Below are 128,058 nucleotides of genomic sequence, written 5' to 3' on the forward strand. Positions count from 1 at the left end.
AGTAGGTCTGGAGAAAAGGTCTGCGTGGTAGTTAGTTTTATCTTATTTCAAGTTAAAACTAAGATATTTGCACTAGAAACTAGACCAAAAATATTTTGTAAAATTTTATATTTTTGCAGTATATGAAATTTGTTCACATTCTGCCTTAGGTTTTAATAAAATAACTCACAGGAAAAATTAAAAGAAAAACTTACAGGTCAGAAGTTTGATGATATATGAAAATTAAATAACAAAAAGTATCAATATCAGTACTTGTATTACTGATACTGGCAAAAATCTAATAAAATAATCAGCTTTGCCAGGAAAAAAGCTACAACAGTTCATCAAAGTGTTGGTCTAAGGGTTTTTATCTTTCCAACAGCGAAGGAAACATCGAGGAGTGCATTGAGACGCTGGAGAAGTCAGCTGATCTGTGCCAAAGCAGCGACCTGCAGGAGAGGCTGGCGGACATCAGCCTGACTCTGGGCTGCATCTACAGCGACGTGGTACCAATCTGAGACACGTTAAGCTGATTATTATTTTACGTCCTGTCAGTTTAGAAATGATTTCATCTGCCTCTTTCTGCAGAATCGGCCTCTGAAATCGTGTGAATACTTCTTGCAGAGCTACAAAGCTGCCTGCACCGCCAGAGAGGTGCTTCTGCAGCAGAAAGCACAGGTGCGTCTTTTTAAAGTCATATCTGGCAACATCTGTTTGGTACCAGGAAACCGTAGCTGTGTTTCCATAACAAATGTGCGCAAAACTATTTTACAATAATGTTGGCAAAACACAATATTGCTGTGTTTGCATTAAAAAAAGAAATGTGATTGTTTTAGTTGTATTTACCCAGAATACAATGCATTGTAGTCTGCTTCCTGCTTTTGGAGCAGTCTCCAGTCCGCTTGGCATTCACATATACTTTTGTTTTGCTCCAGAATTCACTTCAACCGAACGGAGACGTTGGTTTGTAGATTAACCAGAGTTCGCTGTTTTGGTCCGATCGCACGTTCACACTTCCCCAAACGAACCAAACTTTCTAGACAAAAGAACCAGAGTTTGATTAAAGCAGGCTAAACCGGACCGGTGGGAATTCACCCTCATACTTTTTGGATACAGTTTGCAGATCATTTATTTTAAAACTAAATAACAGCGGTGTGAGTGTAGGTCCCTGAGGAACACCAAAACTACAAGGAAGGGCAGAGGACATCTCACAATTTGCCTGTTTTTTTGTCACCTCTTTCAGGTGAAGCTGGGTTATACATGCGCACACTCTCTCATCAAGACACACATCTCTGAGATGAAGACGCCCTCACTGTCCTCTGTGAACCAGCTGGTGGACTGGAAGGAAACCAGAGGACACCAGAACTTCTGCTGAGGGTTTAGAAATTAACATTCAGCAGCTGGTTGTTGAGAGGAAGGAGAAAAACAAACAAAAACATACATTATTACTTGTCTTTACATATTGCCAACCACTTATCTTGTTCAAGAAATAATAAATTAACAGAATGGCAAGATTTCACATCTGAAAATAATTTAAAACTCTTTCATTTAATAGCAAATTCAAACCTCCTCTGTTTCTATTGAGGCTGAGAGTTAAATTACCTGCAGTTATGAAGATGATGTGATCTAACCAGTATGCAGCTTATTTATATTGATTCAGTTTATCTTTATCAAAGTGTGTGGAAAACTTTTGGCTTTCAGTTTCAACTCTATGAACATGTGCCAGGTGTCAATGGACCAACAAGATAAATGTTTAAACTCCAATGTTTTTGGTCATAATGTTTTGTTTGATGCGCATAATATAGTTGGGTTTTTTATTGTTTTTGCCTTTTGTTTCTTTTTCTTACAAAACATTGTTAAAATGTAAATTCTGTTTTAAAAAATTTAATATTTTGTAAGTTTTATTTTAAATGCAGCTGCAATTTATTTGTTGCAGTACTTTCCAATTATTTTTAATTAGTTTATTTTCATTTTATTAATGTTTTCATTCAAATATTACCCCCGTAAACTATTAATAGAATTAGTAAAAATCATTTTAATTAGAATTTCAATTTTACTTTATATTAACTCTTATCAGATTTTACACAAATATTTGATACATTTTTATTTATTTTATTTCCTTTTCCAACTTTCATTTTAAAGATAGTTGCGATTATTTTCTTATATCACAATTTTACGGTTTCTATTTTATTGAATTGCATTATTTATCTCATTTTAATTAGTTTTCTAATATAAATGATATGATCAACTGCTGATGGAAATAGTAATAGTAGCATACGTTTTGTATTTCAATTTAAAATTCAAATATTTTTTATTGAACAATTATTGTGCCTGTTATTTTTTGTATTAATATGACTTTAAATCTAATATTAACATTTCTCCTTTGATTTAATTTTACTTAAAATACAGGTAAAACTTAATTTTAGTATATTAAAATATTTGTATTTAATTTATGCTATTAAATTCTTCATAGTTTAAACATATTCACTTTAAAATACGTGTTATAACTATATTATTTTTGAATAACTCTAAATTAAGTTCTATATTTGTTTGTATCTGGGCGCATATCGTTCTTACTTCATTCTATCTATGATTAACTTCCGGTTTTAGATTTAACGCTCTTATTTTTAAGGGACAAATTCCGGCTTTAAGATTGTATCCGGTATTTTCAGTTGTGAACGTTGTTCTGAAGTTGCAAACGTGAACGATTGTGTGTTTTATTTTGGGCTAAACCGTGTTGTGTGTTCTGTATATTTTTTTATATTTTCAAACATTTGTTACGGTAAGTTATTGTGCGCCTCTGTTCGGTCATTACGGCGGCGTCGCAGCCCACGTGTCCGGAAGTAGCTCCTGTTGCTCCGTTGGTGTTTTCCAACTGAACTCCGGGAAGGAAGAAGCAGCGGCAGGTTTCAGAAACTTGAGCCCGGCTGCTGCGATAGGAGGGCCGGCTGGGAGGCCGCAGGCAGAGCCCCGGCAGCTGAATCATGGGCCTCCTGGGGAGGCTGCGGAAGGAGTGGTTCATCATCGGGATAGTGCTGGTCATCCTGTCGGCCAAACTGCTGCCCGGTGTCGGTGTTAAAGGAGGTGAGCCTCGCAGTTCGAAGCGGTTCTTTTAAAGTTTTGAATGAATATATAGAGAGTTTTTAACTTTAAATGCTGGAAACGGAGAGCTCAGCTGAATATAAATCTGAATTGATTTAGATTTATCTGGAAGACGCTGAAATGTTTCCTCCTACCTGGATCCTAGTGACACGTTGCATTCAGCGGAAATGTCAACACTCCTGTCAGTACTTTTATCTTCTAGTTTTCATAAGAAGAATCAGTCTGGGGATTTTCAGATATAATCTGAGGACAGTTTTAGAACTAATACTGCGTCAGAGATTGTTGCTCAAATACTGATAACAAGTACTGATAAATACTGATAAATAAGTAATATAATGTAATTCCGCCTCACCTGTAGATAAGATAACCTGCCCGGCTGCTACTGTTGTGCTGCCTTCAGGTGCTCCTCGAAAATCCTCACTTCGATTTACAAAAACATAGAAATGTTTCTTTATTCCTACCTTTTTAAATTTTCATATGAATGAAATCTAAAAAAGTGTGGCGTGTTCTCCATCCAATAGCATTCAATGATTGAAAAATATTGGTTTCAATCATTGGAAAATATTTTCCACTTTTTGAAAATATTTTCTGCCATTTGTGATCTTTTTTTTTTATTGAAACAAAGTACTAAAAAACAATTAAAACTTGATCTGATATGAAAAAAAATCTAAGACTAGTAAACATTGTCCTAATTTAAACCATTTGACACTTTGAAAGGATTTTGTTCAGCCTCTGACCACAAGTCCAGAATGGTAGGAAATTTGGCCAACAAGGCAGAAAACAATTGATGACCAAAAATATTGGAAATTAGATGTTTTTTCTTTTAATAAGGCAAATGTCTGCAGCCTTTTTTATGTCTTGTATCTTTAATGATTTACAGATTTAATTAAAAAATGTTTATTGTTGAGCAGGTAAAACTAAAAAACACAGGAAACAAATTTTTGCATTTCTAATTTAAGGATTTTTCTAGCACAACATTAATTTAAATTTGACAGGACAAAATGTTTGGACACCACTGCGTTAGAACAACATAAAGTGAAGGTCTAGCAGCTAATGATTTGGTCTGTTACCGTGGTTACCAGTGTAAAATAGCGCCTTGTTCTTCTTGCCTGTCAGGTCCACTAAGGCCAGAGGTCACCATCACCTACATCGCCGTTTCCCTCATCTTCTTCAACAGCGGCCTGTCTCTGAAAACGGAGGTGAGTCAGCGCCGCGATGCCTTCAGGTGCAGCTCAGAAACCTTCCATCATCGTGTCTGTTTTTTTCCCGTTAGGAGCTGAGGAACGCGTTGTTCCACGTTCGCCTCCACCTCTTCGTCCAGTCGTTCACACTGGTCTTCTTCCCCCTGGTCGTCTGGCTGCTGCTGCAGGTCCTGGCGCTGACCGCCATTGACCAGTGGCTCCTCAAAGGGTACAGTGTGTGTGTGGGTGTGTGTGTGTGAAAGGGGCGCTCTGTCTGGGTCTAAAATGTACCTGAGGGCCGAACACAAAGAGCCACAGTCATGGTTATTACAGCTGATTCTCTATGCAAGTTTAGGAGCAACATCCAAACTTTATGTAACGTTCAGGTTGAAGCTCTGTTTTCTTTTGGGGCCTCGCTACTGAAACAGCAGCAGCATTAGAAAATACCAAAAAGACAACTCAACATTATGTAATAATGAACTTTTTTCATGTTTTTAAACTTCCATTCAGGTCTCAACTGCTTGTAAAAACAGAACAAATGCTTGAAAAAAGCCCGACCAAACTGTTTTTTATCAATAAAATAATGTTTTTATGTGTCTGAAAAATGAACTGTTTCAGAAATTTAACTCACATTCTACGGGACTGCACTGTTACTTAGCAACCCCAGCCAAGCCCAGCACTGTTACCTAGCAACCCAAGCAGAACTCAGTTGACTTTCTTTCTGCATGCACTTTACAATTGTTGCTGAAAAAGAGAAGATATATTTGTTTATTTTGGTCATTTTAATGTTTCAATACACAAGTAAAGCAAAGAGAACACAACGCTGAAATAAACAGAATTTAAAATGAAAAAAGTGAAAATGTGTTTTGTTGTTGACATTTGAAACTGGTTGGGTGCTTGGGCAGTCGTTCATCCAGCGGCCCGTCGTGTTTTTGAGTTAAAAAATGATTAAAGTTGACAGGAAATTTGAAAATATCACTTGATAATTATGTATTATTGAAAGATTGGAAGATTAATACCTGAACACCAATTATAAAGTCTTAAAAAATGCAAACATTTTAAAAGGACTTAAATAAATAAGCAAAGCTTAGCCTGGTGGGGGCACAAGTAAAGCCTAGTGGCCCACCAGGCTTATAATACACTGGGGGAAACCCTGTGTAGATGTGAATGTATTTCTAAAACGTTTTTTCCCCAGTTGACCCTCTTCCTGTTGTTGTCGTTGCCTAGGTTACAGACGGTGAGCTGCATGCCCCCTCCGGTTTCCTCCGCCGTCATTCTGACCAAAGCAGTCGGCGGGAACGAGGTGACGTTCACACCGAGTCGGTTCGACCCGAGAGGCGATTGGTGAGTCTGCCTGTTGCTGTCTCCCCGCTGACCGCTTGCTCTCTGTGCCTCCAGGCGGCGGCCATCTTTAACTCGGCGTTCGGAAGCTTCCTGGTGAGGAGCGTTTTGGGTCTGGGTCGGGTTTGGGGCCGTATCGGATCGGGCCGGGCTCTAATGCTTTCTGTTTGTCCTGCAGGGGATCGTGGTGACTCCGTTGCTGCTGCTGCTCTTTGTAAGTCATAAAACATTCACCATGTGTTGACAATGTTCCCAATAAAGCTTTTGGGAAATGTTTTTACGATGCAAAATGTTAGATGCAACACAAAGTGTTCATCTTTTTGCATTTTCTTTAGTTTTACACACACGCAGTCAAGTTTAATAATTTATTTATTAGACTAAACTGTTTCCAAAGAGAGAGTGAGCCATATCCTGTTCTTACTGGTGATAATGGATTCTTTTAGATCTTTTTGGTTTTTCAACTGATCCCCAATAGTAAAAATATAGCAAACTGCCTTTTTAAGACAAACATACAAATTCCTTCTTAAGTTTTAAGTTTCCACAGTTTATACAACCATTTCCTAAAAAAATGTGACCACTTTGTTTAATTAAAATATTCTAGAGGGGACATATTATGCAAAATTCACTTTTTAAAAAAATTATTTGTACTTCCATTCGGGTCTCAACTGCTTCTAAAAACAGCCGAAGCGCTTAAAAAAACACCCAGTTGTTTCTTCACATTAAATTAATGTTTGAGACGTTTCAAAAACCTCCAGAATGTAAAGTCGGTTGTATAAGTGGAAACATAACAGGTCAAATATCTTAACTAATTATTGTTGAGAAGGTAAAAAATAACTTGTATTTGGTTTTCAATTTATAGCATGATAAATCCTTCAATGTCACATTTAACAATCAGAACCTCCTGATGCTGATTGGTTGTTTCTAGTTAGCTCTGAGAGAAGGCAGAGGACAAACTCATAGTTTTAATAAATATGTAAACAGCATATTTTTTAAGTAAAAGTTACAGACTGCAGCTTTATATACCTTTTTCTAATCACAAAAAATGCTTACAAACCAGAAAATTACTCAAATTATTGTAGACGGAGGTGAAAAGATGCTCCTGTTGGCTTTTAAATTCATAATTAAACTGATATCATGATGTTTTAGTTCAGGGTTGCTTTACTATTCATCAGTTATCATTAAATCACAAAATCTTCATCCACTCTGGGTCATCTGTCTTGTATTTTGCATAATTTTTGTTCTAATCACTGCAAAAACATAAAATGTTGCCAAGTAACTTTGGTCTCCTTTCTATTGCAAATATCTTAGTACGCTTGAAATAACTTACAAGTAACTTTTCAGTGAGATATAGTAATATTGATGAAAAGGGTACGATTTCCAAAGGCAGATTATTTCACTTATAACAAGGGAAAAATGTCTTGTTACCAGTGAAATAATCTGCTGCTAGATCTATCACTTTTAATCAATATTAAAAAAATATTGGCTTAAAACAAGCTTGTATATCTTGCTGAAAAGTTACTAGTAAGTTATTTAAAGTGTACTAATATATCTGCACTAGAAGCTAGACAAAAAACTTAGTAAGATGTTGTGCTTTTGCAGTGTTTTATGTTCTTTATTACTGTTTTAATTCTTTTTCCTCCTAAATTGTGATCAAACACATCATGAGAACAACCAGAATATTAAAATCTGCATGTTAAATCGCTCCACTCTGTAGATTTTTCCGTTTTTATTCATTTCGTTTCGCCTGGCTGCTCTCCTCCTCCTGCAGCTCGGATCTTCATCCTCTGTTCCCTTCACCTCCATCTTCTCTCAGCTCTTCATGACGGTTGTTGTTCCGCTGATCCTGGGTCAGGTAGGAAGACGCTTTTGACGCACCACTTCCGGTCAGCCCCGGCGGCTTCGTTCCCGTTAACCGTATCCGAATTCAGGCTGCATCCTTCGAAGGCCGCATTTGTAGGCCGTTTACATCATAACCTATCCGAATACAAAGACTCCTCTAAACGCGTCCCTATTTTCCCCAGATTTGAAGTTTGGGTTCGGTGTATCCCTCACGGACCACCATATCCCATGATTCATTGCGGGGCGGTTAAGAGCGGCAAATTATTTTGGTATATTACACTTTAAATGACACATGAACTTTTACAATGTTTTAAGGCGAGAATTTAGCTGTGTGAATATCAAATATATGATCAGTTTACCAGTACATCACCTAATTACAATATTGCTCTGACATTTTCGGAGACGTCATCAGCTGTCAGCTGGCGGGGCGCTTCAGGTTCGGTATACCGGGAGAGAAAGCCCGACTCCCGGCACATCGTTTTCAAACTCCCGCAAGCTTTCCCCAACACAGATTCAGTCAGGTAATATCTACATGTATAATGTCTGTTTTACTTAAGTATTTATTGTTTTCCTGAGCAAATAGGTCTGACTGATTAAAGTTAACGGACAGCCTTTTATACAAAGGGAGAAGATAATGCAGGAGTAAAAATCATAAACTTCGGACTCCATTTTTGCCTTTTTGCCGCTCTGACACGGTTGCTAGGCAACATGAGTAATGCTGCGGCGGAAGCTAGACAGCTAGCTGAAGGCTAGACAGCTAGCTGAAGGCTAGACAGCTAGCTGAAGGCTAGACAGCTAGCTGAAGGCTAGGGCTGTCCGAATTAACAGCTTTTCTGCCCCGTTTCTCGTTTATTCGCGGCTTTCGAAGGATGCAGCCCCTGAATTGGGACACATCGAGTTGCTAACGCCTCCCGGCTCGGCCTGCAGGTGTGCCGCGGTTTCCTCAAGGAGTCCCTGGAGCGCCGGAAGCCTCCGTTCGGCGCCATTAGCAGCGCCGTCCTCCTCATGATCATCTACACAACGTTCTGCGACACGTTCAGCAACCCCAACATCGAGCTGGACCCCACCAGCCTGCTGCTGGTCGTCATCATCAGTCAGTATTCAAGGCCTGACCGGAACCTTTTGGGTTTTTGGCTTCCAACGCTGGTAGAAATGGGTTAAAAGCCTTGAAATAAATTTATATCAAGCTGAAACATTTAGAAAAATCCAACCTTTGAATTGGAAACAACACTGCCTGTGCTGATTGGTGAATTTATTTTGAGGCTTTTTATACACTGCAAAATCACAAACTTACCAAACTAGACCAAAAATACTTTGTAATATTATGTTTTTGCAGTGTACGACATTACCTAGAGGTGCAAATACTTCTGGAAGTTTCTGTGTAAATATACCATATATTAAATAAATAAATGCATGTATTTTATAAGTGTAGCTTCGCCTCTCTAATATAAAATAAGACGTTTTCCTCTTGGAATCAGCTAAAAGTTTAAAAGATTATAAACTTCTCACTTTCTTTTGTTTTCTGCAGTTTTCTCCATCCAGGTCAGCTTCATGCTGCTCACCTTCGCCTTTTCCACCAGGTCAGTTTCCACGTTAATTAATTAACACTCGGCTCCTTTATCTCACTAAACAGTTTTAACCAGCAAATCTATGACTTTTGATACGCAGAAATTTCCCAGTTTTTTTCTGAGATTAATCTCAGAAATTTTCTAGAAAAAATGTAAAAATCTGAGTTTAAAAAGTCGAATATTTTCGATTTTTGAAACTCAAAAATTTCCAAAAGAAAAAATTTTTACTTTTAAACTCTGATAATATCTCATTTTAATCTCAACAATCGAGTTTTTTCTAGCAAATGTAAAATTTTTGCAGCTCAGAAATTTCCACGTTTTTTCTAGAGAATCTCAGTGAATCTGATTTTTTTGGCTCCTTCTCCTTTTCTTTCTGCCTACAGTGACCCTAACACGCCGTCTTACTGTTTTTTCTTCTCAGGTCTGGATCAGGATTCAGTCCCGCCGACACCGTCGCCATCATGTTCTGCTCCACACACAAGTCTCTCACTCTGGGTACCGTCAGCTCCCATCATTACTGTTTTTTTATCTTAACTGAACAAACAAGTTTTGCATTAAATGACAAAAACTCAAAAGTAATGACAAGATATAATTTATAAATAGTTTGTTGTGAAAGGCAAAATGAATTCAGATACATAGTTTAAGGAGGGGGCTGAACGCTGGCTGTGTGTCCAGGAATCCCGATGCTGAAGATCGTCTTCGAAGGTTACCAGCATCTGTCACTGATCTCCGTCCCGCTGCTCATCTACCACCCGGCCCAGATCCTGCTCGGCTCCGTCCTGGTGCCGACCATCCGGAGCTGGATGACGAGCCGACAGAAGGTAACCCGGTCGCTGTGGAGGCTCCCTGGCTGCTGGCTGTGCTCCAGTTCTGACCTTTGACCTTTTATCCTCTCTGACAGACTAGTCTGTTGTTGAGATAGACCACGGCTGAGTGAGTAAAGACTGAAGCCCAGCAGGCTGTCTCTGCCTGACACTTTAAGTCGGAGTGATTGGTGCCGATATTTAATTATCCCAGACTATTCAGCTTCCTTCCACCAGCAGGTGGCGCCATGCAGCCCAAATTCAGGCCTTCAAGAAGCAACAATGATGGAAACCTGGCTTCAAAAATGACTCAATTAAAAATAATGTTATAAAAATACAAAAATGCCTCAGTTGAATAATAAAATAGTCCAAATATAATGTTAATTAAAAACATAGAAATAAGTAATGAAAAAAATAAAGATAAAAATAAACAGAATAAAAATAATTCAGTTAAATAAGATAAAAAAGGATAGTAATTAAAAAATACACAAACTAGCAATGAAAATAAATATAAGATTAAAATAAATAGAATAAAAATGCTGAATGATAAAATAAATAAATAGTAATAGAAATGGTCTAGAAAGTATTCATGAAAATAAGTGAATTAAAAAAAATTAAAAAAATCCTTCAGTTAAATAATAAAAAGAATATTAAAGTAAGTTTAGAAAAATTACAAAATATCAATAAAAGTACATAAAATCTATAAATTAAAAATAGAATATGAATTATTAATTAAAAAATATTAAATAGCTATAAAAAGAAAATATATTAAAATAAAAATGTAATTATTGAAGCTTTTTCTCCCTAAAACAACATTTTCATAATTTCTGATATTTCGTCTTTATTCTGTTAATGTAATTACTTTATTCTCTTTTCTCTTAGTCTGGCTCTTAATACTTCATCGTAGATAAAAGCCCCTTTCTCATTAAGAAACTCTTTTTCTAGCAGTTTTATGACTTTTTTCAGTCTTTAAACTCTTAATGTTATAACGTTATCCTCATAATTTCAAAAATAATAAAACCTCTTTTATGAACCGTTTAATCGCTCTGATTGGCTGTAAATTAGTTGAGAGTACTGTGTATTAGCGCCCCCTGCTGGTAGAAACATTTCACCTGCAGGGATCACTGCTGCAAAAATGAGCTTTTCTGTTTGGTGGCGGGAAATTCACTCCTTTATTTTTACCATTTCACTTCCTTCTTCATCAAACTACGGCAGTAAAAACACAATGAATTTAAATCTTTCACAAGAATAAATACAATTTTGATTAATATCAGCGTTTTGACACGTTTTGTTTCTGTTTTAGGGGATCAAACTATCAAGCCTGCAGCCGGTCTGATGCGTCCGAGCGGCGGAAGGATACAAAAAGTGCCTTTTTACGACCAACAACAACAACTAGGACCTCCAGGTGGCAGAGCGGGATTCACTGTTTGCCATCAAAGCCTGTTACTATTTTCTACAAAAACAGAAAAAAAACTCACATTTCCATCCTTTATATCGTTTTATATTTAAATGAAATGTGTTTTATTTTTTTATATCTTGAACTTTTGAGAGAAAAAAAACTAGTTCTGGGGGGGAAAAGGATCTATTTTCAGGAGGTGGGTGAGGTTTCTGGGACCAGTTCTGTTATTTGTTTTCTACTTTGGTTCTTCCAGCTTTTACTGCCAGAAACTGTAAATGGTTTTGTTCAAATTAATGCTGGATTGTTGCATCTAATATAGAAATGAACATCAACAGTTTGACTTCTTGACCCTTTTTTAATATAGCAGAAGCAGTGTTAATGTTACACAGATAGGGGGCGGTGTTGAGCTAATCACTTATATTTATAAACGACAAAACTAAACAAATTATCTCCTGTTATTTCACTTCAATATCTCTATTGTGTTATTTAAACACCACAGTTTGTCTGGATGCATTTCTTGGATTTTAACCAATTAGTTTGTGCTTTTTTAATTTGAAATAATACATAAAACAATGTTTTTATCACACACTTCATGAAACGGAGCCCCAAAGCAACACAGCACCTGGCGTTTTAAGATGGAATATTCCTAATGAGCATTTTGTTTGCGCTGCGGGACAAATCCATGTGGGAATTATTCCTTTTAGTTGCTGGTTAGACAACAAATTGGCAACAAATCCAACTGGCAGCTCGTTAATTTTAGTGACCTGTCATTTTCCAGGACAGATGGCGCCTCTGACACATCGTTTGCAAGCAGAAGTGGCAGCTAATATCAGCTTGTGGAATATCTGGGGAGTTAACGTGAAATTAGGCCATTTAAGAAACAGTATTGTCTAATATAACAGTCTGCAGGGGTAAACCATATATCACTGAAAATAAACTGGATTATTACCTTATGTGACAAATAAAGTAATGTTATTTTTACACATGTGCAGACATGTGATGGTGCATTACGGCCACTGTAAATAGAAAAAGGAGAAAATTTGTGCCAAAAGTCTCAGATATAGCAAGAGATTTTGAGTTTGAAAAGCTGGAAAAGTCACTGAAAAATACTCAAATTTTCTATTAAAAACACAATTTCTACGTTTCGAGAGTCACAAATTTTCTGGAAAAATTACAAATTTGGGGATTAAACTGAGAAATGTGATAAAAAACACCCTCAAACTTCTCAAATGTTGAATATTTGAAGTCAAATTTGTTAGTAAAAACACAAATTGAGATAAATTTCTGAAATTTGAAGTTTCAAAAGTCACAAATTTGCAAGAAAAAACTAATTCTGAGATTAATCTAGAAAAAAATTCTATTTCAGTTTGAAAAGTTTAAAATCTTCTAGAAAAAATTATATTTTTATATTTTCAGAAGTTTTCAAGAAAAAATAAATTTCAAAAGTTGTAAATTTGTTAGAAAAATGTAAAAAATGTTTTTCTTGCAAATCTTTGACTTTTAAAACTCAGATTTTCACTTTCTCTAGAAAATTTCTTAATTTCAAATTTGAGAATTTTTTTCTAGCAAGTTTTTTACTCTTGACAAGATCAGTGAAACATGAACCATCAAGTCAAACAACAGATTGAATTTAGAACTAATAGCCACAATGTAGTGCAGAAGAACCTATTTGTAAGTATTTTTATTATGTTCTCATACAGTTATAGGCATGAAACAAACTTGTCAATATTAGTCATATCAATAGAAACATAAGAACGATATAAATATGATAAAAGTACTTAAAATTTATCTACTATAATAAAGTAAGCATTATAGCAACAGGTTTGGAATATAAAGGATAACATTCATCTCCTCTTACTTGCAAAGGAATTTCTTCTGGTGGGTTTGATTTTTTTGGAAATTTTATGTACGACTCTAATGTTTCCTAAACAATCAATTTTGTCATCTTTAAAGCAGCATTTTTCTACGGAAGATGATTAGGGCCACTAAAAAGAATCTTCTCATAAGTGACTTTAATCTCAGAGTTCAGTTTTTATTCATTCGAATTTTGACTTTTGAGAAAACACTCATGACGTTTTCTCAAAAGCCAAAATTCTCAGAACTCTGACTTTCATCCCAGAATTTTTTTTTTCTCACAATTCTGATATTTTTCTCAGAATTCTTACATTTTTTCACTCTGAATTCTGACTTTAATCTCAAAATTTGGACTTTTTTTTGGTCAGAATATGACTTTTGATCTCAGAAGTTTAATATCAGAATTCTGTGAAAAGTTATTTTTTATTTTTTTGGTTGTCCTAATCCTCTTCCAGATCCGTCTTTCGGATGTTTAACGTCGGTCTTGATGAGCCTCTCTCTCAGTTTGAAGGCGATGCCAGGATATCGTACTCCGCCAGAAACACGAAGCTGTTCTCTCTGATTTTTTTAACTCTGACCAAATCGCCACACTCCTGGAGGTGAACCAGCCCTTGGTCCCGTCTCCCGTACTCTCGCTCGCGGTCGTTCAGCGTCACCTCAGTCCGCCTGCCACAGGCCTGCCGGTAGACATACCTCAGCCCGACCACCAGCACCATGCCCAACCCGGCCGAGCAGCCCAGCAGCATGCCCAGCTCCCAGGCACTGTGTCTGGGGACAATGTCCGGATACTTTCCTTCTTTGTCTGGAGCGTCAGCGGGATCTGAGGGATGCTTTGGTTTGGTATCCGTGTTTTGAATGTTTGGTTTGATCTCTTGGTCATGATTTGGTCTGAGGTTGGGATAAGGTTTGGGGTTTGGATGGACAACCTTTCTGTGTGCCGGTGAGGTGAATCGAGTCTCAGAGTTTGGTGCATGGTGGGTTTGGGTTACCAACTTCTGATCTAGAGTGATTTTATGAGGCGCTGATGTTGGTTCTGGTTTAGGGGAGCTGATGGGTGAAATAAAAGATGACAAACTCACTCTTAAAGATGGTGAGGTAACTGAGAAAGAGGGTGTAGAAGAAGAGAAAGTTGGGGAGATTGAAGTAGGCAAAGAAGGCATTGTTGGATAGTTGGAGGCACTGAAGGAAGAAATGGTGGAAGAGGTAGAGAAGGTTGGCGGAGTGGTGGTTTGGTAGTTAGTAGAGGTTAAATGGTGAGGTATGGAGATTGGGGAAGGTGATGCTGGTGCAGGATGATTTGGGGTTGTTTGAGGTTCGTTCTGAGATGGGCTAGAAGGGGAATGAATGGAAGATGTTGATGTGACTGATGTGAAGTTTTCACTGCTGTGACTAGCAAAAGAACTGCTTAAGGAATTAGATGATGAAAAAGAAGATAAAGTGTTTGAAGTGACAAAACCAACAACCGGGGCCATGGTTTTGGTATTTCCTTCAGACGTAGGATCATTTCCTCCTGAGGAGACTGTGACTGGTTGAAGAGTTACAGTGGATTGAGAAAACACCCTTCTTGTTTGGGACAGTGGTTGGGAAAATGGTCTCAAAGACTCTGTTGAGTCAAATTGGGTATTTTCTCCTTGGAGAGAAATAGGTTGAGTTTGAGGCAGAGTTTGATGAAAGTTAGGAATTGTTTTTTTAGGTGAACTGGTTTGTTTTGGAGTACTTTTAGATCCTACAGAGGTTTGACTTGCATTAGTTTGGGACTTAAGATTTGCAGCCATTTGAAACCTAGAAGAGTTGAACGAAGACCTTTGGTAGGATGGAGTTACTTCGGGCTTGACTATCTTCAATTGGGAATTAGACGGGACATTGTCACCCAGTTTCTCTGAGCTACTTGAGGTCTCAGACTTTCTTGATTTGTTTTTGTTTGGGTCTGTCAAAGTGTGGTTTACAGGAGTATGTGTACTGAAAAAGGTCTCCATTGTTGGACCTTGGGTTGGTATTACAGTAAATGTCTTGTAATGTTTTCCTCCAAGATTGTTTTTAAGTTTTAGCTCCTGTGATTTTATCTGGAGATCGTTGTTCTTTGTCCATGTGTCCATTTGTAGGGGTACAAGAGAGTTTAATGTGGAAAATGAAGCCAGTGGAAACGGTGTTGTAGTAACTGTATATATAGTATCAGGAGGTGATGATGGTAAGGGAAAGACACTTGTGTAAGAAAAGGGTTCAGTTGTTATCCTTTTCGACACGCCTGCGAGGAATCCAGGAGACTCATTGGTGGTACTTTGAGGAGGTCCTGAAGTCAAAGTCTTCCTTGCAGCCACTGTTTGAGTTCTCCAAGTCACAGAGCTGCTTGTTTCTAATGTTGTGTGATCATCTTCGGTTTGTAGTTTCAAAAATTTCAGAATCTCAGTTGCATTTTTTATATTGGAAGGGCGTCCAGAGAAAGAGGCAAGAGTAGCTTTTCTGTTAGCTTTGAGCGCAAGGAGGGAAAAAGGACAAAGACAAATAAATAATAACATTTCACAACACCTTTCATTTTCTTAACTTTAATTTTTTACTGTTTTTAGCTAATAATGAGCACAGAATGCCGACCTGTCTGGGTAGTAACTGTTTCTTGCACAGCAACAATTGTGCTTGCTCCATCCGCCATTTTGGTTTTACTGCGTCTCCAAGCACTGGGACTTCGATCACGCACCACTGCAGACTCGATACCAGTCCAGTACACGAAGTAGGATTGTACCACAGTTATGCTGGCGTGCAGATTAATAGACAAATGTGGCAAAATAAACATTTTGATTTATTGCAGTTCCCTAAATAGGTTATAGAGATCAAGTAATGGCAGCTTACTGGAAGCGCATGTCTCCCTCTGGCATGTCAGGAGCTCTCCACACAAACGACAGGTTCCTCTTTAGCTGTTTGTCCGAGTGTGTGACCGTGTCGCCTTCAAACAGGCAGCGTAAGGTGTGGGTACCTGGTGGAGATCGAATCCAGGAGCCGCCCACCAGAAGTGGACCAAGTCTCTCTGTCCTGATACCAGGACCTTCTCCAAACCCATTCCTTTCCCCACCAACACTGCGGGCCTGGAGCAGGAAACCCATGAAGTCTCTGGAGCTTCGTACAGACACTGAGCGCAGAGAGAGCAATTAATGGACATAACAGAGGGAATGTGAGTATCATTTAAAGTTAACTACACAGAATTTAAAAGAAGACTGATTCTGCTAGTTGCTAGTTAGCAGAATCATGTAAACTGCTATAGTTACATGTTAGCTTCACTCTGTTTAATTGTTAGCTGTTACCTTTATCACTTCAACTTTTAGATAAATTTTGGTAATTGATAGTTGTCCCGTTAGATAGCAGCTTTTAGTAAGATTCCTGAAAGCTGCTAGACTCTTTGCTCATCTCTGCTGTTACATTTACCATGTTAGCTTTTAGCTAAATTCTCCTAGATGTTAGCTGTGATGTTAGGTGAACTCTGTTAGCTGGGCTCATGAAAGCTGGTAGACTGTTAGGTGTTAGCTTCACTGTCCCCTTGCCTCTGTTAGCTGTTACCTTTACCATGTTAGCTTTTAACTAAATTCTGCTAGATGTTAGCTGTGTTATTAGCTGCTAGCTAGACTCCTGAAGACTGTGCTTGGTGTTTGCTTCACGGTGTTTCCCTGCCTGTGTTAGCTTTCAACTCCACCATGTTAGCTTGTAGCTACATTTTGGTAGATGTAAGCTGTGCTGTTAGGTGGTTACAGTTAGTATTTAGTGTAACATTGTTAGTTATATTGTCTGTGGAAAAGACAGTTAACTGTTAGCTGGACTGTGCTAGCCTCAGTTTATTGCTAGCTCCAGTCTTATTGCTATGCTAACTGGAAACAGTTTAATGTTAGCAGATTATTAATTTTAGGTAAACTCTGAGGTAAACATTGTTAGCTTGACAATGTTGCCTATTAGCTTTCCTGTTAACACACGACACTACTTTTCAAAACAAACTTCCAAATAACTGAGTTACTTGGTACCTGTTATTAACTGCCCAGGCAGGTATGAGGATGATGAGGTGTGTAAGGTGATGAAGCTGTGCTTCGGGTCCAGGGGATGAGCGCGGATGTGTCCAGGAATCATCTCCTGACAGGAAGTGAGACTCGCTCCGTGGGAGAAACATACGATGGGCGAAGCCATGGAGCATAACAGCACAGCTCCGCCCCAAAGGAGGAGGTTGGATGACATCATTAAACCTGCATAATTACTGCAATTAGAAATTATACCAACAGAGAGCAGAGTAAGAGTAGAACTGGCCAATTAATTCAGAGACTCTATATGGGAATCAGAGGGATTTTTGTAACAAAACTTACTTTTATACAGCTGGACAGCAGAAGTGGAAAAACTAAAATGTTTTATCAAAACAGATAAAATAATCTGCTCTACAAATACCCAGAGGACTCTGGACTCTGTTCCTTCTGTGCACACAATTTATTTATTTTTTATGTCTCTGTTCACGTTATCCTACTTGTCTTTGATTTACTTATATCACAATGAAATTTAAAATAGATGAATAATTTTTAAAATAAGTTAAATAAAAAATAAATAAATACAATTTAAAATAAGTTACATTTAAAATAAGTTAAATTTAAAATAAACATTACATTTTTTAAAAGTTACGTTTAAAATAAACAATGAAATTTGACATAAGTTACATTTAAAATAAACAGTAATTTTTTTAAAGTTACATTTAAAATAAACAATAACATTTGAAATAAGTTGCATTAAAATAAACATTAGATTTTTACGTGTCTTGTAAATAAAGATGATGAAGCAGCAGGACGGTATCATGACCCAGGAGCCTCCTCACCTTGCAGCGCGTTTCCCCTCCAGCTCTGCTACTGACGGTTTTATCCGATCTGGGAGTAAAGAGGAGAACTTCAGGATTTCACAGGATCCGCTGGAGCCAGGCACATAGAACCAGAACCAGTAGAACTGCAGAATCTACCCGAACGCTGGTCTATCTAAACTTCATGAAGTTTAGAAAAGAATCAAAGCAATAAATTCGCATATTACCAATGTGAAACATGATCTGAAACTTAAGAAGTGTTTTGCCTTGAGACAAATTTAGTTAATTTCCTGTTCATTATTCATCTTTGTTAACTTTACTGATAAAATATAATTAAATTTTACTTAGTAATTTTGAGCCGATGCACAAATAAGTGAAATGCAATTGATAGATTATTACAATTATTGATTGTGGTTTTTGCAGTGTATAACTCAATTTATCATTGTGTTGATGCAAATAACCATCTAAGCAAACAGTTTTAATCACTTTGTAAAGATTTTATAAACAAAAATAAACTTTAACTCACTCATAAGATTAAAAATGTGAACTGTGGAGCGTTTCTTCAGAAGAAATGTGACTCTTTGAGTTCTAGGTGATTTATCTCTACGGGATAATCTTCAGGATGTTGGCCAGCTGCAGCCGGCTGCCTCCAGGATCTCCTGGACGTTTCTGTTGATCTTCTTTCTGAGCTCATTTTGCTCCAGAGCAGAAAGCTGGCGGTGGATTATCTTTCAGCTCAACCAAACACAGCAGAGAGAAAAGAAACAACGTTTTCTGGACGGATGAATGGATTCAGGCGCAGATCCGTCCAACGGGAGGCTGGGGAAGCATCCGCTAGTCGGAATGTGTAATTTTTTGTTTTGTTTTATTTTATTTTTAAACCCAATTTAATAAAGCGCATCAGGCCGACTGCACAGCCTTTTTTTTAACAGGCAGTGAAACATCAGTCTGGGTCAGGCTGATGTTATCAAACACAGGGGGAGACATGAAAAAGACAGGAACAAAGAGGAGTGGGTCACATTAACCAACATGCAAAAAAGAAAGAAAGGGTGGAGATTAAGACTCAGAGAGAGAAAAAAGAAAAAGTTGAGCCAAATTAACAGATATTTTCCACTGTGGAGGAGCAACAGAGAACCAAACAGCCGGTTAGCAGACATTGGCTGTCCTGGACTGGACATATGATTGTTTTTTTATGTTTTTAGCGATTTAATCGCCACAATCTGCAAATAACTAATGTTTGATCAATTAAAATCAATCCATACTGGCTTGAAAAAGAAAATAATTTGGCACCGCTTTACAATAAAGCTACTAAATAGTTCATATGTAGTTTATTAATTCATCTGACTTTCTAAATCATTAATAACTGGTTATTATGCATTAATTAAAAAACAGGCGCTTAAAAAATAACAACCCCAGCAGAATTCTGCCTGTTACCTAGCAACCTAAGGGGAACTCCAGCGTGTTTGGTCAGCTGGTATAGTCTCTCAATGCGCTCTACAATGGCTGCTGGAAAAGACAAGTGTTTGGTTGTTGACTTACCAAGTGGCCTCGTGCTGTATTGTTGTTGGTTGTGCAGGAGGCTCCCCTAATGCTTTTCAGAGATGTACAGTTGTATAAATGTGCATTTGATTGCAGCTAATTTTCATGTGTGACTAATATTTCATGATCTAAGAATAATTTTGTGCAAATAAAAATGTGATAAACATGTTCTGTTCAAGAAAACATCACAGATCATCTTTGACATGAAGCTTTACTTTAAGCGTGATAAAAAAATTTATTAAAAAACTTCCCTTCCCTTTATTTTTTTTACTTGTGCACCTCACACCTACTCAGGAATGTTTTTGTTCAGCTGTACATAAAAAATGCTCCAGGAAACAGGATGAGCAGTCTAGTCAAAGGCCCCTCCTTCTGCTCACAAACATATTAAAGATTCTCTGCATTGCTTATAATCTCCTGTAAGGAAGAGGAGTCCCTACCTGAGCTCAGGTGAGTCCAGTACTTATTAATTCATCATAATTTTATTCTGCAGCAAATATTTTACAGTAGATTAAATGTATTTGTTCTGTTTTTCGTCTTCAGTGGTAGGAAAAGGTTGAAATATTTTCGTTTTTTTTTTTTTTTGTTTATGTATTTTATTGAAGTTGTTTGGTTAAAACATAAACATATTCTTTAAATCTGTGAAAGGTGAAGATAAGTCAGGTAATGACTGAATGTTTTCTGTTGCTTCATTGTCATGAAAACCTTCATTATTGTTTTAATTCAGCAGCCAGTTGGTCTGAACTGGCTGCCACCACCAGTCTTCATACTGAATCACTCAGACTGGTTCTTCTGGACTTACTGGTGTCTGTTTGTGCTCTGCAGCGTCAGGACAGTTTTAAAAAATGAGATGAGCAGAAAAAACAACAACAAGCAGGAAATCAGGTTTAACGCACGCAAATCATATTCAGACTTCCTGAGAGACGAAGATGAAATAAAAATTAATTAATAAGAAACTAACTTGGCTGTTATTGGACAAAAGTAGTTTGTTCATAAATCTTTGACTGATTATCCAGATATATTCCTGTTGAATGAAGAAACATTTTCATATGTTTCCATTAAATAAAGACGGACCTTTTACTTTTAGAATTAACATTTAAGTCCTGACAGATCAGCCTTGTTAATTATTGTATGTATTTTTAACACAGGAAGCAGAAAAGTAAATTAATGTATGATTGATATAAAGTTTGATTAGTTTCCACTGTCTAATTACTGCATAAAATGCTAAATTGAGACTTTCAAAATATGCTGAAAAAGTATTGTTTTAAATTGGGAAGCACATTTATTTGATTTATAACTAAATGTGTAAATATATAATTTTTAATATGTAAGTATTAATTTAATTCATAAATGTATGTATAAATATGGCCGTGAATTAAAATAAATTTGATGGGTTGTGTTTTGCCCCCACTCTGTTTTCTTCCTCCTGATTAAATTAATAATAAATAATGGAAAAAATATGTAGGAATTTTACTTTCAGGGAAGTTAATGTTTCATTTCCTTTACATGTTTTTTGACTGATTTTTCAGCAGAAAGATCATATTTGATCAGAAAGTATTCTTATAGAAAAGTTAATTCCAGTCACAAAATGGTATATCCATTTCTAAATAAAGAAAACAAGAATATTGCATAAAAACAATAAAATGTGGATTTTCAACTTGAGAATCTCAGCCTGTTTTTGCTGACTTGTGAAGGAAACTCAAGTTTCTGTATCAGCGACCGTCCTGCAGCTCATCTTCATCGTTGCCTCTGGTGTCTCATCTTCCTCTTGATAGCAGCCCATCAGAACCAAATTAGGAAACTCAACATTTGAATGAGCGGCAGTTAGAAAGTGGATGTGTTGCATGTCCAACGATTTGCATGAAAAGCTGAAAGATGCACCGGCTTTGTGTGAACGAGGAAGTGGGACGCCTTGTTTTCTGTTGCCTGAGTCACAGCAGGCAGACAGTTCCTCATTTTCACCTCCAGTCTTTCAGATCAATAATTTTCATTGGAAAATGACAGTCAAAGGCGTTGATCCTTGGAAAAAACACGATTTGATTCCCTGGATCTGTTTGGAAAGGTTCTCCTTGTTCTACCCCTCTCCTTCCACTCAACTTTCCATCATTAATGTTCTTGGATGCAACACTTTGTGAACAACCAGCTTGTGTGCTTTTGTGGCTGATCCTCCTGGTGGAAAGTGTCAGGGTCTTTGTTGAGGTAACTGTAGATTATGGATGAATGAACGGATGAATGGTTGTAGGAACGCTGCGTACTGCAGCTCCCATTGGCTTTAACCTTCTGCCTGTGTGTTACAGCTGGAAGATGCTAACCGTGTCAGTTTATCTGCTGCTTTGGTCCTTCTCTGCATCGTCTTCAGGTACGAATGACTTGTTTCTATTATAACAGTAAAAAGTGTCACCAATGCGAGAGTTTCTCACATTTGTGTAATTTACAGGAGTGGGCGTTTCCCCTCAGTGTCAACCCGGGTGGCTCCTCTTCGGACGGAGATGTTTTGCTTTCTTCCCCGTGTGGAGCTCTTGGACCAGTGCCAGTGTAAGTAAGAGCCAACGTTTGCTTTCTCTGTCCCACTCTGTCACTCCTGTGTGTAATCTGAGTATCTGGTCTTAGACTTTATGCTCTGAGACCGGTGGGAACCTCATGTTGCTCCACAACCCGGAGGAAAGGCAAATTGTCCTCCAACTGACCAACACCAGCACACCTGTGTGGCTGGGTAAACACCAGGTGAGGAGAGGCGTTAGATTTATGTGTTTTACACCTGATTTCAACAATACTCTTATCTCCATCTTTGTTTTTCTCTCTCTGACAGAATGGATCAAGGATTTGGAGTGACGACTGTCTGCTTAACAACCGGACCAACCAGATGGACGAAAAGACCAAAGAGTTTGGACTCTGCATGGAAATGATACCCAAAAGTAAACAAAATGCATGAATGCAATATTTATAGAGCAAACAGATACTATTAAGTCTCACCAGTTTACCTTTAACACCTGATGCGTTAGAAGTCTTAACATATTTACCCACTTGTTTTAAAAGCTTGTTAATGTATTACGTCTCATTCCATCAGATGCAAGTAAAAACAAAAACTCCTTCCAAGCTGGATTAACACTTCACTACATTTAAAATCAAACTATTGATAATTGTTACCGGGTTTGGTTGAGGCACATCTTTAAAGAACAATGCTGTTCCAAACACTCATGACGGACCAGTTCTGCATCGAACTGGAGCAAAATGCCTCTGGGGCGGTTGTGTGAATTCCTAATAATTTCAACATGTGTCCTCTGAAAACGAAAGGGAGAAAACGGTTCACCAAATGCACCATATCCATAAGGTGGTGCTGGTGAATACTCCGTAGACGCCATGGCTAGAAACAATGGCTCCTTCCACAGGTAGGATTGAACTGGGCTCCCTATATCTAGAAGTGCGCACACGCCTCCAAATTGTGCCAATACTTGCCTGTTCTGGTTGGTGAAACAGTGAAGAAAACTAAAGTTTTTCATCCAGCAGCCTAAGTGTAAAATCCATATACTAGTACATACTAGTAGTATACAGACTAGTAAATTTGAAGCCCCAATGATGTCATTAGCACCAAACAAAGGGTGGATATGGAGGAAGGAAGAAGGAAAAGTGCTGGAGCGATCTATCAAATACTTTAAGATTTATATGGTTCCAATATAAATTAAATTTAGAAACTCCTGTGAACCATATTTAAGTTAAATTGGACTGAAAGCACTTAATGTGTCTTTGTTTCTAGCTGGAGAGCTGCAGAGCGCCCCCTGTGGAGAACTTCGGTTCTACATCTGCACCACTTCACCGAGGTAGGCCAAAGTTGAGAAGTGATCTCATTGGGAGTCATTTCAGCTCCTTCAACGGAGAGTCTCTATACCAGAGGTTTTCTGAGAAACCAAGACGAACTGGGCCTGGTTTACTTTCAGTTGGAAAGAACAAAGAGAGAATAAATGGTTAAACACAGAGACTCAGCGAACAGTTAAGAACTGAGTCAGGAGTATTTTTTATGGAAAGGTAAAACTGAGTGCAGTTTGTGGGAGGCGTAATTCTGTCAAAAACTCAAACTGGAAAGAGACACAGACCAATGCACAAACACTGGGCCAGGCACACCTGCAACAAGAAACAATCCCAGAGAGGACACAAAGTTCATGGCAGCAGCAGTTGTATGTGATCATTCAGTGGAGAGTTGCTAACAGCTTCTAGTCTTTCAGTTTTGTGTTTGTTTACTTTCAGGTTTACCTCCGCTGACCTCAGCAGAAACAAGCTGCTTCAACCAGGTGAGGTTGTCCTAAAACCAAAAATAGAAGAAATGATCAGATTAAACTCTTATTATCTGGGCAAAAAATGAGATCAACATGTTTTGTATAACCCATCCACCCAAAACCCACCCTAACCTGTTCAGATAGCAGGTCAGCTTTAGGTGAATGTTTAGTCGCCCTCAGTGATCAGTAGAGTCTTCATCTGGACATTGCAGTTCGTATCGCTCCAGCCTGTAAATTGCCCCTCAGTCTGCGTCTCCTCTTGCCCAGGGCTCGTCCCCGGGGTGCTTCTGTTCGACGTCGTCTGGGACTACAGCTCCGCTCAAGCCGAGGAGATTTTCTTCTCATCCTCGCTGCTCAGAGGCCTGAGGTCTGGCAATCTGACGGAGCGCTGCTACAACACATTCATGCAGCAGGAGGAGACTTACCTGCTCAGAGTCAGAAGCACACTTGAGGTCAGAGGTCACCACTGTTATACCATCGTACACTTATTGAGCCTCATTTCCACTAAATGGTACAGCCACCGATGTATATCACTGGATTGAACTTCGCCTGTTAGCCGCTACAGCTAGCGACGATGTCCCGATACGGCATGAGCAGTAATCTGTCACAAAACTGGTCGCAGCGCCCTTATTTCCTATGCGAACCATATAAGTTATAGCTTAATTTAACAGACCCGTTGCCATGGCGACCAGCAGACAAAAAGCTCCACAGAGCAGTTAGCACAACCTGGTTTCAAAGTGTCTTCTGAAAGAGGGAGTTACCACCTTTTAAAAAATATTTGCTAATTTTGTCCTTGAATTTTTGCATGTTTTACTCAGTCGCGTCATTTGAACATTTACTTTCTTACATTCATATGGAAAAGGCAATAAAGACACTGTCACGGTGGACAGCGTCTTTATCTGTAGCTGCGTTTATGTTACAAATGTCCACAAAACTTTGTCAGTTTTGTTTTGAAAAACCACAATTTTTCAATGGTGGTGTTTCCATTAAATAAGAGACTGAATAAAAATCATCGTCTGAAGCAGCTCAGTCATGTTTTTTCCTCTTGTTTCATTGGGCAGGTTCTGGTTGGGCGTCTCCATGAACACAGTAAAATTAGGTCGCTGCTGCTGGACACATTCAGACGATACGGGACAGGAAAGCAGGTGACCAGAACAGATTACAGATAAATTACCACCAATGTCTCTGCTAATGACTCCAAACTGCATTCAGAATGAAAAGATGAATTTTGGTTAACCTTCATTCTTCCTCCTGCAGAGCCTCCATCTTTCCTCCCCGGCCCCACAGTGGCTCCAGTGGTCCCTGCAGTCTTTCCACCGGGTGGTTCTGGACGACCCGGTGTACTGGCTCCTGGCTTTGTCGGCCCGGGCCTGCCTGCAGGACTTTGTGGCTCAGAAGCTGCATCAGGAACTCGGGTCGCAGGTTCCAAGCCTGAAAAAGAACAGTTTCTACCAGATGTGGAGGAGGGAGAACGTGGACTTTGTCTGGGTTAAGAGGTAGGTGTGAACTGCTTCAGCGTAATCAGTCCAACTATGTTTGGACCTGAAATTAACCAGAAACTTCAAACATTTAGCCAACTTTACCAAGCCTCTACCAGACACAAACTGGATAGACTTTTAGTAACTAAAGTGAGACCATGATTATTTAAAGTTTGGATTTATATGGGCTGGATCTGAAGATGCTTCACTGCCACAGTAAACATTTCTATTGACCATATGATTGCACAATTTGATATTTTGAAAATAAATCTGCTTAAGGAAATCACACATCACACGAGTTGTATGATTAACAACTGGATGTTGCTACTGGCAGAAACCACAAAGAAGAGGACAACAGGAAGTAGTTGGAAGATGATGCTGCGGCTTGATTTTTAATAACTTCTCACATGAACAAACTTATTCATGTGGGATTTCTTATTTAATGGAATGCCGCAATTTCAAAATTGTGTTTTTTCTACTTTAATGAAGTACATTTGTAATGGAAAAGCAGCTGGTTTGGTCTGCTTAGAGGTGCTAGCTAATGACGTTTGATGACCAAACACCAATATTTTATGACAGGAGGCTAAATGAACTCTGATCACAACAGGAAGTTGTTCATACTTTTATCAATGTAGATGACGCCAAACTATAGCAGGTAAATCCCACAACATCAATGAAACGTACAACTGGACCATCAAACTTTCCAAAACTTTGATAACCCCTGGTTTATATCAAATATATTCAAGTGTTTGAATGGCCTAGTCAAATACAAAAACTAAGATCTAATAAAGAACCTGTAGCAAAATTCTAAACTGATGATTACAAAACCTCCCCGTCCAATACGACTGACAAATATTTCTGTCTGTAGACGTACAAAGTTGGTAGACACCAAATCCAAAGGACTTGTTGGTTCTCTGGACAAATTCCTTCTAGAATCTATAAAAAAAGTTTATACTTTGTTGTTTAATCTGCATTTGGCAGATTTAAATCGGTGGTGGAGGAGTACCAGGATGAAATGGACGTCCATAAAGCAATCGCCATCTTCAGGGAGCACATGATGAATCAGAAGAGCCTCCATAAATATGTGTAAGAAACAAGCAGGTCTGTCTGTGCAACTGATGTGATGAAGAGTCTCTAAACGTTTTGATTCTGCTGCAGGAGCTGTGAGGATGAAGATGATGAAGAAATCCACATCAGGGCTGATGTTTTATAGCTTCCTCAGAGTTCAGCTCACACATTTCATATTTTCAAAGCAGGAATATTTACCAGATTATTCTGGACTTGAATGAAAACATTTCTCTTTTAGTTTTTTTTTTCCAAGTTCAAAATTGTTTTATCTGATCAATGGTCAATTAAAAATAATCATGTTATTATGTTCGTACATAAAATTGCACTAAAGAGTTACAGTTACAGTTTTGCTCCAGTTCACTACAACAGAGGTGTGTTTTGATCTGTTATCAGGGATTTTGTGTGTTTAATATGTTACAAACATTTTTAAATATGAATTACTTCAACATATGTTTGGTTTTTATCATGTTTTTATGAAAGTTGTGCTCAGGTTTCTCTTTAGCTAGCATCTTAAAGTGATGCTAGCTGGTTAAAAGTTTCAGTCTCCGTTCCTCTTTTCCCTTCGTCATGTTAAAATGTAACAACAAATGAATCCAGTTTCTCCCTAAGATGAAATTTATTGCGTGTCTTAAATAAAACGTTGTTTTTTTTACACTTTTTTTTCTCTTTTTGCTGATACTTCTTGTAGTGAAAGGTCTTTGCATAAATGGCTGACTCTGTCTCCCTCTGCTGGCTGAAATAAAAAACTGCACCCTTCTAGACGTCTGTGAATGAACCACTATCAGAAATAACCTGATTAAAATTAAGAAAATTAGCTTTTTAAATGATCATTTATCAAAAGCAAAAGCTACAAAAGCAAACCTGTCCTGATGTGGAAAGTAATTACTCCGTGGTTGTGGCAGCAACAACTGACATCTGCATCATTATGGAGGAAAGTTAGTGATCTCTTCTTTGCAGAATTGTTTTAATTTATCGCCTCCATGTTTGACTGTCACTGTGATGGTTTGTTTCTTAAAGGCTTTAATTTTAGGTAATGAGACAAACACTTTCCAAAAAGGTCCATTCTTGTCTCATCAGCCCAAAGTTTTGGGATCATAAAGACGATTTTTTGGCAAACGTGAGAGGAGATTTTGTGGGGTTTTTTTGGTGGGCAGTGATTTTTGACCAGGACTCTTCCATTTCTGCCCAGTCTCTCTCGCTTTCTGTCCTTAATTGAGGCAAGTAAGTGGATCTGGGTTCTTAGTGACCTGCTGGATGAATCGTCAATGCATTCTTAAAGATAGTTGGTAGTCCAGCCCCTCCTGGGAAGGAACATTCTGATTCTTGCTTCCAAAAGCCTTAGAAATGTCTCAATACCCCTAATCAGGCCCTTATCATGGGGATTAACAAGAAACAGTAATCAGAACAACAAACAAACTCCTCATGGTCATTTTTTCTTTTTTTTCACCAGATTTATTGCAGATTTTCTTTTCTAATTCTATAATTGAAACTGGTATAAGTAGAACATGAACTCTAGTTGATTCTTTAGGTGCAACTCTTTACTGTTGATGCTGTAATACCCAAGCTGTCGCCTGTATTGCCCTGTTCTCTGCTCACCTGTTGTTACCTGTCAGGCCAGAGTAGGTCGTGGTTGTTGGGTGCACTCCTGTTGTCCCTCAAGGCATTGGGTACACATGCTAATCATCATCTGATCAGCCTACCAGCACATAACGACCAGCTGAAGCCTGTGTCCTCCATCAGGTTGTTGTTTAGAGTAATTAGGCTGTTGAGCTCCTCAGCAACTGTTTGCATGTTCTGTTCTTGGATCTCTGTTTCGTTGAAGCCTTCCAAGATTTGCCCACTCATATTCTCCTTGCTCCAGCCAATCTCTGTGATTCCTCTGTTGGGCTTTTGTTTCTTCAGTAAAAGCTGTTTAGTACTCATCATATCAACTCACCTGCCTGTCCTTTTCCAGAGTTCCCTCTGGATCTCTACAGTAAACTTTTCTCCTCTGAAAACATTCCTGTTACTCAGACTAACCTTCTTCACCTTTTTGACAGAACAATACCCTGAAATGGTGACTGCTTTCCCAGCTGAAAGCCAGTCCAATCTTCCTTGCATTTTTCTAAAGGAATCTTTTAAACTTTCTAACCTTTTCATGATTGGCTCTTAGTTTGACATTATGCAAATGTGGCCTTAACATCAGTAGCCTGGAGTTGTCAAAGGTACAGCTAAGTGTTGCTTCATTCCTCTAGATCTGTACCTCCCGACAAGTGTCAATACTTTCTAGACTTTGTAGAACTGTGGGAAGCTACAATCAGTAGCGTTGTTATGGCTTTGTTCCATCGATGCCAGACTTGTCGAGTGCGCAGCTAACAGTTGGCCTGTCAGTAGTCTGTTAGCTGGAACTGTGGATCTATGGGTCTCGTGTCTTCTTCTCTGATTAATGCTCTCCTTCACAGCTTGTCAATTTGGATGTGAACATCAAACCTTTTTGTGACCTTTCTGTTGTATCTCTTGGTCTTTTTCATGCTAATTGTCCTCTAATAAACTCTGCTGTCTCTTTTCCATATGGCATGTGTCGGTGTGGTTTGGTACAGTATATTGTCTGGTTCTACTCTAAAAATAGCCCATGCAACCAACCCCTTCCACAAAATTTGGACCCCTTCAGCTGCAGGTTCAAATGACAATGGTTTGGTACCATAGAAGAATAGTTTGGCTGGTGTCACACAACACAGTCCACTGATTTGGAGACAGAAAAATGTCACTGCTTGCGACAAACACAAGACAAACTAGCATGCCATGTTTATGATGCTATTTTAGGCATTTTGGTCTAAACCTGAAGACAAATCAACTGAATGGTGCATCAGAAGGTCCGGTGGATGTTGGAGACATCTTTTTTTTTAAAATGAATATTCCTTGTTAAACATAGTCTACAAACTATTGCCACTGCTTCTTCCTTGTCAGCCATGTTTGTTTACTCTGAACTCACATTTGGTCTCTGGAGGTCTGACATTTGAATGTTGGTGAATAAAATTGTTTGGCTCACCACCACACATTGTACGACCAAACCTGTTTGTTGTGCCTGAGAGTTCTTATAGTCATGCATCTAGCCTCATATCTGATGGCAACTGCAGTGAGTCAATGGTAAAAATGAACGTCATCCAGATAAATTTGCACTTACTCTTTGACAGACAGAACAAAGCTAATTAACTAGCTAGCAATGGTACATCAGCAGCTAGTTACCAGTAGCCTCAACCACGTCTTGTTCCACTAATGTCATCCATCAACCATCAGAGGAAACATCTGGGTTTTATAAAGGCGCTGGAGTGACAAGCCCTTTCTACCTGCAAATGGCTAAGTATGTAGCGTTTTGGGGAAATTGTAGTCTGCGATTTTACAGAAAAACTATGATTTAACCCGTTTAGATGACACAACTTTTTATAAACTGTGCCAGAAGAGCTTTAGTGAAGCCAGCTGCACATTATCCAGAAAAAAGACTACTTCCAGTTGCATTTCTTCGTGGTTTTCGCCAGGAGTAACATCCGGCTATGGATCACGTGACTCATGATGCGAAAAAAGTGTTTCCATCGCAGCTCTGCCAAATACATCGATTTTGAAACTGCCGAAAAAACACATTATCTTAGCGCAAAAACTTTTTATCGAAAAAAGTGACGTTATTTTTTTTTTCTAAATTGGCTTGTTTCTAGTAAGTGGGTTTATTCTCGTTATTTCAGGTTGCGCAGTTTTATGGTTAATGGACACAATGAACAGCTTACAGCCCGAACAATCATTTCAAAGAGTTACGTGATCATGTCTGCAAGGGTTTCAGGTATTTTTCTGGGTTTCTTCATGGTCGGAACTGTATGAACCCAGGACTACATGTACAAGAAACACTGCTTCTCCTGTGTGTTACTCTCACACACAGAGAGGGAGAGAGAGAAAGAAAGAGAGGAGGCGGAAACCTCCATCTGCCCTGCTCGGTGACCGACCCGTCATCCTCAGGAACCGGGAGGAGACGGATCTTCTCCTCGCTTCTCTCCCTTCTACTTTATATAACACTGGATGCAGAAACGGGAGTAACAACGGGAGGATGGATGAAATGAAGAAGTAAAATCAGGAGATTTAATATGGACGAGATCTATAGTCTATATATAGGCTATGCCCCGGACTGCACCACCGCCGCCGCCGCCACCATCTGCCCTCATGGTACCGGTAAGTCACGGAGGGAAAAGCCGGGGATCGACTCGTCCCGGGGCGGGTTGGTCCCGGCTATGACCGGGCGCTGATGCTAACTGACCCGTGAAAATGACTTCTGAGGTCTTGTGAGGTCGGGTTACCGTTCAGCCATGTTGCAGGAGAGGGGGCGAGAGGGAAGAGGAGCGGAGGTGTGTGTGTGTGTAACAGTGTGTGTGTGTGTAACAGCGTGTGTGTGTGTGTGTGGTCGCGCGCTGACACATGCCCCTGTTCCCGGTAACGAGAGGCAGCGCGAGCGGAAACCGTTAGAGCCGTTCGGAACTGAACATCCCAAAGCCCCGCGAGATGACTTTCTGACTCGGCGTGCCGGGGAGCGTGAGCGCCGTTCAGCCATGTTGCAGCAGCAGGGAGACGGAGGGAGAGAGGTAACCGACCAGCTAACAGACAGCGGGGCTCCGGGGGGCTCTGACACCGACCGACCGACCGACCGACCAACACCGAGGGGACCGGAGGGGAGGGGAGCGAAGAGGAGGGGGGTTGTGGTGAAACTGGTGTCCGGTGGATTCTCGCTCCCCTGCCGGATGCGGCGGCAGCAGCCCGCATGGTGTCGCCTAGAGACAGGGGCGAGAGGCTGGAGGAAACGGGGTCGAGGGTAGCGAGAACACCGAGGCGAAAGAACACAACATGTTCCCGTTATTCTGAGCTATTACGGAAAAATTACTTCGTTTTGATGTTCACTATTTTACTTAAAGCAACATGTTTGGGGTGAATGTTCTCTTTAAATATTTGTATCTTCTTTAAGAATAAATCATTTTTGAAAAATGCATTAAATTTTATAAATGTAACTTTGTAAAACAATCTGCTTAATTTTTTTTGCTTAAAAAGTTTTTTTTTTAAATTTATTTCTTTGTATTATAGTATTTGTAAATGTTCATTATAATTTTACAAAATTAGTTTTCTTGGGGAAAAAAATCCCATTTACAAATATTTATTTCTTATTTATTGTCATTTAATGTCTTAAATACATTGCTTATATTTGTAATAATGAATTTAACTATATTATTTGTTATTTTTAAATTTAACTTACATATTACTTTGTATTTATTTCTGTTAATTGAATTATTAAATAAATTTTAATAATGTTTTATTTAATCTATGTTGTTTTAATATTTTTTTACCTTACCATATTAAATAAAATTTTAATTTGATATTTTTGCTACTTTTTGTACCTTTTTTTTTTTTTTACCAGTTTTTACAAATTTGCATAATTTATATTTTTTAATTTACATTTTATTTTATTTTGTTATTTATATTTACCTAATTTGTTAGTTTATCTTAGAAATGTATTATCTTATTGGTTTAATTAGTTAATAATTGAACTGAAGGGTCATAATGACAGAAAGTAAACCTAAACATTTTTTTAAAATTATAAATTATTCTATTGTGATTCCTTATTATAGTTAGATTTTTATTCCATGTTAGAGTTTAATTGTTATGAGATATTTTGAATATTTTTAAAATAGTATTTTCTATTTTATGGGTATACAGTTAGTTAAATGTACATATAGTGTCTGCATGTAGCTCCCGGTGTTTAGGACAGAGGCAGGATGGCAGTGCATGAAGAGATCAAGACTAACAGAGGGTGGCAGGCTGAAGTGACGATTATTGATCGTAATTGATGATTGCTTGTCGGTGGGAAGGTCAGGGCGGGAGATGACACAGCAGGGTTTGTTACCATGGCGGTAACAGGAAAGATTTATCCTCTTATTATTATTAGGCTCTATCTGTTTAATAATTGATTCATTCACAGATTCACTTTGTTCGTGTTCCTCTTCTTCTTTCTCACCCTCGTCCTCCTCCCTGCTCATCTTCCTCTCTCCCCGGCTTCACCTCGCTCCCCTCCATCCGTCTCTCTTCTTCTCTGTCTTTCAGGTCAATGAGAGTCAGCAACAGCTCGCTGTGAAGAGCAAATCCTCCCTCTCCTCTCTTCTCCACCATGATCTCCTCTCTTCCATACGTTAGTCTTCTTATTTTAGCAGCGCTGCCTTCCTCCTCCTCCTCTTTCTCTTCCTCTTCTTTCTCTCTTGCCCTTCTCTCTTTCTCTGAGTTTTGACTCTTGATTTTTCCTATTTTATTTATTTTTTTGTTTTTTTTTCTCCGTCAAACACACACGCATACACTCTTGTGAGATGAAGCGTGGGTCGAGTGTGTTGCAGCCTCCCTCTGATGCAGCCAAACGACACACACACCCCGCACTGACAAAGACACACTCCGGTGATGAGGCTTTGTCGATGAGTGTGTGTGACGCGCGCGCCGCAGGTTCGAGTCCCTTCCCAGCAGCCACCTCTCTGTTCAGCCCTGATGTCAGCACCAAGATGGCGTCTGACCTCCTCATCAGGCTTTCAGGTAGTCACACACACAGATTCATCCGTTTACACGGTGAGCTTCGTTTCTTCACTTCTCCAGGATTTAACCTTTTTTCACTGACTTTAAAGTCAATCATTTTCATTTTCAGACATTTCAAGATCACAAATGTTCTCAAATTGTGCCAGAATGTATAGATAAAACCCATTAAAGGTGAGCTATTATACTTTCTTGAACAGATCAGTATGTGTGCAAAACATTAAAATTAATTTTTTTTGCACAAAATCATTCTAAGATTTTGTTTCAGAATGACTTGTTTTAGGGCCTCTGTCACTTTAAATCTAAGTAAGCTGGTGTTGGCCACGCCCCCCAGCTCAACGTTTACACACAACTGTGAAAATGGCTGCAAACAGATGCACAATTATACAACCATACATCTTTGAAAAGCAGAAGTGGAGCCCCCTGCACAATCAACAATTCAGCAAGTGGTTTCTGGATGGTAATCAATCAATCAATCAAGTTTATTTGTAGCATATTTCAATAATATGGCAGATCAAACGGCTTTCCATCATAAACACATCATCAACAATTGTGAAAACCAATAACATACATTAAATTTTGTCAATACCGTTGTTAAAATCATCAAAGTGTTGTTCAATGTTCCATTTATTATGGTTCAAAAGCAACTCTAAATTTAAAGGAAATCAGTGTTCCAGATTTAGTAAGTCAACAACAGAACACTCATCTTTTCCAGCATCCGTTGTACAGCAGTAAAACCAGCTGACCAAATGTGCTGGAGCTCAGCTTGGGTTGCTAGGTGACAGATGGAGTTCCACTGGGGTTGCTAGGTAACAGCGCAGCGCCCCTGGAATGAGATGTAACAATCAGGAGGTTTTTGAAATGGCTCATTTTCCAGACACCAAAAAACATTTACTTATTGCCAAAAACCACCTGGGTGATTTTTTTTTTCCAAGCGCTTTGGTTGTTTTTAGAAGCAGTTGAAACCCAACTGGAAGATCTAATTCAGAAATATTTGCAGTATATTTATGTTTGACGGTAAACATGACTGTTTGTTACTCGGCACATCGATCACGGATTATAACTTGGCATCCAGCGAGGCTAATGCAACAGTGTAGTAAAAGTAAGAAAGGAGGGATTAAAACAGATTACAGATTAAAAACTGCTTTGACTTAATTGATAAAACAATATTTAAGCACACAACTGTTATCTTGAAAGTTATATTTATAGAGTTTAGAGGGCCAGTGCTACAGTGTGCTGGATTTGGCCCCTGCACCCCGAGTTTAACACACATGCTATAAAGAAAGCAGAAAAAGCTCTGATTTTAGAGAAAGTGTTAAAAATCATTAAAATTTGGGCTATCTGGGCAACGGGAAGCTTAACCTGTCAACATGTCTGCTGCAGAGCGGCAACAGATGGGGAGGAATTGGGAAAAGTTACCTGATTTAATGAAATATTGCTGACTCTGAGGCCCAAGTGCAGCCAATTTATTCCAGCTGTAACTGAAAACGATCCGGCAGACAGGCAAAGCAGCAGCATCCATCGAAGAAAGCTGTCATCTCAATCGAGCGCATGCAAATTCTTCAGACTTATAGAGGATTAGGGGAAAATCTTTGGTACAGAGTGGCATTTATTTGGAGACCTGTTAAATTACCAAACCTAAAATAATCTAAAATTATTTCATCACCCAAACCTCCTGGATCCAGAAACGTTCCCTAAAAATAGCAGAGGAACGCTGTGTGATTATTTGTATTCTCTGCCCAGCCAAGTTGGATTCTTTGTGCTTTGGAAAGCTACTGAATTTATTTGGAATATTGCACAACTTTTCACACAACTTGAACTTTTTAACCTTTTTGGATAGAAAGTGGAAAGATAGTGGATGGAAACAAATATATGGATCATTAATTAGAGAAGCAGATGAGAGATTCAGTTGATAACTTCCTGTCTTAATGGTTCAGACACCAAATGTACCTTAATATGCATTAATACATGCAGTGGAAAACATCTTAGCTCTACAGCAGAAACTAATGTCAAGTTTTCCTTATTTCTGCCTTTAATCGTTCAGCCAATCAGCACCAAGATTTACTACAAGTCTTCAGAAGTCAAAGGTTAAAGGTTGGCGGTGTACTCCCACCAGGCCAGTCTACCACAGGATAATCCAGTTGCTTGGCTGGTCATTGGTGGCAACTTTAACATCTAAATTACAGTCTGGTGGGACAATGGAGGCTACATTTAAAAATAATATCAAACTAATAACAAAATGAAAGAAAAAATCTGATGACAACCAAAGAATAAATCAGCATAATTTGGGTAAAGTGGAATAAAATCCCAGAAAACTGGATGCTATCACCCTATTATGTCATGGTATCGTCAGGATCTCTGCCGACCTTTGGCCTTTCAGGGGTCAAGTCTGTCCTGCCAGCTGAACTCTCTCTCTCTCCCTTCAGAGGCCACCCAGAAGGCCCAGATGCATCCTGGGAGCCAGGAGGAGGCGGAGCAGCAGGACGAACCCGGCGTCGCCCTGTCCCCGGACGGTCCCGGTGCGAGTCCCGAGCCGCCGTCGCTGACCCACACCCCGGAGGGAAACGCCGTCACAGACACCCTGGCCTCAGACCTGCTCAGGAAACTGGCAGGTACAGACAGACTGACAAACGTTACAGAAACGTCACCATGTTCAGAGATAATTAAGAACACTTTGCCATGTTTTCCTGGTGTTACAGAGCGCCAGGATGTCAGCGGCCACATGTTGAGGCTCAAAGAGGAAGAGGAGCCTCTGGAGGTCGACGCCATGACCCCAAGTCAGCTGGTCGTCAAGGAGACGACTCATTCCACCTTAAGGATGACGAACCACCATCTCTTCAATGTAAAACCAGAAAACGAGTTCCTCACCAGGAATAACCCAGCTGAACAGTTGCACCCTGGAGCCAATATGGTGGACCAGTACAGCTTTGGTCTTAACGCAGGAGATGGATTTTCTTCCTCTCACCCAGCAGACTGCTTCTTGAACGCATCAAACGGTTTTCAGTTTCAGGTGAAACTGGAGGATTGTTCAGCTCCTGAAACCGCAGTGGAGGACCTCCTTCATCCCAGGGCCAAGATGGACGACCTTCGTCCTGTCAATGCAAAGATTTCAGAGAAACCGTTCAATGGAGCTAAGATGAGCAACAAGTTTTTCTCTGGTATCACGAAGGAGAGCCAGTTTCCTTCATCGGCCATGTTGGAGAACGGGGTTGTATCTGGAGCCAAGATGGCCGCTCAGGTTTTCTCTGGAGCGAAAATAGAGGAGCACTTTCTCTTTGGAGCCAAGATGGAGGACGAGTGCCTCAGAGCGGTCCTGTGGCAGGACATGTCCGTCAACCTGGCCTCTACGCTACTGCATCAGCTCTCCGGTAAGCTAATTAATCCCTGGTCGTTTTCAGGTCAATATGTTGCTTTTCTTCAGATATAGAGCAACTTTTATTCTCCATGACTCCAGTGCAACCCTAAAATGGAAACCTCTAAAGAAAACAGTTACTGACTGGAACAAACTACGGTTGAGCTGATGAATTTAATGGCTGGTTAAATTCACTGTCACATGACCGTGATGTTCTGGTTTGATCAGGAGTCATAAGATTTAACCGACCCAAGTGGAGATCAGAACCAAACTCAGGAGAAATTGGGTGTAGAAATAAAAATAGATGAAATTACATTTGAGGTTTTAACTTTTTCTATTGGGAATTCCCATGTTTTAGCGTATTGGTCCGATATTGATAACCAATGTTTGCTTCCATCTTGGTGCCATTTAAGTTTCATTAGGGGAAGCGGCTGGTCATGTGACAGTGATAGTGATGCAGCAAAGGATTGTGGGGAGTTTAACTGAATCAGAGATTCAACGTGGTTGTTGTTTGTTTTTAAAAATGGTAGGGAAATACATATAATTCAGTAAATATCAGGAATAACTGCTAATTAAGTTAGGATATAGATATCTAGCCAAAGCTTTATACTGTTGCAGCACTACTTCCTGTAATTTATTGTGAAAATTGATAAAAATCGCAAACTACCAAGAGAAATAAACCAACCTGTAGAAGGTTCAGCACCTGGAGATCTATGGTTTGTGCTGTTTGCTTGTTCTTGTCACAAAACAGAGAAATCTTGATACAACCTGACATCATAACATGTCAGAAAACAAAGAAAAACTCAAATTACGCCCGGTTCAGCTGAGCGATATAGTAGAATAACGTACCATGATACAAACGTTTCTGCCAATTGATAATTATTCTCTTTTTTCCCTTTAAATATCTGATATACTGCCAAACTGGTGCCATGATCTTTCCTTGAAACTGCTGTGCAAGTTACTCAGTATGTCGTTGCTAGGTAACCAAAGAATGAGTGAGTTGCTAGGTAACCAAAGAGTGAGTGAGTTGATTCCACAAATCTAGCTTAGATTAGTGAGAAGTTGTGAGAGCGGCTAAATCTCCCAGAATGCTGTGCGGTTCTGGATCAGAGTCAGTGAAATTATTGAACATTTTATTGGATGTATTATCTATTGGTATTGATCACGTGTCTATCACGACGGATATTGTTATTGAATTATTTTCCCAGCTTAGCTCAAATGTTACTGTAAGACAATTAAAAATCATTCTGGAAAAACACGTCAACTTTGATTGACATCGATCGGAGCTTATTGATCCAAATAACAGCTGAGAAGGTTGACAAAATCAATCAAAGCATTATAAACCTGCTGGTGACATAACACATGCTGTCTGGGTTTTCATTGATGAGTTATGACATAATGTTTTCTTGGTTGTCAACAGAGAAGGTCAGTAAGTCCAGCTGTCAGCAGGTGGAGAGGATGGCTCCGCCCATCAGAAGCAGGTAGCATAAATAATTCCTACAGATAATCTCACCATAAATAAATAAATCTCAGTTATGAGACTGACTCTGTCTGTCTGTTGTCGTCTTTGTAGTCCTGCTCTGAAGATCAACATGGACCACGTCCCTTCCTCTCCACTGTTGAGCCCCAGAGAAACCCTACATGGTAATAAAACTCTGTTTTGGTTTGTTTTGCTTTTATTTACCAGCAGAACAAACCCGAATGGGACCAGGCCAATATTTCTTTCAGAGATACCACCAGTATGGTACAATCCAAACCAAACAGCCCTGGCAACAGTTGGCGATAGTTGGGTTTTGGTATTTATGAATGTTATTCACTTTAACATGAACTAATCCTGATGTTTATCTGAGATCTGGTTTGGGGAAGTGTTGGTGAAACCCAATAAGCAGAACGGACTCAACTTAGTGAAGAAACACAACAACGTCTTTTGAGACAGAAAAGTGTGCTATGATCACTGGAGTTTTGGTTTTATGTTTAATTTCTCCATATATTATTGTTAGGCACATGTTGACATTAAGCCTGTTATGATGACAAATTTTGCTGGATGATAAATTGTCCCAGAAATTACTGCGATAAGCCATTTTTAACTAATATAATAATAATAATGACATATTAATGCAAGTACATCCTCTCAAAATTTGAGTATCTACAGAACATATAACTGCTGGACTGTCAGGCATGAAAACAGCCACCCATCCTCTGCTCTCTTTCTGCCACAGCTGTTCCACATCTCCTCTGATTGCCTCACCTGGTTCCCATCCCAATCTCCACTCCTTCCTCAGTATATCGTCTCTCTCTTTTCTGTTACTTTCATAAGGGTTTCTTGTTCGTGACAATCATTGTAGGTCTATATGTTTAAATTATTAAAAATTCTCCACTTTGCCACTCTTCATCATGTTGGTTCCAACTGAAACCAAAACCAAAAGAGACCAGTTTGGCTTAGTAACAGCCTGACTGAGCCTAGTTAGACCTTTTGTTGTTCTCATAGAGATAACTCGCCTGTTTCTGCAGGTGATATTTACTGATAAAGCAGTAAATATTTTGTGTTTTCATTTGAATGAATGAAAACACTGACTCTGTTTTCACTAATGATGCAGGCCACAGCACCGTCAGGTTTTCCTTCAGGATGCGTAGGTCTCTCTCTGTTGATAGCAGTCTCTTGGCTCTGCTTTCTTTTAATTAGACATTTAATTAAACATGGAGTCAACATCGTCACTGATGTGTCTCACCTGCCACTCCCGACCTTATTTTGAATAATAAAAAGTGACATTCTGCCAGAAACGATGGCTAAGGAGAGCTGAAATATTGATGGAAGTGAATTTAAAGTGAAAGCAGGTTCACCAAGGGAACTGTGGGAGATTTAAGCAGGTTTTACGAAACGGGAGAGCAAAAGAAGGAAGGTGAATCTATAAGACGATGATTAGCAGAGTTTGAGACAGAGAGATGATCCTTCAGGGATCGATGTTTAAGACAATGTCTCCTTCTTGGACCCAAATCCTTCCTCCTCTCTGTCAAACCGTCTTTGGTTTTTGTGTTAATTGAATCATGACAAAGAAAAACAGAACAAAAAGAGAGATAATTCAAAACTGGATGGATGGATGGATGGATGGATGGATGGATGGATGGATGGATGGATGGATGGATGGATGGATGGATGGATGGATGGATGGATGGATGGATAAGTGTTGGATGATGGTTGGATGTTTCGTCAGCGGTTTTATAACCAATCAAGTTGTCGGTTGTATTTCTTCCATCTGTAGATAAATCCATGAATCATTTAAATTATCAGTTTGTTTATTTATTTCCCGTGTTTTCTGTTTTTTCTCGTGTTTTCTCATGTTTTCTGTTTTCTCGCATTTCCCCGATAACCTGGCGTCTCCTTTTCGCGCCAAATCTTCCTGACTGGTCGCCATTTAAAGAACGCCTGACCCAGTGACCCCGGCTCGCATGCAGATAGTTTTCACGCCTTCCGCATGTGTGAAGTCCGAAGTGCGGACAGGAGCAGGTTCAGACAGAGGACTTTGTTAATAATTATCCTCCGTCAGATTCCCGTCTGATCCAACACGTCATCATGAAAACTGCCAGGGAATTTGTTCCTCCAGTCGCCTGCAGTGGTTTTATTGTCCCTCTGATTGGTGATGTTATTGGTTTTTAATGACCGTCTTCTGCTGCGCTGCTGTTGTTTGTGTTATGGATTAATGGAAGCTCTGCCCTTTGGCTTTATAATAAAGATGCTAGTGAAGTTATATTACCTCGTCAACGGCAGGTTTGACAACAATAACTTCACATCATTAATCCACTCATTCATGAATCTGTTCGCAGGATTATGAACATATCTCCTTTTTCTCTGCAGAAATGCAAACCAGCATCGTTAGAGATCAAACCTCGGGTTCTTCTTACTTCTTCAGGTAATTTTTATATATTCTGTCCTTTCAGGAATCATAAAATAAAGCAAAATAAATTAGATTTGTTATTTTTATTACTGGAATTAATTTAGTAAATCATTTAATTCCCTCATTTAGGTTTATATGTTCCATTATTCCTCATTTTTTAGTGTTTTAACCAACATATTTTAATAATTTTGATTTAGCTTTATTTCTCTGAATCAGAATGTAAAAAACTGCGTTGAACTGAATGTCATTAAATCAAAATATGTCGTGTTTTATCTCAAAGTATAAGTGTTAATGCATTTATCAAATACAACCCTAATAAAATCCAAACCAGTCAACATTTTAACCTTAAACTACAGAACAGACAAGTGCATTAGCGAGTTGAAGCTAAACCCCCAGTAAATGGAAAAGCTTCCCTGTTTACATATTTATTTATCCTAAATCTGAAGGTTAAAATGGTATTAAATAGATCAATGCTTTTCACAAAATAGATGCTCCCTGATCTGTTGCAAAAACTTTTTAAAAAGTTATACATGTACATTTAAACTGCATTCTTAGCCAAGAAGTGTTTCTGTAATTTATAGTTTTATTTGTGAGTTTGTTTAAAGCACAGATACACAATAAAATGAATTTCAAATGATAAAAATATAGAACAAAATTTGGTGGTTTTTTTACATCAGTTACAGGAATAACAGCAGTAGCAAAATATTTATCAGTAATTCTGTTATATTTTATAGTACATGTGGATAGTACAGTGCTATCTCTAGTAAATAAACATTTTACAACAGTATTTAAATCTATAAAATACCAAATATTACTTTTGTATCATGTAGTATTAGTTGGTGTATTCAGCCTAATTGTCCAGAACAAGCAGTGAAATCTCCTGGTTTTACTTTTTACTTTTGTACGTTACAGAAATATGTTGTGAATTAATATCGATATTAATATCACCTTTACGTGACCCAGAGCCCATGTAGTTCTCGGCCCCATTTAGGTCCAGTTGGTGCTGGAACGTTTTATTAAAATAATGAGCCCACTACAATATCATCTGCATAGAGTAGAACTCACTAGTAAGGATTACTGAGTTAGAGGCTGATTTTGGACAAAAGACTCGATGTAAGCTGTCAGTCAGATATAACTCATGAAAGACACAACATTTATGACGTAAAGCTCGGGTCTGTTACCATGGCAACAGCCTGTTTTAGTTGGTAAAGACGTTCACCTTTTCGTCCACGTTAGGTGTCACGTGTGCGGCTTTGAGACGGAGGGCCACGCCCTTTTCAAGAGTCACATGACGGAGCACCGCCAATGGGAACACGGCTCCTTCTCTCTGCACTGCTGCAGGTGCGACCATTCGACCAATCAGGAGGCAGAGATGATGGCCCATGTAGACACGCACGTACACTGCGACACGGGAGAAATGAGGTCAGTAGATGTCATGTTCATCCTTTTCTGCAACTGTTTTCTTTATGTTTTAATTTTATTTTCAGAAAACAAAGATGTTTAAACATTTCATAACAAAATAGTAACAACTTTCCAAGTTTTTTTATGATTTTTGTAGCAGTGAAGTTTTTTTTTCCAACCCTTCACTGTTACATTATGAAGTGTTCATCTGCTTGAAATTTTACCTAAACGTCGCAGATCTTTGACACATTTAATATAAATAAGTACTTATATTTTTTAGATACAAAGAAATTTGAGTCGTCAAATTTTCCACAAATAATATGGAGTTACAATCCACACAGTCCAAAAACACAAAATGTTTTCTGGTATTTTTCCCCACTTTTAGTGCAAATACATTAGTACTTGAAATCAGAAAAAACTAAACTATTAGTAACTTTTCAACAAGACATAAGAGCTTGTTTTGAGTGAATATTGATGAAAAGTTGCAGATTTCTTCATTTGTAATATGGGAAAAACATCTTGTTTCCTAAACTATTTAAATTGTTTTGAGAAAGACATTTGGTTGGTTGGGCTGAAAATAAATGCACACCACACTTTTGAGATTTTATTTCTAAAAGATATTCAATCAATCAATGACATTTCAGCAACAAGACAGTCCATCATAAAAACACAAAAATAAAACACAGTCACTAACTGAGGAACCAGAAATGTTTCATTTTGTCTTTAATGAAAATAAATCAGAATTTGTCTGATTTTCTGTCAGATTAAATCCTAAATAAAGACGATAAAGTGACAGAGTTCATAACGTTCGGCTGTGGATGTTTCTCATCGTCCAGACGCCCGGCCCCTCTCCCCGCCGCCCCCAGCCGAGCTCTGCCGGTCGCCGTGGCAACACAGCCGGAGCAGAGCACCTCCGAGCATCGCTGCCGCATCTGCCAGAGGTCGTTTCCCGGGCAACCGGAGCTGCTGGCCCACTTCCAGGGTCATCGCCAGGGCAACCAGTACCGGTGCGACCGCTGCGGCCACCTGACGCGGACGGCCAACAAGCTGGTGGAGCACGTGCGCGTCCACACGGGCGAGCGGCCGTTCACCTGCGACCTCTGCCCCTACAGCGCCAAGCGGCGGGACAGTCTGCGGCTGCACTGCAAGGTGAAGCACGCTAACGCCAGCGCTAACACCGGCGCTAATGCCGACGTGCACACGCACCGGACCTACGCCCCCCACGGAGACGGTCAGCGCTCCAGCAAACACGTCCGGCGGCTGCACACCGCCTCCTCTCTTCCTCGCCCTGCTGCTCCTCCTTTTCCTCCGCTGCAGCCGCTGCTCTCCGACTGCACAGGATGGAGGGATTTATCTCCTCTCCTCCCCATCACAACGCTCATCTCTCTGAAACCTCGCTCCTATTTCTCCTCCTGCTCCTCTTCCTCACCGCCCTGCTCCAACAAACACTCCTTCCTGGGTTACCTCGGCCTCACGTCTTTGTAAATGTTTGCTTTCCTCTCATCCTCCCTTCCTTCTGTCCGTCCTCTGGACTAAAAAGCGATGGATGTAAAGTCACCCAGCACTACGTATGAGAATGTCAAACAGCGCTCACATAGGGAATGTTTTCTATTTATTCTACTTTTGCATTAAGCTCGTGGTTTTGCCTGCTTTACTCCTTCATATAGCCACTCTACTCTTAGCTAGGTGACTGTGGGACATATTTATCTATCGCCCGTCTCTTGTCCTCCAGAAATACTGAACCTAAAGATCCGGATTATTTCACAGTGAAAAACAGGTTTATTTGGATGAAAAACCTTCCTGAATGAAGTCTGGTTACTCACTGAAGGTCAGATTAGATCAGAGGAGATGGTTCCAGTTTACAGAAAATCAAGCTGAGCAACATTTTTTCAGTTCGTCTTTCAGAGAAGAAAAAGTTATCATGAAGTTAGCGACGCTTCGACAGCAGCTGCTCGGGATAAAACAAACTTCAGGCCTCACAATGACATGAAAAAGATCATTATTTATATTTTATAAAGAACAAATTCAAACAAAAATCACAGTTTTGATGTTTAGAACTAGGATGGAGTTTAAAAAATATTAAATTACAGGAGTAAGGTCATAATAACTCTAGAATAAAGTCCAAATATTACAAGAGTATAAAATTGTGAAATACAATTTTATTCTCCTATTATTGTGAGATATGAGAATTATCTCATATTAAAGTCGTATTAATATTAGATTAAAGTTGGAATAATATGAGAATAAAGTTGTATTAATACAACAACATAACTGTAATAATACAGCAATATACTGTAGTTGTAATAATAACAAAATAAAGTTGGACTATTATGTGAATAAAGTTGAAATAATTTGAGAATAAACTAGGAATAATATGAGAGTAATATTGTAATAGTAAAAGATTAAATTCAGAAAGATACAATAAAAAAGTCTTTATAATTCGAGAATAAAATTGGAGTAATAATGCAAATATTGTGAAAATAAAATCATATTAATAGGACAAAATCAGAATAATTTGAGAATAATGTTGTAATAATATGAGGATAAAATGATAATAACCTCTTTATACCATAACTGTATGTTTCTAGTGTAATTACCAACTTTCTGTTTGTTTTCCTCTCATTTTGTGTGAAGTCGCCTCCAAACTTACTGCCTGATTTTTATTTCCTCTCAACTTTAACTTGAAATCAAGATAAAAACCATTTAAAAAACTTTTTCTTCTCTTATCTTACAAAACAAATTGGCTAAAATCCAGACTAAAGATTTTAATCTTCTTTTAGTTAAACGTTAGAAATCCAGATTTTCCATTAGTTAATTAATATATCACTCATTAAGGGCTAACTATCGTTATTAAGATAACCGGCATAATCAAATCCAGGAAGTGCTTTTATTTTTATTCTCAGCTGTAGTTTTCTACTTCCTGTTGGGAGTTTCTCTCTGTCGCTCCAGGATTTTTAAGGATTTGTTGTTTCTGGAGGACGGTGATGAAATTTCTGATACCTGTGTTGTGTATTGATGATGTATTTGTGTTTACATAACAACATGAGGCTCTACGGAGTACAAAACATCTCGAAAGTTGCACTAAAATGTTGGTTTTAGAGAGAAATCACTTCAGACATTTCTTTATTTTATTACAATCACTGAAACACTCAAAAAGCCAAATAAACCCACATATTTACATTATATCCCAGTTTAACATTTGATTAACGGTTTAATTAAATATATCAGGAATTATAGAAACATAAACAAATGGATGGACTTAAAGTTAAAATATTGTACGTTTTCTCTCTTTCCTACCTGAACGAAGCAAAAAATAAATAACATCATATCTTTTCAAACCCTGTTATTTTATGAAAGTGTTGATCAAAACATGGAGGATTGTGCAATTTACTTTCTTACATATTTTTATTTATAGATTTATTCACATGACTTTATTATCACGGCATGACAGGAAGTGATTCTTCCCCCAGAGAACAGTCACTTGATTTGCTTTATTATTTTTCAAAAACCTGGCTGTGTGTTGAGCGTGAATAAATACAGAAAATAACTGTTTTTGTAATTTTTCAACTCAATATTTAATTGAAAAAAGCAAAAGACAACACACTAGATGACAAATTTTATTTTTTTAAATGTAATTTTCTTTAATTATTCAGCAGGAAGATGAACATATTTTTAATGAGATAAAACGGAGAAACAATTGTTATATAATTTACTCTTTAATTTAAAATTTCTGAGGAATTATGTGGAATCACTGAAGACAAAAGCAAAAATTAGCTTTAAATGGTTATAATCTTTAAGCCTCATTCAGTTATAAACATTTCTGAAACACGTTTTGTAAAATAAAACATACATGTTGTTCAATTCCGGTTAATTATATTACACCCATTCACATTCAACTTAATTCATTTTAATTCATAATCTTAATCTGCTGCTGCTTCGTGTCGTTCCATGTATGCTGGGATTTTTTTAAAAACACTTGAGTTGTTTGGTCTAAACATGAGGAAACTAAATTTTGGAACATCAGGTGCTGTGATGTCGTCAAATGTTTGCATGTTGTGTTTTTATGAAAGTTTCTGCTGTCAAAGTTCAGGGACATTAGTGAGAAATTCACAGTGTCCTGCTGGATCATGACCGGGGATGTTACTTTTCCCTGATATTTACGTCTTGTTTTATTTTCTTTGTCAAAATAAAGGATCAGCTGGCTATCTGGGAATTATATTGAAATATTATGCGAGAGTCCTCAAGTGGTTAAATAAGGGTTGAATAAATTTATATCCCTTTTCATTATAACTAGAACAGATCAGCAACATTTACCAGTCAAAGAGCCACTTTTCCCCTCACAAAATAAAACTTTCCTATTTCCTAGTGGATTTACCTGTAATCCACCTTCTGGAGCTAAACCCAAAATTAGCTACATATTAGCAGAATTATGCCCAACACTTATCAATACGATATGCAATGCTTCTATTCATTGGTTACAATTTATTTGCAAAAATTTTATTTCAATTTAATTTTGCTAACTTTCTTTCCAAGTTAGCGCTAAAGGAAAAATAGCTAGCTGTTAGCTCATTAGCTAATTATGCCCCCACTAATGGCTACCAACTGATGTGAAATGGTTGCATCCATTGGTACCTCAAGCTAGCGCCTTAACATTTATCTTGGAAATTTTGATTAAGGGGAAAATATATGCTAAACATTTTCAATGTTAGCAAAAATGCTAAATGAAAAATGAGCTAGCTGTTATCGTAACAGGAAGTGTGCCTACCATTACTTAAACCGTAAATCTTTGTTTCAATATCTGGTGTGTTGTCTGTTTGCTGTTTTTAGGGAAAATTTGGATTTAAATAACTTGTTTTGTTTGGTATGTTAGCATCAGTTTGTTTTCTGTAATCAAGGCAGAAAAATACATTTAAATTTTGACATTTTTAGGGTTTTTTTGCTTCCAAATTTAACCTAAACGAAGATTCAACCTGGATGAACTTCAACTGCACTTAAAATAACTTTATGTACCAAAAGCTTTTATTCTTTTTGCCTTTTGTATCTTCATTTTCATGTTTAGACTGAATGTAACGCGGCTTTTCTGTGACCCAGCATGTCTTACAAACAGGTTGGTAATGAAAATAACTCACCTTGGACAGGAGCAGCTTTCCTCGCTCCCTGAAAACAGGACGTGATTATATGAATGTTTCAGCTCACCACGTTTTACTGCTTATGTTGTCGTGGTTTGCTCCAGATTCATGAGATGCAATCTGAATATTTCTAAGCTTTTTATTTATTAATGTTTTTGTTGCACAGTGCGCATGTGCAGAAGAGACAGTAATATGTGCAGGAAGGACGAGACAAACCTGCACACCGGTGTTTTAATATGAAATCTAATCAATGGTGCTGGACTCTGCACGTCTCTTCTTTTAACACTTTATTTACTCACAGATGCATGAAATAGTAGAAACATTTTGTCTGTGGTTCGCCTTTCATTTCCTGGGTTTCTCTGCTGTATCCTGTAACTGTTTGCTGCTGCGATGATCAATAATAAACTTTAATTTCATCCGGCTCACCTCTGCTCCCGGGTCCTTCCCCTGCTCAGCTCTCGTGACTTTCGGATCGCGATGCCGTGCAGAAAGTGGGAGTTTAAAGGCTGCAGTGATTTCATAAGATGACGGCCGCGGGGCCGCGATGCGCTCCGCGCCGCGCCGCGCCGCGCCGAGCGGGAGAAACGGCTCCGGGATTCATCTACAGGCGGAGGGGAAGAAAAACGGATCGTTTCCAGAGACGAACCGGGATGAAGGTCAAGCACCGCATTCACCAGGCGAGTGGGAGGATGAGTGTCAGGCGCCATGGGTCCTGTCCCCCTCCTCGCCCGTTGCCATGGCGACCTGGCATGCTGTAGAACCGAGCCGCGGCGCGAAGGCCGCGCTCCGCCGCGCACAAAGGTCATTATTAGATCTGAGGAAATGGCACCGGAGGAGGAAGAAGAGGAGCCGGGAGGTGGAGGAGGAAGCTGAGGATGGAAGAAATGCCACATGTCTCCGACAGGCAGGGAGGGAGATGAGGAGGACATTTTGAGATTTAGCTCAGAAAAATTCTAGAAAATTTGCAGAAAAGAAAGAGAAAAAAACGTCCAGTGTTAGATTAATCTCAAAAATGTTCTAGAAATAAATCTGAATTTTCTGACCAGCCAAAGAGAAAAAAATTGTGAGGAAAAAAAAATACAGAAGAAATGAGGAATTTCTGAGTTTCAAAAGTTGAAAATTTCCTAGAAAAAAAATGATTTTTTAAAAATTGTATTAATCTCAGAAATTTTCTATAAAAAACAAGGAAGTCTCTGAGTTCCAAAAGTCGAACATGTGCAAAAAAAAAAAAAAAAATCTGAGATTAATCTCAGAAATTTTCTACATAAAACTTTTTTTTTTTCAACTTTGGGAAGTTTATGAGTTTCTGAGTGAATACCTGAACTCTGACCCCAAATCCAGGAGAAGCTGAGGAGGAAGCTTTGTTGATGTAGAAGAAAGATGTTAAAACTTTTCCTCCATCAATCATAGTGAGCGAGGAACGTATCTCCTCCTCTAACATCGTTCTAATATCGTCTCTGCTGCCTTAATAACAGTTTCACACTGAAGGCATGAAACTGGCAGCATTTCTTTTTGGGAGAAATAAAGTCGTTTTAATCTGAACTGGATTAGGTTTTTCAGCTCACCAACATTTTTTAATATCATAAAAATTCAACCTGAGTTGACAGAAGAGCTGATTTCCAAATGATGATTTCAGTTGTTAAAGGCAGAAACTGCTGGTTGTGTCTTTAAAAACACTTTATTGGAACATGAGTCAGCATTTCTGTGGAGAATTGCATTGAATTAGCTACATTTAAGAATTTTGAATACAATCAGCTTGTTTAATGTCAAGCCACAGTTCAGACTTTGACTAGGCCACTACAAAACCTCCTTCTTTATTTGAGCATTTTATTAATAAATCTTAAACAGTCTTAAAAACTTTATCAGAAACTTTCATCATTACAGTTACATTACATCATTACAAACTAAATTGATCATCTTTTTCAACGTGATGGGAAACCCAGATTATTGATCCAAGATCCTCGTGTCCCGCCTTGATGCTGTTTAGCTAACCGGTGTAGAAAAAGTTTTCTAGACTTTGCTGCGTTTCCATATGTACAGCCTGCTGCATGTCCTCATTACCGTCCCCCTGCTGACCCCATAAATTATAGATTAAACAAGCCAGCGGTGTGGAAACCTGTTTGAATCGACTCCTGCTGCACGGCTAAGTAGCGTAAGGTCGTTATCCAGGCTAATCATCCAAATCACCGTTTTAGAAATTTGTGAATGAATCCTTGAGTTTTTCGTTATTAATATCAACTGCATAAGTTAAAAACTTTTAGAAATTGTTTAAAAATCTGAAATGTCGTCCTTTCCTTACTTTTAAAGGAATGTTTTATTAATACAATATCATCCATACACAAGAAAAGCTGCAACACGACATCAAAGAAATGACAGAAAATTTAAACAAAAGTTGCAGAAAATTAAATTCAGACACATTTTATTTATCCCAAAAGGGAAATTAAGTGTTGCTGAAACTCATATTTATTTAAAATTCTTCAAGGAAACTTTGAAGATGGTGACGCTGTGGAGAGCAGCAATCTCCAGCAGCAGTCAGTCTCGTGACGAATCTCGAGAAGCCCCTGACTGAAGACTAAAAGATATTTTACATTAACATGTCCCGTATGACATCATCAGTTATTAGTAAGTTCTGATAATCTACCTCCTTTGACTCAAGCATGGCTAAATAAAAAAATTTATTTGTCTTTTCTTAGAAGAGACATGTTTATAATCCATCTTATGGAAAGAAATGAGCATTAGAACTTAAATCCATTGTGATTTCTCCACTGAAAACTGAAATTTGAGGAACAAAATAAGAATTAAACTGATGTAGGAGAAGAAATTTTAGAGATAAATACAATTATTGGCTTTTAAAATGAAACTTTTCTGTAATGAATGAATGAATCGTAGTGCAGAACAGCATGTTCCAGCGGCCCAGACGACCCGCTGCACTCAGCAGCTTCTCTGAAGGCTGGAAATCAATGATGCTGCTGCTGCTGCAGCTGGAGCTGCTGCAGCTGGAGCTGGAGCTGCTGCAGCTGGAGCTGCTGCAGCTGGAGCTGGAGCTGCTGCAGCTGGAGCTGCTGCAGCTGGAGCTGCTGCAGCTGGAGCAGCTGCAGCTGGAGCAGCTGCAGCTGAACGCAGGAACAAGAAATGATGAAGGTGAGGATGATGATGAGAAAGGAGGGAAGAGTCGACCTGCAGCGAGTTTATAAACAGCAACTGATTCACTTTGTTGGAATAATTCTCTTTTCTTGCCTTTTAAGATTTTCTGTAAATAAAAAAGTGACAAATTCACAGATTTATTTTGTTAATAACAACTTCTGGGGATTTTCCAACAAATTTAATGCACTTAAAGGCAACACGCAGTGAAGAACAAAAAGTTTTAGCAGTTTTGACTTTGACGTGTTAGTAGTAATTATTTATTATTATTATTATTAGAATTATTATTGTTATTTTTAATGATAACCATTATTTTTTTCATTATTTATTTTTAAATAATAATTATTATTCTGTTGTTATTATTTAATTATTTAATAACACATATTATTTAATATTAGAACAAGAGTTCTGTTCAAATGGAGAGTTCGAGCTGTGTGTTTTTTTTTACTTTGGATTTGTCTATTTGATAAATTATTGACTAAATAATTATTTGTCATAATGAAGCAGAATTGTAAAGAAAACATTTAAATATATTTACTCTTGCATGTTGTTTAGTCAATAGTTTCTTAAATCAATTAAAATAATGGGAACTAAAACTTGAATTCTCCATATCAGTAAAGTTCTGTACTATTTTATTTGAATATATTTCTTCAATTATTTCGTATTTCCTGTGCTATCCAGCCCATTATGAAGTCTTTTCAGCTGCAGTTATAGTTTATTAAATAGACCCTAACATCTTATTGGTTAACCTGCACAACAACTCAACTACCGACCAATCAGCTTGTTTATAAAGAACAAAAAGTTTATATGAGAAAAATCTGCTGGTTGATAAGAAATAAGTACAGAAAAAATAAAAACATGACTATGAAATGATCAAAATAAATAAATAAATGATTGTAATTGTTTTAAAAATTTAATGCATATGTTTGAAATAAATATTTTCACATGAAAAATTAAAATGGTATGTTTAATAAATGTTACACAATAGATAAATCAATTCATTAATTTATCTATTTAACGTCAGTATTTTCAAATGTTTTGGATATCACCAATGCTATTTATTCAACAAGGTATTTAGAAATTTAATTGTGGTTATTTAAGAAAAAAGAGAGAGAAATTTTTGCTACCTGACTGTTTGCTAAAAGTGGTTTTTTTTTTTTTTTTTCTTATTCAATTATTTCTCCATAAGATTATGGTACTCTGTTTAGCTTTTACTTTGAAATTAAACCGGAAACAATATGTAACACTGGGTGTGACTTCACTCTCATGGCCAGAAGGGGGCGTGTTGTCAGTTTTTAGCTCGCCTGCTAACGGCAGGCTAAAGTTTCACTTTCTGTCGCTGAGGAGGTTCCTCTGCTGGACACCCAGGACTTCCCGGGAAACGAAACCAGAAGCAGTTCTAGTTTTACCGGAGGGCCTTCAGGTCACAAATGTGTCTTTGTGACCACATTCAGCGGTGATTTTACCAGTTTGTGTCCAAGTTTCTCCCCTTTGACCGCCTAATAACCGTCGCTTTACGCAGCTAGCTTTAGCGGCTAGAGCCCCGCTAGCATGGACAGCGGCGGAAACATGCAGAGTAACGAGGAGCGAAACGCGGAGAAACAGATGGATAACTACTTGAAAGCGATGGGTTTTCATCGGAAGAAGATTGCCAAAGATGGGTCGTGTCTGTTCCGAGCCGTGGCCGAGCAGGTAAAGTGGGGCAAAGCAGTAAAATGTTTGTGGGAAGTTGCTCTCCAGTTAGCTTGCTGCGCTCAGATGAGGTGTGTTTGTTGTGTTGCTGTGCGGTAACAACTTCTCCGAGTTTAAATTTAACTTTCCCAAACGGGGATCGCCGCAGGATAAATCTAACACGCCTCTGTGTGGTTTCCTACCCCCAAATACTCGATCTAAACTTAAAATATAACACGAATGTTTTTATGTTATAAGTGACATAACGCTGAATCCTGCCTGTTTTAAGTGTTGACCCTTGACCCTGCCCAGGTTCTGCACTGCCAGAGCCTCCACACTGAGGTCCGGACCAAATGCGTAGAGTTCCTGAAGCAGAACCGGGACAGCTATGAGGCGGTAAGCACCAGCTTTAACCACACTTTACATTTCTAACAGAATTTCATTCTGATTCTAGACAGAGCTGAGTACAGTAGCCAGAAAGTAAAGTAAAAATAACACATCTAAAACATATGCAAGGACATATGATTATAAAACAAAATTCTCTCAGATAAATTACTTAAATATAAAACTAATACATGCAGTAGGTAATATAAATGTTAGAGTTAAAGTACATGTAGTGGCAATATATTCTGTTTACTGTATGTTCACTTGACCTCCAAATGCAGCAGAGAGAAAATAACATCAGAACATCAAAGATGGTAAACAAACAAAGAGGTCTCACTTTGACATAAATATCAGGTACATTGTTATTCATTCAGAAAAGTTATTTCCCACTGGATAGAGTCAGAAATTTTACTCTATTGCTATTGAGTAAAATATTTCTTAGCATCCACAGTCATTGTGAAACAACAAAGCATCTTTTCCCCCAAAATTTACTGAAGTAAACTTAATTAGAAATCATTGCATTTCCTGTGAAAATTCACTGTAAGCTGAATATTTTTAGTGAAAATTGCAGCAGCATTTGAAGTCAGCTGCAGAAGAGATGCAGAAATGTAAAAAAAAATAGGCAGAAGCAACAGGAGTAAAGACTTTCAGTCAACACAAATATCCCACCTAAAGAGTATCAGAAATCCATGTAGAACATTGTTTATAAAGCTCAACTGTAAGGTCGCAACAGTTTCTGGTTGTTTCCAGTTGTGCTACTCATTTTTTCACATCATTTTGGCCTTACAAGTAAAAAATATCAACTCCAACTTGAGCAAAGTGAGATTTTTTCCATTTTAATTCAACAAAAATGGAAATCTTCAAAGTTTGAGTGAACGACAGAAGGAGGTGAAAACATTGCAGGTTTTTATCAGTGAATCTGACGATAGAAAGAGCAGAAACTGAGCCAAATGTTGCTTAATGGCTTTATGAAGGAGGAACGAATAAAAGCTGTTAATGATTCAGACTCGACTCTCGGTTTGTTTCCTTAAAGCTGGACTGAAAGCGAAAGATAAACGCTGCGTCTTTCTGACGGCGATCAGGACTTTTCTCCTGTAAGAATGCTGCAGGGCGCATTGCAGAACTGAACCGGCAACTTTCAGGCACTCACTGATAACATGCTATGAATTCTGGGAGTTTGAGTCTTTTATTTACTGCTTTTACAGATCATGTAATGGAAAAAGACAATCATATTTTTTTAATATGATTGCATTTTTGAGGAATTGTTGATTAAATTTATATTTAATTTACCAACAAAAAGTAGAAATGTTATGCATTTAAAAAAATATTATGAATATTTATGATTATTATTAGGATATAAGCAAAGTGAATACATGCAGTAATAAGGAGATTTAATTTAATTGAATAAAAGGTCAGGCTGCTTTAATTTGAGATTTTAAGGAAAACATTTTTATTTAGTAAACAACATGATAAGAACATGGAAAAAAACAAGATTTATTTAAAGAAAACTTGCATCAAAGTGTTTGAGAGAAACAAAACTATTTAAAAAATGACTTTATGAGTTTATTGTCTCATAAATTTCACTCTAAAGCCAACGTTCTCGGAACTAGACTAAAATAATCTTTTAACGTGACCGAAAAATCTAGAAATAAAAAAATAAAAAAAACATTTAATGGGCGTGCCGTGGTGGTGTAGCGGTTAGCGTGACCCATATTTGGAGGCCTTGAGTCCTCGATGCGGCCGTCGCGGGTTCGACTCCCAGACCCGACGATATTTGCCTCATGTCTTCCCCCCTCTCCTTCCCCGTTTCCTGTCAGCCTACTATCATATAAGGGACACTAGAGCCCACAAAAGACCCCCTGGGGGGGTAAAAAACCCCCCCAAAAAAACCATTTAATTACTAATCATGAGATTGTCCTTTTAAGCACTAAAGACTGAAACAAACCAGAAGTTCAAACACCAAGTTAGAGAAATTTAAAAATGAGTCACCACATTTCTGGCTACAGCACTGTAAAACATTTCGTTTTATAAATATTTCCTTTGCGTTCAGATGTTTTTCATGTCTCCGGACTCGTTGCTCTGATTTCTGTTTCAGTTTATCGAGGGAAACTTTGAGGAATACCTCAGCAAGCTGCAGGACCCGCAGGTAAAACCTCAGATTCATTCTTTTACTCTGTAGCGTTTCGCTGAACGTAAACTGATGACATCACGGTTTTACAGCAATGGGTGGGAGAAGTGGAGATCAACGCTCTGGCTGTCATGTATAAGTAAGTACACCCGCTGCTTCGTAATGTAAGTACACCCGCTGTCGTCTAGAGACTCTGATAAAAATGTTCTTTAGCTTCATTTCTACAAATGTCCAGTTTTGGGATTATTGGCCTTTGGAGTGAGAAAACTATTAAAAAATAGAAAGTTATCATTCATCTCTACGTAAAACCATCATGAATGACGAATGAAGCGACTCAGTTGCTATGGCGATCTCACTGAAATACAAAACAGAGTTTAAAGTTCAGCTTTAAGTGGACTTTCTGTTCTGGATGCTGGAAGAGACTCGTGAGGATTTCCCCTCATTTCTTTTATTTTTATTTTCCGTCAGGAGAGACTTCCTGATCTTCCAGGAACCCGGCAAGCCGGCGGTGAACATCACAGACAACAACTTCAAGGACAAAGTGAGGATCCGCAACCTGATATATTAAAACAAAACGCTTTCAAACATCTAAATTCACCTCTGGTTTCAACTCCAAGTCGATTTCTAAGAAATGTCAAACTACCGGACAGATAAATGTAAAACTACAGCAGCAAAAATAATCCTGGCTTTACTGTTTAATTATCAATTATTTTGACTAATAATCGGTTAATCAGACATAAAACTTTCCACATTTTGCTGATTTTTAAAATTTAACCACATAAGCATTTAAGACAATATTTGAAATGCATTTAAAGACGCAAATAATCTTTTTCAATAATAAAAAATTCAGCCTAAAACGTTGTAACATTATTCCCTTAATGATCATTTATAGCAAAGATGCATCTGCAGGTAAAACTACTGTCTGCTGATCTGTTGGTTATTTTGGGGTAATAATTTGATTGATAAAATGTCCTTAATAAATTTATTTTTACAGAATTTGAACAGAGTGAAGCTAAAACTGTAGTTTGAGGAGTTTTTAGTGGAACATATTTACTGAAAAATATATTTTTTTAAATGCGAAATGTTTATATTTTTTGCTCAGTTTTGGATTAATTACGGTTCTGATTGTGTTTCAGCAAATCTTAGTTTTTACAGCCTGTTCTCTTATCGATTACTAAATTACTAGACGATAATTTCAATAATCGATTAATCGTGATCAATTCGATTGATCGTTAATAAATATTGGGTTAAAATGTGAAAACGGTGAGAGAAGTTGCAACTTTTAACATCTTTAATTTGATCTCCAGTAATCTCCCGGCTGGTCGGTGTGCTGCCGGCCTGCCGGGTCAGAACCCGGCCTCTAACGGTTCTGTTTCCCTCTCCTCCAGGTGCGGTTGTGCTTCCTGAATGGAAACCACTACGACAGCGTTTACCCCATCAGCCACATGAAGAGCGCTGCTCTCTGCCAGTGTAAGCGTCACAGCAGGTGGTCCTGCTGCTGCTTCCAGGTTTATTCCTGATCAGAACCGGGTTTTTCTTAAAGTAGCGAAGCAGAACTCACCAGATTGATACCAGGTTTCCTGGATATCATGTCAGTAGTTGACAAACCTACAGCAATAATAGAAAAACAGAAACTATAATCCGGATGGTTTTTTCTGACCCGTTTTCTCTTGTATCCAATTGCAAAAAAGAATAACTCAGCAGAATTCAATTCAAGTCCATTTATTTCCTCTCTTCTTTCTTTCTATTCTTTCATCAGTCCATCATTGTGTCCTTTGTCCCTCCCTTTTGTTCCACCTTTTTTCTTTGTTTCCTTTCTTCCTTGTTTCCTCTATGTATTCTTCTTTCTTTCTCCCATATTCATTCTTTTTTCCTTCTTTGTGTCCTTCCTTCCTTTCCTTTCTTGTGCCCTTTGTCATCGTCCACATGTCCTTCCTTTCCTTGTTTCATTCTTTGTGCTTTTTGTCTTTACTTCCTTGTGTCTTTCTTTCCTTCTTGTGGTTTTCCTTTTGTGTCCTTTCGTTCCTTCTTTCTTTGTCTCTGTTTCTTTATTTCTGTCTCTTTCTTCATTTTGGTCTTATTTGCTTTTTGTCTTTCTTTCTTTTCTGTGTTTCTGTCTATTTTACTTTATTTCTTTCTCTGTTTTTTGCTGGTTTTATATTTAAAACCTGACATCTGTAGCTTATAGTTTTTCTACTTTCTTTTTTTTTTAAATGGCCATAAAATACCTAGAACTGTGGAGAGGAACCCTTTTCTCTTTTCCCTCTAAAGTATGTTATTAAATGAACAGATAGAGTCTGACCTTTGACCTCCAGGCTGTCCAGTCCAGGTCCAGTAGTGTTAAGAGTGTGTTTCCTGTCCTGCAGCCATCTTGTACGAGCTGCTGTACGAAGGCGTCTTCAGGGTGGACCGCAGCTCCCTGGGTCCGTGTCAGAGGATGAGCCGGGCCACGGACCTGCTGAGCGACGACTGCATGGCCGTCTGCGGCAGCAGCGACGAGTCCGACCAGGAAGCCCACGAGCCGCTTTGGTGGGAAATCGCCGAGAAGACGGCGATCTGCAGAGAAATGAAGTTTCTGTTCGGCTGAAATCCGGCGAAACTCGAAAACGTCTCGTTTCTTTTTATCGTTACAGGGTGGAAAACGGAACCGGCTCGGTTTCCTCCAGACCCGGCAGCTACAGGGTAACTCCTGGGCAGAAAATACTCGCATTACTGCAGTAACTTTTTGGGTTTTCTGCTACACTGCAAAAATATAACATTTTACCAAGAATATTTTAATCTAGTTTCTAATGCAAACATCAACGTTTTGTTTAACTTCAAGTGCGTTAAGTAAAAAGTGTCTTTCTTAGTGAGATATAGGAGCTTGTTTTAAGTCAATAATTCCTTAATGCTGATGTAAAAAAGTTCCAGTGGGTTCTGCTCCTGCCTGGTTCCCGACCCGCTCTGGGTGACGGTGTGTGTGTTTCAGGGCCGAGGCCGCGCCCGGAGTCTGCCTGAGCGGGTGAGGCGCTCCCTGAACCCGACTCTGCTCCGAAACGTCGACTACGACATCTGGCACAAGACCAAGAGAGGTGGCCGAAACAGAAACTCTCAATTACGTCTTCACTTAAATCTGACTGCACTGCAAAACCACAAACTCTTACCAAACATCTCTGGTCGAGTTTCTGGTGCAAATATCTTAGTACACTAGAAATAAGACAAAACTAACTTTCAGCAAAATATAGGAGCTTATTTTAAGTAAATAATTCCTTAATATTACAGAGAAAGTTCTAGTTCTATTGGCAAATTATTTCACTAATAACATGGGAAAATGTCATGTTTTAAGTAAAATAATCTGTCGAAAGGTCTAGTCCTTTTTCATCAATGTTGAAGAGTTATTGACTCTAAACAAGCTTTTAGATCCTGCTGAAAAGTTACTTATAAGTTAGTTTAGTCGTGTTTCTGGTGTGTTTAGATATTTGAACCAGAAACTAGAACAAAAATACTTGGTAACATTTAGTTTTTGCAGTGCAGTCAGATTTATCATCAGAACATCAACAATAGAAAAGTTTTGACACAAAAAAATCAAATAATATGCCAATTTACAAAAAAACCAGGATTTATGATGTAACGTCTTACAGGAAGGAAATGCTGTATTTTACAGAGAGGTGCTGCCACCTGGTGGATTTTTAATGTAATTTAACAAGAATTGAGAAAAATTTACCGTCCTGCCTAGTGGAGAAAGCTGATTTATTTAACGGACTCATGGTTCACGTAGACATAAAAAAACCAAACAAAATCACATAACACACAACAATATAAAAAACTTGCATGCTAGTGTTTCCACAAACACGACTGAAGAGTTTGAGTCTAGAAATGTTTTTGTTTTCCTGAGTTTTAAACGACGAAAGCAAGATGAAAATCGGAGCATTTAGTTCCATCAGATTATTCTGGACTATGAGTTTTCTTCAGTAATTTAAAGATTTTATCTGTTTTTCTGTCACGTTTTTTTCTAAACAACTAAACATCTTTTTATTTTTTGCCTGTGCAACAATAAACTAAGCATGAGCTATTTGAACAACAAATAATAAGATTCTTTAATAGGAAAAACAAACAAATAAAGCTCCATTCTGGGTTCCTTCAGCTGGGCAGATGTGTACACACACCTCCAAATTGCACGTGAGCCAGTTGCAGGTTGTTTAAGCTGAAACTGACGTCAGACTGAGATGGTTTGTTGTTGGAAGGAGAGCAGATAATGTGGCGTCTGGTTCAGACAGATGAGGGAAACTGAGGCATTAATATTTAAAACGTCTGCTGCCGAGTCGCGTTGCTTTACGGCCGAGACTCCAGGTGGCCGTTTATGTGGCAGCTGCGTCGCCGACGGTAACGAGGCAAACAGCAGGAGCTGGAAACTCGCCGTTTATCTGAAGCGCTTCTCGAGCAGCAGATTTAAACATTCAGACTGCTGCTGCCTGATATGAAATCTGTCTCATTATTCTCCACTTTTTCTCCCATTTAAACGTATTTATTAACCCAAAAGGTGTGTAGTTATGGTCTGAATGGAGAAAATAATAAGCAAATCAACAGCTGGAGGTCAATGTTTCCTGTTATTCTGTGTCACAAATTAAGCAAACTGATGTGATTAAACAAAACATCAGCTTTACAAATTGTTTAAAAGTTTCTCCCTCATGTTTTGTGCAAAAGGAAAAAATTTGTAAAAGAAAATTTCTCTTTTTAAAAATGTTTGAGTCGAACTCAAAATACTTTGGAAAAAAAAAAAACAGTTGCATGAATCTCCACTGGAGTAATGATGTGTTTTGATTTGTAGCTTCTCTCCTGTGGTTTGCATTACTTTACCAAAAATGAGTGAAATTAGTTTCCTTTTTTTGTCTTAAAGGTGCAGTACGTAACTTTTATTTTTTCCCCTTATTTGTTAAAACTGTTACCATTTTGTGACTAATTAATGCAAGGCAGATAATCATGAAAAGATTCATCTGGCTCTTATTAGTGTCTGAAGAAATGTGCAGCTCCCAACCAAAAACAAGCAATCAGAGCCAGGAGGAGGGGCTTGGCACTGCCAATCACCCTTAAGTATGCGCTGCTAAATGCGCTAATGATGGAGAAACAAGTTACCATTGGAGGAAAACCATTAATCTGACATCATTGTCATCGCTTTGCTAGTTAGCAGTGGGAGAAGACAGAGGAGCTCGTTTTTTTTTTCACACTGATAAACTTTCACGACACGGTGACAGTTTCAATAAATAAGTTTTTAAAAAATCAGTTTTTTACACAAGTTACAATTTGATACCTTTAAATAGCTTCAGCTTTAAGTAGATATGTCAAGCAAAACACAACAGAAGTTACTGTTTATCCTTTTGTTTATTGAATTCTGTGACTGTCTGCATTTTTGCATTGTGGAAATGATGTATGTTCAGTTTAAAAGCTTTAATTAACTTCGTTTTCAATATTGAATCAGTGATTTCCAGTGTTTCTGTGTTTCCTTGCAGCCCAGCAGAAGATGGATTACTCCATCGCTGCAGGGATGCAGTTCTCTGTTGGGGATCGCTGTCAGGTCTGTGACGTCCGCTGTAGGTTCGCCCGTTTTGTTTGAACTCAAACGTGATTTTCATGTTTGTGGAAAACGTCCAGGTTCGCCTGGACAACGGCCGGACCTACAAGGCCACCATCAAAGAGGTTCCCCCCGACAACAGCCATGTGGCGGTGCAGGTGGAGGAGCTGGGGAAGAAGTAGGTCGCAGCGCCGCAGGAGCGCCGCGCTGAGCGTTAACGGAGTGTGTTAACGGTGTGTGTTAACGGTGTGTGTTGGTGTGCAGGTTGGTGCCGCTGTGGAACATCCGGCCGCTGAAGGACGAGAACAGCTGGACCACCGTCACCAACCGGGACAAGAGGCTGAGCAACGGACACGGAGGTGAAGCTGAAACCTGCAGCAACAAAAAAAACAAACGGAGCAATTTCTAAAAAAAAAAAACTAAAATCAAGCAAACAACGATGTTATTAGAAATGCATTAATAGATCCAGGTAAACTGGTGACAATTCTGATAATAAGGACATTTTTGGGTTTTTAACCATCATTAGTAGGAATTTATTGTGACAATAAATCAGAAACTTATTGTGATAAACGATGCGATAAATGTCTGACCAGTCCTGCTTGTTTCCGTTTCCTGGATGTTTGAGGCTTTTTCTTCTCTTACAGAGTGGGAGGGGCGAGGGAGAGGAAGAGGACGAGGGAAGCCCATCCCAGCATCCTCCTCTTCCTCTGTTTCCCAGGCAACGGCTGTGGGCTCCAGTGGGCGCATGCAGAAGCAACACTCGTGGCCCCCGCAGGCCACCGTAGAGGAGCAGGGGAAGCCCAGCAGGTCAGAGTTCACATCACTTCACCCTGATCAATCAAATGATCATTTCTCTTTTAATTCAGTCTTAAATTATTTAATTTATGTTTTTCTTCTGTCAGCATTGACTTTATTCTGTGAAAATCGCAGAAGAGCAGTTATGATTTCTTTCTTTCTGAAAATTTTCACTCCTTTACTTCCTAGTGAATTCAGACATAAACTTTAAAAAGAGAGATAAAACAGGACGGATGTGAGGAATGTGTTCTGGTGGATCGCTGGTTTGACGGCGGTGTTTCTGTCCAGGAAGTCGCTGGGCGCAGCAGAGCCGTCTTTCAGGTTGACAGAGCGGGAACGTTTGGCCAGAGAGGAGGAGGAGGAGATTAACGTGGCGCTGATGGAGATCCAGCTCAGAGACGAGAAAAGCTTCCCCGCCCTCGGCGTGAGTCCATCACCTTTACAGATTGATTCTCTGATTTATCATGAAAATCCTGCTTCTTAGCATCCACACAATGTGTTATGTACCAAATACTAAACCAGCATCATGGTTCCAGATTTCCTTTGGGAAGTGAGTCATAGAATCTGGGGAATAAAACCAGAGTGTTTCTTTAATAATAGTTGGTGGATCTGTTCATCTCTTTTGGAGAACAGGTGTTATTAAATTGTGGCATAATTTTTTTCTCCTCTCAGAGTCAGACTGTGACTCAGGCTGAATCAGGCAGGAAGAAAACTGGAGACAAGAGGCGATCTCAGAGAAACAAGACGGTGAGTTCACACCAGAACTACAACTAAAGATGTACAGCAAAAAGATGCAAATAAACAAATAACTTTTTAAAATAAGATACACATTTTATCTTACTTAGCTTTTCATAAATCACAATAAAAACATTCCTTTAGTTTACATCCTGGGCAGTGCTGGACATTTAAATAATAAAAAATATATTTTTAATTTTCTTTGTTTTGTCTATAGAAGAGTCCAGTTGAAGACATGAGAGCGCTGTCGCCCTCTGCAGGCGACAGACCGAACTCCTCCACTCCGCCTCCAGCTGCTGTCACCATCTCCTCTCTTCCTGCTGCTAACTCAGACTCGACTGGGCGGAGCTCTGTGAATGTAAACATGGCCGCCGGCGCTGCATCAGGCTCCGCCTCCGTTCTCCCGCCCACCTGTGCTGCTCCAGAGACTAAGTCAAACGGCCAGTCCTACGCCTCCGCCGCGGCCGTGCCGGTTTCCCCTCCGCCGGGCATTAAGCCCCCGGCGCCTTTATCCTTCTCCTTCATCACCCCGGTTCTCCCTGCTGCCTCTCCAGCTCCTCATCATCCTCCATCTTCCTCATTTGCTGCTGCATCTTCTCCGCCGTTATCGTCAGCTGCCGCTCCGACGTTCATCGCCCCTATCGCTCCGAGTCCGACAGCGGCTCAGGGCTTCACCCGCCCCTTCTCCCCGCTCACCGCGCTGCCTCGCTCGCCCAGTCCTCTCTCTCCCTCCCCCACCTTGATCCCACCTGCTGCTCAACCCAAAGAAGCTCCACCAGCCCACACCGGTGAGTTAGTTCATTCAAGCAGATTGTCGTGTTATATTCTATGCAGATGATGTTTTCATGCTGATTTTTCTGTATTTCCAGATGTTTTACCAAAAACTGAGACGAGTTTTCCGGCGCCTCAGCCTCAACAGAGTGAGACGTCCGTCCCTCAGAGTCTTCCTCAAGTTGTTCCAAACCTGATTAAAGCTTTGGTGCCTCAGGCAGAAGGAACAACCCAACACTCTTTACAGGAAATCCAGACCCAAAGTCAAGAACCACAAATCCAGATCAAGCCTGAGACCGAGGTCTCCTCCCCCCAGAAACAGCTACAGTCCCTAACTGAGGTGTCTTCAGAACCTCAAACACTCCAGCCGCAGTCTGACGGCACCCCGGTTCGCTCCCCTCAGTCCTCTGAACAATCCCCCAGCGTTCAGAGTCCAGAAGACCCGGAGCCTCCAAAGTCTGATTCTCCTCCTGCCTCTCAGCAGTCACAGCCTGCTGCCCCTGCCACTCTTCCCCAGTTACAACCTCACTTCCCTCACTCCATCCATGGCGCCGTCCCCCTGCAGCAGCTGTCCCAGCTCTACCAGGACCCCCTGTTCCCCGGCTTCCCCCAGGGGGAGAAAGGAGAGGTCGCTCATATCCCGCCGTTCTCCACTAGCAAGTCTGGAGACGACCTGCCGAAAGGTGAGCACATATTACAGAAGCACACGACTCCTTGAATGTGGCATTTAGTTTGTACTTGACAAGAGATTGTCAGGTATGCGATGAATATAGGGTAATAATCTGGGGAAGACGACCTCTGAGCAGCAGTCAGGTTTCACCACGAGAGAAAAAAGGATGACAAGTCCTGTGTGGCAGAAAATGTTTGGAGGGTGTGGCAGAACAACGAGACAGCTGAAAACATCTGGGTTAAGATCTCCAGCTTGTTCTTGCAGGATGTCTGAAGAAATGGGGCTGAAGTCTTCATGGATCATATTGTTTGCAGATGATACTGTGGTCTATATTGGGAATTGGTGAAAAAGTAACCTTGAAAAGTACCCAGAAAAGTATTTCAGGATACTGTGGAAGGGCAGTGAGACAGTGGTGAGGTGTACGGTTGGAGTGATGGATCAATTTAGTGTGATCTTCTGATTATATCTATCTGGGACAAGATCTTAGACTTACCTTGTTTTGGCAGGAAGACCTTTGTGATCTATACTAAGAATTAACGAAAAAGAAACCGTGTAGATGTTCATTGGCTGGGATAAAAATAGAGAGGATTAAAATGAGCTGGTTTAGATGCTTAGAAACAAGGTGAGAGGAAAGATTGAGATTGTTTGACACGTGAAGAATCGTCAATAGGTTGGACGGATTTGGAAACATGTTGCGCCGATAGATGAGCCAACAGACGTTTCATCTGTGAAGTGAAGGAGGAAATAGGAGATGATCTGCTTTGGATAATCCTAACAAAAAAAAAAATAAACTATGAAAAACACTAAAATTGAATAAATTATTTAGGAACCTGAATAATATTGTTTTTTTTCTTGTTCATGTCAATAAAGAGGATTTATTTTTCCTAAATGTATATATTTTTTCCCCTCCAGACATCAACATCTTGAGGTTTTTCTTCAACTTGGGCGTCAAGGTAAAAAGTCTCATTAAAGTTACTTATTTCAGAAACGTGTCTCGTTTTCAGTTTACCGTATTTTCCGCACTATAAGGCGCACCTAAAAACCTTCAATTTTCTCAAAAGCCGACAGTGCGCCTTATAATCCGGTGCGCCTTATAAATGGACCAATATTGAGCCACAGCAGGTCTCGCAACTACGGTCAGCAGCCGCCGACTTCATTTTCCCCCGTAGAAGAAGAAGCGCGCGGTGCACGCTGGGTTTTGTGTAAAGACCCCAAAATGGCTGCTATTAAGACACGCTTACGACGCAGAGTTTAAGCTCAAGGCGATCAGTCACGCAGTAAAACACGGGAACAGAGCAGCAGCCAGAGAATTTAACATGAACGAATCAATGGTGCGGAAGAATATATATATTGTGATTGCACTAACGTTAGATTTACCGTAACAGTATCAGACTGTTTTTTACGTGTTTATTGAATCGAGGAAAATTTCCCCTCCACTATATGTTATACCTTGCTGTTGTTAAAAGATAAACTGTGTCACGAAAATACCACGTCACTTACTTTACCTGGGGGAAAATAATAAAACAGCTGTTTATTCATTTTGGGAATGAACGGAGTTTTCAGAACGCTGGTTTGTAATCTATTAATAAAGTTTGACTGACCTATCTGACTATTTTGTTGACATTCCCTTTAGCGCAGCGCCATCTAATGGATGCATAACGTAACCCCAGCCTCTACTGTAGCGTCTATTCTATGCGCCTTATATATGAAAAAAGTTTTAAAATAGGCCATTCATTGAAGGTGCGCCTTATAATGTGGTGCGGCTTATAAGTGCGGAAAATACGGTAACTAAAATAAACCTTTTTGACTGTTTTCTGTTCCAGGCGTACTCCATGCCTATGTTCTCCCCCTACGTGTACCTCTTCCCGCTGCAGCAGTACTCCACCATGCAGATGAAGCCCCACGCCCCGTCCTCCCACTACCCCTGCTCCAGCCCCCCCACCAAGCTGCAGGATCCCTACCAGCCGACCCCGTACCCCGTGCCCTCCTCTTCCCCCCAGTACGACCACCACAGTCCCCCGGCGGAGCCCCTCCGCCCCGCTGAAACCCAGTTCAACCAGAATCCGTACCCGCCGGTCTCCCAGCCTCTGCCACCGCAGAGGATGCCCTGCGCCTCTTTGCCATGGCCTCCGCCCAGAAACCCGCCGCCGTGTCCTGTGGGATACCCCTCGCCTCCGCCGCCGTACTCCAACGCCCCGCCGTCCTCTCAGGGGTACCACCCGGGTCAGGCGACGGTGCACTCGCTGTACCCGTACCCGCCCTTCTCCTTGGGGTACCAGCCGCCGTCGGCCCCCGAAGAGCTCCAGGTGAGCCAGGCGGCCATGGAGCAGCTGCAGCCCGCCAACCCGGACCCCGTCCACAGCCACGGACACGTCCGGGTCCTGGGTCCGCTGGAGGCCCCGCCCACTGTTAGCATGGCTAACGCTAACAGCAACAGAAGTATTGTGGTTACTACCAACTACGGTAAGTGGCTTTTGTTCTCAGCACCAACAGATGACAGCAGTTTCACAGCTTCTACACCAGGGGGCGCTAATGTGTAAATATCTCAATGCAACTTATAACAGAACTTTTCCCCCTTCAGCCATGAAGAAGGAGGCTTTAGAGGGCCTGACCCGGACGGTGCTGCTGGTGGACCCCCCACTCAACAACAAGCCCATAGTATGTACAGCATGCTACCTGAGCTCTGCTAATGCTAAAAACATTAAAATGACATAGAACTAAATAAAAACATTACAATAACATAGAGATGATTGATTAAACTGTTAGCAGCAGTGGTGGGCACCTTTAACTACAGTGTTGGTAGTTGGCTTAGCGATTTAGCATTAACTTTTGCTAGATACCATGTTAGCATAACACTTTAGCATTAGTTTTGGTACAGCGTCAAAGATTAGCTCTCGCTAAATACTTTGTTAGAGTCGCGCGTTCGCCTTAACTTAAGTTAGTGGAAACTGACTCTAAAGCACTATTCCGTCACAGTATCTAGAAAATTTGATATATTTACATTTAAGTCTTTTTATACAGTATCTGAAATGCATTAAAAGTTGCACATAATTTTTAAATAATAAAATTTATTAATTCTTTTAGTGAATTTCAACCAGGTGAATCTAAAACATATTTACAAAAACGGTCTTTTCCATTATAAATGCAAAATGCATGTTTTGTACAGTTTTGGCTTAATTACTGCTCTGAATATGTTGGTTTTTTCAGCAAATTGATGCTTTGTGTCTAGTCAGTTATTTTAATTAATCTGATTAATTTAAAGCAGGAGTCTCAAACTCCAGTCGAGGGCCGCTGTCCTGCAGGTTTTAGATGTGCCAAATGGCTTCATTACCTCCTCCTTGTGTAGATCAGTTCTCCAGAACCTTAATGACCTAATTATTCAGGTGATGCAGCAGAGGCACATCTAAACGTTGCAGGGACTGGAGTTTGACACCTGTGATTTAAAGAAAAACTCTAAAGACCTAAAGACCTGTGGAGCGGACCAAGCTTCCACTGCCTTAAAGCAGAACATGAAGTACTAATTACCGTTTTGTCCACTAGGGGTCAGTAGTTGTCTGAATGTCTTTCTGTCTCAGCTCGCCGTGGTGTCCGACCCCGACCTGAACGACGCCGCCCTGCGGTCCGGCAGCAGCCCCGCCTCCCCGTCTACCTACCGTGGCGCCCGCAAACACTTCCCTGGCCCCAAGCCGTACGGCGTTCCCGTCGTCCCCGGCGACCCGGGCCAGCTGGTGTTCGCGCCGGCCGTCAGCATGTCAGAGCCGCTGTCGGTGGCGTGTGGCACGGAGGATGACTTCGAGCTGGATCCGTTCGCCATGGGCTACGGCGGGCAGAGGAAGATCTACCGGGGGCGGGGGTCCAGGGGCAGGAGCAGCTACGACCCGGGGAGGGGCAGGCGTCGCCACGGCGACCAGGGGGCGGGGACTAATTTCTTTAACTCCTCCTTCAGGGCGCGGGGTCGGGAGAGGGGCTACTAGCTTCAGCCAATGAGAGAGCAGCATCTCGAACACTATGTTTTCGTTCTGCTTCTTCCGCTCTGCATGTACAATCTGAAGTTTACATCTCTGAACGGCTGAATGTAAGAATTAAAGGGGCGGGGCGGGGCGGCGTCTAAAATCCATGTAACATTAAATTAACGTGGGGACGAGGAACCCATTGGAAATAATTTGCTCTGTTTTCCCTCCTGTTTAATGCGAAGCGCTGCTGCCTCTCCATGCTGAGAAAAAACCTGTTTCCCCTCCAAAACTCCAATTTCCCACCGTCTTTCTGTCACTTCAATGCATCGTAGCGCCTGAACATGAGTTGTGGCGTCTAGGTGATGCGTTTGTAGGGCTCAGGTTTTATTCAGCGCCGTCTGTGTGTGTGTGTGTGTGTGTGTGTGTGTGTGTGTGTGTGTGTGTGTGTAGGTTTGTTTCTGTGTTTGCTGCTGGTTTCACTTTCTTTCTTCACTTTAGATCTAAACTCTGAGGAATCAGTGCCTTAAGTTTGCTACTTTTATTTGATGAGGAACACTGCTGTACAGAACAAAGAATGTCTGCCTTGGATTTTTCTATGTGGTTAAATAAAAAGTTTGGTTCAAAGCTTTAGTTGGCTTCTTTTAATGTTGATAGTCAACATAACATTTTTTTAAAAATGCTTCAGAAAATATCAAACATAAAAATATGACATTCATGTATAACAATGGTACAAAGACCAATTAAAATCTTATAATAGTTTATGAGCTAGTTCAAGTGTTTTCTACAAAAATCCTACAAAAGTGAAAAACTGATCATGTGAAATAAAACTGGAAACTTATCAACTTTGATCAAGTTGTGATATACCACAGGGATCAATACTTGGTTCAATACTTAGTATTTTAATAACATTTTTAAAATATAATTACAATTTTTTAAAATGTTTTTAACATTAAAAGGAGTAAGCATGCTGTTGCAGGGGGGAGGGAAAGAAAAGTCATTTTGGAACTAAAAATAAAAGCATTCTGATTGGCTGGTTCAGAATTCCTGAAACTTTTCCTGCTTCTCTTCTGCTTTCTGATTGGACGACTGTCCAGCTGCTCCTCCAATCACATTAAGAGGCTCGTTTGTTTGACTCCAGATCTGCTGCTGTAGTTTTTATAGCTGTGGTTTAATCTGAGCAGTTTCTCCGTGTTTTAATAAAACTTCTGCTTTATTTAGTTGATGTTCAGTTTTTGAAGAAGAGTTGCCTGGAAAAATAACAGATTAAAGCTGGAACTGAAATTTTTATTTTATGCTGATCCTGAATCAAACCTTTCATTCTGCGTAGAAACGTCAGGTTAACTCTCTAAACAATTAGAAGCTACAGCTCAGACCTGCAGTTGCCATTTTGAATTTTCTCAGTTTTAAATTGGATTTATTATGCAAAATTAACTTTTTTCACATTTTTGTACATCTTTGGTTTTACTGCTTCTAAAAACAGCCCAGATGTTTTTTTTAAGGGTCTGGAAAATAACCCATTTCAAAAAGCTTCCAGTTGAGTCACATTCAAGGCCACTGTGCCGTTACCTAGCAACCCCAGCACAGTACAGCTGGTTTTACCTGCTGGAAAAGCAAAGTGTTTTGTTGATTTACCATCCAGAAGACACTTGCTGCATTATGGTTGGTTGTGAAGGAGGCTCTACTAATACTTTTCAAAGATGCATAGCTGCATAATTCTGCATCTGTTGCAGCCATTTTTATGCTAAATGTTGAGTTGGGGGAGTGGCCAGCAGCAGCTTATTTGGATTCAAAGTGACAAGATCCCCTAAAATAAACGAAATAGGCAGAACTGATCAGACTTGTATAAGAACGATTTTGTGAAAAAATTGTTTTATAGTCCATAAATCTATGGAATAATAATCAGCAGAAAAGATGAGGAGTCATTTCCAGGTCCGGAAGCGTCTTTTTATTATGACTTGTAAATGCATGAGTGATAAAATACGCTGCTGAATGTTCCACAACGCCGCTGCCTGGTTAGCTCCGCCCACACGGTCGGGCCGACGCCACGCAGACGTCTTCATCATCTGACACGTCACAACATGGCTGGATACTGAACGCAGCTCTGTACAGAAAGGCTGATGCGTTTTATTTTTGTTGATTCTTATGTTTGTTTTTTTATCACGTTGGGGGTGAAACGAGGCCCGGCTGTAAACGTGGAGGCGACGCGTTGCCGGGGCGACGGCCCGCAGCCGGGAGGTGGCAGTCAGTCACGCCGGACGGCGGCTTTAGTCATCCAGGAAGAAATAGTTCCCGCTCTTCTTCTGCTCCGTGTCCTGGAAAAGACGAGGAGGGAAGGAAATTATTTTTGGCGACGTTTCATATTCATCAGAGTGTCGTCTGCATAGAGGCGTCGCTCACCTTGATGGAGTTGAGCTTGTTGATCCTCGGCCTGAAGTTGTTGGGGTCTCTCCTGAACGTGATCTCCAGCAGCGACAGGAAGCGGTTCATCCCGGCCAGAAGGCTCTGGGGCCTGAAGGAGAATCATTCAGGTTTAAAAACAACGCGTTTCAAAATGGCAGCCTCAAAAAGATCAGAAAAAAATGAGACCCAGAAATTTTTCATCTGAGTTTATAGTTAAAAGAAAATAAAAGTTAACTGATTATAATGGTATTTCTGATGCTCATTTTCTGATTCAACTGTTTTGTTCTTCAAGCAAAAAAATGAAAGTTTAAGACGCCATAAGAACTGTGGTAATAAAATATTGCATATTTCCTTATAATCAAAAGGACTGTAATAAAAATTTATATTCTCTCGTAATAAAGTCATACTATATTATCTGACAATACGATTTTCCTCCACAGAACTCACGGCCATCTAAAATCAGATGGTATAAGGTTAGCTTTCAGCTGGTTAGGTTAGGTTAGGGGGGTCATGATCCAAACGTTTGCTGTTTGGGGGCGGAGCTTACGTGTTAGCCGCGGTCTTCTTGGAGGGAATACCGTCGAACACGATGACTCTGTCGGCCAAATATGTCGCCATGATGAAGTCGTGCTCCACCACAAACGCCGTCTTCTTGGCGTGAAGGATGTACCTGGGAGAAAAAAAACAGCAAAAATGTTAAACAGCAGCGCCCCCAACAGGAAGACAAATATAAGAGCAACACATTTCAATCATCAGTAGCAAAGTTTTGCTATTGTCTGTCCATTCTGAAGCATTACGCAACTTGAATTGACAAAAAAAAATACAGTAATAACCCAACTACAGCAGAACTGAATGAATATTTAAAATACTTTTAATGATTAATTTAAATATCGAGTTAGTTTGATCCATTTCTCAATTTGATGGTTTTGAAGATTTTTTTCCTCTGAAATCGATAAATTCATATTTTAACAAAGGATTAATAAACTACAGTGTCCAAAATATGGTGTGAAAGAAAACTATGGCAAGCCATTTAAAATAAAATGGCTAATAAAACTATTATTACGATAATAGTAGGATAAAAAAAAAGCAAATGCAATGCATAAAAATAATTTAAAAAGTGAATAAATAAAAGATTAAAACAAAAATCTAAGAAGGTGAAACAAAAATGTTGCTAAACAGAAAAACAAAAAATTGTGGTGTCTGACATTTTGTTTTAGATTATTGGTGTAAATCTACAGGTTCCATCAGTTTCCAGAGTCAAATTTTCCTTCCATATCTGAAGTTTAACACTAAAGTTAACTTTGAGTTTGTGGTAAATATTTTGCTAGAAGTTAAACAGTAAAACCAAAAACATTCAGATGGTGAAACAGGAACTAAACCTGGAAATATTTCAACAAACTCAAATTGTTGTGGAAGAAAACTTTCATTTTAACCCATTTTATTTCAAATGGATTTGATATTCTTTGTTTTCTCCACATAATAAAATAAATCTCTAAAAGCTGAAGCCGTTTAAAACCCAGTTTCTGAAGGAAAGGTGAACCAGAAGAGGCCGAGTGTTTGTGCGTCACCTCTTGATGACCCTGGCAGCCATCAACCTCTGCTCAGAGTCCAGGTACGCAGACGGCTCGTCGATCAGGTAAACGTCGGCCGGTTTGCCCAAACACAGTGTGAGGGCGACTCTCTGCAGCTCACCACCAGACAGGTTCTGCACCTGGAGAACGAGGAAGAGGAGGAGGAGGAAGGTTAACCCAATAGGAGACTCTTTACTACGAGTTATTTTAAGATGTAACGTCTATTTTAGGCGTTCAGGACCAGAGCAGTGAGACTTTTTCTACAACCAGCAATTTGACTCAAAACAAACAGCTTCCTGTTCCTGTTTGTTTTAGCGCTAAGCTAGTGCTAGCATGTTTACTTTGTTTTTATATGACTTGTTGATCATATTGAAACAAATCTATACTATTTTGAAAAGATGCGATCTATAGTAGTAATGAATTCACAAGCAGCTATTTGACTCAAAACAGATTCTTGCTCCTGTATGTTTTAGCCCCAGGCTAATGCTAGCATGTTTACTTTGTTTTTGTGTGACCTGTTGATCATTTCACCTTGCAATCTATTTTAGATTGGTTTGACTTTTGAAAAAAAGTCAAATGTTAGTCTATTCAGCCCAGTTTTCTATATTTAAATCACAATGATTCAAAATGGCACCTCTCTCTTATTGCAGTTGTTTTCCCTGAACCAACGTTCCTCCTCTTTGTAGCTGAATTTCTCCATAATGACTAGAGAAAGATGAACAACCACCATTCGTTACGCGTGATGGTGACGTTCCTCACTAAGTTTGTTTACTGTGTGACGTTTAATCTGCAGTTCTTACGTCCTGGTCGATGATGCTCTCGATCTGCAGCGGCTTCATGACGTCGGTGATGAACTGCGGGTGCGTGTAAGCGTCTCTGATTTTCTCGTGGAGCAGAGCTCTGACGCTACCCTGCAGCCACAAACATGAAACATTTAGCCTATTTTAAAAAAACTCTTCCTATTTTTTATTTTAGTTGCTGAATGCTTCACCTTAAACTTGGGGCTGATGGTCTGAGGTTTGTAGCTGACGTTCAGGATGGGAACTTCCCCTGAAAGACGCCAGGAAGGTCAAACATGAGACAGTAAAGATCTTTTACCAGTAATGAGGAGGAAAACTCACCTCCTCCGTCAGGTTTGAGTCCTCCAGCCAACATCCTGATGAAGGTCGTCTTCCCTGTGCCTGCAGACAGCATCAGGTTACTGGACTGTGGGTCGGTCAGGACCCGGTCAGAACCGAACCAGCAGCTTACCGTTCTCTCCCAGCATCACCATGATCTCAGAGTCGGTGAACTCTCCTCCTTTGATGTCCAGAATGAACTCGCCCATCGTCTTCGCCATGTCTGGGTACTGAAACCGACAAACAGCCTCATGTTAGGAACAATCTGGGATTTCTGAGGGTCACAACATGTCAAGATTAAAGAAAGAACAACATAAAATTACTGGAAAAATTTTATTTTAATGAGAAATAAGCTCACTTTGCGTAGATCTTTAAAAATAGATTCAGTTGTTTGCATAAAGTCCTACTACTGATGCTAATTCAATACTGACGTATTAAAAGATCAAATATTGGTCAAATTTAACCCAAATTCTACATTCTCAACATTCCTCATTTTAATTTTGTTATTTTTCAGATTGGATTCTCATAAAATTACAACTTTATCCTCGTAATTCAAACTAAAATTCTCGCAGCCTGGCCCTGATATTCCATCGTAGAGTCGACATGAATTCAAAGTTTAAATAAATATAAGCTGTCAAACAAGATGGCCGCCCTAGCCGCACTGACAAGGAGATTTTCCAAGAATTAAAATGTCAAAAACCAAAGATTGGGTTAATTGATTACATCTATTTATGGCCTGTCCTAAATGAAAGTGGAGAGTCGGTGTAGAACTAAATGAGCATAAACTGAAGTATAAACTCGCCTGGTAATGCCTCAGCCGCTTCACCTCCTCCTCATTGGCCGTTTCTGCCACTTTGAAGACCAACGATGTTTCCCGAAACCTGAGATTCTCCGTGGGAACGTAACCGTCCAGGAAGATGTTGATACCTGGAAGATTAAAAGAAGAAGACAGAGAATGAGCTTCAAGAGCTAGAACCTCCATGTTAGAGCAGATTCCTATTTAAAGAATTTAAGAATGTTTTCTTTTTTTATATATATATATTTTCCAGCTTAAAGTAACCTATTAAATTTCTGAAGTTAATAGGTTCTGTCACCAGAAGGGTTTGAAAAGTTGCTAAATTGGCACCAGAGCTTCTTCCATTCTGACCGTAGAGCCTAATTAAGTGTCTCTACAGATTTATTAAAATATGTCTGTGGGGTCAGAGTTCAGCTTTCAGAGGGTCCAGGACCAACAGGCATCTTTGTTTTTATAAAATAAAGCATTTGTTCAATTCATTTGGCCTCAAATTCAAAAGCAAAATCAGAGAAAGATTATGAATAAAATAGATTAATGGCTTTCCATACGTCCTCTTGCATTGCTTTGGTGTGGAATGTTTTAGATAGTCTGAACAAAAATCAAAGTAAACATGAACAAATCTGCTGATTATTTTTAGTTTCTCTGCTTGTGCCTTCATATCTGAACCCAGACAGTCGGAGATTAACGGGGCGTTTCGGTCTGACCTTCCCGGACGCTGAAGGGCATGGTGACGACCCCGTAGGCGCTGGGGACGCCGTACAGGCAGCAGATGAAGTCCGACAGGTAGTCCAACACGCTCAGGTCGTGCTCCACCACGATGATGTACCTGAAGCACAGAGTTATTAAACCAAAGCAGAATACAAAAAACCTTAAATCCCACAAGTCTGAACCAGAAGTGATCCGCGCCATCTTGGTAGGCAAGAGCAGCACAAAGCATAGCAGACCGATGGCTTCAAGATCAACAAAAAATATATATATATGTGGACTCTCTTGACCAATGTGTGAGATAAAGACAGAAATAAAATGGCTGCTGTTGGGATCGACCCAAATGAGACGCAGAAGGAAAATATGTCAGACCTGCTATTAGCTAGCTAGCTAATGAACATGAGAGGAGATTCGCCTGAAATCAGTGTTTAAATGGATTAGTAAAGGACGTACAAACACTCTGTGTGAATAACAAGGTTCTGGTGACTGGCAGAGTAAGTTCATGTAATAAAACGAAGGCTACATGACCCTCTTAGCTAGCAGATAAAAGCTACATAACTAAGCTAATTTAGCTAGTTCGGCAGTAAGTACTACAGTAAATATCACTGATGTTTATCTTAGCATTAGACAGAGGTGGATAGAGTACTCAAATATTGAGATCAAATAACAGTTGTAATGTACTTAAACTGTTTAAGCTAGTTTTAAGCTTGTGGCTTGCTTGTTGTTGTCATAGCAACTGCCTACCAAGATGGCAGTCAGTTACAAAGTTCCAGGAAGTGACATCACATGAGAACTACGTATAAACCTGCAGGCGCCGCTCACCTGTCGGGGGTGATGAGCGAGCGGATTGTGATGGCCGCCTTCAGCCGCTGCTTCACGTCCAGGTAGCTGGACGGCTCGTCAAACATGAAGCTGAGAACAGAAAACAGAACCGTCAGGATCCGGGCTCGGCTCTGAGGTCCGGTTAGAAACCCGAGTCGGACTCACATGTCGGCCTTCTGGATGCAGACCACGGCGCAGGCGAACCTCTGCAGCTCTCCTCCGGACAGATCCTCCACGTTCCTCTCCCGCAGGTGACTCAGATCTGCCGGGAAAAGAGTTTTACTCGTTTAATCAATAAAAATATCAAACATTCAGCCTTATTTTTAATCAAAGGCTTCCTTTGATTGATATTAATGTCACATGAATAATGGTGGTCGAAAAAAAGATGCAATCAGGAAAAGAATCTGAAGAAGAGATGAAATGTTTTGATGTAATTGTCATTTTCATGTCTGCAGCCACTAATAAATCAATAATCAATGATCAAATCAAAAAACGTTAAAAACTGAACTAATTACCCTGGTTCATAGAAAGTCGCAAGATTATAAACAATCATATAGAATGAAATTATTCATAAAGTACAGGAGCCGTAGTTTGTTAAATTTGATCAAATTTGTAAAATTTTAAAAATTTATTAATCTTTAAACTTAAAAAACTATTTTTAAATTGAATTTAGAACATGTAATTTAATTTCCTCAATTAAAAAATGCTTTTTAAAATCAAATTTGCCAAATTAAAAAATTTACAAGATTTATTAAATGTATTAATTTTTAATTTACAAATTTGTTAATTTTTTTATTTGCTCCATTTGAAACAAACTGTGGCTCACATGGTTTATTTTATTTCATTTCATATTTAAGTCATATTTAATACCTTACAATACAACACTTCTATATATGTTTATTTAAAGTTGTATATAGATTGTGGTTATATTATATTTAGTAATATTTAACACTGGATTGTGTGAACAAATAAATTTCCCATTGGAGATCAATAAAGTATTTTTTTCTCCTACAGCAGCAATTATTAAATTATTGACCAAATTAAAAGAGAAATTTGCATAATCCTTGCTTTCATCTTGACAGAAAAACTATTTAGCAATTTATATCCAGAGAGAAAACACGTTTTACGCGTTAAAACATCAACCATCTTCTCATATTTTATAGAAATCCGATAATAAACAAAAACGCTACGACCATTTTTACTCCTCCCACATTGGAACAGTTTGCAGTAGCGCGTCGCTAGCTGTAGCGGCTAACAGGCTAGCGGCTAACAGGCTAGCGGTCCAGTAATGGATGATGGTTTCTACCTAGCTGGTCGCAGATGATGTCCTGAGTGTCTGTGTCGTCTTTCCTGCTCAGGATGGCCCCTACTGACCCCTGCAGGCGGAAACGAGTCATTACAGCAGGTGGAGACGCGAACCGAAGCCTGGACTGAAGCGGCTGCCGGTTTCACCGACCTTGACGGTTTTTGGGATCTGGTCGACGTACTGCGGCTTGACGATGGCCCTCAGGTCGTCCTCCAGGATTTTAGTGAAGTAGTTCTGCAGCTCAGAACCTCTGAAGTAGGTCAGGATCTCCTGCCAGTCTGGAGGGTTCTGAGGCGCACAAAAATACGAGAAAAATTACACAAAACTGGAAGAAAATGAAAATACATGGAGGATAAATCAGTGAGAGAGCCAACATTACACATCTGTCACATTAGACTTTAGATCAACATTATAAATATTACTAAAGTTATATTTTTACTTTCAGATATGAAAACATGAATCTTATCTTTAGCAAACAAAAGTTCTTCCACCCTCATTCTTATCATAAACAAACTGAAACCAAATACCGTATTTTCTGGACTAGAAGTCACAGTTTTTTTCATACATGCTTTTTTCCTCTTCATGAGAAATTTTTTAATTTATGTGACTCAGTCAGGAAAATATGGTAGTTAAAGCTGCCCAATATGTTGCCAACAGAGGTAATGAACTTACTTTTTTAAAGATATCATAACATTTCTACATGTCTGTCACACTGGACAAAAAATGTTGTTGCTCAAAATGTTAAAGAGGAGACGAAGGACAGGAGAAAAGAGACAGATGTGAAAACCAACGGCTCCGACACTCACATCAAACTTCCCCAGGTTGGGTTTCTGTTTCCCAGCCAGGATCTTCAGGGCCGTGGACTTCCCGATACCGTTGGTTCCCACCAGCCCCAGAACCTCTCCGGGTCGGGGAATAGGCAGCCTGCAGCAACAAGCAGAAACAAACCTCAGATCATCTTCAGACTCATCCTGCAAGGAAACGAATCACTGGGGACCAAAGAGGAGAGATTTACCAGACTGTCAGCAAAATCAAGACCTTTTATGGCCTTTTTAAAGACACCTTGGATTAAAGTTAAGACCAAAAAGCCTGTAAATATACGGGACGGTTGGTGGATCCTGCTGAGTTACAATCAACCACATCAGAGCTGTGATAGTTAGTAATTTGCGTACCTGTGCAGTTTGAAGGAGTTGGCACAGTATCTGTGAGTCGTTTCTTTCTCCAGGTTGCTGGGAAGGTTGACGATGGACAACGCTCCGAACGGACATTTCTACGACGACAACAGGAAGTGAGGAAAAGAAACCTGACTAAACACACACAAACAATCCAATCTGTGTGCGGCTACCTTGATGCAGATGCCGCAGCCTATGCACAGCGACTCTGAGATCCAGACGATCTTACTCTGAGGAGTCACCTCGATGCACAGCTTACCTGCAAACACACGCAGCTCATCAGCTTCCTGCAGCCGCATCATCAACAACAACAACAGCGCTCCAGTGTCCAAACACTCACCCATGCGGACCACCGGGCAGCTCTTCTTGCACTCCTGACGGCATTTTTTAGGCTTGCACTTGTCGTGGTTGACGATGGCGATCCTGGTGTTCTTATCCGCCATGTTGGAGGGCTGGAATGACGGACGCTAGCGCCTGCGGAGCTGGAAGGAGGAGGCAGACAGAGGAGAGAAGACGAAGGAAAAGAATCAAACCTTTAATCTTTACTGCAGCAGCGGAGACAGAACTGCTGAGTTCATTCAGCTGATTCCAGGTCTGTGTGAAGCTGAACTCAGGCTTCCTCTATTTAACTCAGCGACGCTAAAAAAAGAAGCGCTAAACTAACAGAACAGGAAACAAAATCAAAGAGTTGGAAAGGAAACTAATATAGGAATCAACTGAATTCAAGCTGGATGTAAAATATTTTTCATTCAATAAAACAGGAAAAACAGGAAGAGTCCAACAGTTTATGACCCACAGAATTAAAGATTAAACTTTTAATATTATAACTCATATTCATTTAAGATTTCCTCAGAGTTGCTGTAGAGGCTGATGACAGGACGAGCCTCCTGTAGCAGTCTGTAGTTCTTACAGCTCTCCTGCTGAGGCCTCTGACTGAAGACTGTCACTGTGAGTTAATGAGCAGGTTTTGTGCATTTATATGATGTAAAAAATGAATGATAGACCTGCATTTACAGTAGGGTTAAAACGATTAATCGTGATTAATCGATTATTGAAATAATCAACTGATTTAGTAATGGATTAATCATTAACTGGACTATACAGAACAACGTAATCAGAACAATGTTTAAGCAAAAACTATACAATTTATTTATTTTGCATTTAAGATAAAAAAAACCCCAACTTGTCTGTAAATACATGATTGCATTTAGGCAATAAATCATTATTTTCTTATTTTAAAAATAAATTATTTGTTTATTTGCATCTTTAAATGTATCCTAATATACTATAATATTTAAGAAAAGCTTAAATGAAAAATCTACATTATGTGCCAATTTTTAAATTTGATTAATCGTCTTAATAATCGATTGATTGATACGATAACTGTTGGTCGTGGCCCTAATTTACATTTATTTTGTGGTAGGTAATAGATCCTCACATTTATTGAAAGATAAAAACACACTTTAGTTTTTTCTGGGAGAATATTAGAATCTAAAATGAGTAAATAAAGGGGAAATTTAAGCATTTCAAAGAGCTTGAACTCCGTGAGGAACAGATAGAAGAAACCAGCATGGTGAACATTAATGGGTTTCAACCATCTTGTCTGATGCCAAATCCTTCAAAATTTGAATTGCAGCTTCTTAGTTCAGACCCTGACAGAGAGGAAAGTTATTTTTAGGCTCGATCAGGATTTTCAGCTGCAGCATCTGATCCTGTCCGGTTCTGATAAACCCAAACACTAAACGGTTTCTTTCTGACGTCTGGTGGTTCCTCTGCAGCCTGCGTCACGCCTGCATGTTGGACCGGGCCTGTAACTGTTCAAAACCACCAGACATGATTGACCAACATTTAACTCCGAATCACTGACGACGCATTCAGGTTTTCTGCGTCCAAATGAAACGTGACGGGCGGTGGCGACCAGCATCTGAGGTGGATTTACTCCAGAATCCATTTACAAACATCAAATCAAACATAAGCCGAAATCATCAACTGATCCAGTTGCTTGTTAAAACACAGAAATATGTGCTCTAATATATATGTTAGGTTGTTAAATTGTGAATATAATGTTAAATTCATTAGAAACCAAGCGGAGTTCGGGAGATTACCCTTCCGTTTTTACAGCCTAGTAAGAAATATTTGGTTTCTGCTAACCAATAAGCTCTCATTGAGAATTAAAACGGATAAATAATCAATTTTAAATCCTCAAAGCAAAGCTAGAAAGAGTGACTAGATACAGTCAGTAGGGGACGCTAACAGTTAGCGGTTAGCTTGAGGCCCGCACCGTGACAGCTGCTCATTCTACAGCAACAAACAGAGAAAACCAAACAAAATCCTGGGTGACAGGTTGAAAACTCACCCCTCTTCGGCTCCCCTAACCCGTCTTCGGTGAAAATTAAGTATAGCAGCCGATTAGAAACAAATATTTGGGAGTAAAACTTGTTTTTTTCCTCAGCAACGTGTTTCACTTGAAGCCGGCTGGAAAGATGGCGGGAGTGACGCACATTTTGGTGCGACGCGGTGCTGTTGTGACGTTTACAAGAAGCGACAAGAGCAGGAGCAGGAAAATAGCAGCAATAATTTCTTTTAGGCTTTTTTTCTAAGTTTTTTTAATAAAATACCATCTCATGTGTTGACACGGTGTCTTTTGAGGAATATATTTAACGCTTATTGTGAGTTCCGCTGGGATGGTTTTGTTTTAAACTGAGTTTTAGCGGTTTCAGAGGAGTTTTGGTGTGAAAACTTCAGGTACGAGCCGCTAGCTGCGGCAATTTGTTTATTTGGTGTTTCGGTCGAAATAAGTGGTTGGTAATTATATCTGGCATGGCGAATTGTTCGCAATATCTTAATAAACGTGTTCAGATCCTGAAACTGATCATCTAATGTGCTTATAGTAGTTTATGTGTAAATTAGTTTTAAAAAATTTACAAGAAATTCGCTTTGAGTATTAGAGCAAAACGCAACTAAATATCGCTTCTCTTCCGTCTCCATAGTTGCAGGATGGCCACCCCGAGCAAGACCCCACCCGGTGCCGACCCGAAGCAGCTTGAGCGGACCGGGACGGTCCGGGAGATCGGCTCCCAGGCGGTGTGGTCGCTGTCCTCCTGTAAACCAGGTAGGAACCGCTGCACCGGATCTACAGGAACACACACATTTAGAGGGGTGTTTTCTGTGGAAAACACGCGTCCTGTGCGCAGGGTTTGGAGTGGATCAGCTGAGGGATGACAACCTGGAGACCTACTGGCAGTCAGATGGATCCCAGCCGCACCTGGTCAACATTCAGTTCAGGTATTTCTGGAAAATCCTTCCAGACACATCGGGTCTCTTCTTACTTCAGATTCATGCTGTCTCTTATATAAACCCAGTTCCTTCCCTATTTATGTGTAAAATTGTTAAAAATATGTTAGAAATCATGTTGAATGTACATTTATACATACAAATAATCTCAATACATCACTTTCAGTACTCTACTCTGTACTAAAGTTTGTAGCTTTTCTTTTAATCTCTACATAAGTCGTCAAAACTTTCATCTAGCCAGACGGAAAACGATAAGAAAATAACAATTAGACTAAGATTTCATTATTATAATATGAAATTTTGGTAACTGCGTCATTACTGAATCATTTCTTTCAATCTTGTAAACTTAAAGTGCTTTAAAATAATATTCACGTACAATAACTTTTCAAACTTTGTCACATTGAAACTTCTATATACTATACTGGGATTTATTTGTGCTAGTTCAACTAAAAGTAGGTCACAATTGTGAACTGATGGGAAAAGATCCGTGTTTTTAGCAGTAACACAATCTGAAAAGTGTGGCATGCTGCTCTAAATCAGTAGCACCACCTTTCCGTTTAGCTACAGCTACAAATCTTTTGGGATTTTTCTCCAGCAGATGAGATTTTTGTAAAACAGCTCCAGCTCAGTCGCACTGGATTGATTCTTTATTGGATTTAGCTTTTGGGCTTTGATTGGGCCATTCTAACACATAAATAAATGCATGCCACACTTTTCAGACATGTATTTGTTTAAAAAAAATTATGGGAAGCTTTTGGCTGAAATAGAAAAATGTGTAGGTTTGATTTTACTTAATATGAACAGAAGAAGCTACAAGCAGTTTTTAACTTCAAGCACAAATGCTTACGTGTCCTACTTATTCTACGTATTCTGAAATTTTAGAGAAAAGCAGATTTTAGAGCAGAGTTTTGCAGTTTTACTGTTATTGTTTGTTACGTTTCTGATTTCTGTCGTATCTTTGCCTCTGATTGGACCTCTGGTCGTCTGCAGGAGGAGGACGACGGTGAAGATGTTGTGTATTTACGCCGATTATAAATCAGATGAAAGTTACACGCCCAGTAAAATCTCTGTGAGAGTGGGCAACAATTTCCACAACCTTCAGGAGATCAGGGTGAGTCTGTGTTTCTGCGGCTCAGACCGTCACAGCTGCTGGATGTTAAACCCGTCCAATTGTTTCATCTTCGTCTCTGCAGCAGCTGGAGATGGTGGAGCCCAGCGGCTGGATTCACATCTCTCTACTAAATCAGGTAAAAACATCCAGATCCTGTTTTTTGGATTCAGCGAAAACAAGAAGCTGTGCAAAACTTACCTTTTTCTTCTGCCTGTTTTAAATATAAAAACATGTTTCAAGGGGTTGAATGGTTGAAGAGATCTGTGATTAAGGCCACTGATTTAAACCTGTTTTTATTTTTTCAGTCCAAAACTGCGACAAATTATTAGGGCCACATTAGGACAATAAAAAATAAAATTACGAGAATAAAGTCGTATAAGAGTAAAGTTGAAATAACATGAGAAAAAGCAATATACTACAACGTTATTCTTATAATTTTATGACTTTATTCTCGTAATATTACATTATTCTCAAAATATTCTGACTTTATCGTCATGTTATTTGAACTTAATTCTCCTCATTTGATCTTCTTATTTTTTAAGTATGGCCTTAACACTTCTTTGCACAAAACAAACCCTGCATTTTAAATTTTTATTTCCATGAATTATCTGTTTATTTTATCTCAGTTGTTCCTGAAACTATTTTAAATACCCGAAAACTGCATTTTATTTCCTCCTGAACTCAGATGTAATTCCGGGTTTCACCACCTGGCGGCAGCGTTGTTCTGCAGCACAAAACTTTCAGACATTAGTATTTAGATTTTTGTTTTTACCACGGTACAAATTAAAAGCATCCGTGAAGTTTTTCTGTGTTCATTTTTGATGTTTGTTCTGTTGTTTTTTTTCAGTGTGTAATTTTTAATTTCTGTGTTTTTCAGCGAACAAACGAACCAATCAGTACCTTCATGATCCAGATCGCCGTGCTCGCCAACCACCAGAACGGCAGAGACACGCACATGCGGCAGATCAAGGTTTACACGCCCGTGGAGGAGAGCTCCATCGGCAAGTTCCCACGATGCACCACGGTGGACTTCATGATGTACCGCACCATCAGGTGATCCGATCCCACCGATCCGGGACTCTCGGGATCAGAGGACAGAAGACGGAGACTGAGCTGCTTGTCTGGAAGACCGACGGGTTCAACCGATCGGCTTCCCACTGGTTATGATTGGGTTGGGATATTTCAGGTTGCCAATATTTAAAGTTGCTTTAATGAGGGACTGAAACTGGGTTTGGAGTGAAGCCCTTGTGCCAACAATTCCTCTGGGTTTGTTTTTTGACTGTGAAATAAATGTTGTCAAACCAAAAATGTGACTCTTGTTTATGAGTGAAACATAAATGACATTAAAATTCATAATCCCAGATCAACAGAGAATCGGTTCTCTAATCCAGAGGAACTAGAGTGCCAAACTGTATTAAATTAATCTCTTTTCTCAAACCTAAACACACAAATTCACCTTTAAGACAATATGGAAAATAGTTCTCGAGTGTTTTGCAAATGTATTAAAAATAAAAATAGAGTAGAAATAGCCCAGGTTCTGCTCATATATCCCAAACAAACAACCTCTCCAGCCAGGAAACAAAGATCCATAAACTGTATTTTCAATAAACCTGACAAATTTAAACTATTGTCTGCAGTTGTTTCCTGCAACATTCTAATCTTCTGACACAAAAACAACTAAATCAGCAAGTCAAGCTAACATGGAGAATAATGGCTAAAGTTAAAGCTAACAGCCAGCAAAGGTCAAGCAAATCAGGGTGAAACTAAGAGTTTTCACTCGATTGGAGACCAAAACATTTCTTACATTTTCAGGTGGTGTGTGGTTCGCTTTCACACACTGTCAGTTACAAGAATAGAGTCATAATATGAGAAGTTATTTTTTGAGAATAAAGTCATAGAATTATGATTTTATTCTCATATTTTTCAACTTTATTCCCCTAATAATATGACTTTATTTTTGTAATTCTATTTTTTTTCTTACCTTGACCCAAACACTCCATCAATAATATGTACCATGAACATTTTTTTATCAAGACAAGTCAGCTTTATTTCTGTAACTTGTGAGTTAAAAGACTTTACATCAATTTAACAATTAAATTAAATTAAATATTGCCTTTGGTTTTTGTTAAATTCATTACACGCACCTACATTTTTAAAGTAGCTATTGCCTGAACACCTCGTCCCTTAAAAGCAAATAAACCAAAACAAAAAAACAAGAAATAAAGTTCTTAATATAAAGTGTGTTTAAAAGTTTAACTTCGAACAATAGGGGCCATTGTTCAAAGTTTAGTAATGACTTCAAGGTAAAAACTGTGGTGACTGAAATGACACTTTTCCCCAAACTAATCTCTATTTCAGTTTTATGAACTCAGCAGAGTCTCCTCCTCGGTAGGAATGTAAGTAGTAATAGAACTGGATCCCAGCATGCAGAGGCTGAGTGAATCTGGTCTGGACTCTGTGGAGGAGAGTCATGGTTTCAGAGACGCTGTAGAAACACAGAATACCTGCTCTGTGGTCCAGGTACACTCCTAGTCTGGAGGAAACTGGACCTGGTATCTGAGTTTCAGCACCATCATGCCAGAAAGTATAACCCGTTTTCTGACACGATATTGACCAGGAGCTCTCATTGAACCCAAATGCGCATTTGTTGGATTTCCCTGCTCTGCTGATGTTCCTGTATGAAACTGCAACATCAACTCCTCTTCCTCTCCTCTTCACCTCCCAGTAGCAACGTCCAGTCAGACTCTCTCTGCTCAGGACCTGGAACCAGTCAGTGAATCTTTCCGGATGATCAGGATAAGACTGCTGATGATTCATTAAAGTTACTTTTCTGTTCCCATCAGACAATAACACGTATTTGTTTGCTGTGTTTGGATGTAGTCTGATTCTACATGAATACTTTAAGAATCCAGCTCTGTTCTTTGGTTCTGGTTGTGCCAGGAAGACACCAACTTCAGTGACTCTATGTTCATCCAGTAAGCAGAGATAACAGATAAACTTCTGATCAGTACGACAGAAGATCTTCATCACCTCATCATGACGAGAGCAGATGTTCTCCTGGAGCTTCTTGCTGGGGTTCGCTAGGATGTGTTTCTGTAACGGTGGAGCATCACAATGAGGCTGGAGGTGATTCTTACAGTAGGAAGCTGGACAGGTTAAACAGGACTTGACAGCTTTCATCTTCCTCCCAGTGCAGACATCACAGGCCACATCTTCAGGTCCAGCATAGCAGGGGTCAGCTTGGTGTCCAGTCTTCTTCAGATCCTCCACCAACTCTGCTAACATGATGCTTTTCTCCAGGACAGGCCTCGGTCTGAAGGTTTTCCTGCACTGAGGGCAGCTGTGGATTCTCCTCTGATCTTCTCCATCCCAGAAGTATTTAATGCAGTTCATACAGTAACTGTGTCCACAGGGAATAGTCACCGGATGCCTCAGCAGATCCAAACAGATGGAACAGGAGTATTTCCTTCGGTCCAGGTGAAATCCTTTGTAAGACATTGCACCGTTCAGTCAGAACATTCCTGTAAGTTTCATTTCCTCACAACAGGAACGGCTCTGCTTGCTCATGTAAATAATAGGCCACGCCCAGAATCCAACATGTGACCCTGTTAGGGAGGAAATATGTTGTCATGATTGAGGGAGGAGACAGACTTTAACACCGTAAACAGGAATGATTCATATTTAATCTTTATTGTTTATTTACCAACTTTAAGAAGGTTGGTAAATAACCTCAATCAACTGCATTCGCATGTTTTATTGTTTTCTCTTTCTACCAAAACCTGGATGATGAAAAACTTCTGTCTGCTGATTTTAGTCATTTTGTTTTTAGAGACTTCATAATTCACTTTATTTGTTGTTTGTGCTGCTTTGTTTATTCTGGATATTTAAAATGTCTTCCAGCTCTAGTGTTAAATATTCATTAGTGTGTTCTTGCGTGATTATTATCCCATTACCATTTTATTACTTGAAACTGGTCTCAAAACAACAATACTATAGTTTATTGCAATAACTTCTTTGACAATTTATCATCCAGAAAACTTTGCTGTGGTGACAGGTTAACTTACACAGATTTTTGCTTTCAAATTCACAACCACTGGATATTTTTTAGCTAAGTAAAACACCGATTTGCACCACTTTTGAATGTTTTAATGTTTCCCAATAATAGGATTTTGACACTAGCTAAACAGATGTTTTGCTGGTTTTGAAAAAATGAAGTAAAATGTTTAAACCTGCTTCTAAAAACAGAAAAACACCTCAAACCAGATTTATTTATTCACATTTTTCACTCAAGCAGCCAGTTTTTCTTATCATTTAAAAACTTGTCTCCAGTTTTTGGTCTTCAATTGTTTCTGAGAGTCTTGCAGATTTTTTTTTTTTTAGGACTTTGTCTACTTTCAGTTTCAACAAAAATCCATCCACTTGACTTGAACAGATCAGAAGAAGAAAACCTGACCATATTTTTGAAGGAATAATAAAATAATAAAATAATTCCTGAATGCTTCGTTTGAATTTGTGACGATGAAGAAGTAACATATCTGATTACCTCCGTTTGGCCTGTAGGGGGAGCCGGAGCCGCTGGAGAAGCCAAGCAGCAGTCTCAGCAGGTTTGGTCTTTCGGTTCTGGTTTCTGTGGTAACTGGGTCTGTCACAACCAGTAAGCGTTGCTCCTTATTGAATCGCACTGATGTGTGAGTCAAATCAAATCAGGAAATCCAGCTGGGAGAAAACACAGATAAACACAAAACCTGACATGACGTTTAATCTGTCTAGAAACTACAAAGAACTCATTAGCATGTAGCATTTACATCACGTAGAGCTGTGTCAAAATAAAGGCTTGTTCGTGGTAGAAAAGTGGATGAGGTGTTTTTTTTTGTGTGGCTGTTTTGAAATTGATTTATTTTTGCATAACTGTAATGGAAACACTTTTTTCCTATCAGAGGAGTCACATGATCCACAACCGGAAGTTGGCACTGGCGCAAACCACGAAGAAGACGACAGGAAGTAGTTAGAGGAATTTTTTACATAAATATTTGAGGTGCGAAAAAATGTAGTCTCTGTCATTTTAATTGCATTTCTTATTTATTTAATGGAAACACAGCAATTAGGAAATTGTGTTTTTTGTTGTTTTTTAAATTTTTTTTTTACATTAGCCAAATATTAACCAAGATTTGTTCACATTTGTCATTTAAACGCAATAAGAACCAGAGGTTAGTCCTTAAAAACAGGTGAACCACAGAACTAACCAAAGATTATCAAAATAGGTTTACTTATTTGATCTTTCTTGCTTTAGATTCAGATTCACAGCAGATCAGGTTGGCTGGGCGAAGCTTTATATCACTGAGGCTCCTCACATAATCAGTTTGTGTGTTTATCCTGTTAATGTAATTGCCGTAAAGCGCACACCAACATCAGGGCCAGTTTCATCTCACTAAAAGCATGGCTCTGCCTGTTTTACGACCACAATACACCGGCATGATGATGACCAGCAGAAAGCTCTGGAGAGATTCACACAGCTGGATGTGCTTCCTTACACGGAGCAGGTGTTCGTGTTATTTGATCATATATCACATATATATAGACCGGCCTACGTAGTGTTTTCTTTGTGACCGATGGGGGTGTGTGGAGATGGAGGAGATGAAACGGGCCGACAGAAACGCAGCGCAGTGCTACGAGCTCAACATACATAATCAATCAGACCCCTGTGTGCACTGGAAAGATAAAATATGGGTTACACACAGCGTACTGGTGTGTGTAGGATGAAAAGAAAAGAAAAGCTCTGAGCCTGAGCAGCACACAGTAAAACACATAAAGCAATGATTTCTGATGCTTTAGATATTTGTGTTTTATCTTTCATTTATTTCTGATAGCGTTTGTGTTTTAAACTACATATGTTTCATACACAAGGTAAAATAATGACTTAAGAATCCAAATATAAGCTGGTATTTAAAAAAAACACAACAGGAATAATTACAGATTGAGGTTTTAATACAAGTTTTTTTTTTAAAAAGTATAAAAATGTAAAAGCTCTGACTGCTTTTAACAGTAAAATAAACATAAAGTTTCATTACAAAAACAAACAAAAAAAAACCCACTTGGAATTGACTTTTATTTAGATTAAGGCTAAGTGCTAGTAAGAGCCAAGCTAACAGCTGGTTAGTGTAAAGTTAGCATGTAGTCTAAGTCAAATGTGACTCAAAGTTATTGCTAGTAAGGCTAACAGCTCATCAGTTCATGGTCATTTTAGGCTCTAACTGTGGGAAACTAATGAGTCAAGCTAACTGCTACTCAAAGTAAGACTAACAGTAATATAATAGCTCATGAGGCTCAAGCTAGCAGCTTAAGGCTCACACTGACAGTTACTCAGAACTAAGCTAAAAGCTGTTTAGCATCAGTTAGCAGGTAGTCTGAGTCAATCTTACAGTGAGAGGGAATTGGCCTAATAGTTCATATCGTCCAAGGTAACAACTTGTCAATGTCAAGCTATCAGCTAGCCTGTGATTAGCTTAGAATCTGAGTCAGAATAATGACTAGCTAAGGTCAAGCTAACAGAGACTCTGGATGCTAACTCAGATTCAGACTAACCACTGATTATGTTGATAGTTATTTGACTGTTTTGCACTAAGGCATGTTTTCATCAGAAGGAAATGTACTGGGTCACTCTGAGCTGGAAAGTCAGGAACAAATTAAAATTTGAGAGATGAGGAAATAACTCTTGAAATACTCACGTTGTCAGGTTTGAAGCGTCCCAGCTGAGGACAATTCCAGGAAACTCTCATAGCATTCAGCAAAACACAAGTCAAGAGATCTGCATCAATCAAAAAATGAACGGCACTGATTGAAAATGCTACACACAAATACATGGACAGGTTGGAGTATAAATATGTCCCTCTCCCAGTGAGAGTCTATGAAAACTGTGTGAATATGAAAATTGTGTAAAAATGTAGGTTTGCCAAATAAAGCAGACAGAAACAGTCTGGTATGATGACTTGTTTTTATTATTAGCCACTGTTGAGGAAAAATGATTATTTTTAGTGCTTAATACAGTTAATCTTACGGCATGTGTAAAAGGTATATTGAACATTCTTATTTTGAACAAATTTCTTAATTTTGAACAGGTTTGTGTTAAGGATTTAAAATCAAATCAGATGGGCAAGCATTCAGCCAAACAGGAACCAAATGCAGATCTCTCAGTGGGGATCTCCTGCTGTGTAGCCAGAGCACAAGAGGCCATAAAATTAGCATATTCTGCAGGGCAGAAACACTGGAGCCTGGGGGAGAAAAACCTGTTTGGTTCACAGCAGATCAAAAGCCTTCCAGAAACCAACATCTGGGATGGTGTAAAAAAGGTTGAAACCACTAACATTTAATTTCTAAGACATTTTTCTAAGTATTAATACCATGTTTTTATTGAAGATTGTATTATCTCATTTTAAAACTACTAATCTAGTGAATGATGAATGTATTTGAAAATTGTACTATCTGTGACTATATCAGAATCAAATGGAAATTATTTGAATGAAAATGTTTTGTTTAGTATTAGAAATTGCTCAGGAATTATACCTCATTTTGTTCTGTTGAATTTATGTGTTATTTTGCCAAGACTCAATCTTGGGAGATGCTGGATGCAGAGGAACAAAAACTGGGGTTTGTAAAGATAACCTTTCCGTGAACCAAAATTACTGGATTTAAGTTTCTTCTGAGAATTTATGTAAGGAGAGATAATGGGAGAGACTTCAGATTTCACAGGTATCTGTGAAATCTTATCTTTTGTTTTCCTTTTACCCAAATGACTGTGGAGCCCAGGGGGCCGGGACGCAGCTGTTGGCTCTTTTGTTTTTACCAGAGAGCAAATGGTCTTTGATCTTTGGCGTAAATTAGGGGGAGTTCCAAGTTTCTCTGAGTGTCCAAGGTGGCTTCCAGTTGGCCGGCTGGAGCTACGCCTTAAGTGAATATATTAAAAAAGAAAGACACACCTTCAGTATAAGACTTCGTATACAGGAGAAAAAATTCAGAGAGCTGCCACCATTTTGTTTTTTCCATCGGCTCTCTCCAAAGACGCGTCTTTGTTTTTGTTTGTCTTTGTCTTTGTCTGTCTTTGTCTGTCTCAGGTAAAGAATGCATATCTCTGTTCCTCTGCAGCTTTGTTGATTCATGCGTTGCTTTGTATGGGATTAAACTCTGTGATTCTGTGACGTTAACATGCATTGTTGTTTTCCTTGTGGCTGCAAGTCGCTCGCTAAGAGGACCCGGGAGTTTAAGGAAGAGAGAGCCAAACTGTTTTCCAAAGTTAATTTATAAATTATTCTTCCTTAATACCACTTTTTCACTCCCCGAACTATTGGTGCCCAACGTGGGGCTTGGCCTTAACCCCATTTACCTAGAACTAATGGAAAAAATATGACATTCCTGGTAATTATTGATTATTAACATTACATCAGGCTCCACAGAGCAACTAATGCAGAAACATTTTAACACACATTATTTTCTAATCAGTTAATTTCCAACGACCTGTGATAATCATGATGTAGCAGTTTCTTTGTTTTAATATCTTGCAGAAATATAGATGGACAACAGCAAATACAGTACATATTGCAAAGACAGAGCAGCTTTATTAATGTATTTTAGGTACAAAGTAAAATTATGTACATTTTAGGTACAAGAATCAAAATTTACATTTGGTTGAGTAAAATTTGTAAAGGTAGATATTTCATGTGTATAAGCTACTGCAGTATCTGTAGCCAAGCATCTCATCCATAAATAGACTAAATCTAATCAAAACCAGAAATAAGTGAACTTTTAAATTAGACTCCTACGGAAAATGATTGACAGTTGAACATTTAATAATGATGACATAGTAAAACACAACAAGGAATATATATGAAAATTAAAGAATTAAACCAACTACTCCTATTACGGTTTGACGAACTCAGCTGTGTCTCCTCCTGAATAGTACAAATAGTAGTTAAAGAACCCAAACCCAGCATGTAGCGGCTGAGTAAATGTTGTCTGGACTGTGTGGAGGAGAGTCATGGTTTCAGAGACGCTGTAGAAACGCAGAATACCTGCTCTGTGGTCCAGGTACACTCCGACTCTGGAGGAAACTGGACCTGGTATTTTGGTTTCGACTTTGTTAATCCTGATTGTGTAACTTCTGCCATCACAACGCAAAGCCCAGGAGTTTTCATTGAAGCCAAAGGCACATTCATGCGAGTTACCTGCCCTGCTGATACTTGGGTATGAAACTGCCACTTCAACACCTCCTCCTCCCCACTCCACCTCCCAGTAACAACGCCCAGTCAGACTGTTTTTACTTAATACCTGAATCCAAGAACTGAATCGATCTGGATGATCAATATATGACTGTTTTTGTTTAGTCAAAGTTGCTCTTCCATCATCGTCAGACAGGAACAGATAACTGTGTGCTGTGTTTGGGTCCAGATTGACGTGTCGAACATATTCCAGGAATTCAGCTCTGGAATTTGGTTCTGGTCTAAACAGTAGAACATCGACTTCAGTGACTGCCTGTTCGATGTTTGTCCATGAGTCTCTCAGGATGTCCTGTAGTTTGTCTCTGAGCTCTGACACAGCTGCTGTCACGTCCTCAAAGTGTCTCAGAGGACGGATGTTGATGCTGGATGAGTGTGTAGACTCACTGAGTGCTGGCAGTGAGGGGTAGTTGAGGAGAAACTGGGTGTGATCCTCTGTGTGTGAGAGCTGCTCCAGCTCAGCGTCTTTCCTCTTCAGCTCAGTGATCTCCTGCTCCAGCTTCTCCTGAACATCTTTGACTCGACTCACTTCAGTTTCCTGCTGGGATCTGATCTGCTGCTTCACATCAGAGCTTCTTTTCTGGAGGAGACGGATCAGCTCAGTGAAGATCTTCTCACTGTCCTCCACTGCTTTATCAGCAGAGACATTGATGGCCTCCACCTCCTGTTGAAGCAGCTTCATATCTTTCTCCTGGTCCTGGATTCTCTGATGGATTTGTTGTCGACTCTCCTGAAGCTTCTTCTGCTTCTCAGCTCTTTCTGCTGCAGCTGGGACTGTTTCATGGCCTTTATGTTCCTCCATAGTGCAGAGATAACAGATACACTGCTGATCAGTGCGGCAGAAGATCTTCATCACCTCATCATGACGAGAGCAGATGTTCTCCTGGAGGTTCTTCGAGGGATTCACCAACTTGTGTTTCCTTAATGGCGGAACATTGTAGTGAGTTTGCAGGTGATTCTCACAATATGAAGCCAAACAAAATAAGCAGGACTTGACAGCTTTCATCTTCCTCCCATTGCAGACATCACAGGCCACATCTTCAGGTCCAGCATAGCAGTGATCAGCTGGAGCAGCTTGGAGTCCATTCTTCTTCAGATCCTCCACTAAGGCAGCTAGCATCATGTTTTTTTTTAGGACAGGTCTCGGTTTGAACTCTTTCCTGCACTGAGGGCAGCTGTAGATTTTCCTCTGATCTTCTCCATCCCAGTGGTGTTTAATACAGTTCATACAGTAACTGTGTCCACAGGGAATAGTTACCGGATCCTTCAGTAGATCCAAACAGATGGAACAGGAGAATTTATCCATCTGAAATCCTCTCTTCTCTAGTCCGGCTCTCGGTAAGAATGCCTCTGAGCTTCACCGGTACTTTTATCGCTTCCAGTGGACGTCATCTAAGGTGGAATGTACCTGATGGCCACACCCTTAGATTATCAAGATCTGAGAGGGTGAGGAAATAACTTTGATAGGTGGAGCTGTCAGTATTTCATAAAAAGAAAGTGGTGATGCCTGAAAAAATACATGATTCAACATTTCTCAGAGTGAGGATAAAAGCACTAAAAGCTGATAAAAGCTGTTCAAAACACCAGCAATTCACTGTAAAAACAAAATCTTACCAAATAATTTTGGTCTAGTTTCATCAGTATCTTAACATACTTGAAATAAGACAAAACTAACTTACAAATAACTTTTCAGCAGGACTTATTTTAATTAGTTGGTAATTAATAATGCCTTAGATGAAAATGTTTTGGTTCCATTTGCAGGTTATTTAACTTACAACACGACATTTTCCCCATAAGTGAAATAATCTGCCAATGGAACTAAAACCTTTTCACCAATATTAAGAAATTATTTATTTAAAACTAACTTCTATATCTTGCTGAAAAGCTACTTACAAGTCTTTTGTCTTATTGTAAGTGAACTAAAATATTTGCAGTAGAAACTAGACCAAAAATATTCGGTAAGATTTTATGTTTTTGCAGTGAACACCAGTAACCATTCCCTGATTTACTAGCAGCTGTTGTTGGGCAACAGAAAACCAACAATTCACAATAACTTGAGTTATTAATTAAAAGGGAGAGACATGAAATGAGAAGTTTGTTCATTAAGGAAACAATCGCTCATTGTGTGAACAATAATATAGATCCTGATATTATTGAAAAGGGCAGAAACTCTTACCTGCACTAAATGGAAAATATTTTAACAGTACACTCTGTAGCCTTAACATTTAACATAATTACATAATAATTATAATAATTATAATAATAATAGGTTGTTATTATACTGTCTGTTTCAGTTTTGAGCCGGTTTGTTTTTCACTCTGCCTGTTTGTTCCTGTTTGTTCCAACCTGCAGCTGAAAAACATCGGTGATCCATCATGACCCAGGAGGTTCTGCTGCTTCCCCACAGAACCATCAGAATCTCCTCAGGTAGCGACAATAACTCACATGGAAACAGGCGAACCCCAGAGGAACGAGGAGAGTTTGGTGATAAACAGAAACACCACAAGGACACGTCTCTTAAGAAACAGGATAATATATTTAGTTTATTTTACTATTATTGGCCTTTTCTTCCTCCTTTTATCTCTTTGTTTCCTTCAGTTTTAAAATGTGTTTGTTTTTTCAACCACCCTTCTGTTTTTCCATTTAATTACCTTCCATATCTTGTTCCTTTTTTCATAATTTTCTTTACCTTTTCATGCTTTTGTCTCTGCATTCAGTGGATTTTAAAGCCACGGCTCAGAAAACCCAAAAAGCCATCGGAGTGCTTGCAGAAAACAAAGCTCACATGTTGAATACTGCCGGGGATTCGGGTTTTGTTTTATTAATGAAGCTCAGAGAAAGATGCTCACACCTCCTACGTGTTTTCTTCTTCTTCTGGTTCTGGTTCTGGTTCTGGACGCCGAGCCCGGTTCTGGTTGCGTAACGCTTTCCGCTCCGCTCTCCCACCAACTCCCACGTAGAGAAACACGAAGCTCTGCTGAGGTTCAGACAGGAAACGAGGAGACGGAGGCTGAAGCTGAACTTCATTCTGCTGCGAAATAAATCAATAAATAAAAATCATTTTTCATTCAAAACTATAAAAATGTTTCCATTGAATTTCTACATGCTGCTGGTTAAAATGAACACAATTCAACCAGGCGAAGATTATTTTAATTCAACTAAATTATAATTCACTTCAGTGACTCCAAAGGGAAATAAAATTTAGAAACTACCTACTTTTCTGAATTAAACTGAAGTTAATACTAAAAAAATCTTTAAATGAAAACAAAAGGTAATTGTTTGAGTGATCTGGATCAGCCAGTTTTATTTATTTATCAATATTTCTTGTTGCATTTTATTACTGTGAGCCTCAGAATATGTCAAATAGCTTTTAAACAGATTATTCTGAATTTATTCAGGAAAATATTATCATTATTTATGTATATTTATAGAAAATAAAGCCGGGAGAAAAGCGTTAGATTTTCAAAGATGCTTTTCGTGAGACACTAATAAAGATAAATATTTTGACATTAAATATATTTTCATGTTCTGTAAACAGAAAATCACCATAATTAACACAAATAAAGGCTTGAAAACATCAGTTTGTGTTAATCTAAATAAATTGTTTCACTTAAAGTGAATTTATTTAAAAACAAACTTTAAGCCACTATTAAACAGGCTTCTCATTTAAGCCCGTTTCTGTATTAAAATATATTTTTTATTAGTTTCATTTAACATTTTGACCTTAAATGTCATGTTTTCATTCACTGTAAGCAGAAAACCATCAAAATTAACTGAAATAAAGGCTTAAAAGCATCAGTTTGTGTTAATCTGCTGCACTTAGAGTAAATTTAATTACTGAAATAAATGACGTTTTCAGTAATATTCATATTTATTGAATCTGTAAAATAGATCTGAGCTGTACTAATTATTTATCAATTTTACTTTATTAAAAATGTGGCAGAAATGCATTTATTTATCTTTATCATAGGAGTTATTAGATGAAGAACCATCAGTCCACATTTTTATAAAACTCGTGTTTATTGATTCATATTCATTCATCCAGGACTTTTCCACTCAACCAGGACAATATTTCCTCTGTTTTCTTTTATTTATAAAAACTTCATTATGTACATCCTCTCTGTATTTACACTATTTCACAGAAAACGACTGTCGGAGAGCCTCACACCTGCAGAAGGTCAGCCTTCCTCCTGAAATACCACCTGTTGCTGGGAAGATGTGTCCAAACTCTGCTTACTGTTGCCTAGCAACAGCGGCTTATCGAATTAATGTCTGCAGCCAGCAGCTGATTTAAATTATTTATCCTCTTTTTTATTATTATATGTTTCAATAGCTGAGAAAAAAACATGAAAGTAAGGTTTCGCTTCATAAACTCAAAACAGAAATTAATTTAAAAGATTCTGATTTTCTAGAAGTTGAATTAAAGTGAATTTGCTCCAAACAGGCAGGTACATAATTAAATGTCTGATATCTGCGTTTTTAATCGTTTATCGTCAAAATGTGACTAAATGTTCAAACAAGGCAGATTTCTGAGGTTCATTAGATTGAATTTAAACTCGGATTAAATGTGTAATCGAGGGATTAACATGGAGACAAACATAATTATGGTTCAGCTGCGCAAATAAACGAAAAAGATAATAATTACTGGCAGGATGATAAAAAAAATTAAAGCTCCCTGACATCAAATGTAACAGAAGCTAAATTGTTAAATACTGAATAAATCTCTTACCAGTGTTGAAAAAGAAAACATGAAAATATGATTTATGTGCAGATAAAAGCAGAGAGACAATCTGATCCTCTCTGCTGTTTAATGTTTTTACAGAAAATCTGTCCAGAGTTTGAAATGTTCCTAAAGTTACTGAGTTTAAAGAAAAACTAAGAAAAAACAACGTATGATTAATGAGTACTAAAGCTAAATACATCTAGTTTTATCATATTTTTAAAGTATATTAGATTAAAACAGCATATCTAGTGTTTTCAACTGAAAAAGTAATATTCTTGCTGCAGCTTTTCGGTTTTTCTACCCGTCTTTCAAGTAATAATTGTGTTTTTTGGCTGTTAAAAGGAAAGAAAAAGGCACAAGGTGATAAATGCTTTCCGTTTTCATAAACCGTGCTCTCCCTCCTACATCTATATTCATCACATTTAGAAAGTTTACAAGGCTGAATAAAATAAATCAGCAGGATTTGGAGGAGTCTGCTGCGGGAGTTTAGGGTCTAATAATCTCTTTTTTCTTCACAGAAATAATGTTTTTATTGTTCCTTATTCTAAAGAAAGATGATAAAAGAAGCATTTTGCCACCAATCTGAAACATTTACAGACCTTGAGCAGCTCTCGCTGCGAATAACTGGGATATTTCTGCCTCATTTCTTTCACCTCCAAAGAAAAACATAAGATTTAGCCTTGAACGACTGGATTAAATGCCGGATTTAAAAGTAAATATCAAACTTTATGAGGTGAAATGAGTTGAAAAACAAATTAAAAACTACAGAAAGTCCAACAACTTCCCTTTGTGAGCTGTTTTTGAATTAGATTTGATGATGGGTTACTGTAACAAGAACAAAAAAACAAACAAAACATGGTTGCCATGGCGATTCCCACCTTTTTTGTAGAAAGAGGTGGCGCCATAATTTTAACCTCAAACAAATCAAATGTTTTTCAACTGTAATTAAAGGAAACTTTTAGAGATTTACGGTGGAAATGTTGAGTGTTGGAAATTATTGAGCGTAGTTTTTGAAGGAAACGTTTAGAGATGAAATAAAACGGGAGTGAATTAGATTTCAGGCTAGCAAACTGAGCACTCTGAGGGGATTTGACTGAAAACTGTAAATCCCACAGCAGTGACAGATTCACCGCGTCAAAGAGCAGAAAAATTCCTGCATTTTGATGTATAATTTGTGTATGTGGAGATGAAAGTGCAGGAAGGAAATCAGTTCAAATCAAGAAGTTTTTGAAAATTTCTCAAACCAAAAAACAGTAATAGCTGTGATTTTATGCGTCTGATCAAATCTTCTGATTAATAGTTAAAATCCTTCCTTTAATTGATCCTTTGTTCTGTTTTCTTCCATTTTAACCTGCAGTGGATCGGTTTCATTTTGCTCCTATTATTTCCAGCGGAGGTTTTAGTTGCTCCAGCTGTTGCAGATGTGAGGCTCTGGTTGTGGTTTCTGGGTTTGCTCTCCCTCCTCTCATGATGTGGAAACGACATTCCAGCTGAAATAACACCGGTCTGAGATCAACACTGACTGAAGACGAGCGCCGTTACGGTTTGGTAGGTTTGGTTAGTTTAAACAGCATCTTCACCTCCTCATTGGTACAGCAGCAAAAAAAAAAGAAGAAAAGAAAAAGGAGCGAAATCCCTCGTTCGTCAAACATTCATATATTACATCCATTATTCTTTTTGATTTATCGTCCAGCAGCAGGTTCTTTTCGTCCGTCCGTTTCTGGTCGTGTTGTAACATTCACAGCTGACTTCAGTCGGACTTTGGTCAACAACAACAGAGTCAGTTTCTGTCGCCTCCTTCAGTCTGATTGGTCGGTTTCTCTCTCATTTCAGGTCCGAGTCGTTCTTGGTGTCGTCCAGGTCAAAGTCCAAAACGAGCAGCTTGGTCTCCTCGGTGCCGTTCCTGCTTCCTGCAGCGCAAACCAGCCGGGTGTCGGACGCTCTGATTCGCCAAACCACGCCGCCTGAGGAGCAACGCAGAGTCAATCAATCAATCAATAAATCAATCAAACCATGTTTCGTTCTGGGTCTGGATGCAGAGCAGAACCAGAACCAGAAGACCTGAACGGTCTGGAAGGTTGCTATGACAACAGCAGATCTTTAATGTATTCTGGAGTTAAACCTTTCAATGATTTATAAACTAACGTCAGTATTTTAAAGCTTATTCTCTCAGTGTAGAAACATTAGAACTGGGTTTTGTGCTCCATCCTCCTGGTTTTAGCCAGAACTCCAGCAGCAGCATTCTGGATCAGCTGCAGCTGGAGGACTGATTTGTTGGACAGACCTGTGAAGACGCTGTTGCAGTAATCAATGTGACTAAAGATAAACGCATGAATGAGTTTCTCTAATGCGGAGACATTAGTCCCCTGATGCTGGAGATGATCTTCAGGTGATAGAAGGCTGATTTTTTTAACTATCTTTATGTTGCTCTGGAGGTTCAGGTCAGAGTCCATCACTACTCCCAGGTTTCGGACCTGATCTCTAGTTTCCAGCTGTAATAACTGAAGCCGCATGCCGACTCTTCATCGTTCCTCTTTAGGAAGGAATAAAGCTCGTTTTAAAGGGGACATAAAAGTCAGAACCAGTTTTAATCCATTAATAAATGTTTTTGTATTCTGAGTCCTTAAGAGTCCAGAAAAGTTGGATTTACTCTGATCCAGTTCTGTGCAGGTACAGAGTTGGGTAGTAACTGTTTACATTTACAGTTACATTTATTTGAGTGACTTTTAGGAGTATTTTTACCACAACGTACTTTTTAATTTTATTATGAACTATTTCTTCTCTTACGTGAGTAAAATTTCTCCCCACTGAATGAGAATCAAACAGAAATCCACTGACTGCCTGAAACTCGGTTGGATTTATAAAAGTTGCTCTCAAGCATCCAGATGTGTTTGAAACTGACCTGATCCGCGGCTCTGCAGCGCCACCACGTCCCGCAGCCAGGCGCCGGTCCGCAGGTCCCACAGCTTGACGGTCCCGTCGTCGGAGCTGGACAGAACCAGACCTCTGCAGAACTGCAGGCAGGTCACTGCAGACTGGTGCTTATTGGGACCTTAACGAAGACCAGAACGTCAGTCCTCGGATCACACAGGGGTCTTTGACTCCATCTTTGGTCAAACTGGTTTCTGTTTTCAGATCCCACCTTGCAGCGTGTGAAGACATTGTCCGGTCCGGACGTCCCACACTCGAACGGTGGAGTCGGCGTTCCCGGACACCAGGATGTTGTCCCGCAGCTCCATCCCGCTCGTCAGCGACTGATGGCCGGTCAGCGTGTGAACACATCCGCCTAAACACACCATCAACGTTAAGGTCAACAAGAGGTCATTTCACCCTAAAGAGGTTTTAAATCCACATATTTTAGAGTTAAATTCACTTTTCAAGACATTTAGCTGACAAATCTGACACATAACAAGGCCTGGACAATAAATTGTCCCAGAAATTATTGGGATGAACAATAATATTGTTGTTTTGAAATCATTGTCCAGTAATATAATGTTTATGGCATGAAAACTCTAGAACACATTCTCACAGATCAATAAACTTCACATGAACATTTAAGACTGGAACTGATATTTATTTTAAATATCCAAAATAAATAAACAAAACTGTAGAAACAAAGAAAATGAATTATGAAGTCTCTATAAACAAAATCATCCTTCACAAAAAGGTTTAACTGAGACTAAAGCATCAGACTGAAAACTTTTCTCATCCAGAGAAAAAGAAAACGATAAATCATGCAAATGGAAATTATTTTAATTTGTTCTGCGATTTATTGCAGGTCTACCTCACACATGACCAAAACCATAAATAAAATGGATATCAGAGTCTCTAAGCAAAATTGCCCTTCCAAAAATATTAAACAGAATGGAAATGTTAATCTATCAGTTGATTGATTGATTGATTACTGCAACAAGCTTATAGACAGAAAGCAAGTTGAGGGAAACATGAAGGGCAAAGAAGGCCTGGCTGATGTCACAAATCTCTTTTTGTATCGTTTACTTTCTGCTAAAAGGATTCAACAAACAGTCCTCATCACTTCCTCTTAGTCGGCCATGTTTGTTTACGCTGAACTCACGTTTAGTCTCCGATCTGATATCTGAATGTTGGTGAATGAAATTCATGTGGCTTGACACCACGCGCTGTACAACCAATCCTTTTGTAGCTAAGATTTATTTTATGGTCTGTGTCTCTCAGGTTTTGAAAATCTTGCCGTCTAAAACAAACCTGTGAGGATGTAGCGTGTATGTGCCAAGCATCTACCTGTCTCCACGTCCCAGACTCTGATTGACGTGTCCAACGAGCCGCTCACCACGAAGACGCCGTCAAACTGCATGAAAACAGGAAGAAACCGATTCAGCTACAACTACAATGACAGAGATGGAACACACTCGCTGATGTGTGTGTGTGTGTTTACCTGCAGAGAGTACACTCTGTTGGTGTGACCCTGCAGAGTGTGCAGACACACCTCCGTCTCGGGGTCCCACACCTTCACCATGTAGTCGTATCCGCCCGACACGACCCGGCGCCCGTCGTACTGGACGCAGCGCACCGCCGCCACGTGGCCCGTCAGCACGTGTTCGCAGCGGCCCGTCGACACGTCCCACACGCGCAGCGTCGTGTCCCGGGAACCAGACACCACCCTGTGACAGAGGGCATGACGTCACTGAAGCCTGAGCCAATCAGAATGAGGCACTTACCACTTTAAGGGTTGATCTTCTGATAGAAACACTAAATATGCGACGAATCCCAGTGAAACAACAGGAAACTGAAAAAGTAAAATTATTTAAAATCTTTTCTTATGCTCAAAATGACCTTTAATCAGGAGAATCTGAATTAGAGCTCAAACGATTAATCAGATTATTCACGATTAATCAATTATTACAATAATAGCCAATAATCAATTAATTGTAGAATGTGCCAATATATTTTTTAGCAGATTAATCAATTAGTTGTCAGAATAATCAATAGAATAATTGATAATTAAAATAATTGCTAGTAGCTGAAAATTCAGTTATTAAACAATTATTAATTGATTACTTTCATCTTTTAATGTATTTCTAGTGTAGAAAAAGATTCAATAGTTTAAATGAAAATAATCTAGAGAATGTCACAATTTCTTTCCAATTAATTGATAACTTGAGAGAGTTAATTGATTAATCAATAGAATAGATCAATTAATTTGAATAAATCAATGACTGAAATTATGGAGTGCCAAATGTGCCAATGTTTTATTCAACTATTAGATTAATTGTCAGAATAAATAAATTAATCAATAAAATTAATTAATTAATGAATCAATAGAACATATTGATTAACTGATAGAATGAATCAATTAAACAATGGAATAATTTGATGCATAAAACTATGGTGTGCCAAATGTTCTGATTTTCTATCTGACTATTCAGTTATTCATCAGAATGAATCAATTAATTGATAGAATAAACTAATGACCGCCTGCAGCCCAGTAACTAAATCCTCCCAGCGTTTGGAGCCGTGAGCTGAATCTGCTCTAAATGTCGTCCTTCTCCATATTTACGTTTTTCTAATGAATTATTGATGACTCCGTGTTTGTTTGCTCTCGTATTCGCTCCCCGCTCCGCTCCGCTGGCCTTCGGCGCTTCCATTCAAGCGTGGCCGTGATAAACGATGCTACGACAACAATAAAACACCCTGCATCAGCAGGTTGCCATGGAGACAGGAGCCAGCCACACAGACGTGCTCGCACTGATGCGCGTTAGTGCGTGCGCTTTTTCAGGGTCTTTTGTGGTTGCTATGGAGACGACACGTTTACTCTCCCTACCCCCTGTGAGTGAGTGAGTGAGTGAGTGAGTGAGTGAGTGAGTGAGTGAGTGAGTGAGTGAGTGAGTGAGTGAGTGAGTGAGTGCGCTACCTTTCGCCGTGCAGGTGCATGCAGCGCACCGTGGACGTGTGGCCGTACAGGGCGTGGACGCACTCGCCGCTCTCGGCGTCCCAGACCCGCAGCGTCCGGTCGGTGGAGCCGCTGATCACCGTGGCGCCGGCCATCTGACTGCACCACACGCCGCCGCTGTGGCCCGTCAGCGTGCGCAGGCACTGAGGCGACGCAGAGAGACGAGTCACGATTAGAGCTGATCTGATCGATCACATCTTAAAGCAACGCACAGATTTACCAACATGTGGCTCCAACAGCTGCTAAACTTTACAAAGAAACATCTTTTAAACATACAGATTATTTTAAAAAATATATTTTACCAGTTTTGCTGTTTTTCTAAGGAATAATTGCATCAGATTTGAGAATAAAAACCGATATATTCATATAAAGATAAATTAACATTCTATATCAAATACATTTTTAGAAATGTTAACATTGTAGTTAAGTTAAATATTAACTTTGATTATGTGGACACAAAATTGTGAAGTTTTCTTTATAGATTTAGGAGATCCTGATCTGACAAAGGTTATATATTTAAAATTAAAGATATCAACCCCAAAAAATGTGTTTTGTTCGGTTATTTGAAGCAAGTCAAAAAAAGAAATTAAAATTTGAGATATTTGGAGATGAACTTAACTTTAAGATAATGAATCAAGTCTTATTTTTGGTCAGAAATTACTTCAAAAGTGGAATTTCACAGATTAAATATCTATACTGATGCTTTTTCTGATATATTTTAATATTAACTCAATAAAACTTAAACACACAAATAACAGAGAAGCATCAGACTTATTAATTATCGCACTGATGTATTTAACATAATAATAAACGGCTCCAGGCAAAATGTTTGCCCTTCAAAGAAATGAACTAACAAAACCGAGAACAGAATGACAAAAGTAAAATCTTAAATTGACCTTGTTTGTTTGCCAGTTTCCACAAATTAAATGAATAATAAATGTGTTTTTTTTGTCCAAACTTTCCTGCCTGTGAGTGAATTTCGCCCTCAGAGTCACATTCTTTACAAACCCGCGTCAATATTTGTTTTTACTTTCACAGCCGCCGTCGAAGGACGCGCAGGCGGACAACAATCCGGTTTCACCTCGGTGGTGTTGTGGTTGGGGTTGCCGTGGCAACGACACAAAAAGGGGAGGGAAGGGGGGGGCAGGGAAACTTTTGACCTCCGTGAACTGCAGATGCTGACATTTGTTTAAAAAAAAACAAACAAACCTGAAGAACGCACACTTTCGTCGCTCCGGGACGCAAAATAACAGTTATTTCAAACAGTTTTTATTTTTAATTGTTCACGTTTTGAGGGTTGTGCGTTTGTGTTGTGAGAGAAAATGTCCTCACAACGCGACTAAGTGAATGTTGGCAGCGAGGCAGGTCCGGACAGAGACAGCAGCAGGTGTGTCGCGCTGAAGAATGTTCAACCGAAACCAGAAAAATGTTTGTTTGAGTAACTGAAGGTCACATCCACTGACCTCTTCAGCGCTGAAGGCAGATATGAGGGAGCATGATGCATTTTAGTGCTTTTCAGCAGCACAGATATAAAAAATTCATCACAACAGGTGCAGCTGCGTCTCTCAAAGTTCACACGAGAGTTTCAGTTCATGTGAACTTTGAGCTGAAACTCTCAGGATGAACTCTGAACTCTCACCTGTCCCGATAGGAAGAAAGTCCCGTGATAGCGATCTGACTTTATGGGTATTTTGAAAAAGGTTTGCACATTTTTGGAATAGTTAAGACCCATAAAACGTCCCCACCTTCTAACGACCGGGCTTATCTGAACACAAACTCTCTCTGATTTGAAGAAATACAAACACAGCGTGACAGACCAAATGTTTACGATTATATAAATATTTAAAACTTTAAACTATAACATTACCTAATTAGCATAATTTCAGAACAGAAAAGCAGCAACTAGCCGTTCTGCCATTAAAACATCAATACTCAATTAATAATGACAATCATATTAATCTTATAATGGTATTTATTTGTTTATTTTTATTAGAAAAGTAAACAATTCTAAAATATTTCTTTAAGCCTTCCTGTGTGAGCGTTTCATTATTTATAAATATGACATGAAACAGCGTGTAGATCAGATCGCAGCCGCAGCGTTTTACTGATTTAAAGCAAAAATGATTTAGAGTTAGTGAAGGTCTGCGTTCTTCAAACTGCTTTAGCATCTTATGCTAGTTAGCAGGGTTAGCATTAGCAACCAAAAACCGCAGAGAAAACTAGAAAATTTCGGAAGAAATTTAGCCGGGGCCTGCCAAGGCGCGGCCGTGGGGTTCGGGCCCGGCGTCGTCACGCCGGAAATTGGCATCGACGCTAAAGAACGCCGCTACGTAATCAGTGGCACGCGGAGAACCGCAAGAACGTTAAGTGAGGCGGACGTGCACCATTCGGTACGATTTAAAATGTTGTCAAGGCTTTTATTTTGGAAGTTTTGTTAAACTTCATTTCAAAGGGCCAAACTAATCCCATGCGTAATAGTCCTTGGGTTAAAATAGTTATATAATGCTCAAAACACAAGTAGCTGATGTAAAAATATTCAAGGCTTTTATTTTGAAATTTTCAGTATGCTTCATTTTAAAGTTCCGAACTAATACCACGTGTAACAGTGCTTTGGATGAAAAAGTCAAATAAAGCCAAAAAGAGCAATTACGTCATGTAAAAATATTCAAGGCTTTTATTTTGAAATTTTCAGTATGCTTCATTTCAAAGGGCCAAACTAATACCATTTGTAACAGTGCTTTGGATGAAAAAGTCAAATAAAGCCAAAAAGAGCAATTACATGATGTAAAAATATTCAAGGCTTTTATTTTGAAATTTTCAGTATGCTTCATTTCAAAGGGCCAAACTAATACCATGTGTAACAGTGCTTTGGATGAAAAAGTCAAATAAAGCCAAAAATAGCAATTACTTCATGTAAAAAATATTCAAGGCTTTTATTTTGGAATTTTCAGTATGCTTCATTTCAAAGGGCCAAACTAATACCATGTGTAACAGTGCTTTGGATGAAAAAGTCAAATAAAGCCAAAAAGAGCAATTACATGATGTAAAAATATTCAAGGCTTTTATTTTGAAATTAGTATTATGCTCCATTTTAAAGTTCCGAACTAATCCCATGTGTAACAGTGCTTTGGATGAAAAAGTCATACAAAGCCAAAAACAGCAATTGCATGATGTAAAAATATTCAAGGCTTTTATTTTGAAATTATTATTATGCTCCATTTTAAAGTTCCAAACTAATCCCATGTGTAACAGTGCTTTGGATGAAAAAGTCATATACGGCCAAAAAAAGCAATTACATGATGTAAAAATATTCAAGGCTTTTATTTTGAAATTTTCAGTATGCTTCATTTCAGAGGGCCAAACTAATACCACGTGTAACAGTGCTTTGGATGAAAAAGTCACATAAAGCCAAAAACAGCAATTACCTGATGTAAAAATATTCAAGGCTTTTATTTTGAAATTATTATTATGCTCCATTTTAAAGTTCCGAACTAATCCCATGTGTAACATAGCTTTGGATGAAAAAGTCATATACGGCCAAAAAGAGCAATTACGTCATGTAACATATTCAAGGCTTTTATTTAGAAATTTTCAGTATGCTTAATTTTAAAGTTCCAAACTAATCCCATGTGTAACAGTGCTTTGGATGGAAAAGTCAAATAAAGCCAAAAAGAGCAATTACGTCATGTAAAAATATTCAGGGCTTTTATTTTGAAATTTTCAATATGCTTAATTTTAAAGTTCCAAACTAATCCCATGTGTAACAGTTACCGAGTTAAATCAGTTATATACAGCCCATAGCAGCAAGTAGTTGTAAAGGCCAGTTCTCAGTCCTGATCTGTTTCAACTGAGGATAGATAGAACTACAACGACGCGTATTTGTAGTCCTAACCACCAGCCAATAGCCTCTTGAGTTCCGTTGCCATGGTAAATAATGGTCTCAGCAGGTGTGAGCTGTGAGTCATACATGCTCAAACACACAATTGTGTGTTTGAGCCAACACGTTTTACTGAAAAAAAACATTGGAAACAAATCCTTCCTGTTCGGGAACCGTAATACATATTCGAAAAGCGTTTAAAGCGTATCAGAGGCCTATGTGTCTTCTGCGATAGTCCTGAGATTCATATCTGTACCTCACTCAGAACATTTACAGCGATGAGAGAAAGAAATGTTGTGCCCAGATCTGAAATTCTATTCAAATACATGGGAGAGAGCCTCAGACAGCCTCAGAAAATCCTGTCGCATGACTTTGCTCTGAAGCACCGTGACAGAAAACCGTACGATCTAGATAAATTTCGAAAAGATTTTACCGGAGCAGACAGGCGTATCAATGTCTGGGCCGATTTTGATACTAATCGTGCGATATTTGTGGGCGTGATGGCGATTTCAAAAATGATTTGGGTTGAAAAAGTTGTCTTGATCTCTCACTCTAATCCGCGAGAGAAGCACTCTAACTTTAGGAAAAATGAGAAACTTTGGGTCGCTTAGAGGCAAATTGTGGACAAACCGTAACTGGTATCGACGAGCCGTCTTCACTTTGGAAGAGATCACAGACGTATGTACAAAATGAAATTTGAATGGCATTTCTAGGTGAATTTGTGACGACACAGCAAATCCTCAAAAATAGGGTATTTCTAGGATTTTGCCCATTGACTTATAATGGGGTTTTTTTCGTAGTTTTTTGCGAATTATGTCGCCACGTTAATCCCGAATCCCACCAAAAGTAATAGCTGGAATGGCGTGAATTTTCTGCATGTTTTGATACCTCTTTTGTAGGTGTGCACCCAGCGGTATGAGCCGCATTAACGGTTACGGATGAAAAATAAAGAATAATAATAATAATAATAAAGAAACTTTTCTTGGGAGAATAGCAATAGGTTCCTGCCATTGCTTTGCATGGCAGGCCCCAAAAATCTAGAAAATCCACGTACTTAACTTGGATCTTTCTACTATATCAGATTTAACGTTTGCCACAGCAGGTCAAAGGTCGTTTAGCTACAGGATAATGTGCTCCTTCACTAATTCAACTCAAATGTCTTAAAGCGAGTGTGAAATTATGTTCTTTTGCAGTACTTGACTTTTTCAGGTAAGAAAATATAGAAAAATAAAAAATGCTGAATGCTTTTCATAAATATGATTTTAGAAGTATTTTTATATGCATCTTTTTCTACAAATGATCGAGCATTCACTAAAGGAAGGAATTATTATTAGATTTTAGGCCATAAAATGTTTATTTTCTTATTTAAAAAAGGGACTTAATTATTTGTTTTTAATGTATTTCTAACATTATGTAAAAATGAATTAATTGGTTAAATGAAAAACACAGAATGTGCCAATTTTTGTGTCCGATTAATCGATTAATCATCAGAACAATCGATTAATCATCAGAACAATCGATTAATCACCAGAATAAATCGATAGAATAATTTATAATTACAATAATAGTTAGTTGCAGCTCTACTTTAACCATAGAAGCATTTATAGAAGAGTTTAGCTGTGTTAGAAGAGACTAACTCCTATTTCTGAAACCGCTGCTGCATTCCTGCTAACCTTCTCTTCTAGAACAGCAGAAGTTAGTTAAAGGTACTTTAACTAGGTCATTTCTGTGTCTTTTAAACCTTCAGTGATGGTTTAATGACGGATCCAGAATGTTTTTATTTCATGTCTGTGTTTGTTTAAGGATGAGAAGGCAGACACAGCAGCATGTGACCGTTAACAAACAGAGCAGATCACTGTTGACTCTTTTTTTTACCTGTCATCCAGGTAAAAAAACACAATGTGTGTTGAACTAACGCTGCTGCAGGCTGTGTTTGAAACACACCCAGACCAACACAACTGGTCCGTCTGCCTCCACGTTATACCGTTCAGCAAAATCCGCCTCACTAGAGCCTCTGCAACCTTTCATAAGTCATGTTTAAAGCTAAAAGCACAGGCTAAAATTACGGCTAAAAAACTTAACCCAATATAAGTATTTCATATCTGATGGTATTGGTAGTTATTGATTAGTTTTCTTTGTTTTAAATATCTGAAATACTCTACGGCTTTGCATTTTATTTTTAAGAAGTTATAATGAATAGTGACGGAACTTAAACTGCTGCTAGCAACTCAATTGGTTGCTAGGTAATGAGTGAGTGAGTTGCTAGGTAACCAAAGACAGTGAGTTAGTTGAATCCACTGAATTTCTTAGCAGGCTAAATCCCCCAGAATGCTGTGCGGTTGTGGCGTTCAGTGAATATTTTATTGGACACATTTTCAATTGATAATGATCACGTGTCTATCACAATACATATTTGTATTTTTAGGAGTATTTTTACTACGCTGTACTTTTTACTTTTACTTGAGTAATTATATCATAAAGTCTACTCTTCCATGAGTAAAATTTCTGTATTTTCTACCCACTGAATGAAAAACAAACTTCTTTTAACCAAAAATTCACCAGACTCAGACACACCTGCAGTTTCTGTAAAAGTTTTTTTTTATTGAAAGAAACTGATTTGGAAAAATTTATTTTGGCCTGATTTTGTTAATTATATGAATTATTGTTATTTTTGTTGTTAAAAAAACACAATTTTATATTTTGGTCCATCTGATGTAATTTTTAAATATTAAGTGATTGACAGTTGGATCAGTTACTCAGTACTTTTTACTCTGACTGCAGTAACTTCTTGGTTGGCTACATTTGACTTTTACTTGAGTAACAATATGTTGAAGTAGTTCTCCTCTTACTTGAGTATAATATTTTAGTTTTCTGCCTGCCTCTGGTGTTTACTGATTTATTGTCCAGCCTAGTTGAGCGGAAGCGGCAGAAAGCAGTAATCCGCGTACTGAATGGCGCCCTACCTTCCCAGTGACGGCCGACCAGACTTTGAGCGTGTTGTCATCCGAGCCGCTGACGATCAGGTCGCCGCTGAACTGGAGGCAGGTGATCACATGATCATCGTGGCCTTTCAGCTCCTATGAAAACGTGAAGAGTCAGTGGGTGTTTATGAAACGGAGGCTGGTTTGTTCGGTCTCAGCTGAGCTGGATGGTACCATGGGTTCCCTCGTGTCGCCCATCCTCCAGTTGGTCTCTATGCGATGCTGTCTGATGTAGACGGATTTCCACGGGCTGAACGAAGCATCGGGGCGAACGCTCTCTCTACGACGATACGGCACGCCGTCTGATATGCCTGAAAATAAAACACAACAATAATTCAATAGAGTCCAGTTTAACGGCTGTTCTTACAGTTTTAGATGCTGTGACACGTAAGAAATTAAACCAAGCTGCAGCAGACCTATCATGGTGATTTAAAATTAAATGAACAGAAAAGTGTTGGCGCTGCAGTGTTTGGTTCCAACTGGGCTTTTTGGTTAATCTGTTAACTACAGTATTATCAATGGAACTGAGCCAAGTTCATGTAAGAAAGAAAGTGCAAGAGCAATTTTGAGACCGACTAATTAGATTTTTGTCTAATTAAAATTAAAATTCTCGTTTAAATTTTCACTGCAAATATTCAACTTTCAATGGCTTAATATGTTCACTTTATATATTTAATTTAATTTAAATTGATCACTTTGGTTGCAATTCTAATATATTTGCGGTAATCAGTATTTGTAGGGTGAGAAACAATCAACTCCTGATGCCATGTATTTCAAATAACTGCACAGTATGTATATATATATATATATATATATATATATATATATATATATATATATATATATATATATATATATACTTTATTTTATCTTTGTGTGAACCTACATGTCTTGATTGATGATCATTTTGCTGCTGAATTTCAATCTGGAGCAATAAAAGATATTTCTATTTTATTCTATTTAAAGCTAACAGCTAAAATGGATAATAAAGTTAATGCTAATTAAGCTAAATGCCTAAAACTAAAGCTAACTACAAATATGGTTGTCATCCGAGTTCTGAGTTACTTTATTATATAAATCCCAAACAATATATTATTAGAAATAACCACAGAAAAAACTTTCAACACTTCAAAACAGTAGGTTGTTATTCTAATAAGGTAAGCTAATAAGGTAATTAGCAAACCTTATTAGAGGTAAGCTAACGTTAGCTGCTAAAGTTTTGATGTTGGGACTATATTTTTGCTTTTTGCAGTCCTTTAAGCCGAGTCCTTCTAACATAACAGTCTTTGGTGTTACTGCTCTGAACAAAACAGCATCTGCTGTAGCTTTAGTTTAGCTAGCTAGCTCTGTAACATGAAAAGTTGTTCCATTAGTATGTAAATGGAACGATGCTAATGAAGGCTAGCTGCATCTGTATTCTGACTGACTTCTTGTGAACAGCAACACTGTTCCCAGCGGCGCGGTGTGAGGGTTAATAATTAGCCTTATTTATGGAGCTGGTGAGAAGCAGTTAGCGCTCCCTTCATTAGTATGGCTGTGGTGTGGCGCTAACGTTAGGTAGCCTCATTGGTATGGCTGCTGAGCGCTGGCAGTGAATCTCAACTGACTGGCTCAACGCCCAGCCCCACACACACACACACACACACACACACACACACACACACACACGCATCTACTGCATTGCGCTGAATGAAAGAGTAGTGATGGATTGCTGTATGAGCATGTAACCCTCAGGTTTTAAGGCATTTTACATCCAGAAAGTTCGTCTTTTAGCTTGAATTCATGTTTTTCTTTTGTTTTATCTTTAAAATAATAACATATATGAAGAGTTTCTGCTCTGATGACGCTTACAAATTGCTTGAAACTTCACAAACACATTTGTTTATAAACTCCTTCTGTATCACATACTTGCACTTCATTTATTTAAAGTAAAATCCTATTTGCATGATGCTCAACTCTGCCAAGACTCCATTAGGAAAATACTCAGTCCATTAGCTATAAATAAATCTGGCAGAGGCCAATTTAACAGTTTTTAGATAATCTTTCCAAGGTAATAATTTTCATCAACTTGTATTATTTTAGATTGATTATATTTATGGTCAGACAAAGAAAAAAAACAAACTACAAATTGAAACTTATGTGATTATAATATAAGTAAAATCAACAAAGCTCCTTAAGTTGGAGAGTCTGTTTCTACCTGAATGATTCATGAGGTCAACATTCCTGAAGTGGTTTAGAAACACACCTCATAAAAAAGCTCCGTAAATATTCAGCTAGAGTGAAAACTAGTGGAAAAGTTGTGAAAATACAAAGAAACACTTCTTATTTTATTTTATTCTTTTTCTTGTAGGAGTTTTCATAAAATTACTATCACATTTTTCTAATTTTCCTACTTTATGCAGAAAATATTATGGTTTTATTCTTGTATTTTAAAAAAACCAGAGACTCATATTCCATTGTAGTAGAGCTGAAACGATTAATCGGTTTAATCGTGATTAATCAATTCTTCAAATAATTATATATATATACATATATATATATATATATATATATGTATATATATATATAGGATTTTAAAAATCCTTCTTTGTCTGTAAATATGTTCTGCAGATACATCCTTGCTATTTTATTGGGTTTTAGGCAATAAAATGTTTATATTATAATTTAAAATAGAAATAAATGATCCATTTACATTTTCCTAGTGTATTTCTAATATTGCATAATAAGGCTTAAATGGGTCATTTAAAAATCAGGAGAATTTCCCAATTTACTGTTTGATTAATTGATTAATTGTCAGAACAATCAATTACTAAAACAGTCTGCGTTGTAGAGTTGACCTGGATTCAAAGTCCAAACAAATAGAAGCTCCAATTAATTCCAAGGATCACATTGGTGGGGAAAAAAATCCACATTTTCCAAAAATTTCATTTTCAAAAACCAAAAAGTTTGATTAATTGATGAAATCGATTATCGCCCAGCCCTGGTAAAAGGCTAATCTGATCAGTGTTTACCTTCCTCACGGCATTTCTCCCGCCACAGCAGGTTGTCTTCGGCCAGGATCCTCCAGTACCTGCAGGTCTGCGCCGCCTGCAGCAGATCCCTCGGGGCCAGGAAGGTGAGCACGTACAGGGCGAGCTGCACAGATGCACAGTTAAAGCGCCGAGCTCCGTCTCTGACACGCTGGTCGAGTTTTCAGGCTTTACCTCTTTGGGGAGCAGAGATATGAAGTCTCTCTGGAACTGAGGCTCGATCACCTGCATCATGTGCTTCACCTGGCTGGTCTCGCACCGATCGATCAGCTCGTCCAGAGCCAGCAGCCTCTCCGGGCCGCTCCACGTCTGCAGAAAGAGAAAAAAGATTATGAGGACCGTATTTTCTGGACTATAGAGGGCACCATACTATAAGCCGCAGCTACAAATTTTTTTAAAAAACCCTCCGAAAACGTACATATATAAGCCGCTGGTAAATCCGCCGTTCTCGGTTTTCCACAAGGACCCAGCAGAGGGCAGCAGAGGGCAGCGTCCTAATAAAGCTGCTATATTTATTAAGGAGGATTAAAATCCCTCCGTCGTTTCGTTCATGCCGTGTTTACGTGCAGCGGCTCTATTTCTCTCCTGTACTGCCAGATCGATATCCCTCTGCTTAAAAGCTGCATCATATGAGTTTGGAGAAATGTCTCCGTCCGGCCTGCAGGCTGAAAATTAGCACTTTCTTCTTTGATTTCCAATTTTGACTTCCAATGATTCACTTCCTGCTATAGAGCCCCCTGGCGGTTGAAGAAAAATCCACAGGAAAAGCCACACCGGGCTATTTATTTGCTGTTTTGGCTGTTTATTTATTTTGGATTTATAAAATGTCTTAGAGGTCCCAGCATTAAATTTTTGTGAGAAATAAAATCATGTTGATCTTTGAGAGTGTGAACTTGCGTCATATTAAATTGTATTTTATAAAAATGGTCTCATAAAAGAACAGTATTATCTAATGGGTCAATTTATCATCCAGAGAAATTTGTTATCAGTAAAACCAGCTGACCAAAACTGCTGGAGTTCCACTTTGGTTGCTAGGTAACGGCGTTGCTAGGTAACGGCGCAGTGCCCTGTGAATGTGGCCTTACTGTCCCGAAGTTTTTGAAACGGCTCACCAAAAAAAACATCAACTCACTACAATAAAAAAGTCCAGGTTTTGTTTTTTTAAAGCACTTGGGTTGTTTCTGGAGGCAGCAGAAACAAAAATGGAAGAAAAATACATGTGAAAAATGTGAAATTTGAATATATTAATTAATTTCCTACGTGTTTATATCCGTTACTAAATTACTTTTTGCTTTGTTCGGTGTTCTCTCATTTCTTTGCTATTGGTTCATCATGCCTTCTTGAATCTGGAGCCGTTTGATGTTCCTCTCTACAAAAGAAGACTCCATGTTTTTTTAATCTGGCCGTGTGCAGATGAGTTGGTTTGTGCGAGCCTCGGTCGGTTGCATCAGGACAGCTCGGAGGCAGCACTTCATGTGCAGCCGGATGAAGACGCACTCAAAGACCGAAATCTACTCAAGGAGACGCAGAACGTGAAGAAATGTGGATTGTGTTTTGCAGCGCTGCAGGACAGGAGAGGTGGAGTCTGAAGACCGAGTGAGTCATCCGCCATCCGGCACCGGCCCAAAGAAAGAACTGAACGAGCCTCAGAGAGCCTGCAGAACCGCTGATTATTGCAGCTTTACAAGATCACAAGAGAAACGTGACATAAACAACTAAAGCTGTTTATCCACAGACAATACTGACAGAAAAAAAGTCTTTTGAATCTGTCTTTTAAGAAATACTAAACTTCCTGTTTATTTATCTGATTCTAGGACTTAAAATAACAATTATTCTGACGATTAATCAGATAAAAAATGACCACAGTTTTAATTTGGCCATTTACGCCTTATTTATGCAATATTAGAAGTACATTGAGAGGTAAATAAACAAAAAATAAAGATCATTCTATAGATTAATTGCTAATCTTAATATCAATACAGTGCAGAGCCAAAACGATTAATTGTGATTAAGCGATTATTGGAATAATCGTCAACTAATTTAGTAATTGATTAATCGTTATCTGGAACATATAGACTCAAAATAAGGCCAGTTTCTGGAAAAAAAACATATTTATTGCAGTAAATAAGCTAAAACTGTACATTTTATATACATTTTCTATTTAAGATGAAAACATATTTAATTATAAACAGGCTTTAACCAAAACTCCTCTAGTACACAAACATATTTTTAGTTTCATCTGGTTCAGATTTACAAAAGGAATGTCGTTGCATTTTAGGCAACAATGTATTTTATGTATTTCTAATATTGTATACAAAATGCTTAAGTGTTTAAATAAAAAACTGTTTCCCTTTGATTAATCATCAGAATAATAGATTAATCTATTACAAAAATAACTATTAGCCTCAGTACAGTGTAAACCGGATCTGTTGACTAATTTTATGATTAACTGATGAATAATTAGATGGAAAAGTTGCTTTTCGTTGTTTACAGAATTTGAATCAGGTGAAGCTAAAACTTTGAAACTTGTTCTGTTCAGAATATATTTACTGAAAAAGAAGATTTTTCATCTTAAATGCAAATGTATCTAATTGTTTAACTGCATAGGTTTAATTAATGCTTTCAATGTTGTTCTTTCAGAAAATGGTAGTTTTACGAGTCTCTGTAATCCAGTTAACAATCAATCAATTACTAAATTAGTTGACGATATTTCAATAATCAATTAATCACGATTAATCGTTCCAGTCCTACTGATTCTAAATATCTTAGAAAATTAAATCATTTTATTGTGATTTAACAGGCTAACCTGGAAGGTGAGAAGCCAGTCCTGCAGCCCGGAGGGAGGCGGGCCGGAGTTCACGCGTCGGCGCTGAGCTGAATGCCCATTGGCCAGCCGCAGGTCGCCGAAGGTAGTGGGCGTGGCCTGAGCCAGACTGGAGGGGCTGCAGGTGAGACCGAGAAGTGTGAGTGAAATGAGTCCACACACCTCACTGTATTTAATCAGGATTTTATGTGAAAAAGTAACTCATGGTTTTAAAGAGGAAGAAAAATAATAAAAGTTCATTTTTCCATGTAAAAATCTGAAAAGTGTGGCTTGAATGTAAATTTTGCTGCCTGAATCTTTCTACAGCAAGTACTTTGGGTACATCTCATCTTTACAAGCTTTTGCTAAGCTAGTACCCAGATACAGTTCAGTCGGATCATTTTTAAATCTTGTAATAGATTATGGTCTTTGACTAGGCCGTTCTATCTATGAATCATTTTGTCCTGCAGGAAGAGGAATCTCAACCCAAGTCTTGAATTTTTTGCATCCTCAACTTCCACGCTCCTGACAAAGCAAAGTATTCCCTCAGTATGATGCTGCCACTACCATGTTTCACAGAGAGAGTGGTGAGCTCAGGATGACCTGACACCTGGTGGAGATTTAAAAACCCACAGAGAGATTCTGTTTACTGTGGCTTCTGAAGGGAACGATTTGCACTGGATGTTTTATTTAGGGGTTTCACACTGTTCCCATATTTATTTTACAAACAAATTTAAACTTGAGTATCATTTATTTAGCTTTTGTTTCTCAAATACATGCTGCTGTAATCCCAATGAAACAAACTGAAAGTTGTAGTTTATTGCAACAAAATGTAAAAAAAGATCAAGGGTTAATATTGCTGGTAGCTTTAAGGTGATTATCGTCTTTAAATGGAGGTGATGAAGCGTTTCATCTGCTGTTACAGCAGCGGTGTTACCTGAGGTACCCGTTCCCCTTGCAGTGCTTCTTTCCTGAGGGGAACGGCCGGCCATCTGGACCGTGATCCAGCTTCCTCTTCATCTGAGGTTAAGAAGAAAAGACACAAAGTCTGTTAGAAAACAACCCAGAGAGCCAGAATCTGAGCAGGCTGTAAAGCAAAAGTCACAAAAACAACGAGAGATGAACAATGGCAGTAGGTGAAGTTTTTGCTAATACAATATTTCTGTATCATTTAGTTTATTTTACTGAGAACTCACTCTTCTGATTAATATAATCAAGCCCTATTCTTTCTTAAAATTGTGTTCATATTTTCACTTTATTTAATCAAGTAGATTAATTTAGAAAACTTTTTTCAAATTAAGATTTAAAAACCTGTTGCCCTCCTCGCCTGTGGGGGCGCTGCAACAAGAACCAAGGAAACGACAAAATCACCTCTGAGGAAGACACTGAGCGAAATTTCCTTCTTCATGAAATGTAGACAAAAATGGAGTAGCTTCAGATTTTAGTGCTTTTGTCTTTGATAATAAAAAACCTCGAGCCATTTCGCCAGCTAGCGCTAAATGTACACGTTTGTTTTGGTTTTATTCACCCACAAATCTATAACATCTATAGCAGCTAACGAGCTAGCTGGCTGGCTAGCTTCTTCAAATTCAAATTCAATTGAACTTCATTGATCCCAAAAGGAAATTAAATTGTTGCTGTCGGTAACTGTGGTATGTAATAGGATCATCTCTTTGTTTTCTTTACAATTAATACACTTTAACATTCGTTTTAAGAAAATTTAATAATATTCAGGCTTTCATTAGTAACTTTGCAATGTTTTGTATGTTTTTAACAGTTATAATAATTAACAATATAAAACAATATAATATAATGTACAGTTTGTCAAAATTTATTTAGTCTCCAGATTGATTTTGTTTAGACAAAAATGTATTTTCTCCTGACATTTATTGGTATACAAGTTACGCTGCTCATGACAATTGGTGGTTACCATAGCAACCAGTAACTGAAAGCTCCTCCCCCTTTTCTCTGTTGCCATCTAGCTATGTTTCTTTACAAGTATTACATTTGAACATATATTTTTGTGTAATTTTGCCATGTTTTGCATGTTTTTAACTATTAATAAAAATTCTGTTTGGCATTTCAGCCATATTTAATTTAACACCTGTTAAATATGTCGCTCTGTAGTTTGCTTCAGGTTATTTTTTGCATTTTATTTAATGTATATGGGCAGAACCTGCTGGAGTGAGGTGAACCACCAACTTAATTTCCTCTCTTGTTTGAATAAAAACAGTGAAGCTGAATGCGTCTGCTGTGAAGTCGGCCATATTGGGTCAGTGGACAAATAAATGCTTTAACAACATGTCTGACATTTTTGGATGACATAAACCCAACGTCCTTGTGGAGAATCACTAAGCGGTAAATTTTAGCAGCTACATCTCTGGTGGAAGAAGCAGAACATGTTCCTGTAAACATTTGTGGGTTTCTGGGTCGTCACTGGTATCATAAAAAACCCTCAGAGTCCAGAGGTAACGAGGAGATGCAGATAAACGTTTTCTCCTGGAAACTCCCACAGTGAGAGGGGAACACAGACACAGCGACCCGGAGGTCCGATCCAGCCTCCCTCCTCCGACTCGCTCTCCTTCAGCCAGTGAATGAATGCAGGAATGCAGAAAATCGGAGGAATGTCGCCGGTGCAGCGCTGCTTTAAAATAGAACGCTGCAAGCTAACACACACCAACCTGTGTGTGATTCTCTATAAAAACTAATTCAGAATCTGCTTTCTATTCCCTGACTCTTTAGCTTTCACCAACAGATGTCACATCTGTTGGTGGCAATTCTGCTAAAAAACACCAACAAAAAAAAAACCTTGACTTTGTGGTAAAAGCCAAAAGAATGTGTTTCCTGTTAGAACCAGAATAACTCAGTCCTGATGTTTTAACTCTGATGCTGCAGCAGAGTCTGCCATTATCAGTGACCTCGCTACAAACCCATTCATCAAATCCCAATGTTCCCAGGAAGAAGATACAACGATGCTAACGATTAGAAAAGCCACATTTTGCTTCATTTTTACAGATTAGTGCTCCTTTTTTGTTTTATTTAAAGATAAATTGATCAGGCTTTTCCTTCTGATACAGAATTCTGGTTTTCTGTGTGAAATACAGCTTTGTAGATTTCATTGTCCACTATTTGTAGATTTTTCTGTGGAAAATTGCAGAAAACCAAATTTTTGTCAAGCATATCTAAAATATTTGTTGAAATACCTGGGCTCAACAACGCTAAGCTGCACTGATTAGAGTGGACAAAGGAGTGTAGATATTAGCTTTAGCTCCTACATGCTTCCCACTGTTCATATTTATGCATGTTGAGTTATATTTGGTGTTTGAACTATTATAATAGCCAGTTATAAATGTTTTAAGGCAGGTTTTAAGTATCTGTGGATTTTAGCTGTACACAGAGTGGATCCCTAACTATAGCTAGCTAGCTAGCTTTATCTATCTAGCTACAGATAGATATCTGTATATCTAGTTAACTAACTAGGTAGCTAGGTATCTGTATCTACCTAGCTAGCTACTGATATCTGTATATCTAGCTAGCTATAGCATCTAGGTATTTAGCTGGCTAGCTATAACATCTATGTATCTACCTATCTATTTTTATAGATAACTAGCTAGCTAGATCCATCTAGCTAGCTAGTTAGCTATCTAGATATCTAGCTGGCTAGCCGTACAACTAGCTAGTAGATATCTATGTCGATCTAAATTATGTTGGTTTGAAGGCACAACGTTGGAAAACACTAAATGAATGTATTTGTATTATTTTACTTCATATTTTTACATTTTGGTTTATTTAAAATCAGCCACCTTCCATGTGTAGCATCCCTCCCAGAGGCTTTAAATATTGTTAAGCTCAGATGTTTTATGGGGCAAATATTACTAAATAACTCCTTTAGAAACAGATTTGGTTTGTAATATCTCTGAATGTTAATACGCTTCAAACTTGTTTTATGGATTTTATCCTGCCCTTTCACCAAGAAAATATAAAAAAATAACTCATTTTGCAAGCAAAAACCACAATAAAACAAAAATAAACTGCTTTTTGTATGGATTAAATTTTAATAATTAGGTTATAAAAATACAAAAACAACTATAAAAGGAGAATATTAACATGATATATTGGATTTTTGCAGAATATTTAGTAAATATTGATTCTGTTTCATGGGACAAAATGTTATTTTAAGCTTTAATTCATAATTCCTGAAGCAATAATTCACTTCCCAGACGACTGACATTGGAAAAGCATTTCAAGCTGAAATTAAATACGTCTGCAGATGATTTAATGTCTTTTCAGAGCAATAAGTCTCATTGAAACAAAGTGCTGACTGTTTTTAGAGTGAAATGATGAAGGCATTTCAGTTTCAGGTCATTATTTTAGAGTTCTCGCTGTGAAGATCAACAGTGGTTAAAATACAGAGTTTTGTTGCCTTGTCCTGCATACAGGATCTAAGCCAGGCAGATTACAGCAGCTGTAATCTATAAAATCCCTTCTCCTGAGAGAAAAATTCGTATTTTTAAGGCTTTAATCTTTTATTATGCAGCTGAAAACAATGCAGATCAGGATTTAGCCGAAATCGGACTTGAAAAAACAAAAGCAAAAGGTTCTTCATCTACCAGGTTTAAATCCTTCATTTTATCTACAGGATTTATTTGTGCTTGTGAGAGTCGACAGTTTTATTTTCTGATCTATTTTATTTACATTTCCAGAGAAGTACCAAGCTTTTAATCTGGTGGTTTGCAAATTTACTCCTCTTTATTTCTATCTGCAATGGCCAAAATACGCCAACGTAATCAAATAAAATCAATTTACCAAGTAGTTTGTTCATGTTTGATTGGTTTTCTTTTCTAAGATACAGTAAATCAGAATATTACTGAAATATCAGGGCTATTAGAAAAAAAGCAGTAGTAAATCTTCACCAAAAAACTCTGAAATTTTTAGATTAATTTCAGAAATTTTCCAGAAACAGTAACAAAGTTTCCGAGTTTCAAAAGTGGAAAATATTTTACTTCTGAAACTCAGAAAATTTCCAAATGTCAAACATTTTCACCTTTATGAGCTCAGGAAATTTTAAAATTTTTCTAGAAAGGGTTTTTTTCTAGGAAATTTTAAACTTTTTTAACTCATAAATTTCCTATTTTTCTCTAGAAATTTTCTGAGCTTAATCTCAAAGTTAGTTTTTTTCTCACACATTTAGAATTTTTGGTATTTGTAAATTTACGATTTTCTTTCTAGAAAATTTCAGAGTTTTAAAAAATTTACAGAAATTTACTCTTTTTTTTCTAGGAACAATGTCCCTAATACACCGTCATAAAAACTGCCATACTTTAGAAATTTGAATAAAAAATGACTTTATTGAAGAGTTCTTCAACACGAGGGTCGTGGCCCTGAGGGTGGCTGTGAAAGTACTGGAGTGGGGTCACGAAATTCATATCATTTCATAGAGTTAAAGCAGTTTATAAAGTATTTTGTTTACATTTGACTGGTTTTCTGTTCCTAAAACACAGGAAGTCGGAACGTGAGCTGATTTCATCTTTAATCTGAATTTCTGCAGAAGTTTCGTGTTTCCAGGTTTTCAATCTGCTGCTTTGCATCCGCAGAGACAAACAAGCAGCAGATTCCAGTTCGTCTCTGTGAGATTTGGCCCAAACAAAGCAGATTATAGATGCTTTTCCCCTCTCAGGGATGTGAGTGTAACCAAACACTGAGTCAGAAAAATAAACTCTCACCTGCAATAAACAACATTTTTCATTATTTCAAACTGCAGCTTGGAGGCTTGATGACACGTTTACCTGGAAATATCACAATTACAGCAGCTGTGTTTGGGAATCTTCCTCCTGCAGGAGGGAAAACCTGCGTTTTACAGCTCTAGTCCTGTAGATCAAAGCTTTTAGCAAAAGCTGTAAAATGTAAAATGACGTTTTAAGATCTTATTCTGCACCTGTGAAGTCCTTGAGCAGGATGAGGCGCCAACATGGCAGCGATCCTCCATTATTTGCATTTTAAATGAGCAGAGAAGCAGAAACGTCGTGTTTCAGTGGATTTAATCTTATCATCTGCAGCTGAAAATAAAAATAAACATAAAATATTAAAGTGTAATTGGTCGTAATTTTTCTGAGGTTTGGCCCAAACAATGCAAAACGCTGCAGCTGCACTTTGGAGGAATCTTTGAAGCTGAAAATTAAAGCTTTACTTAAAGCTTTATGGTCTTTTGTTCTAGAAGGTCATCATGTGTTTATTTTTTAAAGAATGTTAATACGCTTCAAACTTGTTTTATGGATTTTATCCTGCCCTTTCACCAAGAAAATATAAAAAAATAACTCATTTTGCAAGCAAAAACCACAATAAAACAAAAATAAACTGCTTTTTGTATGGATTAAATTTTAATAATTAGGTTATAAAAATACAAAAACAACTATAAAAGGAGAATATTAACATGATATATTGGATGTTTGCAGAATATTTAGTAAATATTGATTCTGTTTCATGGGACAAATTGTTATTTTAAGCTTTAATTCATAATTCAAAGCCAAAACTGTATTTTTATGAATTTTTTTGGTAGTAAAAAACTTTTTAACCAAATAAATGAAGTCTACGTCCACAGCAATTTGACTTTTATAGATGTGACTTCGTGTGTTTAAGCTATAATTAAATATTTAACACAATAAAGTCAAATTTTTTGTTTTTAGACCAATGAAATCACATTTCAGCCTGATTGAGGGTTATGCTGCTTTCTGTTACAGTTTCACAACATATTGAAGCAGGAAGTTGCATTTTAAATGTTTTATTTTTGTTATCTGCAGCTAAAATGATAAATAATTATTTATCCGTGATTATGGAGGAAATTATTCCAAAGATTTTTACATTTTAAAGGGACAGCAAAAAAAAAAAGAAAATCTCCTTTTCATATTAAATAAAAGTGAATAATTAAGTAATAAAAACACAAAACCAACTAAAGAAAAATACTAACACGAAATGTTGGATTTTTACAGAATAATGAGTAAAATATTGATTGTCTTTCATGGGACAAAATATTATTTTAAGCTTTTACTCAAAATTCAAGGAAAAAAGTATATTTTTGTAGATTTTCACATCATTCATCCTCAGTAATTTGAATTTTAATGATTTGACATTTTTAGTAAATACATAGTAAAAGTGATAAAGTACATTTTTAGACCAATAAAAGTAAATTTCAGCCTGACTAATGGTGGGTATTTTGCTTTTTTACAGTTTCACAACAAACTGAAGCAAAATTTTTCATTTTAAATGTTTAATTATTGTAATTTATAGTTAAAAACGATAAATAATCATAAAATGGGTGAAATTATGACAGAGATTTGACCTAATCAGGCTCCTATGAAGCCATAATCACCAATAATCTTGTAATCTGAAGCTGTGATGATTGATCTCTATATTCTGACGATATCAATAACTATATTGATTCATTTAAACTGATTTGATCACTTCAGCCGCTGCTCATCAATAATCAATCACGACTCAGACCACCGGACCTCTCTCTCTCTCCTGGTTCCGCAGTGGTCCACTCTCGCACGCGCACGCGCCCCGCCACGCGCACGCGCCCCGCTGTCAGAAGCAGAAACGCCTCGTCATCCCGCCCGGCGCACGAGCCGGACAACCTCCTGAGCAAACAGCCGATCAATAACCGATACTCGCCTTGTAGAAGATGAGCTTCAGGGTGCCGTAGAAACCCATGGCCGCAGAACCGCTCCGAACCGCCGGCAAACACGCAGAAATTCACGCAGAAACACGCAGATCCAGACGCCTCACTGATCCATCGGAGCGATCGCGGATCGATTAAAGAATCCACGCAGAGCTGGAGCTGCGGCCGCTGCGGGATCCACGGACGGAATCTCTCTCTCTCTCTCTCTCCCTCTCTCTCTGTCTCTCCCGGTTCCGGATCTGTGAGGCTCGACCTCCCGCACGAACACGCAGGGACAAGCCTCTCTGCGCCGCGTGCTGCCGAGGGGTGGAGCCGCGCGGGCGCGCGTGTGTGTGAGTGCGCGTGTGTTGGGGTGTGTTTGTGTGTGTGTGTGTGTGATGCGGTGGGATTCTTGTGCGGTGATCAATAAATCATAAAAAAACGGACGTTTATATTTTGATTACGTCACGTTTCCGTCACAACGTTTGATTTATTCTCATAAAATGTTTTAATTTTAGGTGATTTTATAAACTTAACACAAAAACGCCTTAAAGGAGTTGATAAAAAAAAATCTGCCACAAAATCTCAGAAATGTTTTGGAAAACAAATTTTAAATTTCTAAGTAACAGTCGAAAACCTGCACAAAAAATAACATAATTATGGGATTAACCTCAAAATGTGAAACTCAAGAAAATTCAAGAGTTTGAAAAGTTTAAACTTCGTGAGAAAATCAGAAAGGAGGAGAATTGCTGCAGTTTGGTTCCCTAATCCAACCTTTACAGAGAATCAGAGAATTTTTATTTCTGTTTGGTTGCTGCAGCTTTTTTTTTTAATTAAAGAAATAATTCAGCTCCTTTCAGTTGATAAAATTCAATTTAGTTATTAATTCTTTAAAGCATTAAGTCAAACTCAGGAATCTTGCACTGCAAAAGAAGTCTTACCAAGCATCTGATCTAGTTTTGTAGTTCTTGAAATAAGACAAAACTAACTTTTCCAGTAAAATGTTTTCAGTCAATAATTCCTTAAAATTAATTAAAAAGTGCTGCATCCACTGGAAGTTATGGGACAAATGTTGCTACAAGTGGAGTTAATACTTTTTCTCTTTTTACGAGCTCTTAACTGTTGATGAAAAGAAGTTTAGTCTTATTTCCAGTGAGATATTTGCAATAAATTGGACCAAAGAGCCTCCATCTCACCTCCACTAGCAGCAGAAAGGTGGAACCAACAAGTTTAACTGCAGATCCATAAATCAACCAAACAGTCTGAGTGACACCCAGCAGGGGGGCCGGGGGCAGGAGGGCAGGAGGGGGTAATTTAGGAGGTCAAACCTGCAGGTCGGCCTGCGGAGACTAAACATCAGCCTCACCTGTTCCTCTCTGTGTTTGGACCCGCAGAGCAAAACACGGCGCCGGTTCAGACTGAGGCCTCATCATCCCACCTGCACTGCAGCACAAAATGGAGGCAACAAACCAAAACACGCCACAAACACAAAACATTACCGCGTATCTCTGGTCCAGAAATCCGACTACAGAACATTCTAGCAAGATAAAGGAGCTCGTTTTAAGTCAATAAATCAATAATATTGATTAAATAAAAATACTAACAGCTTTTGGGAGACAATGAAAAAGTTTGGAAACCTCTGAGCAAAAAAGACAAGATGCCAATGTGCACCGTTCACATGTTATTATATTATATAATTCACATGTTATTATATTGTTATTATTATTTATAAATGCCAATAAGACCAGAAATACTTTACTTACATAAACTATTCTAGATTTTGATAAAACAACCAAATCAATGAAACCTTCATGTCTTCCTCAGTAATTTGAATTTCAAAGATTCAACATTATGATTTAAGCTGTAAAGACATAATTAAAGTGATAAAGTAAATTTTTAGACCAATAAAAATAAATTTCAGCCTGACTAAACGTCACGTTGCTTTCTTACAGTTTCACAACAAACTGAAGCATAAATTTGCGTTTTAAATGTTTTTTGTAATTACAGTTAAAAACGACAATCAATCATAAAATGGATGAAATTATTCCAGAGATTTGACCTAATCAGGTCATAATCATCAATAATCTTGTGATCAGAAGCTGTGATGATGATTGATCTCTGATTGAGATACTTCATAATAAAATTACTCAAGTAAAAGTAAAAGTACAGCGTAGAAAAAACTCCTAAAAGTAACTTTTTCAAACCCGTTACTGAGATAAAAGTAACTGAGTAAATGTAACTAGTTACTCTCCAGCTCTGACAGTGTGGATGTTTAAATAAGAAGCAAGATTTCCAGAGTCTTTGTGTTTTTAGCGTCTGCCGACCGAATCCAAACAGGAAAACCAAACAAAAGAAGCTGAATCCTCCTGGCTGCGACGCCGGTCATCTCCAGAGCAGATCAACAGCTTTGAGTTTTCCTCATCAGACTCAACAAGTTTCTGCGTGTAGTTTTACGGCGGATGCTCCCAAACAGGAGGAAACTACCGGCTGGTTTATGATCCTTCAAGAGAAAAAGATTACAGTCACAATGGGCCAAATTTTCACTTCTGCTTGGACGTCTCACACTCTGCACCGCTCACTGTCTGAACTTTTTAACAGTTATATAAATGTATTCATGGTTTCTCTGTCAAAAAGATTCAAAATGAAGTGAAAAGATAAAACCATCGCACTGCTATTCCACCTCATTTGCTTTTCCTCTTTAAGTCTCTGAAATGTTTAGGAAGTCGAGCAGAGAGACGTTGGAGTAGGGGATAAGATCCTTGTCTGTTCTGATCAAAGCTCAGGAATAATGTCAGTTTTTTAGATCATGATCATTTGCTCACAGTTGTAAAAATGACAACATCTGGCTAACTGAACAGCAAGACAGACAGACAGACTGTAGAGAATACAGGTTAACATCTTTAAAGTTTACTTCTAAACCTGCAGAAATAGAGAAAAGAAACATAGAAACCATAGAAAAAAGCAACATATTAAATAAAATCACTGAAAACTATGTGAAGTTTTCAGCTTCGTTGGCGTAAATAAGATTTCTTATAAAGATGCTAGTTAGCATGCTAAATACCTAAACATGCAAAACTGTGCTATATTTAAGAGAACTATTTTTAATTATTGTAGAGAATGGTAGCAAAATCAAAACCAAAACATTTTACAGCATCCAGTATAACTGCAAAGAAATTTAGGATAAAAGTGGCTAAAAGAATTAAAACTAACTGTTAAACCATTTTAATATTTTTCTTCCCACTTCATGAATGAAGGGAAATTAAAGAATAAATTTCTCTACAACCTTCAGTGTGAGTTAATGTTATTGTAGTAAAAAACTTAAGTTGCTTTTATTTATTTATAACACATTTATAACCTGTTAGGCTAAAAACTGTCCGACGGTGTTTCCTTTAACTTCAGAGAACGCATCAGCTGCAGACAGGCGGTCGGAGCGGAGCGGCTGTTTCCTGAAGCTAAAGTCCTGCAGCCGATCAGATCTTTATCATGGAGTCCGTCTGAAAAAACGCTGAGCTGAATTAAAACACAAAGCAGCCACAGATGACAATAAGTCTGCAGCTCCTCTTCATCTGTTTCCCTGCAGCTCGTTCAAAGCTTTGAAGGTTCCCACCCAGCCCCCGCTCTGGTATTCGTCCCTCCAGCGACTTTTCCCCCTGATGGCCTTGTAAAACCTGAAGCTGTGCATTAACCAGGCGCGTTCCCACAGTGAAGGACCGGCGGTGGAGTGTTGACGTTACGGAGGAATATTCCACTACTGTGTTGTTGTTGTTAGATGTGGGGACTTCAGTTAAAATGGTGGTGAAGGATAACGAGCAGTAAAGGCTGTAAAGGCTCGTTGAATCCATGCTAACCGCATGTAAAATGTGTTTTATAACATTATTAAAACATATCAAGTCATTTCAAACACCAAAATCATTCTGTGCTTAAACCTTTCAGCAAATGTACAAAATAACATATTTTTTAAAAATTCAGTTTGGTTTTATTTAAGTTAAACCAATTTACAACAAAAGTCGTCTTCAGGAACTTTGGGAAAAAAATAACTTCAATTCAATCTAAAGTTCATTCCAGTTGATCCCATTTGTCTGCATCACATGCTGCACGTTTTCCAATGTGTATTTATACTGTTAATGCCTGTTGATGCATATTTAGCACAAACCTGGGATCTTATTGTTAGCATTTTGCTGATGTGTATTTATTGTGTTCACTGCAAAAACAGAAAATCTTACCAAGTATTTTTGTACTAAATATCTTAGTACACTGGAAATAAGACAAAACTTTCACCAAAAGTTGAAAGTTTTGCTCCTTTATTCCAGATTAGTGAATTTCTCTCTCACAGACTCATTTCCACCCTCATCACTGCAAATTACATCCAAACCTGCTCCAGTCCTGCCATGCATGAGTGTAAATATGAGATTAACCTCATCACTCCCAACTCTGAAGGTGAACTTTCCTATCTCACTTTCCAATTTGCATGTAAAGTTGCTTTGATTTGCGAACTGAAGCCCTGAAATTTCCAAACATCATCCAGGTGGGAATGTCAGTAAAACCAACACAAAGTGTGAAACCAGCAGCCGATCCTTCATGCTTCATCTTTTCCTCGTTCTTTGATGCTGCGAATCCATTCATAAACAGAAAAAAAGCATCCATCACCCCCCCCACTGCTGTGTTTTCTGCAGCTTGGACCCACTCAGGGACGTTACGTCTTGAGTAAAGAATCTCCAGCTGTGAATGGACATGTGTGAGAAAAACTGCACAGGTCTGAATCAAATTCCTTTGCAGCTCATGTGTGAAAACGGGACCAAAAAAAGTCATTAGAGAGGAAAATAAAGAAAACTACAAAAACAGGACGTGTGTCAGTAGATTTATTTTATTCAGGACGAGTGTTGGAAACTGGGAAAGGGAAGGGAAAACACTTCAAAGTCAGAAACTCTCACATTTACACTTCAAAGACGTGTAGATATATATATATAAATGAGTGTGTGTGTGTCGGCTGGATTATCCTGCGAGTGTGAGAAGAATCAATAAAGAGCGGCCGAGGCTGAGAGGATCAGAGGAATGTGTGAAGGATTGATTTTCAGGAGATGATGTTTCATTTCACTCTGGAGATGTTCTGTGTGGCCTACAGTAGGAGCAGAGGAGAGACTCTCAGTCCGTCATCCGAGCGTCTTTAATGAAGTCGACAGGCGGACCATCAGGGGTCGCCGGCCCCAGACAGGTTCTCACTGTTTGTGGTGGGACTCAGCAGCAGATTACTGGAGAAACTGGCTTTAAATGTGACCTGTGTGCTTCCCTGAACAGGTTTAATAGTACATAAGAAACATTCTCATTATATTTTTTGCACCAAATCATTCTTAGATAATGAGACTTTGTTTCAGAATTGGATGTTTTTGGGCCTCTTGCTAATTTAAATCCAAATAAACAGCTGCTGGCCACTTCCCCAAACTCAACATTTACACTCACACATAAAACTGGCGGCAAAAAGATGGGTAATTATACAACTGCACGTCTGTGAAAAGCAAAAGTGGAGCCTCCTGCACAACCAACAAGTTAACAAAACACTCTCAAAAACACAAAATATTATCAAGTATTTTTTTTGTGTGTAGTTTCTAGTGCAAATATCTTAGATTAGTTGAAATAAGAAAACTAACAAGTAAATTTTACAGAAGAACTTGTTTTAAGTCAATAATGAATTAATATTGATGAAAAAGTTCTAGTTTCACTGGCAGATCATTTTATTTTTAACAAGAAGGTTTCTCATGTAATAAGTGACCATGTTTGCCAGAATAAGCAGCACAAACCCGAATGAACGGATGAAAACGTTAAAAAGGTGAACTCTGCTTCACTCTCTGGGGTGAATGGTTGAATCCCTACATTTGGCCACGCCCCTCAGTCTGTGCTGGCTCCGCCCACTTTAGTGGAAATTGTAAAAAATTGTCAGGGGCAGAGCTTTGTTTCCACACTTTAATGTTTTTAACAGATTTTCTGCTCGGGAGCAGCTGCGTCTTAATGATCTTAGAAGCAACCTGTCAGTTTGGGGAGAGTCAAAGGCTTTTAACAGAACAGTAATCAGAATTTTATTTACAGTAATCAGACAAGAAACGGGCAGAAACAGAGGCAGGGTGTGCAGTAAAGGTCCGAAGGTCTGGAAGTGAACCCTGCAGAGTTCAGGGAAATGATGAAGCACCAAAAGCTTCATGTCGGCTTCGTGGTAACCAGCTGAGTTCTTGACAGGGTGATTATGGTCTGTTTGTGTTGCATGTCGGGTCCTGGGAGTGATGTCACCTCAGAGCTGAGCCCGTTCTGGCTGCAGTTGGAAAAACAGTGGGACGTTCTGATCTGTGTTCACCGTTACTAAAACATGAGCACAAACATAACAAATCCGAAAGGAAAACATGGTTTTCCATCAACTGCTCAGCAAACTATTCTAGAGTCAAACATGGCGGCGAAACTACAACAGAGCGGGTAAGAAAAGCAAAGAATCAAGTTTATAGTCAAAGTTCAGATCTCAAAATGTTTGAAATGTTGTTGCTAAGCTTCAGTCATGGAGTTACTTTGTTTTCTTACATTTTGGATTCGTTTTTAATTAGGAAATAGAAAAAAATATACAACCCTTTATTCTCCCACAGTGAGAAAATTAAGGTGTAACAGGATCAAAGTGAACCTGAAGCATTCATGGAAAACGAGTCACTTCAAAAACCTCCTAATTGCTGAGCCGTTACCTAGCAACCAAAGCTGAGCTCCAGCAGGTTTGCTCAGCTGGTTTCACTGCTGTATGTGATGTACAATGGCTGCTGGAAAAGACAAATGTTTTGATATTGATTTTCCATCCAGAAACCACTTGCTGAATTCTTGTTGGTTGTGCAGGAGGCTCCACTTTGCTTGTCAAAGATTTAAGATTGTATAATTGTGCCTCCATTTTTACGTGTTTAAAGAGTAAACGTTGAGTTGGCAACTTGTTTGGATTTAAAGTGACAAAGGCCCTAAAACAGCTCAATCTGAAAGGCAGAACTCACCAGACTAAAATCTGATCATCTAAGACTGACTGTGTAGATATAATGTACATAGATCCGTTTTAACCTGTTCAATGATGGGTTACCTTTAAACTGCGATGATATTTTTACAATA

The 128,058-nt window shown here is 38.6% G+C and overlaps 11 protein-coding genes and 1 long non-coding RNA gene across 23 annotated transcripts in view; 6 read left to right on the top strand and 6 right to left on the bottom strand.

The window, feature by feature from the left end:
* ttc29 (tetratricopeptide repeat domain 29) overlaps positions 1-1,743 on the top strand; it is an 8,187-nt gene extending 6,444 nt beyond the window's left edge. For all 3 annotated transcript variants that reach the window (XM_032584157.1, XM_032584156.1, XM_032584158.1), the window contains 3 exons: positions 362-485; positions 568-657; positions 1,223-1,743. In XM_032584157.1, the coding sequence (XP_032440048.1) occupies positions 362-485; positions 568-657; positions 1,223-1,354 (346 nt within the window). In that variant the 3' untranslated portion in view covers positions 1,355-1,743. The remainder of the gene's footprint in view (positions 1-361; positions 486-567; positions 658-1,222) is intronic.
* Positions 1-3,481, bottom strand: part of LOC116733352 (uncharacterized) — an 8,250-nt gene extending 4,769 nt beyond the window's left edge. For 2 of the 4 annotated variants that reach the window (XR_004342003.1, XR_004342000.1), the window contains exons 1-4: positions 3,216-3,427; positions 2,761-3,088; positions 1,214-1,379; positions 826-1,015 (exon numbers count right to left, since the gene is read on the bottom strand). This is a non-coding gene — a long non-coding RNA (uncharacterized LOC116733352). The other 2 variants (XR_004342002.1, XR_004342001.1) reach the window with 2 other exon arrangements.
* Positions 2,937-11,657, top strand: slc10a7 (solute carrier family 10 member 7). 3 transcript variants are annotated; one of them, XM_032584164.1, is made up of 13 exons: positions 2,937-3,063; positions 4,198-4,280; positions 4,355-4,491; positions 5,490-5,565; positions 5,661-5,699; positions 5,782-5,817; positions 7,372-7,455; positions 8,370-8,535; positions 8,971-9,022; positions 9,432-9,505; positions 9,686-9,831; positions 9,912-9,943; positions 11,117-11,274. In XM_032584164.1, exons 1-12 carry the CDS (start codon positions 2,964-2,966, stop codon positions 9,930-9,932), a joined length of 1,014 nt encoding a protein of 337 aa, XP_032440055.1. In that variant the 5' UTR covers positions 2,937-2,963; the 3' UTR covers positions 9,933-9,943; positions 11,117-11,274. The 3 variants fall into 3 exon arrangements, with proteins under 3 accessions (XP_032440055.1, XP_032440054.1, XP_032440053.1); XM_032584163.1 differs by lacking the exon at positions 9,912-9,943 and having other exon boundaries at positions 11,117-11,657; XM_032584162.1 differs by lacking the exons at positions 9,912-9,943; positions 11,117-11,274 and having other exon boundaries at positions 9,686-9,905.
* Positions 11,658-13,418: 1,761 nt separating this feature from the next.
* On the bottom strand, positions 13,419-17,620 carry reeld1 (reeler domain containing 1). The gene is made up of 4 exons (XM_032584026.1): positions 17,068-17,620; positions 15,911-16,187; positions 15,628-15,813; positions 13,419-14,470 (listed from the first exon to the last, which is right to left on the bottom strand). Exons 1-4 carry the CDS (start codon positions 17,276-17,278, stop codon positions 13,567-13,569), a joined length of 1,578 nt encoding a protein of 525 aa, XP_032439917.1. The 5' UTR covers positions 17,279-17,620; the 3' UTR covers positions 13,419-13,566.
* Positions 17,621-19,758: 2,138 nt separating this feature from the next.
* On the top strand, positions 19,759-26,986 carry LOC116733345 (uncharacterized). The gene is made up of 12 exons (XM_032584159.1): positions 19,759-19,862; positions 21,710-21,771; positions 21,850-21,947; positions 22,023-22,136; positions 22,222-22,327; positions 23,167-23,230; positions 23,655-23,698; positions 23,951-24,135; positions 24,745-24,828; positions 24,941-25,179; positions 26,143-26,247; positions 26,320-26,986. Exons 2-12 carry the CDS (start codon positions 21,717-21,719, stop codon positions 26,372-26,374), a joined length of 1,149 nt encoding a protein of 382 aa, XP_032440050.1. The 5' UTR covers positions 19,759-19,862; positions 21,710-21,716; the 3' UTR covers positions 26,375-26,986.
* A 3,142-nt stretch (positions 26,987-30,128) lies between these two features.
* Positions 30,129-47,008, top strand: LOC116733322 (zinc finger protein 169-like). 3 transcript variants are annotated; one of them, XM_032584129.1, is made up of 9 exons: positions 30,129-30,423; positions 32,338-32,811; positions 35,235-35,420; positions 35,508-36,176; positions 37,581-37,641; positions 37,734-37,804; positions 40,014-40,068; positions 41,290-41,475; positions 42,291-47,008. In XM_032584129.1, the coding sequence occupies exons 2-9, from the start codon at positions 32,595-32,597 to the stop codon at positions 42,937-42,939; spliced, it is 2,094 nt and encodes a 697-aa protein (XP_032440020.1). In that variant the 5' UTR covers positions 30,129-30,423; positions 32,338-32,594; the 3' UTR covers positions 42,940-47,008. The 3 variants fall into 3 exon arrangements, with proteins under 3 accessions (XP_032440020.1, XP_032440023.1, XP_032440022.1); XM_032584132.1 differs by lacking the exon at positions 30,129-30,423 and adding an exon at positions 30,433-30,830; XM_032584131.1 differs by lacking the exon at positions 30,129-30,423 and having other exon boundaries at positions 31,833-32,811.
* Positions 47,009-51,016: 4,008 nt separating this feature from the next.
* otud4 (OTU deubiquitinase 4) lies at positions 51,017-67,009 on the top strand. Its single transcript, XM_032584121.1, has 21 exons — positions 51,017-51,416; positions 51,708-51,791; positions 53,875-53,925; positions 54,000-54,046; positions 54,376-54,448; positions 55,296-55,377; positions 56,274-56,436; positions 56,541-56,589; positions 56,876-56,978; positions 59,394-59,458; positions 59,536-59,633; positions 59,720-59,814; positions 60,100-60,262; positions 60,539-60,674; positions 60,923-60,997; positions 61,203-61,773; positions 61,855-62,439; positions 63,339-63,379; positions 64,250-64,889; positions 65,008-65,084; positions 66,002-67,009. Exons 1-21 carry the CDS (start codon positions 51,276-51,278, stop codon positions 66,398-66,400), a joined length of 3,738 nt encoding a protein of 1,245 aa, XP_032440012.1. The 5' UTR covers positions 51,017-51,275; the 3' UTR covers positions 66,401-67,009.
* Positions 67,010-68,301: 1,292 nt separating this feature from the next.
* On the bottom strand, positions 68,302-78,759 carry abce1 (ATP-binding cassette, sub-family E (OABP), member 1). Its single transcript, XM_032584133.1, has 19 exons — positions 78,626-78,759; positions 76,610-76,751; positions 76,443-76,528; positions 76,270-76,367; positions 75,904-76,021; positions 75,248-75,385; positions 75,098-75,167; positions 73,957-74,053; positions 73,792-73,881; positions 72,969-73,090; positions 72,271-72,395; positions 71,602-71,698; positions 71,472-71,531; positions 71,342-71,400; positions 71,151-71,261; positions 70,348-70,490; positions 69,327-69,449; positions 68,777-68,888; positions 68,302-68,691 (listed from the first exon to the last, which is right to left on the bottom strand). Exons 2-19 carry the CDS (start codon positions 76,710-76,712, stop codon positions 68,644-68,646), a joined length of 1,800 nt encoding a protein of 599 aa, XP_032440024.1. The 5' UTR covers positions 76,713-76,751; positions 78,626-78,759; the 3' UTR covers positions 68,302-68,643.
* On the top strand, positions 78,753-81,982 carry anapc10 (anaphase promoting complex subunit 10). Of its 3 annotated transcripts, none has more exons than XM_032584165.1 (6): positions 78,753-79,014; positions 79,260-79,381; positions 79,464-79,554; positions 80,554-80,674; positions 80,757-80,810; positions 81,552-81,982. In XM_032584165.1, exons 2-6 carry the CDS (start codon positions 79,267-79,269, stop codon positions 81,729-81,731), a joined length of 561 nt encoding a protein of 186 aa, XP_032440056.1. In that variant the 5' UTR covers positions 78,753-79,014; positions 79,260-79,266; the 3' UTR covers positions 81,732-81,982. The 3 variants fall into 3 exon arrangements, with proteins under 3 accessions (XP_032440056.1, XP_032440058.1, XP_032440057.1); XM_032584167.1 differs by having other exon boundaries at positions 80,760-80,810; XM_032584166.1 differs by having other exon boundaries at positions 78,817-78,938.
* Positions 81,983-82,703: 721 nt separating this feature from the next.
* LOC116733346 (tripartite motif-containing protein 16-like) lies at positions 82,704-93,055 on the bottom strand. Its single transcript, XM_032584161.1, has 3 exons — positions 92,792-93,055; positions 85,218-85,390; positions 82,704-84,279 (listed from the first exon to the last, which is right to left on the bottom strand). Exon 3 carries the CDS (start codon positions 84,170-84,172, stop codon positions 83,024-83,026), a length of 1,149 nt encoding a protein of 382 aa, XP_032440052.1. The 5' UTR covers positions 84,173-84,279; positions 85,218-85,390; positions 92,792-93,055; the 3' UTR covers positions 82,704-83,023.
* Positions 89,258-92,262, bottom strand: LOC116733336 (tripartite motif-containing protein 16-like). Its single transcript, XM_032584145.1, has one exon. The coding sequence runs from the start codon at positions 91,244-91,246 to the stop codon at positions 89,585-89,587; it is 1,662 nt and encodes a 553-aa protein (XP_032440036.1). The 5' UTR covers positions 91,247-92,262; the 3' UTR covers positions 89,258-89,584.
* Positions 93,056-93,937: 882 nt separating the features above from the next.
* Positions 93,938-121,270, bottom strand: LOC116732942 (F-box/WD repeat-containing protein 7-like). Its single transcript, XM_032583555.1, has 13 exons — positions 120,951-121,270; positions 114,220-114,302; positions 113,286-113,421; positions 110,654-110,788; positions 110,462-110,585; positions 107,625-107,761; positions 107,433-107,546; positions 100,554-100,735; positions 99,078-99,303; positions 98,924-98,990; positions 97,806-97,949; positions 97,566-97,715; positions 93,938-96,627 (listed from the first exon to the last, which is right to left on the bottom strand). Exons 1-13 carry the CDS (start codon positions 120,987-120,989, stop codon positions 96,488-96,490), a joined length of 1,677 nt encoding a protein of 558 aa, XP_032439446.1. The 5' UTR covers positions 120,990-121,270; the 3' UTR covers positions 93,938-96,487.
* Positions 121,271-128,058: the final 6,788 nt, after the last annotated feature.

This window comes from Xiphophorus hellerii, chromosome 14 (genome assembly GCF_003331165.1).
Source record: "Xiphophorus hellerii strain 12219 chromosome 14, Xiphophorus_hellerii-4.1, whole genome shotgun sequence".
NCBI classification, from domain to species: Eukaryota; Metazoa; Chordata; class Actinopteri; order Cyprinodontiformes; family Poeciliidae; genus Xiphophorus; species Xiphophorus hellerii.

Excerpts from the sequence above, each read along its gene's own strand:
- slc10a7 (XM_032584162.1), top strand. The coding sequence starts at position 2,964 with ATGGGCCTCCTGGGGAGGCTGCGGAAGGAGTGGTTCATCATCGGGATA. Across the intron at positions 3,064-4,197 it reads CGGTGTCGGTGTTAAAGGAG|GTCCACTAAGGCCAGAGGTC; the intron begins GTGAGCCTCGCA and ends CTTGCCTGTCAG. Across the intron at positions 5,566-5,660 it reads AAGCAGTCGGCGGGAACGAG|GCGGCGGCCATCTTTAACTC; the intron begins GTGACGTTCACA and ends CTGTGCCTCCAG.
- reeld1 (XM_032584026.1), bottom strand. The coding sequence starts at position 17,278 with ATGATGTCATCCAACCTCCTCCTTTGGGGCGGAGCTGTGCTGTTATGC. Across the intron at positions 15,814-15,910 it reads GAGGGAGACATGCGCTTCCA|CATAACTGTGGTACAATCCT; the intron begins GTAAGCTGCCAT and ends TCTGCACGCCAG. Across the intron at positions 14,471-15,627 it reads TCTGTGCTCATTATTAGCTA|CAGTTCTTTTGCTAGTCACA; the intron begins AAAACAGTAAAA and ends TAATTCCTTAAG.
- LOC116733345 (XM_032584159.1), top strand. The coding sequence starts at position 21,717 with ATGCTAACCGTGTCAGTTTATCTGCTGCTTTGGTCCTTCTCTGCATCG. Across the intron at positions 23,231-23,654 it reads ATCTGCACCACTTCACCGAG|GTTTACCTCCGCTGACCTCA; the intron begins GTAGGCCAAAGT and ends GTTTACTTTCAG. Across the intron at positions 26,248-26,319 it reads AAGAGCCTCCATAAATATGT|GAGCTGTGAGGATGAAGATG; the intron begins GTAAGAAACAAG and ends ATTCTGCTGCAG.
- LOC116733322 (XM_032584129.1), top strand. The coding sequence starts at position 32,595 with ATGAAGCGTGGGTCGAGTGTGTTGCAGCCTCCCTCTGATGCAGCCAAA. Across the intron at positions 36,177-37,580 it reads GCTACTGCATCAGCTCTCCG|AGAAGGTCAGTAAGTCCAGC; the intron begins GTAAGCTAATTA and ends GGTTGTCAACAG. Across the intron at positions 37,642-37,733 it reads GCTCCGCCCATCAGAAGCAG|TCCTGCTCTGAAGATCAACA; the intron begins GTAGCATAAATA and ends TCGTCTTTGTAG.
- otud4 (XM_032584121.1), top strand. The coding sequence starts at position 51,276 with ATGGACAGCGGCGGAAACATGCAGAGTAACGAGGAGCGAAACGCGGAG. Across the intron at positions 53,926-53,999 it reads GCAAGCTGCAGGACCCGCAG|CAATGGGTGGGAGAAGTGGA; the intron begins GTAAAACCTCAG and ends ACGGTTTTACAG. Across the intron at positions 54,047-54,375 it reads GCTCTGGCTGTCATGTATAA|GAGAGACTTCCTGATCTTCC; the intron begins GTAAGTACACCC and ends ATTTTCCGTCAG.
- abce1 (XM_032584133.1), bottom strand. The coding sequence starts at position 76,712 with ATGGCGGATAAGAACACCAGGATCGCCATCGTCAACCACGACAAGTGC. Across the intron at positions 76,022-76,269 it reads AACTCCTTCAAACTGCACAG|GCTGCCTATTCCCCGACCCG; the intron begins GTACGCAAATTA and ends TTGTTGCTGCAG. Across the intron at positions 72,396-72,968 it reads GCCCTTCAGCGTCCGGGAAG|GTATCAACATCTTCCTGGAC; the intron begins GTCAGACCGAAA and ends TTAATCTTCCAG.
- anapc10 (XM_032584165.1), top strand. The coding sequence starts at position 79,267 with ATGGCCACCCCGAGCAAGACCCCACCCGGTGCCGACCCGAAGCAGCTT. Across the intron at positions 79,382-79,463 it reads GCTGTCCTCCTGTAAACCAG|GGTTTGGAGTGGATCAGCTG; the intron begins GTAGGAACCGCT and ends TCCTGTGCGCAG. Across the intron at positions 80,811-81,551 it reads ACATCTCTCTACTAAATCAG|CGAACAAACGAACCAATCAG; the intron begins GTAAAAACATCC and ends TGTGTTTTTCAG.
- LOC116733346 (XM_032584161.1), bottom strand. The coding sequence starts at position 84,172 with ATGTCTTACAAAGGATTTCACCTGGACCGAAGGAAATACTCCTGTTCC.
- LOC116733336 (XM_032584145.1), bottom strand. The coding sequence starts at position 91,246 with ATGGATAAATTCTCCTGTTCCATCTGTTTGGATCTACTGAAGGATCCG.
- LOC116732942 (XM_032583555.1), bottom strand. The coding sequence starts at position 120,989 with ATGGGTTTCTACGGCACCCTGAAGCTCATCTTCTACAAG. Across the intron at positions 110,789-113,285 it reads ACTGGCTTCTCACCTTCCAG|ACGTGGAGCGGCCCGGAGAG; the intron begins GTTAGCCTGTTA and ends CTCTTTCTGCAG. Across the intron at positions 100,736-107,432 it reads GGTCGGCCGTCACTGGGAAG|TGCCTGCGCACGCTGACGGG; the intron begins GTAGGGCGCCAT and ends GCGTCGCCTCAG.